General features: G+C 37.1%; 2 protein-coding genes across 41 annotated transcripts; one reads left to right on the top strand and one right to left on the bottom strand.

Moving 5' to 3' along the window:
* Positions 1-11,622: 11,622 nt before the first annotated feature.
* Positions 11,623-17,608, bottom strand: LOC18422696 (pectin acetylesterase 8). 3 transcript variants are annotated; one of them, XR_016051170.1, is made up of 13 exons: positions 17,467-17,608; positions 16,273-16,402; positions 15,992-16,074; positions 15,628-15,757; positions 15,033-15,112; positions 14,708-14,794; positions 14,552-14,630; positions 14,302-14,465; positions 13,145-13,198; positions 12,928-13,005; positions 12,477-12,582; positions 12,216-12,361; positions 11,623-11,994 (listed from the first exon to the last, which is right to left on the bottom strand). XR_016051170.1 is itself a non-coding variant. In XM_006878602.4 (13 exons), exons 2-13 carry the CDS (start codon positions 16,388-16,390, stop codon positions 11,866-11,868), a joined length of 1,197 nt encoding a protein of 398 aa, XP_006878664.2. In that variant the 5' UTR covers positions 16,391-16,402; positions 17,467-17,608; the 3' UTR covers positions 11,623-11,865. The 3 variants fall into 3 exon arrangements, 2 of the variants coding, with proteins under 2 accessions (XP_006878664.2, XP_020523728.2); XM_006878602.4 differs by having other exon boundaries at positions 14,302-14,362; positions 14,506-14,630; XM_020668069.2 differs by having other exon boundaries at positions 14,302-14,362; positions 14,506-14,630; positions 17,017-17,512.
* A 34,088-nt stretch (positions 17,609-51,696) lies between these two features.
* Positions 51,697-121,311, top strand: LOC18422698 (DNAse I-like superfamily protein). Of its 38 annotated transcripts, none has more exons than XR_016051180.1 (11): positions 51,697-51,943; positions 53,814-53,917; positions 66,555-66,595; positions 81,312-81,361; positions 95,230-95,299; positions 104,597-104,736; positions 104,832-105,055; positions 108,342-108,463; positions 108,805-108,944; positions 118,853-119,000; positions 120,831-121,311. XR_016051180.1 is itself a non-coding variant. In XM_088860736.1 (11 exons), exons 5-11 carry the CDS (start codon positions 81,330-81,332, stop codon positions 121,119-121,121), a joined length of 960 nt encoding a protein of 319 aa, XP_088716862.1. In that variant the 5' UTR covers positions 51,842-51,943; positions 53,814-53,917; positions 66,555-66,595; positions 76,291-76,352; positions 81,312-81,329; the 3' UTR covers positions 121,122-121,311. The 38 variants fall into 38 exon arrangements, 26 of the variants coding, with proteins under 26 accessions (XP_011624111.1, XP_088716865.1, XP_088716861.1 ...); XR_016051181.1 differs by having other exon boundaries at positions 104,832-104,944; XM_088860736.1 differs by lacking the exons at positions 104,597-104,736; positions 104,832-105,055 and adding exons at positions 76,291-76,352; positions 118,554-118,710 and having other exon boundaries at positions 51,842-51,943.
* The last annotated feature ends 6,947 nt before the right edge of the window (positions 121,312-128,258 follow it).

Raw genomic sequence — 128,258 nt, forward strand, 5'->3', positions numbered from 1 at the left:
AAATGACCAAATCAGAGTCTGCATTGACTTTTGTGTCTTGAACACTGCTTGTCCCAAGAACGATTTCCCCCTATCATTCACCGAGATGCTGGTTGACTCCACGGCTCATTGCCAAATCTTCTACTTTATGAACGGCTATTCTGGTTACAACCAAATTAGGATGACGCTAGAGGATAAGGAGGCCACTGTGTTCTTGACTCCAAAAGGTATATTTTGCTACACTATGATGCCTTTTGTGCTAAATAATGTTGGCTCCATGTACCAGCTAGCCATGGCAACCATCTTCAAGGACATGACTGCTACGTGGATGACTTGGTGGTAACGTCTGAAACAAAAGCCACGCATGTGCAAGACCTTAAAAAGGTGTTTGAGCTGTTGCGGCGTCACTAGCTCAAGATGAACCCCTTGAAATGTGCCTTCATCATACGCTCAAGAAAATTCTTAGGGTTTATCGTGAGATACTGTGGGTTGGAGATCGAGCCAGTCAAAATCAAGGCAATTCATGGCATGTCGTTGCCTACAACCCTCCATGAATTGCAGTCTCTTCAAGGACAACTCGCCTACATTCGAAGGTTCAATTCAAACCTTTCAGGGCGATGTAGAACCTTTTCACACCTCCTGAAGAAGGACACTCCCTTCATATGGGATGAAGCGTGCCAAGTTGCGCTCAAGGACATCAAGCAGTACTTGTTGAATCCACCAGTACTCTCTACTCCAGTGTTAGGAAGGCCTCTCATCCTATATGTGATCGCCCTCGACAAGTCACTCGGGGAACTCCTGGTGCAGAACAATGATGGAGGGAAAGAGACAGCGCTCTATTATCTCAGCCGCAGGGGGCCAAGAAGAATTACCCTCCCATCAAAAAAATGTGCCTAGCCTTGATCTTTGTGGTACAGAAGCTCTGTCATTACTTTCTTGGACACAAGGTCAAGTTAATCTCCAAGGCAGCCCCGGTCAAGTTCCTTATGACCCGGCCATGCTTGTCAGAACGTTTGGCCAAGTGGGCACTATTACTGATGGAGTTCGACATCACGTATGTACCACAGAAGGCAGTTAAAGGTCAAGCCCTAGCAGACTTCCTTGCGGCTCACTCAGTCCCTTCTAAATCTCCCTTGTCAAGCGATCTCCCAGATGAAGAAGTTTTCTGTACGACGCTAACTCGACCGTGGGAGATGTACTTTAACGGAGCATTCTAGTATGATAGAGGGGGCACCAGAGTTGTGTTCCTGACTCCCGATGGAGGAATACTTTCTCTATCCTTCTCACTTGCAGAGGCGTTTTCTAATAATGAAGCCTAGTAGCAAGCCCTCATAATCGGACTAGAGATCGCCTAGAAGTTAGACTTAGAGCAGCTAAATATCTTCGGCAACTCTGAGCTGGACATCCTGCAGCTAAAGGGGATTTATGACGCAAGGAAGGATACTCTCAAGCCTATCATGCCACAACCAAATGGCTCAATTCGATGACTTTCCCTTGAGTCATATCCCTATAAGGCTAAACTCGCATGCTGATGTGCTCTCAAAGCCTGGTGCCACCATCCAATTGTCTTCAACGGGGCCCACTTCAGTTTGGGTAACCGAATGAAGACACGTTGACTTGAGAACTGAAGTTGACGCGGACGATGAGAGGAATGTCTTCCCTGAGTATCCGCCTTACCCATTCGGGGCACTTCTCACAGCTAGGGATGTCATCAAGACAAAGCAGGAAATTTCTCAAGGAAATGAATCCAAGGCCAGGGAGCAGGAGCCCGGATTCTTCGACTCGATGTGTGCAGAGGTTGAACAAGTAGAAGATTGGAGGGAGCCTATCATGGACTTCATAAAACATGGGAGGTTGCCTCAAGATCGGGCAGAACGCAACGGCGTACGACGGATGTCCACCAAGTACACCCTTCTCGATGGGGATGTCCTCTTTCGTCGGTCATTTGACGGAATCCTCCTTAGATGCGTCGATACAAAAGAGGGAAGCAAAATACTTGAAGAAATACACTAGAGCATCTGCGGGCTGCATAAGTCCGGCCCCAAGCTCTACAAGCGCATACGCAAAGTCAGCTATTACTGGCCTTCCATGGTAGCTGACGCCCAAAACTACACCAAAAGATGCTAAGTGTTCCAAATTCACTCGAATCTCATTCATCAGCCCCCAAAGCCTCTCCATCCTACAGTGACAGCATGGCCCTCTTCCCAGTGGGGCATGGACATTGTAGGACCCATCGACCCTCCTTTTACTTTGGGTCATGCCTTCATTCTGATGGCGACAGACTACTTTTCCAAATGGGTTGAGGCAGTCCCTTTCAAACAGGTTCCAGGGACCACTATGGCTAACTTCGTGCGGCACCACAGCATCTACCGGTTTGGGGTCCCAGACCGAATAATTTCTGATAATGACCCTCAGTTCAGAAGCCAGCATGTGGATCGCCTAGTCAACCAGTTCGGTATTGAGTGGAAGTACTCGACTATGTACTACCCTCGAGCCAATGAGTTAGCTGAGGCATTCAACAAGACTTTGTGCGGGGTGCTCCAGAAGTCGGTGTCAAAGTCAAAGAATAACTGGCATAAGAAGTTGCTTGAGGCTCTGTGGGCCTATCACACTATCACTCGCAATGCTACGAATTCCACCGCTTATTCCCAGGTCTATAGGGGTGAGACAGTCCTATCCCTCGAAATTCAAATGCCCTCACTCTGTGTTACTATACATCAGGGACTAACTGAGGACAAGAGCGTCAGGCTCCGCTACCAAGAGCTGGATGCCCTTGATGAAAAGAAACTAGAGGCCCAACAGAACCTCGAGCTCAATCAAGGAAGAATGAAGAGGGCCTTTGACAAGTCTATCAAGGTTTGTTCATTCGTTCGTGGGGACCTGGTCCTAACAGTCAAGAGACCGATCATCATGCACGAATGTCGCAAAGGAAATTCCGAGCCTAAGTGGGAAGGTCGATTTGTAATCAAGAAGGTTACACCAAGTGGGGCCTATATACTAACGAACTCTGATGAAGAAGAGGCGATGCCTCCTATTAATGGGCGATATTTAAAGAAGTATTATCCCTAACATGGCAATAATGTGTGGTGTGTGCAATAAAAAGATAGAAATGAAGATGGGAAACATCAAACCAACTCAAAGGAAATTCATTTATTTTATTGCATTAGAAAAAGTTACAAGTTACAACCGAAGGCCTATTGTCAAGGAAGTTACAAAGCTCTTGCATCTGAGGATAAGAGGATAGTTACACGCCAAGATAAATGCCCTCCTTGTATAGAAGAAGCAAACCCACCAACGAAATGCCTGCCCCATGGGGAAGTGGCAAAACCACTTGAAGAAGTTAACCTCGATCTCGCCAAGGAGAGTGATTACAGGCCAAAAGAAAAAGCCAACCACTTCCAAGTCAGCTTCAATTCATCTGACGAGTATTTCAAACATACAAGGCAGACTTCTCTAGCAAGGAACTGACCTATGATGAAGAGCATACCCTGTTCACAATGGACACCCTTCCACAGAACAATATGGGCTTCACGGTTGTGTTGGAGGACTTGGCTTTCAACACACTGCGGTGGCAAGGCCTCCCCGTTTGCCATCACTCTTGATCCCCGCAAGACACTACCGTTCAAGGTTATCGTCGTGCGCAACACAATGCCACGTCCTATCAACACCACGGGCAAGAAAACGCCACACGGGACTATCGCCGCTAGCCTCATGCCCCCAAGTGTGGCTATCGTCGTACCCAGAGATGTACGAAGGCGGAGCTGCATGTGACTTAATGGCATGCGTGACTTTGAAGCACCCCAGTTCCCAATGTTCCCTATTTTCGAGAGGCATTGACGCCTCTTCAGTTCCCCCAATAGTCACCCCTCTCTGACGGTCCACCTTCATGCGACTTTTCGCCTTCCCCGCAATCCTTCGGGTTTCACTAGAAACATACCTCCAATCGCTGGGAATCCTCCCATCTGACCATGTTTTTCCCCTTTTTCGATGGTTGTAAATATCGTAAAAAACACCGGGAAAACCCTTCCCACTTTTTGCTCGTTGCTGAAGTTAGCGAAAGACCACCGGAAGTCCCCAGAAAAAGCTCCCCTAAGTCCTTACGACCTTGCGGATTGCCCTTCTCCCTGGTTTCCCACTTCAGCAATTCACCAAAGCTCACCAAAATTCCACTAAGTTTCCAGTGAGCTCAATGCAGCCCCTTCTCCTTCTCCTCCAACAACCAGGGAGCTAACAAAACCCTCTAAACTCTCTGCGACCTCGACTTTAGCAGGTGGATGGCCGGAACAGCACTCGAACCCTGACAAGGCACCTCTGCAAATCCAGCCACTTGTCTTACAAATTAACCATAGAAGTGTTGTGCAGAGAAACAAGAGGATTATAGGTCAAGGGAGGCGATTTCGAACCAGCTCATGTAGCTGGGGGGCTTTCTTCGTGATCTAAGAGGGCGCCCTCGCGAGTCAACCCGAGTAAGTCCCGATCCCATCTAAAATTCCTCTTTCATTGGTTGGTATACCTGCCCTTGCCCTCGAGCAAGGTTCCGAGAGAGCGATCTCAAATCCCGGGGTCACTAGAAACCCAAGACACGTGCCACCAGATCACCTAGATCGGGAGGACGAGATCGAGGCACCTAACCAATGTTTATGATTATTTAGTGATCCAACAATTAATAATCATTGGATGATGACTATTGGAAACCTAACAGTCACTTGTCCTATGAACAGTCACATTACCAACTACTATTCACTCTTTAGAAGGAACTTTTTAATCCCATTTTTATACCTAACTTTTACTAAATTCAAATTATCTCTCACTGGATATTTTCTTATTGTCTTTATCTCTCTAAACACACAAAAACTAGTCACTTTCTCTCTTTAATTCAGATAACTCTAGTGCTAAGTATACTTGTTTATACTGCGCAAAATTAGGCGAGTATCATTGTGATTTTTTATTTACATGTAGCCTGATGATTAATTTGCCCGGGTTACCTTTTTGTGTATTACTATTCTATAGTAAGGAGGTAAATTACAGTCTTGAGAGAGAGTGTTGCTGTAAATAGGAAAATCCTTCTCCTATTTATTTATTTCATTCCTTTAATTGCTACAAATTCCAGCCCTGTTTCAGTCAACACCAATTTTAAAAAAAATTGTTGTGACCTCTTTGTAATGAAGATAAACGGTCTCATAGAATACAATCCCATTAGAAAATGAGATTATATCCTATGGAACTATTTTATTCAGATGGAGCAAGGTCACAATCTTTTTAGCCTTCATATTTAAATTCAGGTGGCTAGGGGTGTATTATAAACTTGGAGAAATGCTCAATAGTCGGGTTTCCCACTTAGACAAAGGTGTGGTCATGGCATCAACCTTATACAATTAAAGTAAGGTGGATCTCTAAATATTGCCGAAAGACATAGTGTCGGTGCTAGAAACCCTTACGATGGCCTAAAAATCAATTTTTACACCTAATTATAAAATTTAAAGTTTTGAAAATGGTTTAGGTCAAACAGATCTATAAACACTCAAAGTTTTTGAAAACGAACCGTTTCAATAACATGTTACAAAATGCACTATTTTTAGATCCAAAATCCTTTTTTTTTTTTGGCATATCCATTCATATCAAGGTCGACATGATAAAATGTAGAGTTTTTCTACACTAAAACAACCTTTTTGGGTGGATTTTAAAGTGCACCTTACTTCTACAATATAAGGGTGTTATGTGACTTTCCTATACAAATATACATAGTCTTTGATGCAACCTTGGAAGATGCATTTCTACCTCGAGGTTAAATGCAACGAATTACTAGTGAGAGGTGGGTTAGCAAGGAGAGAAAGAGAGATGGGAAAAGGGTGAGAAGGGAAAATATTAGGGTTGGCAATGGAGCGGACCCGACTTGGGACCCAGTGGTAATATCCGACTTGGGTCCGAGTATGGGTCCAAGTTTTGGACCCACGGTAGGGTCTCGGACAACATATCATACCTGATGTTCTCGGATCCAGGTACAGGTCCTGCCATACCCGATCCATAGTTTTATTAATACATTAACAACCAAAGCCCCAACCCCTTATCCCTAAAATTATTTAGATCATTTTCATTTTTCATCTACGGCCAAACCCCAAATCCTAGCCTCCCTCTCTGCAACTCTCCCGCTTTGCAACCCCATTGCCAAGCCAACCAAACCCTGGCCTCCCTCTCTGCAGCTCTCCCCTTCTCGGAGTCTTAGTTTCTCCCTCTCTCGGTCTTAGCCTCAGCTTCTGAGCTGCAACTCTCGGAGGCTCGATCCTAGCCTTTCCTCTACAACACTCGCCGGATGTGCAGGTCTTGGCCGGAAAAACAAAGAGAAATATCCAGTTTTTGTCAAAGTTGGTTTTTTTCTCTAACTCGGGGATTGGTTTCTCTCTTTAGCTTAGTGGTTTTGAGAGCTTTCTTGATTTAGGTTTCTCAGTATTTTAAACCTTAGTTTCTCTCTCTAGATATTTTGAGAGTTTTTTTTTTTTTTTTGTTGTTTGTTGATAGGTTTTGTGAGGAAGAATGAAGCCACGGGTGGTCGTAGGCCACGTGACATATGATTTGAAGGAGATTGCCTTCCTTTCTTTTTTCCCTGATCCTCCTTGTATAAAAAAGAGAAGGATATTTTAATACCCAAAAATCATTTTCTGTCTAGATATTGTATCATTTTTTTTTCCTTTTAGAGAGAATAAAATTTGGGTATAAGTTTCGGCTTCTGAAGCTGGCATATGGGTCGGGTACGGGTTCGGGTATTTTTCAGGTACAGGTTCGGGTATGTTAATTTTGGACCTGTTGGATCCGAATCCAAATCCGGGTACACATGGTAAATTTCAAGTCCATTTACATCGGGACCTGGCCCATACCCAGACCCCTTGCCAACTCTAGAAAAGACTGTCCTTTTTTTGTTGAGGCCATGTCCAGCTATGCACTCATTTCAAAAAAAAAAAATTCCTCCATATGAAATCTAACATAAATTAATTTTTTAACGCTTGGGGAGAAAAACAATTTCTCTAAAATTGAGAAAATTGTTTTTAATAACAATAAAAAAAAATGTATCCCTGATTTTGGATTCAAGAAGCTGAATGAACATTCTTCCTGAAAAATCATGATTTCCATAATCTTTTTTTGCCCCTCACCAAAGGCAATGAAAATCAATTAAAAATGGCATTCAATGAGAAATCCCATGGCCTATAGTCCTTACCAAAAGGTGTACGTACATGCTGGCCCCGTGATTTCACCGGGAACGCATGTTCCTTGCATGGTTGGGATTTTTTTATGACAAATTTTCAAACAAATTCTGCAATGTGAGCAATTTGAATAGTAATAAATTAATTTTGGTCGCTTAAACCTCTAAATCTGATTGTCTCAAAAATGGACCACCAAAAGTCAATTAGAAATTGATTTGGAGCAATTTTTCAGCTCCCTCCTAGCCAAATTATTTACCAAGATTATCTGAACGTTTCTGGATATAAAAGATCTTGTGTTAGGAGGAAACATATCATTAATGGTGGGCTTCAGGGACCACAAATCATTTTCTGACATGTTATTCATGTGTACTCACCTGTATAGTATAGAGAAAGCTTTCTTTGTTCCCCTACAACATAGAAGTTCTATCTTCCCTTACCATCCAGCTTCTATTTTTTTATCAAAAGAGCCACTCACCGTTTGATCTTGATCCGATGTCTCAAAGTATTTTATTTTTAGTTTTTTTAATACAATTTTTCTGAATATGAAATTTGGAACGTGCCATCTTCTCATTGGGGCGCACCTATAAAAATATTAACAATAATTTTTTGATAAAATATAATGATCAAAATACCCCTTGAAACTCTCAAAAATATTTTGGTCATTTTATTTTATTGAATATATATATATATATATATATATATATATATATATATATATATATATATATATATATATATATATATATATATATATATATATTGTTAGTGCAAGTTTAATAAAGGAATGGACGTCCAAAATTGGTATCAAAACAATTTATAGAAAAAACTTAAAAATAAAATAATATAGAGACGTGACATTGTGATTGAGGCAATCTTCGCCTTCCATTAAAAAATGAACGGTTGGATAAGGGGGAGGATAGAACTTCTATGTTATAGGGGAACATAGAAAGCTTTTCCATACAATATATATAGTGCAAAAGTATGTTGTAGGGGAACATAAAAAGCTTTTCCATACAGTATATATAGTGCAAAAGTCAAACTTATTGAGCTCCTATATAGCCTACTACCTCTGGAGCACATTGTGCAACTATTCCCCAAGCAAACATCCTACTTCGTCGGTTTTTTTTCATCCTTAAATTTTGATATTATTTTCAGAAAAAATAAATCTTGAGTTGTTCAATCTTAGAACGTTGCCTTTTTAAACGTATGTCGTGCATAACATTTTATTCTATTTATTTATTTAATTTTATGTTGATCATTGGGTTGAGGTGGTAAGATCTCGAAAAGTTGATGTGCTTAAATTATTCCTAGATGAAATTTACCTGGAGACAGTAAATGTGCGCCATGTTGAAGAGCACTTAAATTTTTGGCAAACTTATATGCTCCTTATTTTTATATTAAGGTTTGTATACTATAAGGCTATTTATTTTTTGGTACAAAAAGGTCACAATTAACTATGGCTATGGGATTTGAAATTTGAATGCTAAATACAAGTCACGGTTTGAAAAAAAATTCTTGAACATCGTGTGGTCGGGGCAAGGATACTCCATTAACATCTCAGGATCGAATCTGCCTAACCGGGTCCACCGTACAATCCAATTTGTGCTATGTGGCCCCGACTTTCTCCATCACCGTCCAACTCATTGATATAAGGTTGGATGAGAAGCCAAAGGTTTTGTGATATGGAAAAACATGCATCTGCATAGACATATCCATCTGTTTCAGGGTTTACTAGGTTCTTTTTCTTTCTCCTTTTTTACAACAATTGGTGGACAAAATTCAAAAAATATTATAGGCTCTTAGAGGAGCAAATTGTACGTTTGCTCCCTTAAGGCAAATCCCTAGATAATAATGCTTTTTAAGGACCTTAAATTTTGGGGATGTGGAGCACTAAACCTGACAACAAAGTTAAATTTTTTTTTGCATACAATCTAAAGGTGCCCGAACAAAAAAATCAAGCCCTAGAATTGAACAAATTGTGTATGTTTGAAATGTCATGTGTAGGCATATACTTCTTTTTTTTTTTCTTTTTTCTTTGTGAATTGCTTTATCTAGTCATTTAAAGTGGAACCCAAAAATTGGGATCAAGAAAGGGTCTTTGGCACGAGGGAACAAATGTAACCAATTTGCTCCCACAGGAGCACATCGACAACTCATACAAATGAAATAAGAAGTTGAAAATTTGGGGCTAAAATTTCCAAAGAAAAACTTTAGTTTTATTTATTCTCCATGATATACTTTCCGTCTATTTCACAACTTGCTCATAATTCTTTTATCAGACCTTTTTATTTTCTCGTGTGCCCGTGTTCGTAAGCATCGAATACAGCATTGGAATCGTTAGCAGTAGCACTATGACAAATCAAGCCCATGGCCTGATCCCAAAAAGTGCCAATAGTGGAGCTTGTGTAATACTACATTAGTAGGTGATTAAGACCATTGGCGATGTTTTTCTGAAGCTTACTTATTTGGAACTTTTTGCTAAGATTTCGCAACTCAATGCTTAAGGTTTTAGATATGATTGAAGTGAGTGGTTTTTGTGCTGCTTGAAGTATTAATTTCCCGTATAATAGGCTAAGTGAAAATACTTATCTTCAATAGAAAGATTCGATGGGTATTTTGGATTCGGTTTATATTTCCCAAGGGGTTATGGATGAAGTGATTTGGGAAGTTGAATATGATGAGGTCTTCTCAGTCAAGTCTTGTTATTTCAAGATATATGGGGATGGTCTTTACCTGATGTAACCAAAGTGTAGAAATGACATGTTCCCCATAAGGTGGGGGTGTTTTTATGGTTAGTTATCCGAAATAAAGCTTTGACGGTGAATAATTTGATTAAAAGGGGTAAAGTTTTACTTAATATTTGTTTGCTGTGCAAAGTAGATGACGAAAATAGAGATCATCTATTCATCCGTGTGCAAAGCGGATGAGGAAACTGGAGATCATCTATTAATCCACTGCCACGTTGCCTCTAAAATTTGGTATTGGTTATTTAGTTTACTTGAGGTTCATGTTTCACTGTCCCATTTCGTGATGAGTATAATGTCACAGTTAGCCTTTAATTATTTACTTTATGTGGGTAGTTTGGTTTCACAAATAGTGAGAGGGATTATGTTATGTGAAATTTGGAAGGAAAGAAATAAGTGGGCTTTTGAGAGAGAGAGTCTATCTTTTGATAGATTCTTGAATAAAGTCAAATTGTATATTTGGTCATGTTTCTCGGTTACCAATGAGGGTTGGGATTTTAACAACCAAATGTTATGTTGAACTTATCAATTTGTTTTTGATGGGTAGAGTAAAGATGAGACCGAGGAGTATTTGGATGGCACCAGAGAATGGGATTTTTAAGTTAAATTTTGACGAGAGTTCTTTGAGTAATCCATATTTGGCGGGCATTGAGGGTATATTATGTGATTGTTTTGGAGATGTCATCTTCTCATATGTTGGCCCTATTGGTTTAACCACGGCTAACCAATCGGAGTTATTGGCTTTGCTCTAAAGAATTACAATTTTTATCTCTAGAAACCTTGGGAGTAGCTGCATTATTGAAGGCGACTCTTTGAATTGAATTAGATGGTGTAAAAAGGAGCTGCGTAGCTTTTGGAAACTGAGGTCTAATTGGTTGCTTGCTTCTTATGTAATTTTTTTTTAGTATATTTGTTTAATAAAGTAAAAAATATTTAGCAAAAAAAAGAAAAAAAAGATCAATGGCAATGTCTATTTTCACAATTGCCATAAAGGCAAGTGCCATAAAGGCATGACTAATATTACCAGGTAGGGATGGCAACAGGGTCAAGGCAAGTCGATCTGAACCTGAACTAAGACCGGGACAGGGACCAAGACCGGGGCCGAGACCGGGACCGGGTCTTGGTCAAGTCTGGGTCCATATTTTGGACCTGGTAGATCAGGTTTGGGTCCAAATGAGTTGGAACTGACCTGAACCATGACCCGATCAGACCCGTTGCCAACCCCATTACCAGGCATCCAAACATGGCTTAGATTTGAATAAATTGAAATCCCGAGGTCAACCGGCTAAATGTTCCTCCAGTAATAAATGTGAGACAACTGAACGCCTTTGCTGAAATATCACGCTGTGACAATTTTTGCATTAACCATGGATTGCTGGATTTCACTCTAGCTACACTTTTAAGTGGGGTGGGAAGAAAAAGGGCTAGTTTGGATTTGGGATAATTTGGTGTTTTATTTTCAAGGATTAAGAGCATAAAATGCCAAAAAAAAAAAACAAAAAAACAAAAATGGTCTTTTGACTTAAATAAGACCCAACTGAGAGAGAGAGAGAGAGAGCCTTTTTTTCCCCGTATTTGGATGCAATATTATTTAAAATACAAATAATCTTAAAATGAACTAAACTGACACCCAACCAATAGAATAGATATGACATTTAGATGATATGTTAAAAAGGGAATAAGTGAATAGCATGCTTCTCTAATAAAGAAAATACAATGCTCACTTTTATTGCATTAATAAATGTCAAATACAACACAATATATCAATACAGCAGCACTGAAGGCCCATGAACACTTCTTCATGGACCAAGAACCTTGGACCTGCGAATTACAATGATTATAAATTTTAAAGATTTGAAATCATAAATATTTAATATTGAATAGATTTATTTAATTCATTTTGATATTATTTGCATCAATAATATATGGCTTTGCAAGGAATTTCACTACACAACTGGCAATTCATTGGGGTCGAAGATACGATTGTGGCAGCTTGAGTCACAGGGATAAGCACAATCGATCTTTTGAAAAGGACTACGATCATAGAACCAGTCCCCAACTGCTTTGGCAATGGACTGCAAAAATAATTTTAAAAGATTACCAAAACTGAGCCTCTCATTTTTTAGAACAGCACAAAATTTTAGTTCAACTTTTTATATAACGCTGCACATTCTCTCTCTCATTTCGGAAGTTTTATGATATTACAATATCACTTAAGGTAGCCCAAGTTTTTATTATGATAGTTGAGCTTCATAAGAAAATCAGTAGTGATAAGAATATAAACTTCATCACTTACCGTACCACCCAGTACTGGCGAGTCGTCCCTTAGCCATGTTTCTTGCACCTCAGATTGGCAATGTGCATAACAAGAATTTATAAACTTGCCTATAGATGGAGAACTCCCCACTCCTTTCAAGGCACTAAGGAATTCCAACCTAAAATCTGTAACACACAAATGTAATATATACATAAGAAATGTATTATGTATTACCATGTGGGAGGTGTGTATGTGTGGGAGAGAGAGAGAGAGAGAGAGAGAGAGAGTCATAACAATAACCTTGAAGGGTTTGTAGTTGACTAGCAGTGCATTTTTTTATATCAAGCTTGCAATTGTGCCATGTGCCATGAGGATCAGCCACTCCTGGGGCAAGGGTGTTTTTTACCTAGAAAATAAAATTTGGATAAAAAGAAGTACTCATGAGATGATATACACTCATCCAGGACTGCACTATGTGAGACCAGTAAAGAGAAAGGGAAGTATACACTACATAATAACCAGCTGGTGCATGGGTGTATGGTACACAGCCAGTGTGAGCCAGCACATCCTCTGTTGTTTCTCAACAATGGACAGTGGAGATTAACCACACACAGGTGGCCACTTGCCATAGGGAACCACAATTGATCTCAGCAGTCTGTCCTTGAGAATAGGCTGGGGCGACCCAGCTGTGTGCCATACACCATACACAAGCTGTGAATGGAATGCTTTCTCTAAGGAAAGTATTTACTACCTGCCATGAGTCATAAGCTGCGTTCAACAGAAAGAAGGGTGTACGGATACCTTGTGCCATGTATTGTGGGAAGAAGCACTGCATGTAGCTTAATTCTCTTCATCAGTAAGATGTATGAAATGCAAGGAGTGTTTTGGGGAAAAGAAAACCCAAACGCCCCTTGTTGGCTAAGTAATCAACTGAAGCAATGAGAAGAAGAAAGGGGCATTTGGCTTACCAGACTTGGTTTCAACCTTGAAGTGCATGATTGTGGCAGATTCTTAGCTGAATCCTGATAAGCAAAATAAAAAGCTTAGAATCGAAATTCATGGACAATAAATTTTTTCCATTTTTCTTTTTCTTTTTTCTGGAGATATCTAATGGATTGTTAATAAGATTATTTAACTTTCCCATAACAACAACATGCAAATGTAGAATCTCACACGACATAAATGCACATGGATTAACCCACAGGGAAATTGATCCATTCCTCATTTAAGCTTACATGAATGTGTCACAAAAATCCACATGTGTATGTGTGGCAGAAAGAGAATTTGACAATGAGAAAGAAAGCTATCAAAAACTTCACAAGTAAATCATATTTGTCCTTTCCAAGGGAATTATTCTATGAAAAAATATCTGGTGACTTCGGTCACCATGACAGTGTGTGTCTCCAAACTCCTGAACCTTTCAAACATATTCTGAGGAGTTTTATGTTTCTTTACATGCTGCTCCAATTCATCTAAATGTGGCTAATGTGATGCACACTTTGTAGACATGTACGGTGAGATTTCTAGGTTTCAAGATAAATAGCATGTGGGGTCTCCAAGTGTTTGCTAGTAATGCAGAGCAGACGATTAAATGTCAATGAAGAGCCATATCAAGAACAAAATCATCAACATGATTAGACTACTCATCGTTGGACACAAGTAAAAATCCAATTTCACCACACTAATTTGGGTTCTGGTTATAAGCGCATGGTATACATATCCTCTGCCCTAGAACATGGACACCACATTATTAGTAACCTCTAAAAGGAGCTCCTGAGCTCACTGCTCTCACACCTGTCAAAATATTTGATGTACTCATCGGGGTACTCACTTGTAACTCCAAATGCTTATTCTTCAAAAAAGATAAGGTTGCCTAGTTAACAAGAATATCAACATATGATGTGTATTATTGTATTCAAGATATGTACAACCGCAAACAACACAGATTCATGAATGCATGTAAAAAAATATGGAAACACTAGTTTATTCTTCAAGAATTATTGTTTCCACATTTTGCATGTTACTATTAAAGAAATCATCAAAATAAACTATAAATATGATGGGCATTACTCCATCCATGTGTACAAGTGTTTTCCATACCTTGGAAACAGAAGAAGAAACTTACATGTAATGTTACCACATCATCAAAGAAAGATTGTATGTGATCTGCTTGTGAAACATCCTTTCTGTACCATAGAACTCAGAAGCTTTAATTTTAAGATTCAATCATCATCGGTACCATCATATTCTTGGTTGGTACATATTGGTAGAAACATTTGAGTCTTGAGTCTGAAGAGGTTCCAAAAGAAAGAAAAGGCTAAGAACTTACGCATTGATAAAGTAACCAGCATCAGCAACGCATTTTACTTTCGCACCTATAGGGAGAAGAGCACGAAAACTGTCACAGTGGAGTATGGAAGTCAATCCACCAGCAGAGCAGCCAGAAAGAATAGCCTGTAACCAATTCTTGTGATTAGCCATAGAGGGGTAGTGGATCATAGTCATAGTCGTATTGTGTTTGGGAGATATACATTTTCAGCATTACGCATTCCTTTTGCTAATAGGTCTTCAATAACAGCAAGCCATATCCTTCCTCCCCTGAAATGAAGCTTAGTGGCCTGATTGGAAAGATACATATCAGCAAATACAAAATATCCGTATAATTGGAGAAATAGTACAGTAGCACAATATTTTCTCTTAGAACATATTTCATGACATCAACTTGAAGGGAAATGATACTATATATATTATATGGATGGTACTTTTTCCATAGCCCATTGCATTATCATTATAGTATGCTTTCCCATACTAAAAGTTATGACATTTCTCAGGCAGCTGGGGATTCAGATTACTCACTGGGTCCACTTCCTCCACATCGCCAGTAAATGATGCTCCATCACAATATCGGACCTTGACCCTATTCCAATTATAAAAGTCTGGAAATGGTACCATGATCAGTTTGGAAGAAATAGGTTGCAAACAATTGCACTTGAATGAAAATACACCACCCTAAACCAAAACCTTGAACTGACTAACAAAGAAAATATAACTAACATAATTGTGAGACCTTCCTGATTCCCAGAAATTGATGAAGACATCCACACTTTCAAAAGGTAAATGAGATATCCTAGATAGTTTCTCTCTTTATTTCAGAAGATCAACATACAAGCATTTTGTAACAAAATCAGACGGCCACTAAATTACAACACATCATTTCCAATGGCTTGCAAAATTTAGAGACATGAATAGTTTTCTTGTCTTTTAATATGGGACTTGGAATAAGTTCAGATACATAGCAGCTCTTAAATTATGCAATACTCATCCAAAAGTAATATAAAACTCTCATCACAACTTCTTCGAAAGCAGACTTATAGAGACAAGGGGATACCAAATAGAAATTATCGAAAGAAGGGAAACTTATAAAACTATAAGGGAAGCAAAGTCCCTATACCTGGATTCATTGATGCTTTGTTGCCTAAGAGCCCTGAAAATGCAAGTTGCTTCACCATTTGGTTAGACGAACCCAAACGTGTGTTTTTGCGTGAGAAGCAAGTTGTAACATTGCTACACCATCCCCCTCCCTGAAAATTGAAAACCCTATGCATACATAAGCCATTTATGATAAGAATACTCCTATCAACATTAAATGGATCAAAAAAAGTAAGAAGCCTTGAGAAAACTCCTAACAAAGAAAGGATCTCTGAAAAACAATAGGTAAATCATAAAGGGAGGCCCTCCCATGCTCATTAATAAAAGGAAAAGAATAAGAAGAAGGATTTGCTAGCTAGCAAAAGTGTGAAAAGAAAATGGTTCACCTCGACATGAACAAGCCAATTGTTAATTCCAGAGCCAGAGCCCTTGTCAAGATGATAAGCAGGAGGGCTCCCATCCAAGCAAACTGCATCAAAATTCAGACGCAAATTGAAATCATAATAAGACCAAACAAATTATCGTCTACAGAAAGGGGAACAAAAAAAATTTGCTTAGTTAAACATGAAGAGCTCAATCATGACTTTATTCCAATTTTCAATATGAGAATAATGAAGAATAATAAATCACAATTGGAAGAGATAATTAACATAAGAGCATGATATACCTGCTCCTTTTGCTACTGCAGTTGTGACGTAAGTAATGTCCACAAAGAATCCATCTGCTTTGAGTGAAATTACTAAAAATACCAGGAGCTTTAGGCATCCATTACGTTGTCGATCCATCTCACAGATTGTCTATCAAAAATTTTTTAATGCAGTTATACACTTCCATTGCCCTTCTTTATTAGAAGGCCTAAAATGTACTGATAAAAATCTTCTATTTCACACAGATTCACTTCAAGGTTCCTTTCTATTTATTAATAAAAAATATAGGTTCAAGATTCATATGAAAAATAATCTTTCACACAAATTACTAATAAATAGATAATATTACCATAAAAATAATAGAATCAATAAGCAATTCTAGCTAAATTGCCGATAAAATTCTTCACTTTGAATTACAAAAAATAATCAACAAAAAATAATCAACATCCATGGCCAAAAGAGGCACCTTGTACAGAGAAAAATGTTTATATATCTAAATCTACGGAGAAATCCTAATGGTATATAGATACATGTCAATAAATAGTTCAAATAAACTGATAATATTCTCTATTCTATTCTGATAATAATAGTTGAGTGCATTGTCAAAAAAAGATAAGAATATTTGAGTGTTTTATCGTGGCAAAAGAAAATTTATTCACATAAATGCATTTATACGACTAAATATAATCCTATATTTCACACTCCAGAAGCTTAACTTAATAGTTTCCATTGAAACGATTATTGAATAATTAATTGAGTATTACCTCTCTCTACTCCGAAATTGCTGAAATAAAACATTTGCCAAATAGTCGATTCAGGGAAGTTTCCGCCAATGATTTTCTTATAGTCTTTCAAAAAAAAAAAAAAAATTGAAACTTCAACAATTTTCTGCAAATAATGAAGTTCTTAAAATCTCTTAAAGGTTAAAATTCAGAATTTCGTCCAAACACATCAGAAAAAAGAAATAAATTAAAGGACAAAAATGCAAAAATCCGCATTCAATGAGAAAAATTCGCCACACATTAAGGTACCTGCTGGGGACTTTTCAGCTGAATACAAAATAAAAACATTTCAGAGTAGAAAAGGGAAGTACAAAAAGAAATTTAGCTCAAATTATAAATTTTTAAATAAAAACAAACAAATACTAGCTTAAAAAGACTCCTGCACTGAAAACCGAAATTCACCTGAAACATTTTTTCCTTTGGGTAAATTACCTGAAACAGCTAAATTAAGAGGCCCAATCTTCGCCGGAAAACTCCCTGTAAAATATGCAGACAAATCTCTATCTAGGCCAGAAAATTCTCAGGAATCTCGCCGGGAAAACCAGTGGCCCGGAAAATGAAAGAAAAAATACATAGAAGAATCACAGATGGGCATGGAATTTATAGCGGTTTGATTAAGAGATCGAAGTACAGAGGTGCTCATTAATTATTCTGAAACTTATTACGCAGAGTAAATTTTTTTCAGTCGAAATATGGGTGAAAACAACGGTGAAAATAAAAAAAATAAATAAATAAATAAATAAATAAATAAATAAAAATAAAAATAAAAATAAAAAATAAAAAATAAAAAATAAAAAATAAAAATAAAAAAGATATGAAAATGGAATATGGAAAATGGTGTTTTACAGTTGCCGTAAAAAGTTGTTGCCGTGGTGTCTTTTGCGACATTGATCGCTTTGGGTTCATAAATTACTAATAAATTGTTAAAATAATGTTTTGCAAGATCTGGACTAATATTGTCCCTGTAGATTCTGAAAATGCCAAGTAAGGCATTTTTCTTATCTATCAGTAGTTAATTAGTTAAGTTTGTTTTTGCACAACTTTAAACAATCCAATTAAGAAACACATCTAAATTTTATCATAAAATGTAATTTTTATATAAAAAATTCTTATGATGGATTGAGAATCTATTTTCATTTCTAATTATAAAATTTCAAACTTTAAATATGGTTCAAATCAAGTAGATCTATAAACACATGAAAATGTTGAAAATGAACTTGAAATCTTTTTCTTTTCTTTTCATATCAATTAGAGGGTTTTCCAACATCCAAACAATATGTTATGGTGGATTTTTGAGGTGCATCTTTAATTTCTATATTTTAAGATTGCAATGTTATTTAAACTTTTCCTATTAATTAATGACTTTTAGTGGATAATAAAATAAGGGTATGGTTTCTATAAAGTTGCAACCTTAAACAATAGAATTGAGACGCACCTCTAAATTTTATGATGACATGGAATTTTGGTGTAAAAAATTCTTAAGATTATCTCAAAATCTATTTTTATAGCTAATTATAAAATTTTAAACTCCAAAAATGGTTAAAGTCAAGTAGATCTATAAACATATGAAAATCTTGAAAGTAGAGGGTCTAGATCATGTGTTACAAGATACACTATTTCTGGAACTCAATATATATATATATATATATATATATATATATATATATATATATATATATATATATATATATATATTTCCTATATGCATATATCTTGTTGTCGAGATAATCAATTGAAGGGTTTTTCAATATTAAAATAATATTTTTTAATGGATTTTTTAGGTGCATTTGTAATTCTATATTTTAAGGTTGCAACCTTATATAAACTTTTTTCATAAAATAAGCGGAAAGCTCACCGTGCTTGTGTCATTAAAGGAAAAAGAAAAAGAAAAATAAGAGCCCATGTTTTCCACAAGTATAAATTTGCATTAAAGAAAATGGTTAAATAAGACATCAATCTTCTATTTTTGAAGTAAGGTACACATGAAAAACCTATATGAAAAGACTGTTTCTGTATTAGAAAATCCTCAAATTGATTATCTAGATCTCTCGAGATACATGAATATAAAAAGAAAAATAATTTAAAATAACAAAAATAATGTATCTTATAGTATATTATCTAGACCATCACTTTTTAAAATTTTAGTAGTTTATAGATTTGAACAATCTATATTTTTCTTTTTTAGAATTTTAGATTTCATAGTTAAAAGTAAAAATAGACTTTCATCCCAGGCTTTCCAACACAGAAACTACATCTTTTAACATAGTTTTGAGGTGCGCCTTACTTTAATTATTTAAAAGTAATGCCTTATACAAGCTTCATTCTTGGATTACGCCCCGTTCACCATTAAACGGAACAAGACATAACAAACACATTGATATTAGAAGTATATAACATGACGGACCTGCTTTTTATGAGTCCCCCCACTCATACTATTTTCATGCAGGCTCCCTTGAACACCCATTATTTCTATTGATCTTGGATCCAAATTTATAGTGATTCATGATCAACACTATAATGATCATGAATATAAAAAATAAAACAAATAAAATAGAATTTTAAAATATTTTTATTATAATTATTTGCTATCCATTGGATAGGAATCTTTAGTTGTCGAAGTTATATTAAAAATGGACGTTTATGATTGTGCGGGCTACTGAATCCCCCGACTCACAAAACATTTTTCATAACTTAAATCAATTCATATTAGTCAAACATACGAACAATAAAATGACGCATCCTATGCAAAACTTCACTGTTTATTTTTATCCTACAAAACCCCAATATTACCAATATAGTAGACCCGATTCCCTCCTGAGCAAGCTCAGGACTCCATTTTTTTTTTTTTTTTTGGGGTGAGGTAGTGGGGAGAAGGCCCTTACTCTAAGTAAGAATTGACCTTAAGACTTAGCATTGCAAATTATCAAGTGTTAACCAATTAAGCCCGAGCTCTTTTTTTAAAATGTGGTAGGACAAGTCAGTGAAGATTTGGCCCTGACCCTTTGATAAAAATAGAGTTAGAGGCTTCATCACGAGACTCAACAGTATTACCACCCAAACCCCAATCTCATGACTCATCACAACTGAGGATTACCCTTTAAGTTTAGTGAAATAGAATATTGGAAACTCGCTATCTTCCTTGATTTAATAATATAAAGTTTTGTAAACAAAATTAAAATCAATTTAACTTGTCATTCATTTTCACAATTATGAGGAAAAAGATGCATGTTGCATTGTCATGTGTCTGTGTCTCAATGTGGAACAAGGGTATGGGGTGTTAGATTCTTCGAGCTTAGTGTGTGACGCCGGTAGAACGTGTCTGATTCCTAGTGCCATGAAGAAGAGACTTCCAAGTATTTTTTCTCACATGTATCTTGTGGATTCAATCTGTTTCCGGCATTTGTAATTTTTATGATCTTAATAAAGCTCACACTTACTCAAAAAATAGTATAATGAAGAAGAGGATTTGGCTATATGGCTATATTACGAGAAAACAATTAAATTCAATAATATTTTACTAATATATTATTTTGTGATAAGTACCAAGAAATAAACAATTACAACTTAGTTGGCAGAATCCATCTATTGTTTTAACACTTCATAAACATTTTTCATAGTTCCACCCTTCTACTCAAAACATAAAGGGCGTGGATTGTATAGGGCTGAGGCCCCAAACAATCAAAGTAAGTCGCACTTTTAAATAGTGTCGGAAAATATTTTTTGGTACCAGAAATCTTTATGATGGCTTGAAACTTTATTTTCATATCTAATTATAAAATTCAAAGCTTCAAAGATAGTGTACATCAAACAGACCTATGAACACTTTAAATTTCTTGAAAATTGATAGTCAAAAAATACAATACACGATGGACTGTTTCCATGACTTGAAATCTATTTTTTCTTATATCTATACATTTTGAGCCCGAGATGATCAATTTGAGGATTTTTTGACATCAAAATAACCATTTATATTGGATTTTGGAGGTGCACCTTAATTTAATTGTTTAGGGCCTCACCCTTATATAAACGTTTTCCAAACATGAAAGACGATCAAGTCTCCGAATGTAATTAATTAACAAACAACCATGAAAATTTAGGAAAAATTGAATATGTTTATCTGTACGTGTGTCAATATGTGTCAAACACAAGTACTTCATAGGAACATATATGTAATGCATGTAAAAGGGGAAGAAAATGGGGAGGAGGAATGAAAGAGTAGCTAATATTTAACGAAAATTGTTTCATGTGGGTTGGACCACATTTCTATATATGTGGTTCAGAAAGTGTAAAGCATCCATCTTAAAGATAGATGCAAGTTGATGTTCCATCTAAAAACAATGGAAACTAACGATCCAAATGTTTTCTTACTAGAATTAGTATTTTTAATTTTTAAAATTTATTTATTACATGTCTTTAAAAGTTAAGTCTTAAAATCCATCTCAAAAATAGATTCATTCATAGGCCCGCATTTCTACATATACGAACTTGGCCGCATAGAAACGGGGTCCAATATTTAATACTCATTCTTATTTATTATATGGCGGCCTTGTGATGGGTAGGTTTCAGGTGAAACAAACATAAGAGAATGAATGTTATACAAATAATATTGAATAAGGTTGAGCGGAAGAGGAAAATCGGATTTCCTTGTTAGCTATTATTACCCTCCTGAACAACATAAAGAGGAAGATGCCATTTTGAGCATGACTTTTAAGGAGCCATAAAGGATCTAGAAAGAAAGGTTTAGGCTTTCCTGGTTCATCTTTTGATGTAAAAAGGTTTGGTGGTGCTGTGGGAGCATATTGTGTATTTGGTTCTTTAGTTAAAAACTTAATTCTCATGTTATGACTATCTTTTTGGAACCTAAATTTTGAGGATGCAGCATCTAGAACCTAATAACTGACCTCAACGAAAGAAAAAAATAAATAAGGCCTCTAATGCCACAAAATATTTTAACGTTCCAAGATTTAACAAGAGCTGTCCAATTTTCGGAGTGCAAGATCACTTAAAATCGAAAAGGTTCTGGAAAATAATCATCTGATGATACTTTCATAGATGCCAAAATTTTGGATCAATAGAATCCTCCCAATTTATGTCTTTTGCTCGAAGGAGTTTTTCTACAGAATGCTCCCGAGGGAGCATGCTACAAATTCAGGAAAACTTATATAATGGGAAAATAACTAAACAATTATTTCATCAAAACAAGAGTCCGATTGAAATTTGGGTCAAATAGATAATTTAATTTATCAAGTAATATAGAAAGATATAGACAGTTTGCTATTGATTATGACATGAACAAGGGGCCAACAGACTACTATTGATTTGGGTACTTTATATGTTTTGCTGTAAAATAGATTATATACATATGGATAAGGAAAATCTAGAAAGATTCGATTAGCGAATTGTTTAATCCCACACATATATTCTTTCATGCCTTATTTAATAAGACATATAATTGTACATTATACTTTACTGTGTAAATAGTTGGAATAAAACTCGGACTCTACGGTGCAAATAGTTGGAATAAAACTCGGATGATGATCTGTTTGAGATGCATGCACCATTGAACTCCGTCGTGGTACCCCAAAATTAAAAATACATCTCACTAGACGTAGACATATTTTTACTTGAGAATGCCTCATTAAATTTGAGCCATCCATAATGCAAATATAAACATATTCTTGACATGACGCGTACTTTGTTCTTGACCGGAAAATAAAATTAAAACATATTTGTGGTGGACATCATGAATCCATACTTTGCTGTACACTCTTAAAAAAAATAAAAAAATCAGAGTGCATATAATATGCTCCTGCGGGAGCAATACTGCATATATAATCCCTCGGTCAAAACACCTAACCAGGTTGATTTTTTTTAGTCTAAAAAACTGTAACCATGTAAATAAGGAAATGTTTATATAGAGCCGAGGCTCTAAACAATCAAATTAGAGCCCACCTCAAAAATCGTCCAATTGATGCTCAAATATCGTTCAATTGATCATCTCGACATCAAGATGCATGGACATGAGAAGAAAATATAGATTTCAAGTTTTGGAAATGGTGCATCTTGTAACTCATTTCCGGACCGTCAATTTTCAAGATTTTCAAGTTTTCATAGTTCTGCTCGATCAACACTATTTTTGAAGCTTTAAATTTTTTTAATTAAAGATGAAAATATATTTTAAGGCTATCACAAAGATTTCTAATATTAAAACCACATTTCTCGACACTATTTGAAGATACATTTTACTTTGATTGTTTAGAGCCTCGGCTCCATACAAACCGCATCCTATAAATAATTACTAGATCATTATCTAGAAAAGATTAGGAATTTTGAGTTTTTGTAACACTAAGATCTAGCCCTTCAAAAATTGTCCAGTCTCTATTCAATCTCGAGGCATCAATTTTTTTCTAGTACATAGGGAGTTTACTTTTGACACATTTTTTGTTACACCCTCAAAATTCGAGATCTTAAAAGTACCAATAGTATATGTTTTTGCTAAGTAGAGTAAATAAATAGTATACTCCGACGCGAGTTGGAAATTTTTTGGCAAGAAAAAGATCCATACTTAGCTGGAGAAGTACAACTGGTATGAACACAACCAGTGGGTCATTGGAAATTTAGTGCTGGACAGTCCATGTGCACGAAAGCGCGTTGCACCACCCAGTCTCCGTACGTTGATGCCATGAAGTCTAGAATATAATAGGTTCCTAAAAGAACATAGAAACACAAAAGATCTTCACTTTTTTTTCTTTTTTTTTTGAAAAGAATATCATCAAAATAGTAGTCAAAAAAATCATTGTCGCCAAATTTTTTGTCGAGTGGTCACCCTAATAGCATCATTTCACTTAGGTATCTCATCATATATTTCATTAAGCATCCCAAAATGCGTGTTTTGGGTGCAAAAACATTGAACAAATGTGAGCAGAATCTAGCTCATATGCAAACCAAAATGCCTCTGCTTGTTTCGGATTCCAAAACGGGAGGTCATGGGAAAACAGATTGTGTTTCAATCCCGGATATCAACATCATTTGTTTTGGGCACTTGAGTGGGGCAAAATGATCAAAATATCACTACTTATGCAGAATTCTAAATCCAATGCAGTTCTGGACATTCTATTAAAATAGTTACTATAAGTACTAAAGTGAAATCATCTTTTCAAAGTATCATTGATACATTGGTTGATTTAACTAGCGCACCCCACAATGATTTTTTAAATTGATTTAACTGTTTTCCTTTAGAAAAATATCATTTAAGGGGTCAAAATCCTTTACAAAATTATTAAAATGGTCAAATGATCTCTACTAAATCTGAGGGATTAATTATTCTTTTTCATTTCATTTAGGTACTTCAAAAAAAAAATATCCAAATTGCATATGCTCAAGATTGGGAAGGAGAACCATTAGAGGCATTTCAATAATTTGACCCCCAAGAGAACCTATCTGAATGATAAAAGTATCCCTTGTTTTTCCTGGTCAAAAATAAGGAACACATGCTTTATGGTTACTAATGAAGAACAATTAGGGATATTTTTATCATTTGGCACTCAAATTCCTTGCACATATGAAATGACAAAATAGTAATAATATATAGATATATAATTTTTCTTCAATATTGTTTAAGTGTGTTCCTTTTGTGTAATGAAGAACAATTAGGGGCATTTTTTCTGTCATTTGGTTACAGCCTATTGGGATAAAATTATTGAAATACCCATGATTGATCCTTCTTCTTAATCCTGAATAAGAGTAATTCAATTCAGGATTTTTTTTAGAGAGATACCCAAGTGAAATGAATAAAAAAATAACCCCTCAAATTTTAATTCGACCCCTTCAATGATTGTTTAAACGATTTTAACCCCTAAATGATATTCCCAGGACTGTAAAACCATCAAGTTCGAATTTTTTTTACTTTCATCCACATTACGGGGAGAAATATCCTGGTCTTTCTTTTATGAACAAATATATCGGGGCCAAGCCTAGCCCAAAATTTCATGGCTAGGCCAGGGCCTGAATTTGCTAAACTCAGCCAGGCCTAAGCCCGGCTCAACTCAACTCATCCCATCTGATTGGCAGCACCTAGACCTGATTCAGGAAGAGCTTTTGGAGTCCTACGTAGGTCCAGCCTGGTCCCAAACTTTGCAGTAAAAAATATCCTATGATCCCATCCATGTGATGTGGACGGGCTAATGGTTGAGATTTCACAAGGTCATATAAACTGACCAATAATTTATTTAATATATTTTTATAATAAAATATATATCTAAATTTTATGGAGTAGATTTATTTTTATAAATATAATAAAATAAAAATAATTAAAAAGAATATTAAATAAAACACAACCAAAATACTTCTAATTTTATTTTGATCAATATTTTTACTAAAAAAACATTGTATTATATTTGTTTAATTTTACTTATAAAAAAGATTCTAAAGCCCAAATTTCAGATAAATGTAAATTTTAAAAAAAAAGTTAAAAAAGAAATTTTACTTTTAACCCTTGGATGAGGATGGTTCAATCTGAACCATAAAAGGTGCTTGTGCACCACCGTCTACATGCTATTTACGCAATACCCACCCCACTGTAATGGCCCGTTTGCGTCCCTGGATGCCCAAATTGTGGATGTGTCTCAAAACCTAGTTATGTAAATTCTAGTATATGTTAAGGTTGAGGCTGCTAAAAAAACCCAGTATATGAAAAATACCTCCATGAAGATGAAAACGAGGTTTTGGTTGTTTGTTGTTAAAGCAGTTCAGCTGTTCATTGCATAAGCTGATGATTCCATAAAAATATATGACTAATCAAAAAGATTTTCTGGGAAGAAGTTACCAACAGTATAACAAACACATTTGACGGTTTTGATCATATTTTTTTTTTATCGTGTTGTAGGTCCCTCTCTCTCTCCCTACAAGACCCATTATAAGTTATTCCCAAAGCATGTCAATTTTTAGAAGATTCAAAATACATATCCCACGTTCACGTTTGAAAACGAAGCAAACAGAAAAAGCAATATTGTGAAACTACATGTAAAATAAATAGGAGATACCATAGAAGCAAAAAGCAATATCGACATCTCATTGCAAAGTGGAAAGAATAGTTGGTGTAAATCTTACAACAGTTGGCCAGAACGATAATATAGGTGGAATGGGAAATGTCAAATTTTTATTATGTGGTTTAGAATGCATATCACTATATGAATTTTAATTTTTTTTTATAAATATGATGAAGATGAAATTTTGGATGTACTAGATTTTAACCATTTTTATAGATCTACTTGATTTTAACCATTTTTGTAATTTTAAAATTTATAGTTGGATATAAAAATAGATTTTGAGATAATACTAAGAATATTTTACGTCAAAATTATATGTTATGTCAATATTTGAAGGTGCACCTTAATTGGATTGTTTAAAGTTGCAACTTTATGGAAACCATACTTTAGAGGTTGTTTTGATGCCCTAATATCCTCAAATTGATCATCTCGACATCAAAATGAGTGGACATGAGAAAAAAAATAGATTTCAAGTTTTGAAAATTGTGTATTTTGAAACACATTTTTGGACCATCAATTTTCAAGATTTTCATATATCTTTCGATCTACACTATTTTTGAAGCTTTAAATTTATAAATAAAGATGAAAATATATTTTAAGGCTATCACAAAGATTTCTAGTATTGAAACTACATTTCTCAATACTATTTGAAGGTAGGCTCTAATTTTGATTGTTTAGAGCCTGGCTCTATACAGACCACACCTATATATATATATATATATATATATATATATATATATATATATATATATATAACTCATGTCTCTTATTTATTTGCTTCTATTCATATTTGCAAATAATAATCTAGAATAGCATTGAATCAACTGAAGATACACACTTGCCAAGAGCAACATGGAAAAAAGAAAAAAAAAAAACTATGATTTACAGGAAAGAAAAATGAAATACAACATGTCCAAATCATGACTAACCAGTAGATGTAAAATTACAAAAACAGGCCACAAAAACGAAAATCAGAGAAGGATATGTACTTACCGATCCTCAAAAGTCACACAAATGAGTCTTCTTGATGGAGGCTTTTTTCTTCAAAAAAACCCAGCAACAATGGAGTGAGAAATGTTAATGGCTGATCAATTTCTGGAGTTGGTTGAGCATCTCGCGGGGCAGTGATCAAGGGTGGTGCAAAGGTGCAGGCTGGGTGCTGCAATGGCTTGGGGAAGAAATGGAGGTGGAGAGATAGGATGATAAGGGCCAAGTGGATGTCAACGGGTGACGTGAATCGCGAGGCCAATGTTAGGTTTTGGCAATTCTCGGATATGCGCATTCCAGGTTTTTTCTAGAATAAGTGTATGCTCATTTTTATGGCTTTTGAAGATTAGCAAATACAGGTTTTAATTGGTCAAAATAAATCCAAACAACCCAACTGGTGTCAAAACCTAAATGTCCAACTAGTGTCTAAACCTGGATATCTAAAAGCCCATGAATGGATTGGCATGTAACCCCTCAAACCTCACAACTCACACACACACCAAAATGACAGGGTTTGGGTTGCATGTGTAGTCCATCTGGCCACCCCTCATTTGGGAATAACTATAGCAACAAATTATAACACACATGCGTATAATTAAAAGAACTGTTTATTAGAAACAAAATTAAGGATTTTTTTTTTTTTTTTTGGCATCTTTTAGTGTCTATGTATTTATAAGCTTCCCACCTTGTATTACATAAGTAAGGCGAACCTTTAAATTTTTACTAGAAGATGTAGTTCTAGTTTTGGAAACCTTACACAATGACTTGAAAATCTACATTCAACTTTAATTATGAAATTTAAAATTAAAAAAAAAGTGCAAATTGAGCAGATTTACAAATATTTAAAAATCTAAAAATTAGACGGTTCATATAACTTTTTATCAAATGCACTATTTTAGGACTTAAAAAATCTTTTTTTTTTTCTTAATATCTATACATCTCGAGTTCGAGATGATCAATTAGAATGTTTTTGAATTTCGTAACACTTTTTATTGGATTTTTTAAGTGCAACTTACTTCTACAGTATAAAGTTACAACCTTATATGAACTTCTTATGCGCACATACATAGATAGATAAAGAGGACGTTGAGGGGGGGAGGACTGCCAGGGTGAGGAGGAGGGGAGGGGGGTTGCTGATATTCCATTGGGAGCCATTTGGTAGCCACAAATGCATGCACATTTATTAAAAAAATTCTCTTAGTTTGATGAACCATTTATAGAGGAACTAAAAACAATTGTTTATAAAGAGACCGTTTCTCTTTATTACAAGGAGAACATAATTGTTCTACTCATTAAATGTCAAATTGGATGGCTTGAGGTGAGGTCACAAAGTCTGATAACTTTTTATTGAAATTTTGTGTCTATTCAATTACACTCTTACAACCACCCATTTTGATATTTAAAGAACAATAATGATTGTCTCCTCTTTATATAAAAAGTAAATAATCTCTTTGTAGACAACATCAAACTAAAAGCATTGGGGAAATGTTTCTATACTTTCCCAACAACATAGAAGATCTATACTTCCCCTAAAATCCAGCCATCCAATTTTGATCAAGAGAGTCACTCATAGTTTGATCTTAGATCCGACGTCTCAAAGTATTTTATTTTTAGTTTTTTTTCTACAAACTGTATGAATATAAAATTTTGTATGTGTCATCTTATCATTGGGGCACACTTATAAAAAATATTAAAATTAATTTTTCGATAAAATACAATGACCAAAATACACCTTGAACCTTTCAAAGGTATTTTGGTCATTTTATTTTATTGAAATATTTTTTTAATATTTTCACTAGTGTGAATTTAATAGAGGATTGGACATCCAAAATTTGGTGTCAAAATAGTTTATAGAGAAAAAATAAAAAATAAAATAGTGTAGAGATATGACATTGTGATTGGAACAATCTTAACCCTCCCCTCCATTCAAAATGGATGGCTGGATAAGGGGAAGTATATAAGTTTTATGTTGTAGGGAAAGAATAGAAAGCTTGCCCAAAACAAAAAACTTGAAAAAGTAGTGCATGAAAATACCCGACCACGCTCATCCTCAAGGGTAGGGGTATTTTGGTTTTTATTTTTATTTTTATTTGTTTGTGTATAACGGACATGCATACAAGCTCTCAAAATTTTAAATCCACTAGATTTCTAAGTAAAATAAAAAATAAAATAGTTCCCATACACACTAGTGGTCAGTTTGTGCTATATTCAGTTTGGGCCAGTATTTTAGAACCCGACGAGTTGGACCAAGATCAATGACCAAACCCCGAATCAACGGGGATGGAATTGTGCAGTGAATGTTACGGCTACCTCACTACTCCCTCCGCAAAAAAAAAAAAAAAAAGGGAAAAAAAAAACCTTTCATATTTTTTTTTGTCTTTTTTTTATAAGATTATCTAATGTTATATTTGTTCCCTCTTAAATATCCACCCCATAAACACTATTGTAATTTTTATTTTTATATTTTTTGGATCATCAATTCATATTTGTTCTGGACCGTTTTGGATAGCAAATCCTGCTATCCAACATGCTATGCAGTGTTTAAAAAAACGCCGAGTCAAACCGTATTTCCCCGGTTCGACTCAGGAATCGCCATGGACAGATCGCATCGGTGAAAAAAACGGGAATCGTCCGATTCTAGAGAGAACCAGACGATTCTGCACAGTGACTAGCCGATTCACTGTACGGAATCGACGAGTCCCGTACAGTGAATCGGCAAGTCCCGTACGGAAGAACATAATTTTTTTTTTTTTTTTGTAATCCATGATCGAATTGTTTTTTTTTTTTTTTGTAATCCATGATCGAATTTTTTGTTTTTTTTTTTTTTTGTAACCCATGATAGAATTTTTTGTAATCCATGATCGAATTGTTTTTTTTTTTTTTGTAATCCATGATCGAATTTTTTGTTTTTTTTTTTTTTTGTAACCCATGATAGAATTTTTTGTAATCCATGATCGAATTTTTTGTAATCCATGATCGAAATGTTTGTTTTTTTTTCTTGTAATCCATGATCGAATTTTTTGTTTTTTTTTTTTTTTTTGTAACCCATGATAGAATTTTTTGTAATCCATGATCGAATGTTTTGTAATCCATGATCAAAATGTTTGTTTTTTTTTTGTAATCCATGATCAAAATGTTTGTTTTTTTTTTGTAATCCATGATTAAATTTTTTGTTTTTTGTTTTTTTGTAACCCATGATAGAGTTTTTTGTAATCCATGATTGAATTTTTTGTAATCCATGATCGAATTGTTTTTTTCTTTTTTTGTAATCCACGATCGAATTTTTTGTTTTTTTTTGTTTGTTTTTTTGTTGTAATCCATGATCGAATTTTATGTAATCCATGATCGAATTTTATGTAATCCATGATCAATTTTTTTGTGATCCATGATAGAATTTTTTGTAATCCATGATCGAATTTTCATTAATCCATGATCGAAATGTTTGTTTTTTTTTCTTGTAATCCATGATTGAACTTTTTCTTTTTTTTTTTTTTTTGTAACCCATGATAGAATTTTTTGTAATCCATGATTGAATTTTTTGTAATCCATGATCGAATTGTTTTTTTCTTTTTTTGTAATCCACGATGGAATTTTTTGTTTTTTTATGTTTTTTTTTTTTTTGTAATCCATGATCAAAATTTATGTAATCCATGATCGAAATTTTTGTAATCCATGATCGAATTTTTTGTAATCCATGATCGAATTTTTTGTAATCCATGATTGAATTTTTTGAAAATTTGTGATTTTTTTTTTTTAATCCATAATTGAATTTTTTTTTGTAATCCATGATAGAATTTTTTGAAAATTTGTGATTTTTTTTTTTTAATCCATGATCGAATTTTTTTTTGTAATCCATGATAGAATTTTTTGAAAATTTGTGATTTTTTTTTTTAATCCATGATCGATTTTTTTGAAATTTTTTTTTTTTTTTTTTAATCCATATTATTCAAAGAGAAAATGAGACAGATGATGATTTTGAGGCCACCCTATCCCAGCCATATTATTCACATATCGAGTCCCAACAGCAACAGTGTAGGGATGAGCACGACAGTGCAGGTGAGCATGAAAGATGGACAAGCTTCGGGGATTTTGGATTGGGAACACAACAAAACACTAACACTCAGGGATTTGGGAATAATCAGACGCCAGCTAATATCGATGATTCGTTTTTAGATCGAATCAATGAATTGTTAAACGAATTCAATCATTGGCAACAGCGTGACCAAGAAGAGCAATAACGTCGTCTATCATTTTATTTTTAGATCGTATGTTACTAATTTTATGCTTTATTGTAGTCCATGTATGTTGATATACTTATTCTATGATAATTCTATGTTTATCCTTTTATGTGATGTAAATTAAATGGTGAATGACAGTTCATGCAGGGAAATAACATATCAGTATTCGCATATTCATTCAAAAACATTAAAATTTTTAATGGAGTACCCTCATTTCTTATTGAATTCCTAAAAAATAATATTTATAATGAATTTTAATAATTTTTTCGGATTTTTTTTAAGCCTTATTCTAACCGATTCACCTGATTTTCGATCTGAATCGCCGATTCGCCGATCCAGATCGATTTTTTAGGTGCCCGATCCGAATCACCGATCCATTTTTTAAACCATTGATGCTATGGGATAGACGATCCGGCCCATCAATCTAGGTTTAAAATTATTGTTTTAAGCGGTTGGATCCTATCAACCTGCGCGCAAACAAACTCTCTCTCTCTATGTATGTGTGTGCGATAAATAGAGAGATGTACTACGAGTTTTGCAACAAGAATTAAAAAAACAAGATATCATATACGTCGGGCAAGATTGATAATGCGTTTTTGTTTTTCATTAAACTGTGAAGATGCTTGTTTCATCCAAACTTGCTCTCTTCACTCATGAGTTTGTTCGCACCAAGAACTTTTTGTCTCATCAGAAAGCGACGTTATATCTAAACCTTGCATCCTGTTTAGATTACTGTTGAAAAATTCGAACCGAAACGGTTAATCAGACATGATCAGAAGTGGTTGTTCGATACTAATAGGTAAATCAATTTAATTAGGCAAGTCTTGAACGGTCAAAAAAGTATTTAAAACAATAAAAAATACAAAATATATATATAAAAAAATATAAAAAAAATATTTTTAAAATATTATTAAACAGAGCACATCCAAATGAAGTTGAAACATAATGGAAAAAAAAATAATCGATATGTACACAGGGATATTTTTAAATTTTTAAAAATTGATAGGAAAGTATAAAAATAAGTATTAATGACCAAAACAATTTCCAATCTTTACCAAAATGATGAAAACCATTAAAAATGCATTACAAACAAAATCTTTTATTTTTTGAAATTTTATATATTTGTATTTTTAAAATACCTAGATGGTTCTCCAACATCAGTCGAAATCGGAACTGGCCTGTGGCTGCTTCTGATCTAACTGGTCGGTTCCAATTTGAACCATCCGATTTTCCTACATTGGTCTAGACTCTAAAACTTCCAAATATTATCCTCATGACCGAAATAAGTTTTCAAGTTGTCTTATATTTTCAATTTTAATAAATGTTCAAACATGGTTTTTGAGACTTTTACTCAAGTCCATACTAGTGGCAATGTTAAATTGCACGAACCGGCCTTAGAACCATCCCAGGTCTATGTAACCCGGAGCTGGCCTGGGTAACCAGCCCCAGTAGGACAAGTCTCGACCGTGCTAAAAGGAGTCAAAAAAAAAAAATCTCAAAAAATTCTAAAAGTTGTGGAAAGTATAACTACACAAAATACGCATGAGGTTAAAAAAACAGTGAAAAAAAATCAATTTGTATCAAGGGTATTTTAAAAATATACATTTTTTAAAAATAATGTATTAATGATCAAAATATTTCTCAATATTTTCAAAATAATAGAAAATAGCAAAAACAAATTTCCCTTTTTTTAGATTTTTTAATTTTTTAAAATTTTTTAAATTATGAGGGTCAAGATGGTTAACCACTCTAACCGCCCGCCGCCAGTGCTGGTTTGATATTCGGACCGAATCCGGTTCACCCGACGGGGTTGTCGAACGGCTACTTGCACCCTTTTTGAGAATAAATATGAAAAAGATCAACGCGGGATGGGCATGGTATTGTCAGGTTTTTGTGGGGTCCCCTAATTAAAGACATTTTGACCCTTATTTATTCTCACCCTCTTGTTTTTGGAAGACAGTTTTGAGCGGCGGAGATCTTGTTTCGGGAGTTGGACTATGATTGAGGTGGTCCCCAAGGCTTCTCTGACTACTCGATAGCTGCCACGTGTCATTTGTCTGGACCTGTCCTTTACTTTCTGAGTGAATACGACACAAAGTGACATAAATAATCACCTCACCGACACCTTAACTAAGTAAAAACGGTAATGATTATTAAAACGTAAATAGATGTTCCATACTGCGTTAAACTGGACTAAGTGTCATGTCCACAAAATCCAACCGGAACGGTGAACGCCGGGAAGTAGTTTAATAGGCTTAATCGGTAAATCGTATGATTCAACCGTTTTAATTAGGCAATTTTTGAACGGTTAAAAAAGTATTGAAAAATACAAAAATATATAGAAAAAAATCTACTAAATTATAAAAAAATATATAAAGAATGATTAAAATAAAACACAGAAGTTGAAAATTAATGAAAAAATAGATTTTAACGAATCAATTTGTGCCTCGGGGTATTTTTAAAATTTTCTGAAAAATATGAAAAAAATATAAAAGTGAGTATTAATGACCAAAATATTTTTTAATCTTTATCATAATGTAAAACATATTAAAAAATACATTACAAATCAAATTCCTTATTTTTTGAAAATTTATATACATTTTTTTTATTTTTTTTCTAAATACTGGTTAATCACCAAAACAGCCCAAAACTGGTAATGGTCGGTTCCGATCTAATTGGGAGGTTAGTAGTTAGATCGCCATGTTTTGCAAATACTACTCAGTGTCCAATGTTCAATAATGCAATAAACTAGACTTAATGCCCATTAATCAATATTAATATACAAGATTGTCTTACCTATACTACATCCAAACTTACCATAAATACGAGATCTTGTACGTACCCTTCTAATGTATATTGATTACAATATATATCTTCTATATTAACTTGGTAGACAACATGTCTTTTTGCACTACCCCTCGAACTCAATATATTATGAAAGAGAGCAGCTACAGTTTGAACACTAAATTACGGAAATAAGTTGTTACATCTTTAAGTGCATACTTAGATTGTTTGATCAACAAACACAAAGGGACAACAGAACATAACAAGCTTAAACAACGATAGATCAGTAAGCCATAAAAACAGAAGGCTCGAATAAAGCATGTTTGAGCAACAAATGAAAACTTCATATCTTCTCAAGAGACAAAAAAATATTTGAGATATCTGAGAAAACAGAGTGGCACCTAGAAGAGCTAATATAACTCAGTGCATATCCGATACCGATTTAGCAACTCACAAACATACATACATGATTGAGTAACAAGAAAACGTACTCGATCATATAGAAAAGAACAAGATCTAATAACATACTCGATCGTACAAGAATTGACATATCGAAAATAAATCTGGCTCTGATACCATGTACAGAAGTCTTAGATTTATCTGAAGAGACTCAATGTCCATTATACCTACTTTTTTTACATATATTAATTATAATATACATATTTCATATATCATTATGCATCTAGCATCATCAAAATCTCATAGTTTATGTTTTATAATTACTTACCGTTGAAGTCAATGAGGATCTCATAACTACCAAAGCCATTGAGTTCTAACTGAGTTTAGTGCCCCATGCATTTGTGCTTAGTGGTTAGATTGTCATGATGATTATTTGAAATTACTTTTAAATCGAAGTCTATACCTTTCAAGTAAAGTGGACGATATAGAATATCCCAACTTTATTTTTATAAATAGGATGGCAGCTTTATAAAGTGCACCATTTAAATGAAGAGTCTCTTTTCTCAACACTTGATCACATATTAAAATTAGATAAATTTATTAAAAATATATTTATATTAAAAAATTTACAAAAAATCACAAATTATACTTTTGCTTTTTTAACTTTGAAAACACACTAGTAGAAAAAGTAAATGGTTTTAAATGGGCGAGCCCTCTAGCCAATATAAAATCTCCAATCAAAATTGCACGGTCCTTACAAGTGTTTAATTGGAATCGGTTCGAGTAGTCGGATTGGACAGGACCAATTAGTCGCCCCCCATCCACTGGAGATTCAACCCAATATTCGTAAAATCGAACCGCTACGGGTAACTGGTCATGAGGTTGGGAGTGGTTTGAATCGGAATTGGACTAACAGGGCAAATAGATTTTTTTTAAAAAAAAAAGGGTCAAAACCTCCCAAAAAAATAAAAAAATTTAGATTAAGTATACACTATCATATTACATACATTTATCTTATAAAAAAAATTAAAACAACTTTTTATATAATTTAATATTTAAATATTATGGAGATATGCGAGACAATTTATAATTTCACAAAAATTAATTTGAGGAAGTTACAAAGTCCATCTAACAATGGATCATGCAACAATATATGCTTCTATATCGTTTTAATGTTGATGTTGAAAAATGTTGTTTTGATATTGAAAAATCTTTTAATACGGTTTAGAATTGGATTTTAGAACGTATTTTTTTTGTAGCATGATGTTCCCAAATTTTCGAAAGGTTGTGAGTCAAGGTAGTAAGAGAGAGCACCTTATTTACTCAGTAACTTGGTTATCAAATCCTAGGTGTGAGTCAAGGTGTTAAGTGTTGCTTCAAATGGTCAAATCACATATTTTAAAAAAATATGGCCAAGTCGATTTTCGAACGGCCAAATCGATTATAAATTGGCCAAACCTCATTTACTCAGTGACCTTTTGAGTTAGGTTTTAACATGAAAAAAAAAAAAATTTTATTTAAGATGACAACTTTAAAATGTACAATTAAGATGCATATTAATAAATAAATAAAAAAGGTTAATTTTTTATCCATTTCGGCATGTGGAACCATGAGAGATGAGTAAAACACTTTTTAGTTTCTACCTCTTTTCTTCAAGGCTAATAAACAGATTTAAGGAGTATGAAGTTCCAAAAAGTGATTAATAGCTTGTAACAAATAAAAAACAATTCAAAATAAAATGTCACAACTAAACAAGAAGTTGAGAACTAAGACAACAATAACATGCACCAAAAATAACCTTAAAAATAAATAAATTTATTTCATATTCATCACAAAAAAAAATATTTTTATGAAAAAAAAATATGACATTAAAACCAATCCAACAACCTCACAAAAAATATATAACATTAAAAAGAAGGAAATATTTTTTTCTCATATTCATTAAAAAAAAAACATATTTTTGTAAAAAACATAAATAACATAAAAAACGATCCAAAAAGCTCACCAAAAATATATAATTTTTTTTAAAAAAGAATATATTATTTTTTTCTCATATTCATCACAAATAACATATTTTTATAAAAACAAAACGTATTTTTATTAAAAAACATTTTTTTTTTTAAGAACCCTAAAATCGAGCCCAAGAACGCAGAAACTTTAGAGTCAAAATCAACCTCAAATATTTCATTATTTGAACAAATTGACATGGGGATATGATAGATACTTTAATTAATATTCATATGCCTCGAATTTCATAAAGTTTCATTCGCTGTTGAGATGTTTATTCAAAAAATTGCGGATTTTTCACTTCACGAAAATTTCAAGAAAAAACGCAACAAAAAAAAATCGATATCAAAACATTTAGTCAATAGTAAATCAAAATAATTAGTTCATTTGATATACGAGGCCTTTATGATCAAACTTCAATGATCAATTCAATAAAAATCGATCAGAAATCAATTTGTTTGGATAAAAAACTGTTCTTCAAGTAGTAGTACTTCAGGCTCAAAAGCCCTCAAATCTTCATCATTTTGGAAATTTTGAAATATGTTTACGTTGAACCCTTCAACAATGAATCAAAGCCCTCTATTTTTATGAAAATTTATGAGGTATTGAAACTGCATTTGATAGAATGGCGGAAATTTCTAATTTTAAAAAATCCTCATTTCAATCCACCAAGTACTCTTTGTTTTTTGAATTTTGATTCAATAATCGACTATTTGTAGAAAATTTTCGGTGTATAACATCAATAGTTGACCAAAAAAACCAAAAGATATAAAAAAAAAAGCTACAAAGTCTTGTTATGTAAAAAATAATGGGCACGTATCAAATAATGGCCGTTATTTGATGCGTTGAAAACGCCTTCATATCGGGCGTTAAAATGGTAAACCAAACCTGTTAGAAAAAACCGCCAGATTTATATTAAAAACCATTGGTTCAACCTCAAACCGGCCGATTTTGGTGCCGGTTTTTTTTAGAGAGTGTCAACTTATGAGGTGTGCCGTAAAATCGGCCCTAACCAGATTCATCACCTCACTGATAACGACCTAACCGGCCACTTCCGATTCTAACCGGCCAGTTATGCGAATCAACCGGATGAAAATCGTATCGTCCGCTTTACTTGTGAAGAATGGGGCTTCGGAAAAAGAGACTGGGAAGGTTGGTTTGTTATGGCGCGGAAATTGTGAGGCTCCTTTTTGTTCGTCTCCCAAAAGCTCACGTGAAGTATCATCACGAGTCAAAACGAAGAGTTGCGGTGCGGTCTACTCTAATTGAAGTGAGAGAAACTATAATGACGAGAGAGAGAGGGACGTGCCAAGTGTTGCGATGTCGTCTACTCTAATTGAAGTGAGAGAAACTCAATGACGAGAGAGAGAGGGACGTGCCAAGTGTCGCGTTCTATCGGATCGTTTTCTAAAACGCTATAAGCGGTTGGACAGCTCTTTGCAGCTGTCGGACCGACTTTTGCAATGGACCGTGGGAACTACCGTATTTTATACAATAGAGCGTGTTGAACCGTCATTTATAATTGTCAAATTGTCATTTTTACGACCGTCGAACTGTCTTTTTATAGCTGTAGCGGTAGGATTTATTGTACTTATAGAACCGTCATTTACAACTTTCAAACTGCCCTTCACAATTGTCCAACGCACTTTATACAGTAGCTCTTATTTTGGTGGTATAGAGGGGAAAGAAAACATAGATAAAATAAAACTAAAAAAAGTTCTTTAGGTTTTTTTTTTAATTGGAGGTTTTGGTATAAGAAACATATTTTGAAAAAAATAAAATAATAATAATAATAACTTGGGGCTAAGTTATATAGCAAGTATAATTTTGAGTTTTTTTTTTTTTTTTTATAATTTTACCGAAGACTGTATCCTCGGCTTTCCTTGTTCTGGTGAAGTATGATCATTCGGAAAGAAGGTGGGAAGGTTGGTTTGTCATGGCGCGGAAATTGTGAGGCTACTTTTTGTCTGTCTCCCAAAAGCTCACGTGAAGCATCATCACGAGTCAAAGAAAGAGTTCCGGTGCGGTCTACTCTAACTGAAGTTAGAGAAACTCAAGAGGGTGAAATGACGAGAGAGAGACGTGCACTGAATGCGTCGTCATAAAAGCGTGATAGTGGCCCGCAATCAATGTTGCCGGATTCTTTTCGGGATTTTTTTTTTCGTTTGGAATAGAAAAGTTAAGACTTCAATTTTTTATTTAATATAAATAAATAAGTTAATTATATATAAAATAGATATAAGTAATAATAATAATTAAAAATAAAAATTTTAAAAATATTTATATAGTTATTTTTTTGCTGGTAGAAGCAAACCCGAAGCCCCACCTGCAATGGGCCAAATTTGATCGAAGCGGTAGCATTAAGCTGTGCTTCGCTTCGATTTAGCCTAAATTCTAAAAGCTTCGGCCTCTTCGGTCGAAGAGAAGAGAATTTGATAACATTGCTGGAAATGGATGGGATGGCCCGACGGGTTTCACTACCCTAATAAATATGGCCCTGTTGCATTTGATAAATCGGCCGGGTTAGCTCAAACTCAGACAAATGGTCGAGCAAGAGTTGGCCCAACTCCTAATTTGGGTTCCAACTCAAGGATATTAGAAGAAATTAAAAAACTAATAAAAAAATCCCAAAAAATATGAATTCTATTTTTAACAAGTTTAATTTTTATCATTTTGGCAAAAATTAGAAAGTATTTTGGCCATGAATATTTATTTTATATTTTCCCATTTTTTTTGAAATTTTTTAAAAATACGTCCAATTTTTTAAAGTCTATTGTTTTTGTTGCTATTCTTTTACCACATTTAGATATATTTAGTTTAATTTTACTTTAAATGCATCTTTTCCTATATATTTTGGAATTTTAAATATTTCATTTGTCTTTTTTAACATTTTTTTGTTGCTAAGTACTCATTACTCTGGCTGAGTTACTCGGACTCGGGCTAAGTACTTAACCCGAGCATAGGCCAATTACTTAGCTTGAATAGTGGTTTCGACTTTCAAACACTGGCCTAGCCCGTGTGCCAAACAACCACTGCCTAATGGCATATCTGGTATGTGTAAATAAACTTTTATAAAAGTATTTTTACATGCAAGAATTCTCTATTAGGAGTAAATTTTTTCCGCACCGGTTGGTTGTCATGGTATGAAAAAATATGTTGGGATCAATTGGTGTGAAAAACTTCCGTACCTTAGCCCATGAGGGAGTTCCTTAATATGAAAATGCTTTAAAAAGAGTTCAAAAAAGTATTTTCACATGTGCCATTTTGGCCGGGCCCTCTTTGGCACGGGCCCAGGCCATTTTTTAATTAGAATTTGAATTTTTAGTTCTTTTTTTTCTGTCAAATTCATTCTATTTTGTCATAAATTGTTTCTTTTTATCGATCTACGATATTTTTAACCAACTTTTGTGCATTAGAACTAAAATTATCTGAAATCTCATGATTGAATTTGGGTACTTTTCCTACTTAGAGACTAGAACCGATTCTTGACACGCCTCTAATTTTTCAGTTTGATTCTTTGAAACTTACCGCATTTTGCTTCCTCGTTGACATGTAATATTCCTACATTGGCGGCTCAAATGGGAGAATCACTCATTTGAAATATGATATCCGACTAAAATCCAGGGTTTGAGGCGAGCTTTTAATATTGAAGTTTCAAGTAATTCGTAAAAAGATTGTAATTTTTTTTTTTATATTTGGGGTTTTGATATTTTAATCATAATTGATATAAAAAATCAAAATCAAACAATATTTCCACAAATCCATTTGAATCTCAATGGGTTTTGAATTTTTGATATGGGATTCTCAAATCAATCCGTTTTATTTCAAAAACAAATTGGAATGATTTGAATCAATGTCACGGGACTCACCTCGGCCAAAGGGTTGATTCCCTTGGTAGGCAAATTGCTAGTTGTCTGATGTGGAAGATAAAAATCAAGGTTTGAACAAAAATAAAAAGAAAAAAAATAATGCAAAAAATTAAAAGAATAAAACACCAAAATTTATAGGATTTGGCATGTACCTATGTTCACGGGGTAGCAAACTTCTCTTTCACTAATTAGAAAAACAATATGCAAGCATAAAAAAATACAAAGAGTTTTCAAGCTCTATTTCACAAACCCTAAAGTAAGTTTTTTTTTTCCCTCTCCCTAGAACACCTACCGAAAGACTATAGGAGCTCACTCAGTCTGACCATTTTTCTTATAGACTCTATATTTCTTGGTGCAAAACCTTTTTTTATAAGGATTTTATAAATGTTAAGGTCTCTGTAGGGCCTAAGCATTATGGAAACAAAATAAAGCTTCACCTCATATCCTCATCCGGAAAGCACTTTCGGTGAAGGAAGTCTCCATGATGGATCTAAAATCAATTTCCAACACCAACAATTAAATCTGAAACTAAAAAAATGGCAGATCTTGCGGATATGTGAATACTTATTTTTAAGGCGAAATAGACGGTCTAGATAATTTAAACACTATTCACTATTTTTAGATTTTGAAATCCTAGAGTTTTTTCATAACAATACTGTCCAAGTCAAGATGATTCATGTAAAGGTTTTCTAATGGTTGAATTATAAATTTAGATGAGTTAGGAGATGAGTGATGCATATTTTTAGGAAAAGGTGGCGTGAGATAGTTTTTCTTTTAAGCTTATCTTATTTGAAAGTTGCTTAAAATATTTAGTTAGATTTAGTGAAATATTTAAGGGATATTTAAATAGGAGAAAGATAAGGGGGTTAGATATGGGGAAGATAATGATAAAGATTGAGAAATATGGGTGGTACAGAGAGAGAAAAAGTAAGAGAGAAAATAGGAAAAAGTTTGTGAAAGAGAGAGAGAGAGAGAAGTCGTTTTTATTTATTTATTTGTTTTGAAGTTTTGAAGTCTATTTAAAGGGATGATGTCCTTCATTGTAAACACACAAGAAAATGATATGAGAGAGTCGAATAAAGTTGATCTTGTGATAAGATCTTTTTTTAGTGGATTCTCTTGCAGATTTTGTTTTTTGGGTGGATTCCATTCAGACCTTGTTTTTGGACCTTGCGCGAATGTATATTCTCTCAATCGTTTTATTTTTATTATACTGGTTGTTATTTTCTCTCTGCATCAATTGGTATCGCAAATAAGATCCAGAGATCCAACAATTACGATGTCATCGAAACCTGCTCTTACGTTCAATGATATATTGCTGTAACTCATGGATTATATGGGTCAGCAAATTCATGAGAGCTTGAATACGGTGTTCAAGGGTGTCATACGAGAAATAAATGAAACGAATCAAAGGTTGTAACGATTGGGGGACATCATTCATCAAGAAGGAGGTGCTCACAACCTCAACGTAGCGCCAAATCTCATCGTAGAGACAAATTCTTGACTGACCCTTGAAATTTCGGTATTAAAATCGATCTCTTGAAATTTCATGGTAAGCTTTACATTGAAGCTTTTATTGATTGGCTAATTGCAGTTGTGAATTATTTTGAATGGAGTGAATTATAAGAGGAACAAGCTCCGCGGGTATACTGCAACCTAGTGGGAGTAAGTTCAACAATCCCGACTTCGTAGTGGGAAAGAAAAAATTACTGACTGGCAAAAGATGAAAAAGAAATTAAAAGAAATTTTCTTCTTGCAGATCATGAGCAAATTTTCTTTCAAGAACTCCAAAAGCTTCGACAGAGTGAGAAAAAAATGGAAGAATATGAGGAGTTTTATTGATTAGTTGCTCAAAATAACCTTCACGAGACGGAAGGACAAAAAATTGTTCAACATATAAATGGCCTTCAACCTACCACTAGGAATGATGTTTTTCTTCATTGATCATGGACTTTAAGTGAAACTTTTTAAGCTGCTTTACGAGTAGAAACTAAATATCAAGGGAGTAACGATATGCGATTTTGCACTCAGAAGGAAGTTTTGCCCCAACCAAAACTTAATGAAGAGAAAAGGGATACTGTAAAGTTCACGTATTATTGATGCAATGAATGCCCCAAAAAGTTGATGGAGATACACTTGGTTAAGGCTAAAGTTACAAAAGAAGGTCAAGTTTAAGCGAAAGTCATGCATGGTGATGAAGAAGATCTACTTTAAGCTGAAGGTCGAGCTTCTCCCAACCTGGGGAGAATGATGCAGATTTTTAGAAATGGTTTTTAAGAAAGGTGGCCTAAGATTTTTAGGAATAGTTTTTAGGAAAGGTGGCGAGATAGTTTTCTTTTAAGCTTATCTTATTTTAAACTTACTTAAAAGATTTAGTTAGATTTAGTGAAATATTTAAGGGGTATTTAAATAGGAGAAAGATAAAAGAATTAGATATGGGGAAGATCATGATAAAGATTGAGAAATATTGGTGGTACGTGGAAGAGAGAAAAAGTGAGTGAGAAAATAAGGATGACAGATAAAATAGGGAAAAGTTCGTGAAAGTTAGAGAGAGGTCTTTTTATTTATTTATTTGTTTTGACGTCTATTTAAAGGGAAAGGGCCCTTATTGTAAAGGGATCGGAGAGAGTTGAATAAAGTTCATCTTGTGATAATATCTTCTTGGGGTGGATTCCCTTGCAGTCTTTATTTTTTTTGTTGGATTCCCTTGCAGACCTTGGTTTTTTGGTGGATTCCCTTACAGACCTTGAGAGAGGGTATATTCTCTCAATTGTTTTTCTTTTTATATTTTTATTATTTTGATTGTTATTTTCTCCTAGCATCATTGAGGCTTTGCTTGCTTTGATAGGGCTACAGCCCTATCAAACCATTTTCCAATCTCTAACTATATTAGTTGGATTAGTGAACCGAAAATTGATTCGATCAAAGTACTCATATCTTGGCTACGGTGAGTTACTCTGGCGAGTCCGAGTAAATCCCCTGAGTCCAGCCCGTTAAAAAATTAAAAATAAGGATGGAAAAATAATAAAATATAATATAAGGTTCCTTTTTCTACATCAAGCCTGTAATGGGTGGTTAGCTCAGCCACCCTTGTAGGTTGCCACCGTGCATGAGGTTTTGTGTTCGATTCTTGTGCAGCTTAATTTTTTGAACTCCACTCTATTGAAAAATGGGTATGACTCTTAGGAAAATAAATATAATATTTAATACATGGGCGTACAACAAAACTCGCCAGTGTGGGTTTATTTGGCCCTTAAAGGCTTTATGAGAGATGGTATGAGATTTTATATAGTGAAACATAAACTCAGTGGGAGTGTGGTCCTTTTGTGGACCATACTACGTAAATACTATTTGCCGATACTCAAACTAGGCACTTTATCTAGGGACTACTATCTTTTTTGAGCTCATTTTTCATAACTCTTTTTTAAGAAAAATCTTATGTGAAATGACCGAGAGAGGAATCAAACCCCAAAAGTGACGGGAAACGCACACACACTCTAGCTAAAACGCCTTTTAGACATTGTCAAATGTAAAATTGACGAATTCATATATGTACCTTACAAGCGTGGTGACAATGTGCTTGCCCAAAACTCGCCTTGCCCATAGGCCAAGGCGGAGGAACTTGGCCGATTCTAAGTGCATCCGAAGTCTAGGAACATTGATATAGAGTATAAGACACATAACTTGGACACTAATGAAAAGATACAAGATGGGCGTTCATTTATACATTAGGATTGTTTTGGGGGTCATGGATGCTATCATCCTCCAAACAATACTCTATCATTGGAAACTTGGACCTCCAATAGGCTCCAAATTCTCCAGATCTAACTTGTAGCAAGTGCAGGATACAATTCAATCTTGAAAGGAGATTGATCTTGGTATTTTTAAGTTCTCTAAAAAATTTATTCTATGAGTGATATTGGAATGGATTAGGTTAAATCTAATAGTTTTCGAGTCCATTAAATGCTCATAGGATTTAGTATCCTCTACTGGTTCTGCAAAGAAACAAGGAATAATGTCCACAAGATTATTATTTTTATACTTGTCTCTTCTGAGCTGACATCCTTAATCTCTGCACTTCATCAAGCAGTTCTTTACCCTTGGGTGAGGGAACTTGATGCTCTTCAATCTTGGGCCTTGCTCTTGCATGGGAGAAATTCATGCTATTCTTTTGACAACCACTGTTCTAGTATTTCAACACTCTTTTCTTTGGCAAAGGCGTCAAGAACCCGTCTTCCACAGACCGAGTACAAGTACTCAGCCTTTCTGGTGACTCGACTCCATCTTCATCTTCTTCTTCATGTGAAGTCTGTAATCAGTTCAAAAGATGGCTGCGAATTAATTCCATTGAAGACTTATCTCCAGACATTATGCTCCTGTGGTTGTTTGGGTCCACTCACCGCCTCCTTTCCTATGAGCGTAGTAACCAATGAATGAGAAGTTCTAACATTGTCAGTAAAGATTAAAGGATGTTCACATAATAATTTGATTATATGAAGTGAGGGGGAACATTTTAGGCTACACACTTCATAGATTCGCCCTATAGACTTATCATAAATCCATGTCCTGTACCCCTCCATCAAGTGCTTTGTACCTCTCCATCAAGTGTCTTAGCCTCTTTCAATCACTGTAGGAAAAATCGAACGGGAACGGTTAACCGGACATGGGGCCGGAAGCGATTCAACAGATCTTATCGGTAAATTGGCTAGTTCAATCGGTCTAACCAGGCAAGTCCCGGGTAGCAAAAAAAGTGCCAAAAAAACAAAATTACAAAAAAAATATTAATAAAATATGAAAAGTATATTTAAAATATGATTAAACAAAGCAAATCCAAATGAAGTTGAAAATTAATAAAAAATAGATTTTAAAGAATCGATTTTTGCCCAGGAGTATTTTTGAATTTTTTTATAAAAACCTGGTAAAATATAGAAATAAATATTAATGACCAAAACAATTTCCGATCTTTGCCAAAATGATGAAAAACATTAATATTTTATTTTTTTTACATTTTTATATATTTTTTTAAATTTTTTTTTAAAATACCCAACTGATTAGCCAGAACCGACCGAAACTAGAACTGACCACTAGCCGATTCCAACTAACAGAGCAGTTAGAAGTCTAACCGCCCGATTTTTCCTATGCTGCTTTCAACCGCTCCATTTTGGTTTTGAAACTAATTTGAGAAACCAAAACTAAGTTTATAGTTTATAGTCATACCAAGGCACATGGTAGACCGTTCGGAGTACCACCATTCCTATCTTTGATCCGTTTTTCATAAAAACCCTTTCCTTCACCTCATGGACTGAGTTACCGCCAGTGACAATAGTGGAGGCACCCTGCTCGGCTATGGACTTCCTAGGTCTCCAATCCCTCAAGGGTTATTTGGTCATTTTTCAGTTTGTTTGAATGTGTCACAAAACACCCCAAAAGACGGGCTCAAAAAACTCTCGAAGGAATGATGTAAAGACATGACCCGCACCCCTCTAATCCAGCCCCAGCTCTAGGTGCTGGCTTTGTGGGCCATGTGGAAAGAAAGTACAAATTGCCTCCCAAGTTAACATGGAAGGTATATAATGTAATCAGTATATATATGAAAAATAGGTATAGTATCTTGTATGTTATGGTAAGTCTGAATATATTATAAGTGTTTGTGATTTATTTATATTTTTGTCATATGTATTTGTCTATATATGATAATGTTGTATATTCACATTGATTAATGGACACTGAGTCTCTTCATAAAAACCTAAGACTCTTCACAGGCCTGGCTTAACCAATTAGGCCTTACTTCTACTTTATTCGTTATTTTGCTTGTTGTTTCTTCGTGTAGCATGTCTAATGATCTCTTTTCAATCACAATTTTTTTTAAAGGGTATAATAAGGACGATGACCTAAATAATCAAAGTAAGACACACCTTCATATATTGTTGAAAGATGTTATTTCAATACTGTAAATCTTTGTGGTGGCCTGAAAATTCATTTTCATCTCCAATTATAAAGATTAAAACTTAAAATTAGTATAGATTGAGCAGATTTATGAACACTTGAAAATATTGAAAATTGACGGTCCGAGAATACATTATAAGATGTACTATTTCTAATACTTGAAATCCATTTGTTCTTATGTCAATGCATCTTGAGGTCGAGATGATAAATTTGAGGATTTTTGGGCATCAAAACTGAAAAAAGGACACGTGTGATCTAGCCAGAGTACACAATATTTGTTTTATTTCTCTTTCAATTCTTTTCTTTTCTTCATGGCCTAGATCGCTCACAAGCAGTCCTTTTACAATATAACAACTTTAAATAAAATAAAAGAAAATAATACAATAGAATCTTAAGAACTTGAAGCCATTCAAAATCATACTTTTTATTTACAAAGAAAAGACACAACCTATGCTTAGAAATAAAAGATATAATAAATAAATATGGAATAAACAAAAGAGGGTGTCGGAGATTACCTCAACCAGAGTTCTTACACCTACATTGAGTTACCACTTTCCGATTGCACAAGATTTAATGGTCAACCTTCAATCTCAACTAGAAAAACAAGTTTTGCCAAGCCACATCAATGGAACATGAACCCATTTAATTGCAAATTCAAATCCTAAATGAATCCCTTTAACAATTTAGTTTGAGAGATAAATGCTTCTCTTTTCTACCACAATCCTATAGTCTAAATCCCAAAGAGAGATGATAGATCATGAGAGAAGATGAGAGACACCATGAGAGAATAGAGAGAATGGGGCGTGCCCCCCTTGGGCTTTTCAAGAGAGAGAGAGAGAGAGAAACTTTTTGAAGAGAGATTTTCCCTAGAATGGGGCGTGCCCCACTTAGATGGATGAGAGAGAGATGGAAAGTCATGGTAAGAGATAATGTGCAAAGATTTGGGTAAGGATCAATCCCTTTTTATAGTGATTGAACAAGATTAGGGTTTCTTAAAGTTTTTATTGGCTTGCCTCTAATGAGAGATGAAATATGCATCATCGATCTTAGGTGACTTGTGGGGTGAGAGATATGAGCTCTCCATTCTATAGATGTACCATCAACATCCTATAGAAGGTGTTAGAACTATTATCCCCCACTTCCTAAACCATTTCCCCATCAATTAATTCAAATAAGAAATTAATATATGATAATATTATTCTTTTTTATTTATTCTCATGCCTTCTCATTCATATTAGAAAAAATTGATTCAAAATCTCGATAAGGCTCAAGCTTTCCAAACACTTCTTTCTTATCTCACAAGATAAGAGCTTATGCTCTTAAAAAAATGGCAAGTTATCTAGGTGGGGTGTGCCATCCTTTGTGGCACATGATGGCCCCCACCTAATTTGCTATGGTCAGCCCAAAGGGCTTAATGGGCCTCCCATGTAGTTATAATATTTTTATATTTTTAGAAAATCATAAAATCATTATAAATAAATATAAAATCAATATCTCTATTTTTATAAATTTAAATTTGATAAATAAAATATTCAAAGATTTAAAAAATTTCAAATAACAATTCTAAAAATTATATATTATTAAAATAAACAAAATTAAATACTTGAATGAGAAAATAATCATATGGTCTAAGAATAAATGTGCACTGGGGCACTCCACCTTCAACTATAGACTACGAACCACACATGCTTTCTCAAACTGACCCAGCATTACCCATGACCCACAGTCCATGCACGAGATCATTAGTGGGTCACCAAAGTTTAACCAATGGGCGATGGGTCGCAGTCTTAGTTCATGGATTTTAGGTTCTCCCCTAGAGATAAACCAAGGTCACCTAAACCTTGATGCAATCCATAGCTCAATGGTGCATAGGGATATCTGTGGCACATGTACATGCTTCACCCTGAAAGGTGATTTGCTTTCCCGAAAATGACTCTCAATGTACATGTCGTGTGATAGTATATGGATGAGGCTTTGACCCTGTCTCTAAAAGCTTCCATCATACACAAGGGTCACACTGTCCCTTGGCTTATTCATCTGGGCATACTCCGACCTCATCAATAGATGACCCATGATAACCTTCATCGGTTTAGTTTTCTATGCCCAAGTAATCATGGGTTTTTCCAACCAAACTGACCTAGCATGTTAAACATAATTCGGTATCAGCAAACATTATTTGCTTAGTATGGTCTATAAGAGACCACACTCCCACTGGGTTCATGTTCCACTATATAATTTTATTTTACAAGCACTTATAAGACCTTTAATGACCACACTCACCCAACATCCTACTTGACCTTTGAAAGCCTTACATTCTATCTTCCTCACTTTATCTCATCCCCATCTGTCTCTCGTGTCTCACAAAATCATTAGGTGTAAGATCCTTTGCAGGACGATTCGCTATCATTACCTCTGTAGGTGCATAGTAATCTCATTTTCTCCTTATTACAATAATTTTTTTCAAACATTTTTCCCTTATGTCTCTCAATACATTAATCATTGCTTTTGCCATCAATTCTTTCATAAAAAGATTTAGGGAGGCAGTGCCTCTTTCTCTTTGCGGCTCGAATCTCATCCTGAACGTGGTCATAATCCATCTTTTGTATCGCATCGTGAATCATGAACCTGTTGTCGTAAAAGACCATCACATACTATCATCACATGGGGTCGTATCTTCATGGGCTCAAATGAGTTCTTCAATCACGCTGCTTCCTTTTCTAGCCATACAACCAAGCTGCTTCCTTTTGCAGGGCATCCCCAAACTTACAAATATCTTAAATTAGGCTTCCTACAAGTCCATAACTTCAAATAGGGTATTTAGTATAGCTTTTTGCTAGGAACACAATTCACTATATAAACCATGGTCTTCAGGGCTCCATATAGAGAAACATGCAAATTTGAGTTACAAACAATGCTCCTTATTTGAATAATCTTGGCAACCTTTCTCTTGAGATGTGCTCTAGCCTTCAATGCCACAACATAAAATATTCTCATTCACATTTTCATGTTTTACATTACACACATGAAGGGATAAAAGAGATTCAACAAAAAATAAAATCCAAATTCAATTTATAAGAGACCATTACATAATTTTTCAGAACCCATAACAAAATTACTATGAAATAAGAAGTAATTTTCATTGCCAAAATTAAATTAAAACTATAAATATATAATTTTCATACTTACCCAACAATTGGCAAATTATGAGTATCTCTCAGGTCCACTACAAAAATATTAGCTAGAATTAACCTAACTACTCATATCACCTTTATTTCTTCCTCAACTTCATTTGCCATTACAAGCCTTCATTTTTCTGCCTCAACTTCATTTGCCATTACAAGCCTTCATTTTCCATCAATAAGTATCTGATTATTGACGGATACCTCTATTTTCCAACCACTTCTTATATTTGAAGCAATCTCTCTTCAAATGCCTCTTCTTTCTACAAAAGAAGCATTTTCTTGTAGAAATAAGCATTTTCTTCCTTACGGTCATTTTGATTGATAATTTGCATGTGTCCCATGACATTTATTTTCTGATGCTCCAAGGTTCCTTTTCTACGTGAGCTAGTCTCTGCTAAATGGACAACTTCTAGCTTATTTTGATTTAATCTTTTTTCTTCTTGAACACAAATAATTTGAACCTCATTCAAATTCCACTTTTCTTTCTAAGTATTATGAGCAAACTTGAACTGATCATACAGCACAAGCAAAGAGTGGACAATGAAATGCCCCCTCCATGTTCATAGATTTCAACTAATATGTAATATCAATCATTTGCATAATATTGTCCTTAATAGAGTTGTGACCATCATACCTCATGGTCAGTAATTTTGTTATAGGGTGTTCGCCAGGGCTTTAGTGTGACCTACAAGTTGTTCTTATACCTTGCTCATGAAACTCTTAGCATTATCCACATCAGGAATAACACTTCGTATGGTATTACCGATAGAACCCTTCATAATCATAAGGCTCATCCTGTTAGATCTTTCCCATTTTGCTTATTTAGCTTTTATGTTTAGTAGTGCTCCCGTTATTGGAATCGGGAGGTTCATTTTCACGCAAGGCTAAATCAAGATCCAAAATGCCTAGAGTGATCTCAATATTTTGCTTCCAATTAGGGAAATTAGATCCATTTAGAGTTTCAATTCCAACTAAGTATCCAGTAATTGCAAAAGGATTTAGAGCTACCAGGATTTTAAAACAATTATGCTCACAAAACAATATTTACCCATAAAACCGAGTAATTAATATTTCATTATTTTTAAAACAAATACCTGTAGTAAACCAATGGATCATCACAATCCCTCATTTGGGCCGAGATTATAACATGCAAATGGTTTGTTGTTTGTGAACAATCAATTCTTATGCCCACCACAGGGCTGGTTGATCACAAACATTATAAATAATAAAGACGTTACTCCTTGGGTTTAACGCCATCTAAATTTATAGTGCTTATAGCAACCATCTTATTCTGCTAAGTCTTATAGATAAATAGCCACCTTTGGATTTGATTTTTATCTGTAATAGCTCAACGTCAATTTGTGGGCTCCCTGATGATTCACACCTTTTTTTTTATTATTATCAAAATAAATCATAGCAAAAATTATTATTGGGAATAATCAAATATTATAAATCATCTAGGTTCTCATAATTGTATCACTTTGACAGTTACACAATCATTCCAACTTGTTTGGTTTAAAATACGGATCACCCATCCTTAATTGACTAAACCAATTTAACTTGGCCGTTATTTTATTTTATTTTATTTCTATAAGAAAATTTCAGTCTGCTAAAGGATAAGAGATTGTACAATAAACAATAACATAAATAATTAAGCAATTTATTTTTAAAATAAAAATATACATTTCCTAAATATTAAGACATGGCATCCCACATAAGACACCTTATGGAGAATTAACAAGAGCGGGACCATCACCTTATATCCATATTATGTTTCTTTCCTTTATCCTAATCATCATAGGTAGTTATCTTTTAGAGAGAGCGAGGGAGATGATTATCACTAATCTTTATCTTAATATTGGATAATCAATTCACTTAAATCGTGGATAGTTTTAAATTGGGGATATTTTCTAACGATTCCTAGTTATGAAATTCAAAATTTTAAAAAGTACAATCAAGCATATCTATAAATACTTAAAAATATTGAAAATAGACTGTCCAGTTAATTTACTGCTAGATACATATTTTTAGGGCTTGAACTTCTTCATTGCTTTATATTTATATATCTTAAGGTCGAGATGATCAAGTTAGGGGAATTTTTAGTGTCAAAACACACTCTTTTGAAGAATTTTTAAGGTGTACCATACTTTAATAGTGTAAGATTGAAACATTATATAAACTTTTTCCTTAAAACAAATTCAATGAATCTAAATGCTGTTTAAATCGATTTGGATTGAACAGGGGCCGGACCGCTTCGAGCGCCGGTTCCGTCGGATAACAATTCTCCAAGGTACAAACTGGGATATGGGCCATATGTGTAATTTCACCTTTCTCCTTTGGCGCCATTTAGAACCCAGGCTACATAAACACTGTCTCGCTTGAATTGAACTTCACCCGTAAATGAGAGGCCTTCTTAGAGGAGCTACCTTCTCTCTACGCTTCTCTCAAAGGTACATCCTCTCTTCGATGCCTTAAAAGGTTCTCTTTTGGTTTTCATCTTATTTTTTTATAGCATTTTTGCCCAGATTTTGTCTTCGTTTCTTATGTAACATGAATCAGAATGTTCTTATCGTTAGTTCATCTCGCCCAGGAGTAATTATGTCAAAGTTAGTAAATTCTTTTATCTCGTTTCTGGATTTTTTTCGGAATTAGGGCTATATCTTTAGTTCTCTTGAGAATGTTCATATCTTTGCGTTGTATTGATGAAATATGAATGTAAACCTCGTGCGAGTTTCATGTGAATTTTCACTTTTTTTGGCAAATATATGGTTCTTTCTCTGTATTTGATGAAAACCCTGTGTATTCTGGTTTCCAACTGTTGAATAATGATTGAGGTAAAAGTGTTGCTCAGGACTTGGGATATTCAAATATTGTTGTAGATATTATTTATTATTACAACTAATCTTGACTTTGTCAAGATTACCGAGAGAAGAAGCCGTTGTAACTGTGTAACTATTTTTTGATTTTTGAATTCCCTTCTTCTGTGGGATTCTCTTGTTATGCCTTTTGTATATTTATACGTTTCCTCTTTGAATAGAATAGACATACTCAATTCAGAGTTTACATGGTATCAGAGAAATTTCTATTTCTTCATAACAAGTTGGGTGTTCTGACCCTCACACTCCAACTTGAGGGGGAGTATTACAACTAATCTTTGACTTTGTCAGAGTTTACATTTATAGTTTGCTATTTAATGCTGTTCATTGTTACAACTTGTGCCGATCTTGTTTCCCATTGTTTGAATCATAATCCTTGCAGAATTTGTTTGTATTTATTTTCTTGTTAGATGTCATTTTTTTTTCCTTCAGAAATTTTGACTGAATCTCCGTATTGTGGACTTCAATCCTGACAATTTATCTCTGAACATTCCCAGATTCAATGCATTTCATTTTAAGAACATTTCCCCTTTACTAGTGGCATTATGTGCTGTTTTTGTATAATATTGCTGAATTTCTTTTATACGTAAAATATTGCTCAATTTTCTCATAGATACGTGCTTCATATAGTTTCATAATTGTACATACTCGATTTGCATTCATTTGATCTACATGTTGTGATTTATTGGGATCTTTTGAATTTTAGGGTTATTTCTGCAGTTTGTTGTAAGGTGTTCTGATCCTCTTCTGATATCGATGAAATACAGATTACATGTAAATTTTATCCATGAAGGACAAATTCCATTTGAACCTTCATTGTTTTTTTGGCAATGTATGTTCCTTGTGTTTGATGCATAGCTTTCATGTTCTTATTTCACGTCATTCTATTGCAACTGATACAAAAGTTTGTTAATAATTATAGATATTCAAGTGTTGTTTTATTGACTAATATATCGACTGATGTTTTAATGCTGTAGAATTTCACAAATTGTGTAGAGTTTTGCTTCACATCGTTAGACCATTATACACATAGAGATTCATGTATTTGTTCTCAAAGTTCTGTCATTTCTTTCTTCATAGTTTATTGATTATTAACTACGCCATTGAATTACAGTCCCATAAAACTTTATTTATTAAACATTTTGTGATCTATGTATTTCTGTTTATAAATTTATAATTTCCTGAACTTCAGTTTCTTTTTTCACTTATCTGATGTCATGACATACTCTTCCCATTTCAATTTTTAAATCACAATTGTTGTGAAATTTAATCCCAAATAGATAGATGCAAATGCTTTTATCACTTTTTTCTGGAAACACCATCTAACGATATGTAACAGTATGTGTGTGCAAACATGGGGGTGGGTGCTGCTGGGTGTGTGTGCACGTGTGATGCTCTTGTATATTTCTGAGCATTTTCCCCCAATTTTTTTTTTATTTTTCAGGATTTCAAGATGCAAAATGAGTAATTTGAGTCCATCCCCACCTATCTGTCCAAAATTTATTGCGGTTGAAGATGGCAAGCATGTTTTAAGAGATGCTAGAGATGGTAAGTTGTTTGTTGATAATTTGTGAAAATAATGGGACTTTGCAATGGACTTTTGAAATAATTATGAAATCTTTGGCTGGCATTGAGAATGTGTTAGTGTCAAATGGGATGTGATCATATTAATTTCTGGTGCTGCTTTATGTTGTGAGAGATATGAATTAGTCGTTATTATCTGACTTCCATGGATATTCCTTATGTAGTGATCATGTGTAGTTGAGTATAGGATAGAAGGAAGATGTAATTTATTGGAGACAAGTTGGTGAATATTATTATCATTATATTTAATGGTTAAATATTATCTCCTTACTCATTTTCATGCTCCCTGATGTTGAGAAACTTTTATATGAATGACATCATGAAAAACATACCTTTGACAAGGTATGCAATCATCTACAGATATGAACTAGACTAAAAGGTAAGGCTTGTTGATTATGATCTCAAGTAATTACATAAAGGGAGCCACCTTTACAACCATACATTTTTTGGTGGTTGCATTAGTCACCTTGAGGGGCTTAATATAAAGGGTAAACCTTCACAATGTTAGGTTACAGCTTGCTTTGGAAGGATTGTTATAAAAAATAAAATAAAAATAAATCAAGTTTCAAGAATTTGGCTGTCTGGGCTTTCTTTTGACCATTGGATCCATCTTATCTCCAATAAGGTTCGTGAGTTTCCTTAAAAATCCATATGAATTTTATTTATTATTAGAATCACATGCAACGTAGACCATCAAAGTTTGAAGTAATTATTACAGCAGTGAATCATTTATGAAGCTGAATAGAAATGGCTTGCTAAGGTAATGGGTATGACTAAGAAATTGAGTACCAGAAGGGGACTGCAATTGCTGTTGCAGAAGCCCTCTCAAGATTGCATAATTTCAGACATATTATGATGTTAATAGTTCCTTTTTAGGATTTGTCTGATGAAATTAAATCTTCTCATATTAAGATCCTAGCATGTTGCATTTTTCAATAAAATGGCAATACCTGCAACTTGCATGTTTCTCTAAGATGACATGAGGAGGAGGAGTCGCTGTCTACCCCAACCCCTCAGCTGGAATTAGATCTACGATCTATATCCCAAAACCTACCCACCGCCACCAAGTACTCAGCCTCCCCACTCACCTGTCCCTTGATCATTTTCTCAGTGATCCAAGACGTCCATTTCGAAGGCTAAGCAGTCTCTGAAAGCCTCTTTCTCCCAGCCACCATCCCCTCTTCCACTCCAGCTCTCCCCGGTGGGTGCCTCCTCGCCACAGACCCTTCTCCGTTTCTCCCCTTCCGTATATCTACCCCACCCGTGGAGACAGAGCAGCTCAAACCTAAACTTTTGGCATCCCTGGTGGGAAGGTTCCAACCCAGACGAGATGATGTCAGAGGAATTGAAAGATGGGCCTAATGCCTTTGGGGGGAGCCTAACCTTACTTGCAGACGTCTTTCCAGTGGTGACTTCCTCTTTTCCTTCCTGTCGCCAGAATATTATTTAGGAGCCCATCTCCACAAACTTCATAGGGGTCACCTACTACCTTCGTGCTTGGTCTCCAAAAGAAGGGTCCTTTAGGAAACAGAGAATCTGGCTCACCTTGGACCACGTCCCTCTTCACGCATGGTCTCCATCCACTTTCAGGAGAATCGCAGAAGCCTATAGTAACCTGATTACTATCCATTGGAAATCTCTAAAAATGCTCCCTCTCGGATCCATTCGTCTCCTCCTGGACGTCTTGGACACCAGCCTTATTCCAACAAGAATCTGGCTAGAAGTAGACAATCGTTACTTCCCGGTCTCACTTTCGTGGTCGGCGGCCTCTCCACTCTCTCCCCACTTCTTCAACCCTTTGGAACCTACTCAGCCAAAGGATGACTCCTCTAAGCCCTGAATCACTGTGTCGAGAAAAGTCTGCCACCTCAAGAGGCACTGCCGGCAGCCTCCCCTCGGTCCGGTGCCCCTCAGGGTGCTCCACCAGGGCTTTCCTCCCAAATCACAAGGGGCAGCCATTTGGTGACCACGTGTTGACAGCCTCGGTCAGTCACAAAAGAGGGGTCATTCCATTGAGCAGGCAAAGCAGCCTAAAGGTGCTCCCCATCTATGACAGGCTCAGGCTCTGAAGGCAGTGTGCTAGTCGACCCCATCTCCTCCTCTCCTGTCCCCTCATCAACCCCCCCTCGTCGACCCGGCAAAGAAGTCATAGTGGACTGTGAACCCTCTCCTTCGACTCAATCATCGGGCCACCATGACAGACCCGACCCATCCAAGCTGAACTCTCTTTAGCCAGAGGTTCCAATGTGTCAGGCACACATCCCTAGTCTCTTGCCAGATTGCTTGACACTTACGCCAACGACCTATACTCCCTTCTGTCTCTCGTCCCACTTGCTTGCCACGTACCACCTCGCACCGCCCCTCTTTGACACCTGTCGCCATCGCCCAACCCGCTCTCGTCCACGTCTTCTCTCTCGCCCACTCCTTTCTTTTCATCACCGCCCCTGTCCTTGCTCCAGCCGCCCTCTTTACCTACCTCCTCTCCCTAGCCATTAATCGAAGAGCCACCGCTCTTCCCCTCTCTTTCCGGCGGCGACACTTGGCCTTCTCCGCTGCGTCGTGACCCTGACCAATTAATGGTCTCGTTTGTCCACTCTTTTTTCTCCCTTAGTTTATCCTAACGTCCCTTCGGCCGCTTCTCCTTCTCCCCTCTTCCTGGCACCCTCCCCCACCCCTCAGATTTTAGAAGCCCACCCTACCTCTACTTCCCTTCCTGCAAACCCTGACCAGGAGCCCACTCTATCGGACCTGCACCCCCTACTTCTCCTTTACCACCTAGCCTTTCTCAGCCCCTGGAGCTGCTTCCCTCGCCTAATACCCTATCCTCTCCTCCCCTTCTCTCTTTGACGTTCTTTCCTTTCCACCTTGAAGAGGAGGTAGAACCTGCTCAGCCCCTCAAGCCTTCGGACCCCCTCTCTCATCCTATTGGAATGGACAAACACCAGCTCCCTTATGGTATAGTGGCTGTACACTCCACGGATCCCTCTCCCCCTGACCCAGCTTTAATCTCTTCTCTACTAGCCCCTCACCTTTGTTATACCCCTCACCTAGTCCACATTTGCAGAGTCCGAACTCTGCAATTTACCTATCCACCCCCTTTCATTGGCCTTATACCTCTTATGCATCCCCCCAATCCCCCCAATTCCTCACCTATCTACCCCCCTCGTTTTACACTGGAACTTTCACCCCCTTTAGCCCCTTCCTTCACCCTGCTCCTTCAACCCCCTTTTTCCATAGTGTCCCATCCACATCTTCTTCGACCTTGGTCCAGGTCTGTTGAGCCCCTGTCCTCCTACCTTAGCAGAGTCACCCCAAGATGACATGCCTACTCTCCCTTCTCACCCCTCTATTTCGGCTTCCCTCAACTCTATTAACCTCCCCGCCCCTTCCTCCCCCTCTAACTTTGATCCACTTCCAACCTTGCCTCCAGATCTCTACCCCATCAACCCTTCTCTTCCTCTGGGTGTACCTAATTTTGAGTCGATTGAGGCACCAACCCCGCCCATCTCTCCCGGCAAATGACAACATCGAGGAGGTCGACGGGGATGGGAAAAACAATGATTTGGACATGATGAAGGAAATTTACCGGATCATGGGGTTCCAACACGTTGGCTTTGAAGGACCGACTCACAAATTTCTACTCGTAGACGCGCAAAGCCGCTTGAAGGTGAGATTCAAAAGACAAAGGGAACTTCTCAACCTTTTCTCCTCAATCTCCTACACGGGACAGCCTTTAGATGGCCTCTCGGCCCAACCCCCTCTCCATATCCGAGGAGGTTTGCTAGACTAGCCTCCTCCTTCGCCCCCACCTCCGCAACATGAAGATTCTTACATGGAACGTAAGAGGTTTGGGACAGTCGTCCAAAAGGGAGGTAGTTAAGGACTTGACCTTAAAACACCTCCCCATGATACTTGCCCTCACAGAAACTAAACAACTAGAGCCTACCCTCCAACTCATTCGCCAAGTCTGGGGTAGAAGGCCCTGTTAGTGGGTCTATCTGCTTGTGGACGAGGCATCAGGGGGTATATGGGTGATCTGGAACCCATCAGAATACATCCTCCCCTCTTCCCACCTAGGGGAGTTCTCCGTCACCGTACTTCTCTGTCGCATATCAGACTCCATGGAAATTCTCAGCCAGTTACGGCCCTAACTCAGCCTCTCTTAGACCACAACTCTGGGCAGAATTGGACCACGTCGCTTCCCTACCCCATCCTGCTTGGTGTATGGGTGGGGACTTCAACATCACAAGATGGTCATATGAGAGGAACTCCAAGCCCACAATCTCTCAGGGAATTAGGGACTTCTCGGACTTCATTTTCCGTAATGTACCCCTAGAGATCCCGCTTCAAGAAAACCGTTTTACTTGGTCCAATCACTCACCCCAACCATCCCTCTCTAAACTAGACAGATTCCTTCTTTCTTTGAATTGAGAGGAACACTTTCTGGGCTCTCATGCCATGGCCTTACCTAAACCCACCACTGACCACTGCCCCATCCTCCTGGATACCTTAGCAGTTAGGAGAGGACTGAAGCCTTTTAGATTCGAATTAGCCTGGTTTCAAGAGGAGTCTCTCCCCACCCTGATTCCAATTTGGTGGAACTCCTTTTCCGGCCAGGTTTTGGGAAGAGCAGGTTATAGGCTCCAAACCAAATCCAACTCCTCAAAGCCTCCCTCAAAACTTGGAGTACGTCCATTCCCGGTAACTACTCCCAAACCAAGTCCTCTCTACTAAATTATATCCAAGACTTAGATCGTACTGAGGAGTCCAAACCTCTGATAGACACATAATCAAACCTCAGAACCAAAACAAAATTGGAATACTTCTATATCCTCAAAAAGGAAGAATTGTATTGGTACTAGAGCCCAAGAGTTAATTGGCTGAAAGCAAGGAACCAAAATAAGAGCTTCTTTCACCGGATAGCTAATTGTCGCAGAAGAGACAATACTATTTTGATAATCAAAGTGGACAATCGCTATTTGGTACAACCTGAGGAAATCAAGTTGGCCATCCTTGATTTCTTCCAAACCCTATATGCTGCCCCCTCGGGACCAAGACCGAGGATGACGACTCTTGATTTCTTAACCCTTCTTGAAGATCGGGCACTCTGGCTAGAGCGACCTTTGTCGGAAGAAGAAATCTTAAAGGCTATTGATGACTTAGCCAAAGACAAAGCCCCCGGTCCAGACGGGTTTCCCATAGCACCCTTTAAAATTTTTTGGGAAACCTTCCGTCCAGAGTTCTTAAGGTTTTTTGAGGAATTCTTCCATCGGGGAATCCTCCACAAAGCCATGAATGCCACTTTCATAGCTTTAGTCACCAAGGTCGAAGGGGTGGAGGAACTAAAGGACTTTCGTCCAATCAGCCTGCTCAATTCCTCTTACAAAATTCTGGCCAAGGTTTTGGCCTCAAGGCTACAACAAGTCCTTCCTTTAATCATCTCACCGTCACATACAACTTTCATCAAAGATAGGCAAATCCTAGACGGAGCTTTAGTAGCACACGAGTGCCTTCACTCAAAGGCACATGTCTAAGAAGCCCGGTCTTATCTTCAAGATAGACTGGGAGAAAGCGTACGACCATGTTGACTGGTCGATTCTGGACCAGTCAATGGCTAGAATGGGATTCTGGGACCTTTGGAGAAAGTGGATGAGAGGTTGCTACTCTCATCCTGACTTCTCGAATCTCATCAATGCCCCCCAAAAGGTTTCTTCCCATCCTCAAGGGGGTTACGCCAAGGGGATCCACTCTCCTCTTTCCTGTTTGCCATTACAATAGAAGTCTTCAGCTGTTCAATCTCTCGTTTGTATGAAGGTCTCCTCACTGGATTCAAGAGCAGTCCCCAAGGCCCAACAGTGTCTCATTTGCAATATGCAGATGACACTTTGGTGTTCCTTGATGCCTCGCCAGAAGAAATTTATACTTTGAGGCTTTATCTAAAGTGCTTCCAAGTAGTTATAAGGTTCAAAGTTAATATGGAAAAATCAAAGATGATGGGAGTGGCACTCACGAATGCTGAAATCAGAGCGCTTATCCCGAATTGGGAATGCAAAGTGGAGGAACTTCCCACAACATACCTTAGTCTACCCTTGGGATTGGGGAAACCAATAAAGAGACAGTGGTCCCATGTGATAGACAAGGTTGACAGGCGTTTGGCAGGGTGGAAAGGGAGATACCTCTCTATGGCTGACGGTACCACCTTGATAAAAGCAACCTTGGCAAATGCTCCTGTCTACCTCATGTCTCTTTTCCATATGCCAACCTCGGTGGCCAACCACCTTGACTAGCTTATGAGGAATTTCCTCTGGTCAGGACAGGCTGAAAGAACCAAATACCACCTAATAACGTGGGACAAGATCTGCTTACCCAAACACCAGGGAGGGCTGGGGATTAGGACCCTTAGAAAAACATAACCTGGCCCTTATAGGGAAATGGTGGTGGCGCCTAACTACTAAAACAAACTCCCTCTGGGCTCAGGTCGTATGCAGTAAATATAGGATTTCGGAAGGAGTTTGAGTGCCTGAGAGGAGGCAGCAAAGTAGAGCTTCAGGAGCTTGGAAGTTGTTCGCCTCCTTCCGCTCACAGTTCAAAAAATTTATCAGATTCCATCCAAGAGAAGGAACAAGAGTGCTCTTTTAGTCAGATCTCTGGCTAGGACACACTCCCCTAAGGGACCTTTTTCCCTCCCTTTACTCTCTTGCCTTAAACAAAGACTCTACCATCGCAGAGGAAATGATACTGTCAGGAGGCGGAAGAGTTTGGAATCCCTCGTTCAGAAGAAATCTCTCAGACGAGGAAACCAGCCACTTCTTGTCACTCTCGGCAGCTTTACATTCCATTTTCGTCTCTACATAAGGGAGGGACTCCATGGTATGGACTCTAGCCCCCTCTGGTACTTTCTCGATGGATTCGTTTTACAAAAGACTCATCCAACCCCCCACCTTTCCTCTTAATCCTACCTCTATCCTTTCTAAGGTCTGGTACATAATTGCCCCTCCCAAAGTTCAGACTTTCAATTGGATTGCTTGTTCTCAATGGGCACTCACAGTGGACCAGCTTCAAAGAGAGGGATTCCAATCCCCAACAGATGTGGCATGTGTTTGAGCGAGGAGTCGAATCTACACCTCTTCATCCACTGCAAGCTAGCTCACAACCTTTAGAGTCAATTATTGCAGCCATTTGGTTTCCAATGGGTTACTTCACTGACGGTCAAGGCCCTAATTTCCTCGGAACATGCGTCACATTGGTCGAAGGCCGGAAGAACCTTATGGAAGGCTGTCATCGCCGCTTCCATATGGGTGATCTGGGTAGAAAGGAATAGCAAAATATTCCAAGGTCACAAACTCCAAGTATCAGCACTTTTCCACAAGATTACTTCTCTAGTAACATTCTGGGCATCCAACCAAAGGGTTTTCTCGGGCATTTCAGTGAACACCTTTCTCAGCCAATGGGAAAACGTACTCTACTACTACCAACCATAAAAGGTGCAAAGGCCAAACAACTTGCTGCCACCTCTAGAGGGCACCATCAAGCTCAATTTCGATGGTTGCTCTCTGAGGGACCCCGGCCCTGCAGGAGCTGGAGGTGTATTTAGAAACCATCATCGCAATATTCTCTTCACCTATTCTAAGCATCTAGGCCATAAAGATTCTCAATACGCTTTAGGTCTCAAAAGCTTCAACCATTCTTGGGGACCACACCTGTTAGTGAAAGGAGACACACACAATATTATCTCTTGGGCAACCGGGACGACACCACCTCCATGGTACCTAACCTCGATTTTTGATGAAATTGTTTACATTTGCAGGGATATGGTCGTCTCATGGAAGCATATCTGGAGGACGTCTAACAAGTTCGCTGATCTTCTAGCGAAAGACGGGGCTAGGCTCAAGAAGAAGACCACGCCCCGGCCCATCTCTTTTTTTGCTCTAGACCACAGAGGGCACACAACGTAGAACATCTCATTGTAATTGGTCAATTCTATAAGCCCAATTTTTTGTGAACCTACTGTAAATCTTTTGTAATCGGGCAGGTATATAAGCCCATTTTTTGTATAAGATTTGCTGACCTATTATTTATCGAGAGACCCGCCTAGAGGGCTCTCTCGGACTACCACACATCTGTAATCTAACTTCACTTAGCAATACAAAAGTTAACTTTACTTAAAAAAAAAAGAATTTGGCTGTTCGACCGCCTAGGCGGCTGGTGAAAAAATGCATAAGATAGGCCTAGGCTTGCATTTTAGGTGGATAGGCAAGCGCCTAGTAACACAACTACAAAAACTAAAAATAAATATAAGCTTCCTTAAAAAATAAAAAAATAATTAAGGCTTATAAAAATGGTTAAGGCCCTTCTCTCTCGTGCACGGGCCCATGTGCTCTCTTTCTACATATAAGACGATTAAGAAAAAGAAGGTGGCCTATGCGAGGCCTTTCTCTCTAACGCACACACAAACATACACATGGACCCATCTGCTCTCTCTTTACACAAAAGAAGAAGAAAAAGAAGAAGACCTCCAAATGTTCGATACGAGGTATCTTTCTCTCTTTTAGGGTTTATTCTCTTTCTCTCTGTCCATATATGAAGAAGAAAAAGACGAACATGTCCTCTAAGTGTTCGACACGACGCTTCCTTCTCACACAAATGGACCCATATGCTTTCTCTCTCTCTCTCTCTCTCTCACTCTAGATATAAGAAAAAAGAAAACCTTTAAATGTTTTTTGCGAGGCCTCACACACACACTAATACACCATGTCTGTCCAACAACCTAGGCAGTCAGGATCCCTAGCTGCCGAGGCAACTGCCTCCGCCTTCTTGAACCTTGTTAAAAATCATCTTAACCATCCCATGGAGGGAAGTAGATTGTCTTCTCTTTGGCTACCTGAGGGAGGTATACTCCCAAGGTCTCTCATCGGGGAGAGATACACTTATGATTGGAGAATATATGACTTTCGATTGTCTTTATGAAAATAAATATTAAAAACTTAAGGCACCCTCTTAAGTTTCTCTTGGGTTATACATCTTGTGTTGCATTAGGGCATCGATGGTTCGGTGTTGGTCCTATTGTGGGTATGTTTGAGTAAGGTGGGCTTGCGGAGGACCGTAGAGAGTGGGGCCACGACCATAGGTTGCGAGTGCCACTTTGGTTGGAGTCTGCTCAACACCTTGAAAAGAGAAAGAATTTCCGATATCAAGCTGGCTACAAAAGAATCGAAAAACGAAACAAAAATATACATAACCATAGTCTCCTGGACAAACAAGTCCCCAAATACATATAACAGTCTAAAACATTACATATAGGTCCAAGGCACAAAAGGCCCAACATCAAGACATAATGAAATCAAAATGGACTATATGGCCAGACTGTCAACCAAAATATACACTGCAAAATAGAGCTTCAACAGATGGGGGGTAAGGACCCCAAGCACGACCACCAAGACATGCCACTCCAATTACGGTTGGCTATCACTCTCCATGGATGAAAAAATTAACAGAGTGTGCTGTAAAGCTCAGTAAATAAGATCTAGGTGCCATGCATTCATACTTACAAATATTTTGTCATGTCAAAAATCAGGGTTTTAAGCAAAGTCTTGTAAAACCTGGAATCATGTCTCAAATTCATATTTAAACATACTTGTCGTGCATGATTTATTTCATGGTAGAGTAATAACTGATCAGATTAATCAGCTATGATTGTACTAAGAAGTCAATCAAATCATTCAGGCATGAGCATTATAACAGATCAAAACATTTAGGCATGAGCATCATAACATATCAAAACACTTAAGCATGCATATAACCTGCATAATCAAGATCAAGAGATATTAAATAACTCTTAAAGTAGAAGCCCACCCATCAGACCAATCAAATCCGGATGCGTAGAGCCTCGACCATCACCATCAGGAGAGAAGCACCACCAATGGGTAAATCCGTTGCGTAGTGCCTCACACATGCACACGGTCCCCAACGCGTTTTGGGGCTTTTGATAGGCACTGGCCTTACAAGACATGACCCTTTTATGTGCCCTTCTGGGGAGAGAGCCTTACATTATCAAAGGGGTCCCAATGAGCAGTGCCTCACATACGTTTTGAGGGAGCGACTACCCAAATACACACACTCTTAACTCTCATCCTATCATTGAGAGCAGAGAAATATCACCGCTGCCGGCACAAATATCTCATCAGATCATAACAGAAGCATGTCTATATGTGCACATATCTTATTGAAAGCATGCTACCATGCACACATATCTTATCAGAAGCATGTTACCATGCACACATATCTTATCAGAAGCATGTCACCATGCATAGATCATATAACAGAAGCATGTCTCCATGTGCACATATCTTATCAGAAGCATGTTACCATACACACATATTTTATCAGAAGCATGTCACTATACGTGGATCATATAACAAAAGCATGTCTCCATGAACGCGAATCATATTAGAAGCATATCATACATATAATCACAAGAAACATCAACATGTCCAGAGCATGCTATACATATAATTACAAGAAACATCACTATCATATTATCATGCTTATCAGCTCAATAGACATTATCATGTCAATAACATATTATATATCAATGTAATAGACATCGCTATATCATATTATCATGCTTATCAATTCAATAAACATTATCATGTCAATGTCATGCTATATATCAATGCAATAGATATCATTATGTAATATTATCATGCTTATCAGTTCAAGAGACATTATCATGTCAATAGCATGCTATATATCAGTGCGATAGATATCACTATGTCATATTATCATGCTTATCAGCTCAAGAGACATTATCATGTCAATAGCATGCTATATATCAATGTAATAGACATCACTGTGTCATATTATCATGCTTATCAATTCAAGAGACACTATCATGTCAATATCATGCTATATATCAATGCGATAGATATCACTATGTCATATTATCATGCTTATCAGCTCAAGAGACATTATCATGTCAATAGCATGCTATATATCAATGTAATAGATATCACTATGTCATATTATCATGCTTATCAATTCAAGAGGCACTATCATGTCAATATCATGCTATATATCAATGTAATAGACATTACTATGTCATATTGTCATGCTTATCAATTCATGAGACATTATCATGTCAATATCATGTTATATATCAATGTAATAGACATCACTATATCATATTACTGGTTTTTCGGATGAACATTGTCCACCTTTAAAGGCATATCGTTAAATTCAAAGATTGTTTAAACCTGCAACCAATTTCTTGATAATCTAGACTCATAACAAGACAACTTTCATATAGAAAGTAACTCCAGATATTGGTGTAAAGTTTGTCAAATTATGTGATTTTCCCGAATGAAATTTCCATTTTGCGCAGCAGAAAATCCAGGGTGACACCCTACTAGAAAAATGACAAACCATAAGGAATTTTATTATGAGTTCAAAACCAGTTTTAAACTAGACTCATCTAACTAACATTTTAAAGTGGTTTAACCTCATTCTAGTAAATTTTTGTCAGTCAAAAGCTTCACACAAAAACATATTAAATCCTTGAATTTTCATTTCACATATCTGGCATACTTCAGCAAATAGTTAATAGCTAAGGGAGAAGAAGAAGAACAAGGGGGAAAGAGGGGCAAGTGAGGGAGTGGAGGGGTGAGGAGAGAGAGTTAAACCCAATTTATGAGTGGATGAGGGGTATAGATAGGCATGGAGGGGTGGAAGCATGCATGTGCCACATGACACTCAATTGATCATGCATGAAGAGAGAGAAAGCATACATGAGGAACACAATAATGGGGGTGGAAGCATACATGTACCACATGACACTCAAGTGATTATGCATGAGAAGAGAGAAGACATGCATGAGGAACACAATGATATGGGTGGAAGCATGCATGTGCAACATGGCACTCAAGTGATTATACATGAGGAGAGAATGTGCATGTGTGTAATCATTGTGTGGGAGGCATGCATGATTTAATCATGTGCATTGGGATGGTGTCTTTATGGGAATTTGTGCATAGCACATTGGGATGCTTGCAGAAAATATTTGGAGTACGGGTCATGACTTTTTGGCGGTAGCTCGGATTTGAGTGATTTACATACCATCGGAAAGCTCGTGATGCCTACAATAACACTGTACCACTCAAAACACCAGACATAGGTTATTCAACAAGTCGAAAAAGAAATATGAGGGAAGCATTAGTAGGAAAGGATTCAGGATGCAAACATGATCAACGACCCGAAAAGTCTCGGACCCTACATTGTGTCCCTTTTATGAGTTGTTATAAAATCGTTTCATCCGCATTCTATTCTTATTTCATGGTTTTCTATATGTTTTAACTCATGTGGAGGATGCATGCGTGGCATAGTGTTTTTGCTTGGGGATGGAAGTTTTCTGTTATGTTGATGGTTTCCCTTCTATAACTAGGTTGAGAATGGAAATGTGGTCCAATTTTAATTACTTCATATGTGGTTGTTAATTTGATAGTGGAGTAAACAAGTTTTTATTTATTATGGCATATTTACCCCAATATTGCATGCTTAGTTTCATAATCCCAGTACTGACATGTGTTATTTTACACTTATGTTGCAGATTCTATTTTTCGACTTGTTTCATACAACATACTTGCTCAGGTGCACCATACTTTCATGACCATCTTGTTGCTGTCACAATGATTTGTGATGTTCCAATCATGGTGTCTGATATGTAGATCACTCATGGTTGTTTTGGATGTTCCAATCATGCCCATTGTCAATTATAATATGTAGTCTATCATAATGTTATCAGAATTTGACACGTGGCGAAAATGGTGAGGGCACTGGTTTGGTCAGACCAGCTGATGCAGACCAGTTCACTAGTCACACAATTAAAAAAATAAAAATAAAAATAAAAATGCAAAAAAATGGAAAATAGAGAAAATATGAAAAAAGAAGAAATTATAGGAAATTTAGTAAATTTAGAAATAACTAAAAAAAGAAAAATAGACGTAACAAAAAAAAAATTTGACATCGGGAAAAATCGGCCATTTCAAAAACAGATAGGCGACCCCGGATCGGGCATCACAAAAATTGGTCCGGATCAGTGAATCAGCAGTCCGGATCGCCATTTTAATGTACGAAAAAATAGTGAATTGGAGAAAAAACACATGCAAAAATAGTGAACCGGCAAAAATCGGTCTGGATATGTGAATCGGCCTTTTTATTATAGCAAAATAGCATTTTCACCATAGCAAAGCGCCGGTTCTCTTTTAGATCCGGATGATTTCCTATATATTGACAGAATCAACATGGGGTGACCGATTCTCGGGTCGTATCGGGTGCTTTCTTGCTGACCCAACATTTTTTAAATCACTGATAGAAATATATATGAAAGATTGTACCAGATGGTTCCTTGCTAACTCAGCATTTTTTAAATCCCCGATAGAAATATATATGAAAGAAAACGCAAACCCCAGATGTTCACATATTTTATCTATCCAAATCTCCACACATGAGCCACACAATGGCACAAAACTTCAGGTGCAAAGTACAAAACTGCAAACAACAAAGTACAAACTAGTGTTTAAATTTCTCAATTACATAATCATAATGCATAAATGCTATAAAAAACACAAGTCATCTTGTGTAATTTGTCATCTAAGTCAACATTCTTCTTCCTCATTGTTATCTTCTCCCGCTTTATTTCCACCATCTTTCTCATCATCAAACTCCACCTCTAGATCATCATCTCCAACTGTAAAGTTGCATAGCAAGTTATCAATGTTTCAATTCAAAATATCAAGTAATAGTGCTTTATTGCTTATATTAAAAACTTTTAAAAAGTTAATAAAGCAAGTTAAATATTAAACTATTAGTTCTTATAATTAAAAACAAAATAATAATAAAAACTTTATTAAAATTTCCTTCTTGTGGTGGTTCGATGTCCATCCAATTATGCAATTGATCTTCAGGTCCTTTTAAAGCTGGCCTCTTTCTTTCGACAATCCATTCTCGTATAGTATCGTTCCTCTCCAAGTTGATGGGGTCGAAGCACATGGGTCTTTGCATTGCCCTTGAATTCATAACATTTCAAAGTTTAAAGCCTAAAATCTAAGCATGCGCAGAATAATAAGAGAAAAATAAGCCTATCACCTCTGTGTAACAAGCTGAGATTGTATTAGACAAAGACCAAATCATTGAGCCTCTTGTACCCCAACCTGTTTTGCACATCAGTGTGCATGAAGCGCTCCAGTTCCTCTCGCAGCCTGCAAGTTTACTTGAGGATACAAACACTGAATCTTTGTCGGTTTGGAGCTTCCCTACCAAACTTCTTCCACCATTCCGCTGAAAAATAAAAATAGAAACTGAAATATTACAATAAATCAATAAATGAATTACTTGGGAGGATCTTACCACATAAGTTGATTGCCATTTGTCTCCTAAATTCTCTTGTGGCCTTGCCTTTTAAAATAAGCTCATCTCCCTATGACTCCTGATTTTGCATAGAGCACGTATATTATGCTCCCTCGGGACCATAGTTTACTTCTACTCCCTCGGTCAGATCACCTTCTTGGGAGGATTTTTTCTATCTGAAATTTTGGTAACCGCCTTAGAATCACTAGATGATTATTCAATTTTTTTTTTTTTTTGAGTTTTCTGACACTTAAGATCTCACCCTCTAAAAATTGGACGGTTTCTATTCAATCTTGAGACATTATCTTTTTCAAGTTTTTAGAGGTTGCAATTAAGACATTTTTTTTTATTGAAGTTAATCTATTTGTTAAAGAGGTTATATCCCCAAAATTTGGGGTACTAAAACTAATCATCGATGGGGTTTACCTGAGGGGGTAAATGGATAGTATACTTCCAAAGGAGTAGAATATCTTTTCACTTTTGCAATTTTTTTTTGAATATAACATCTATATCATGGAATGTAAGCCCCTTTAATCTTAGGAAGTGTAGAAAATTTGGCTTTGTTGTTGAAGAATTGTGGATTGAGCCATGACCAGCTGCATGTATGGGCCCATGTAGCTGCATATCCCATTTATTATCTGTAATATCCCGGTACTTCTCATATTGTTTCTTCCTATGATTAATTGTTGTAGCTATTGCCTCTTTTGCTCTAGTCATTGCCTTATATATACTTCATGGAAAGCCTAGAATCACTATCAGCGATCCTCAAGACCTTCATCAAGGGCTCTGTTACTCTGATTACATTGGCAATTGAGGTCTTAAACTGCCTACTTAAAAAGTGCTCCACCATGGATGTCCCACTAGCCTTCCTGGCCCAAACAGAATCACGCCAAAGTGACCATGACTCTGAATGCATCCTTCTATTGCACCATACTATGCAAGGTGAGGAAGTTAGCGGCAAATCTAGTTATTGTCGGCCACTATCTCCCTGCCATTTGTATATTTCCTGATGAGATTAAGGACAAATGAGTGGTTGTAGATAAATTTTGTGATCTCTTTTGCCTCATATACAGCCTACTCAATATTGTACATCTTCCCAATTTGCTTGAACAACAACACACGAGATCCAAAAGATATGATGATAGAGCTCTTGTAGCAACACCCCCCCAAGGGTATTGTTGGCTGCATTATCCGTAATGAATTGGATCATATGCTTAGGCTCAACTTCCTCTACAACCTCCCTAAACAGCCCAAACAATGCCGGCCCAGTCTTAATAATATCCATCACATCCACATAACTCAAAAAAAGCAGTCCCCTTCTGGTAGTAACCAAAAAAATTAATTAACTTGCTATCCTTCTTATCCTTCCACCCATCAGCCTTAATAGAACACCTATGGGTCTCCCAAATCTCCCTAATGCTCCTTGTGAAACCCTTCAATTCTTCTACATTTTGCCTATGCTACCTACTCCTTACCTCATGATAACTAGGCCTTTATGCCCTGGGCCTATGGATGTAACTGCATCCAACATAGGATGAATAATAAAAAAAAAAAGCGGAGTTGACTGCATTGAAAGGGATGTCAGTGTGATACATCCACCGAGCAAAATACATATGTGCTTCTCTACTGCTTTCTCTGCACTTTTGATGGTAGGAGCCAGGTGTTGTCCTAGGTGGGAAAAATAATCCTATAACCACTGGCCTCCTGGACCTGCTAGATGGCTATAAGTGGTACTGGCTTTCCTTGCTCTCCTAGCCTTGGAAGTAGAAACTGACCCTCCTCCTCTTCTTCATCAAAATCCTCTTCTATGGGAGTCAGGTTAGTTTCCCCATCTCATCAAGAATTGCCGGCCTTTTTTACTTCTCAGCACCATGTTCTTCACTGCTCCTTTGCATCTCATGCATCACGTGAAGGGGTACTTTAGGGCATTTGGCCACAGTCCCTTGCTTGTGCGCCAAATGCTCTTTCACCATATGTATTCCCCCTTTCCTTTAATTGTTTGGAACAATATATGCATATGTTTTCCCATTTATCACCTTCATTTTCTCGTCTAACATGCCCTTGTGTCGCCTATGATTTTTTTAATTAGACCCAAGAAGCCATATTTAACTCCTGAAGTTCCTAATTCTATTATTCCAATCACCCAAAATTCCAGCTTCCAACTTCCAGCACTCTGAGAACTGAGCTCAGTCAACCAACACCAAATAGCACACAAGTCTCCAAATCCCCAAATCACCACCAAGACACTTCATAAATCTATAATTATAAGTGCATCAACCCTGCATCAAAAGAAAATACATAAGTATGAATTAATTCAACAAAACACTTTAAAAAAACCCTTTCTTTTCTAAATTCAAAACTGAAAATATAAAGAATTGCACACGACCATAACTTTGAAAAATTTTCCATAGTTCAACATTTTCCATATAAGCATTTAAGCTTTAATTAAACTAAACAATGCATTAAAAAAAATCAATTTTTCATGCACAAATCAAATGCCAATAAGAAAAGCATAAAATTAATTTGGAACATTCTTTAATACAATTTCCATAGCACCATGGTAGCTGTCACGTTTTGTTTTTTAGCTAGCCACAACATGCGGCCCTACTTGCAAGTCCAGTTTAATTGGAGCTTAGGTTGAGCCTCACCAAGCACCACCACCACAACACAAGTGCACCCACACAAGCATACAAGCACAAGCAAGGACAAGGGTTCAAGGGCCGTTGTCTGGTTTTATTAGCTCTTTACACTTACAAGTATACTACCACAGAGGCCCACCAAGGGTCTGAGCGTGGGGTTTATATAGACCCTTGTTACAACATTTGAATTTCAAATTACAAGTGCCACCTGGCGGTCAGCGTCTGCTGTGCCCTGCCAGAATGGCCATTGAGCATGCCCATGCACCCAATGCATCATGAAGGTCGCCGCATGCCTCTTGCAGGTTCCTACAGGCCTTGACGTGCAGTGCACACTACCCACTTGCACCATGCCGACCACGCACGCGTCCTACACGTGCCATCATTATCCCGCCACAATTTGAATGGGAATTTAGCTGATGCCAAGCCTACATGCACCATGGGGCCTAGGTCCAACGCACTGCCTCGCTGTGCGCTGACCTGGCTGTGGGGCCTGAGCCCCTTTCCACTGTCGTGCACCATCATCCCTATGTCATGCACCACCATCTCTGTGTCATGCACCACTGTCTTTGGGTCACACACCACCATTGTGCCTTGTCCTTTGCCGCTCACTGGTCAACCCAAGGCTATCATCACCCTCTACAACTGGGGGTGTATATGTAGTGCATTGGGTTGGCAAGAGTGACACCTCTTCCTGTCAAAGTAGCATTGGTGCACCATGCGCACCATGGTGCAACCTCATCCTTAGCTGGCTGGCTCAAGGGAGGTTTTATGGCTCTCCCCCTTGACCAACAAGCACACACCAAGCTGGGGTCTAACAGTAGCATTCAACCATTAATGGAACAAGCAAATGCAAAAATACAATGAAAAGTAGATCAAATTGAAAATAAAGTAACATGGATCAAACCGAAAATCATCAAAATAAATAAAAATAGAACAAATTGAAACTATAAAGCAACAAAATGACAAAGAAATCTAAAAAGGGTAGCATATATTAAGAATAAGTGTTTTCTATACTTTATGGTCTCATGAAATATTAAATAGGCTTTATTTTAATTAGCACTTTGATGAACCCAAAAAAAAAAAAGAAAGGAAAAGGAAAATAAGAACCCAAACATACTTACTATTTATTTTTAAAAAATGCATATAAGGATTTTTAAAAAACAAAAATGTAACCACAAACTTAATAATGATTAAACAACCACTAAAATCAACAAAAGAAATATTGTTTTGAAAAGAGAAAATCATTTATCGAAAAAAACCCTAAAAAATCATTTTTTTCTACCTTTTTCCGATCATAGAGCAAAATAAAAAAAAAAACTAATGAAAATGATTGAATGGACTTCCTTGGGACTTCAAATGGGGCGGGTTAATGCCCATAATCTTCACCGAAAGTTGCCAAAAATAACACTACCTTTAGGGAGGTTTTGGGTAGAGAGAGGGAGAGAGAAAAAACACCAAGTCTCTTTTTTGCCTCAAAGAAGACAGTTTTAAAACTCCAAAACCCATCCTTTTAACCTAAGATATCAAAATGCCTCTAGGAAAATATAAAAGACTAATGAAACCACCCAAAAAGGTGGTAAAATGAAGGAAAATTTAGAAAAGGGCCAAATCATGTATAAAGCATAGGGTTATTGGGACCAACTGGTGCAGTCTTGAACTGGTTGACCAGCTAGTTCCCTCACTTAACTGGCCGGTCCACCAGTTCAAGGTTGGTCTAGGGGATATTCCTGTCCAAGGGGGTCAACTAGACCGGAATGGTCACCAGTTGACCAATCCCAGTCTGAACTGGCTAGTCTGGTCTGGTTCTTATAACCCTGGTCTATCACATTCACCTGCCTTTGCAAAGATATCTGGAAGTTGATAACTTCATTTTACGTAAGGAATACGGATAATTCTAGCTGCTATCTTCTCCTATTGAAGTGGCAGTCCACTTCAGCATGCTTCATTATCTCATAAAACACATGGTTCTTATAAATGTGAATGGCTGGTTCGTTATTGCAATTAGAATTCATTGGTAATTGAACTTTAGCCCCCAAATTAGACAATGTAGTTCTAACCCACTTAATTATAAAGTACAATGTGCCATAGCCCTGTATTTTTTTAGCACTTAAACTGACCACTACGTTCTAGTTTTTACTCTTCTAGGAAACCCAATTACCTCCGCCAAAAGTTCCTTAACTTGTAGTTGACCTTCTATCAGTCTGGCACCCAAACCAATAGTGCAACATCCATATGACCATTATTAGTAACTAACAATCCTCTCGCAGGAGAAGACTTAAGATACTTTAGGATATGATACCCAACATCTAAATGAGCTTTTCTTAGATGCATGCATGGATTGACTAAACCACATTGATCGCATAGGATATGTCTGATTATGTAATTGTAAGGTATCTAAGCTTGTCTACTAACTGTTGATATTGACTGGGATCTTTTTAGCAACATTCCTTTGGTGCATGGAGTTGATGATTGGATTCCATGCAGGTATCTATTGGCCTAGCTCACAACATTCCAGTTTGTTGTAATAGTTCCAACACATCTTCCTCTGAGAGATAGCTATTCCTTTTTTCGACTTTGCTACTTAAATACCCAGAAAATATCGACCGAAATTGTTTATGTCAAACACTTCACTCATGTAGCACTTGAGGTCTCAATGTCTTACTATCCCTTGTCACTATGATGTCATCAACATACACTGCTGTAATCCAAACATAATTGTTCCTCACTAGTAATGTACGATCAGCTTGACCCTTTATGAATCCAGTGTTCAGCAGGGTTTCGTTGAATTTCTGAAACCATGCTCTAGGCGAATGTTAAGCCCTTGTCACTACAATGTCATCGACATACACTGTGCTGTATTCCACACATAATTTTTTCCCACTAGTAATGTACAATGAGCTCGACTCTTTTTGAATCCAGTCTTCAGCAGGGTTTTGTTGAATTTCTGAAACCATGCTCTAGGCGAATGTTAAGTCCATATATTACCTTTTCTGATTTGCACACTTTTCATGTCTTCCTTGAAGCTGAATTCTAGGAGGCGTTGCCATGTAGACTTCTTCATGCAGATCTCCAAGTAAGAAGGCATTTGTTACATCTCGTTAATATAAAAACAAAGATTCATTGGCAGCTAAGTAGAGAGTAATCCTGGCAGTGTATAAACAAAAGGTTGTTGGTAGTCTATCCCATGAGTCTATCTAAAACCTTTTGCAACAATCTTATGCTTTGTAACTTTCTATAATACCATGTATCTTGCGTTTCACCATGAACGCCCAATTGCGTCGTACCACTTTCTTTCCTTTGGGAAGTTTGGTGAGCTCCCAAGTATTTTTTTTTTCAGGTGCCGACATTTCCTTAGACATCACAACCTTATATTGAGGTTGTGGTAGTGCTTCTGCAACACATGATGGAATGTGAACAACAGACAAAGTTGATAGAGAAACACTATAAGGTGACATTGAATTGTAAGAAAAACAAAGTTGCGTGTATGATGCTGATTATATGAATGCTTAATCTTGCGCAAGGCAATAGGTGGTTTAAGATCAATTGCTGTTGGACTGGGAATTTTTGAAGTAGTAGAAGGATAGGAAGAATGATTAGAGTCAAGTTTAATACCTGGTGTCAACTTGAAACTCGAGGGATGGTCGTTCTAGGCTTCAGGTTGTATCAAGTTCCTTTCTATAAATATTTGTCTTCAACTCCTTCTGCTAAGGTACAACGGAGGCATTTCCATTCCAGTTTGGGAAATTTCAGAAATGAAGATATCGGAGAATGGTTGAGGTAATGGTGCTGAATTACTCTCTATTTTAGTTTCTGCATTAAGATTATAGCTGTGGATGCAGATTCTATAAGGCTTAGGCCTTATGAAATAAGTAAAGCCTCACCTCGAAGTCTTTTCTAAAAGCACTTCGGGCATGGGAAATCCCTAAGATGGTTCTAAAATCTATTTCCTTAGCCCAAAAAATGGTATAGATATTGTGGATCCAGAAACACTTGAAAATGAACAGTTTAGATAATGTGTTATAATGTGCACTATTTTTAGTTCTTGAAATCCTATATTTTCATAATGATTATGGTCAAGATGATCAATTTTAAGGTTTTCCTATGCTGGCACTAGAATTTTTGGTGAGTTTTGAGGCGAGGCTTTTACTTTTCTCTAAGGGGCCATTTGGGTACCTGAAAATCTATTACATGACAATAGATTACAAGGAAATATGACATTTCCTCTATTTGGGTACACTTGAATAGTAAGGAAATGGAAAAAGGTTACCGAGATTTCCCCAAAAATCACAAAACCGATTACACGTGGTGAGGGGTGAAAAATCTAATACGCACCTTGACGGGTAATCTTTGGTAAATCGTTCTCGCGCCTCTCTCTCTACCGTATCTCCGCTTAAAAAAATGCCAACCCACCATTTTCCATCTCTCAAACTCGTCTGAGGAACTTACCAAAACGATGTTCTCTCTTCACTAGTAAGCCCTACTCTCTCTCTTTTTGAGCCATAATAACTGGTTTGCATAGGTGCTCCCTTCCTCTCTAAGCCCTCTCTTGTGCCCTAATAATTGGTTTGCATAAGGTGTTCCCTCCCTCTCTAAGCCCCCCCCTCTCTCTCTTGAGCCTTAATAACTAGTCTGCATAAGGTACTCCCTCTGTCTTTAACCAGTTATTTTGGTGTGGATAAACCCTACCTCTTTAGTCTCCTCCAATGCTTCAAAAATTTCTACTGCAATTACCAAACCTTCTAGTTTACTAATCAAACTTCTTCCCATTTTTTAACTTGTACCATAAAGATATTGAATTTGGTATCATAAATTTATTGCTTGTTTGAAATTATATAGAGACATTTGAAAGACTTCTATAAAAAATAAATAAAAATAAGGCTTATCACGATAAAAATATGTTATTCCAATCATATTATTCCAATGACTTATCATGTTGAAACCAAAGTCTAATCATGTTAGAAGACATGTGATTCCATGTAAGTGCGAAAGGCATGCAAAATAAGTAGGAAATGGTGTGATGATGACTTTAGAATGGTACAAGTTATTATTAAAAAATATTTTGGAATGGTGATGATGTTATGATTAGAAAATCTTTTTGGAATGGTGTGATGATGACTTTAATTCCGTATTTCAGTGGAATTTTATGACAAAAAAGAAAGAAATGATAGTTTATAGGCGAGTGTTGGTAAAATGTTGGTAATGCATTTCCTATATTTCTTCCAGACATAGACAAACAGTAGCAATGTATTTCCTAGGTTGCATCTAAATACTATCCAAACAGTAACAATCCATTTGCAGGTAATGTATTACCCAGCAGTGTATTACGCCAGTAATATATTTCACAGACAATATATTTTCAGGTATCCAAACGGCCCCTAAAATGCCTTGGCCTTATTTTAAGCTAGGTATCGCCCCTTGTTGCCACAACCTTATACTTGGATGATGTTCCTACTCAGAATTGGCTCTTTTACTGATTTCTTTGCAATTCTTAAGAAAAAAAATTATTTTCCTGTTCTCACACTAGTTTAGATGTTCATCAGGCATTATTTCTCTAATTCTCTTGGGATATCAAAAGCCATGAAGTTGCTTATCTACAGAACATTCCCTAGCCTCTATTAGACCTCTTGTGAATATTCATGCAATCGCAACTACTATTCACTAAATGACGGCACTTTTTGGTGTTCTAACTCCTTAGAAATACATAAGAAATAGTAATGTGATGTTCAGTATTTGTTCAAAATGACTAGATGCTGGTATGACTTACAAACTAGTATCACATTGATGAAGATATTACAATTGCTCAACTTTCCAGGGACAGGACAGTCACTACTATGATCATATAATTATATTGACCCAAAAATGACCCTTAGAAACTAGGAAGATATATTTAGTATTAACAATTTAGAAATGAGTGCCAAGTAAACAATGAAGTTATCATTATGTGGGTTGAATGTGCAATAGAATTACAAACAAGTAGAATAGGCAGTGAAATTTCTGGACAAGCTCTCTAATCTTTGGGGGGTTGGAGGGAGGGGTGGGGATGGGAAGGGGATATGGAATAGGTTTAGTCTTTGGAAAGAGAAGTTTGAGATGGATGGACCCTGGATATTAATAAGAACGATGGAGTGCTCAAACTGTTACTCAATGAATAGATTTTAGTTTTATTCTTCAAGGCTTGGTCCTACTGGTCATTGTTCGAAAATTTGGCCACCTGGTTGCCAAAACGCCTAACGGGTGCCCTGGGTGTCCTTGCTTCCAGGTGCCTACCTAGGCGGCACCTTGGAACAACTTGACCGAGGTCTGAAAAAGGCCCCTTGGCCAAGGGCAAAAAAGTATTTTCCCACTTGGAAAGGGGGGAAAATGGGTTTGGGGGGAAATCTAGCCCTGCAAACCCCTAGAAAAGTGTAAGCCCCCTTAATAAACTTGTTAAGAGTGCTTATAGGTTTTGCGATTATATAACTGAGTTTAGGCTGTTTTAGTGGAAACTAATTGTTAATTGGGAGCATATAATGGTTAAATTGAGGAATTGAGTTGTGTTTTCCATTGATTATTTCAGAAATATTGCTTCTTTTATTCTTTAAAAGTGATCTTGAAATGATTGTTGATGATAAGAAGATCCGGTCTCGATGATATGTGAACTAAATGTGGAAGGAACCCTCACAAATTAGTGTTGGTTGCATGTTTTGGTTAGATGGGAGATTAATTATAAGAAAATTAAGAAATTTGGCAAAACCCCACAAAAACTTGTACGAAATTTGACTATGGATCAGTGCCATATATGGTTTCATATTACGCAACAAAGAATTTGTGTGAAAAAGTAAAAAAAATCTTGTGTATCTATATCCCTTCATGTATGTTTTTGAAGTTATTGGGATATGGTTGTCTGTAAACTATAACGCAAAACAGATATGTTTGGAATAAATAGACAATAGTCAAGGTGTAACAGATGCCTGCCCCCAACACTCCCCTTCCCGAACGGGTGAAGTTATTTCTGGGCGGTCAGGACTCAAACCGCCTAGGTGGGTGCCTCCGCCTTCTTGAACATTTCTATTGGCCAGTTACTTTTGACAGGCTGTGCTCCATCTTATGATATTTCTACTTTTGCTCCCTCTGCCTCTGCCTCTGCCTCTAATACCACTTTGACTAGAAGTTTCTCAACATCCTTTGACCTTTCTATTAGTGAAATATGACCTGGATGACTGGACATCATAATGGACCAAAAGGATTATTGCAAGTTTGGCTGTTGGAAAAGATCAAACAATTGGTGAGATGGAGAAGAGTAAGAATTCCAATACGAATATTGGATTCGTGGTTTGATATGGGAATGGGATAAGTCCCTAGGTGTCTGGCTTGTGCACTTAGGCTAGAGTTTTTTGGGCTACTTAGTTTAGCAGTTAATAGGGAAACTAACTATAAACAAGAAAGTAAATTAATTGATGAAGTGCGCATTTCACACAACAAATTTCAGAGGCCCCATTCAGGGCTATAGAGGTGTCTTTTAATCACGTTTGCTGGAGAAAACCGACAAAGTTGGTCATGTTGCGTTTCCTAAATGGGGTCACAATAGTGGTTTCGGCACCAGAGTGAAAAGTTAAGTCCTTTGGAAGTTACCATATTGTTTTAAATACAACGTTGTAGGCGGCAAATGGGTCCATGAAATTGTGTACAAGGCAGATGGTAGCATTGAGCACTTTAAAGCTTACTTGGTGGCAAAGGGGCATACTCAAGAATAGGGCTTGGATTATAATGAAACTTTCAGCCCCGTAGTTAAAACGGGAATGATTACTATTCTCTTCTTAGGAGTCACTTATGGTTGGGATCTTCAATAGCTAAAAATGCGTTCCTTCATGGTGACCTCAAGGAACAGTTTTATTGGAAACAACCATTTCGGTGCAAAGTAGGTGACCCAAACTCGTAGTATGCAGACTTGACAAGGTGATTTGTGGCCCTCAAATCAAGTGGACTATTCATTGTTCATCTATACCGCTGAGCATGAAATCACGATTTTGCTTCTTTATGTTGATGATATTGTTATTATTGACAGCTTGTGTGATTGTATTCAAACCATGAAAGAGTTGTTAAACTCAATTTCAAATGAAAGATTCAGTTTGCTGAAGTATGTCCTTGGTGTTGAAGTGGACAAAGTTGTTGATAAAGTTATACCTTCGCAGCTTATGTATGCATTAGACTTGCTTTCTTGCAGTGGCATGAAGGACTGTAAACCTGTTGTGATTCCTATACTTATTCATTAGATACTTAAAGCATAAGAGGGTGATCCACTTTCTAATCCACAATAATACCACAATATTGTGCCTCCACCCCCCCAAAACGGCTGGTGGGTACCTGTTTTTGTAGTGAACTAGGTCCTCCAATTTATGCAGTATTCTATTCTACTCATTTGGAAGAACTGAAATTCATACTTAGATACATTAAAGCAACTAGTGTGGCCTGGTTTATACTCAAGGGGACACTTCCTCTAAACCTCTTGTTGTCTTTGCCTGTTTTGATGATTGCACTAGACACTCAAAATTTTTCTGTTCCATATCTGGTTATTGTGTGTTGCAGGGACAGAATTTGGTTTCATCAAATAGCATAAAGCTAAGAAACATGGGTAGGTTGAGCATGGAGGCGGAATATAGATATATAGCAACTACTAGTGCTGAAATTTTTTCGATTTGATATCTATGGAGCACTTGGCTAGAACATCTCTATGTCGGTGCTTTATTGTGATAACTAGTGTTTTTAAATGTGTAATGGGGTTTAGGATTGGCCCTCCAGTTAACCAATTCAGATTTTGCAATTCCAATCCAGATTGACTGATTCGAGCAATCAAATTGAAAATGAAGGGGGAAAAAAAACAAAAATCAGTTGTAGAGACGAAACTTTCATCATCAGTTACACATAGATTTTCAAAAGAGCATAGATTTAATTCATTTCACGTTGTTTTAAATCAAACATGCATAGATTTTTAAATCAGATTAAAAATTGACTCAAAATGAAGAAGCCCCAACTTTTCGTCTTTTGATTTCATCTTATAGGAGTATAGATCCAATAAAATATGATGTTGATCTTATAGAACAGTTAAAAATGATCAAAAAGGTGTTTTCTTAAGAGAAAATGGGTTAAACATTTGGATTGGGCTATTGTAGATCAATTAAAGAGGATCTATTTGGGACAAGGTTGAAAGAATTTGGTGAAAGATGTGAGAGAAATCAAAGGCTTTCAATTTTGGTTTGTAAAGCCAAAAAGGTAGAAAGGGGAATTGCCGGTTATCCAATTTGAAACGGGAATTCCCCAGTAGAATTGCCTAATTCTCTGACAGAATTGTGCAATTCGATGCAAATTGGACTGATTTCCGGTTCTATTAAGGAGCCCAGATGGTAGGGGACTGATTCCAGGTGGGGTTGGGTTATTTCGAACAGATTTGGTGTTTTTCCACTCCTTGGTGATAACCATAATGCAATTTCTATACTTATCTATCTAATTCATTGTGGAAAGATGAAGCACATTGAGATTAATTAGTACTCCATTAAAAATCAAGAAATTTGAGGCGAGATTCTTTGGTGACATATTAAATTGCAAATATCTTCATCAAGGCACTCCACATATATTAGACGGTGGTTTCTTAAAAAGGAGCTATCCATCCTACAAGCCACAATGCGCAACTTGTTGGGCGCTAATAGCAATATGATACTTCGTATTTGTATTGTACATGGGTATAGCGGTAGTATTTGTTGTTTGTATATCCATTATTCATGTAGTTTGTGCACATTGTAATATCTGATTTACATGAAGGGAATAGGAGTAAAATACCCGTAACCCTAATACAAACACACACAGTGTGGTTGGATAACCAGACCTCTTCTCCATTTTCGATGCCTCACTTTTCTACCTCTTCTACATCATTTGATAACATTTTCACATTGGCAAGATCTAGCAGAGTGGCATACCCCATAGAGTAAGAAGCTAGGGCTCGACTCAGTATTTCTTTTCTCATCTGACAATTTAATTGTGCAAGCATATCCTTTTACCATGATATGTGTGGGGGACTTTAACCATAGGCAGATGTTTTTGGAGGAAATTCTAACCTAGAATGTTACACTCGGCACATCTCAGTGACATGAATTGTATTATGTGGATGGTTTATTATTTGATTTCTGGATGCCTCATTGAGTCCTTGCTATACTCTTTGGTTTCTCAACTTGTATTGGAGATCATAATTGCTTAAATTATTATGTGATATGAGGTAATATTATCTAGTGATAAATATGCAGTCATTTCCGAGATACTGATCTTCAAACTTGAAAATTTAACTGCAGGTGTATGTAAAGAGTGCCATGTTTCCTCACTCTCCGGGACCTTCTCTGAAGTAAAATATCCTACTTTTTGTGTTTGTTATTAATTAGATTGGCATTCCTCATATTGATTAATGGAATAACCAAAGGAAAAGTTATTTATTAGTCAGCGGGTGCAAGAGCCCGCTGACTCACCAACGTCATCTCCAAGATGGACATTGTAAAAAACCCATGGGGCTAAAATGAAATTAGTCGGCTTAGAAATTTTCCTTCAAAAATCATATTTTAAATATTGAAAATTTTATTTTATTTTCATATTCATGATCATCGTCACCTAGATCATGCATCTCTAAAATTTTGGATTAAAAATCCACGTGTACAGTATGAGTCAGCAGACTCATAGAAACCCCATCCATAACCAAATGAAGTAAGCAAAATATTAGTTATTGTAGTACATCAACTGCAATTCAATAGCATCATGAAGCTATTAGTGTGAATCTGTTACACAATGTCTTCGGAATATCGATAGTCCTTTATGTTTTCTTTTTGTAACAGTCCATGCACAGCCCTTGTTGATTCAGAACTCTGTCTTATATTTTTTTAATCAATGATGTGCTACTTCTTTCTGTTGGTCTTTATGAGTTAAATGTTGAACATCAATAAAGAAGTTATCGCTCTTATATCACTCGTGTATTTACATACCTCTTTATGCACTGGAGTGGTCCCCGCAGAATGTCTGGTGCAGTTTGTTTTGATGGTCCACATAAATAATGCCAGCACTTGGTCTATAAAACTGTACTTTGAGAAATCACACTTACAGTACAAATCTTAGGCAAATCCCTACCTCAGCTGCGCAGAAAAATCTTACTTGCCTAACAATGAGATCACACAGTTGTTATTCCAACCACTAGAACGGACTATAATGCATATTGTTAAACTACACCAGTGTTCTTCAATATCCTTGAAACTTATGGAATAGCAATTGTAGATTAACTCATGGAACATTAGATACACTCAATAATTGTAGAGTAATTAGATCAAATTATTTGTAGACAAGTTTATATGTGTCTGGAAATAGTTGCTCTAGCAGCAGCATGTGTATGTTGTATTTTTTTGATCAGTCAGATTGTTATTTTAATTTATCATGTCATGCAACGGCTTTATGTTGGGGTTTGAGAGCATGTAAATATATTAAAAAGTAGTGAATTATACACTTTATTGGGAGTGTATGTTGGTTGACTGACCTAGGGTTGGGCAGTCTATGGCTCGGGTCATTGTCCAAAACCCTTTTTCTTTGGGCTGAGACATAGCCATTAAGGATTTTCTGGAGGATTATCCTTTGTTGAGGTTGAGAGATGCCCAGGGATGGTTTATAGGACAGAAGAGCTTTGTGTCTCCTGTGTACGATTGCTGCCTTGTAAGAGCAATGGCCAAATCCTCAACAAACTTCCGCATGACATGCACCTACGGCGGCCATATTTTGGGAATCAACCCTATATAGGGATATATATACATATACATATATACTTGCACTATGGTGATGTGACTCATTCTAAGGGGGAACCTATAACCTACATACTAGAATCGTGGTTCCACTATTTATTGGTCAGACTTTTCAAAACATCATAAATAGTGTTTTCAATTGCATTTATGTTGCTATTTATTTCGAATATTTTTCAGATTTTTTAATAGTTGTTTTTATCCATTAAAACTCTCAAAAAGGCATATTTGCCATTTTTAATGTTTGTAGGGGCATTGTTTCAAGGTCGGATCCACATGGAGGGGCCCATGTCCAGCTCCCACATGTGTGGGGGGGGGGGCTCCACATTAGGAGGATGTGGGGCCCAACAAGGTTGTCACATCCCCCTTATGGAGCATGTCTTTTTTTTTCATGGGAAGATCTCCCACTTATGTGGCAAATCTTTCATAAGAGAGATTTAAGGGAAATCTTGAAAAATTCTTTGAAAAGTATTTTTTGAGAATATTTGTGGGAGTATAGAATATTTTGTGGTTTAGAAACTATTCTTATGACTTGAAAATTTGACAAAGACTCTTTTGACTTTGAATTTCTACAATGTCTTTGTGAGAGAAGAAATTCTAGCCAAAATAGAAGATGAGATTTGATTGGTCATATCCTAGATTGGCTAGAAGTGGATATGGGTCAAAGATTAGGGGGATAAGGTTTCTAGATTCATTCCGAAATCATTATGGCTGATTTTTGGAATGAATAATTCTGTTTTGTTTCTCTCACCTTACAGATTCCTAGGTAATCATTTAGTCAGGCTGAATCTTAATCTAAGTGGAATGCCCTAAGACCTTTAAGGCCTATATAAGGAGGTTCTCACTCTTCTAGGCAGGTATGCCCCACCTAAAAGTTTGGTCCCCAAGGGTGGCCCTTGGGGCCTGAACCACCCAAGCTAGCCTAGTGGCGGGTGCACCCAGCCCATCTTCTGTTGAATTTAGGGTAGATGCCTCTCAGGCATGCCCCAAGGTTTAATGCTTGAAACTAAGCTAGGGCAAACTAAAGAAGAGAAAAAAAGGGAAAGGTAGATTCCTCTTAAGCATGCCCCAAGGTTTAAGGGTTGAAAATAATCTAGGGTAAATTAACGAAGAGAAAAAGAGGGAAAAATAAAAGTAGGAGATTAGAGAGTAGTAAGAGAGGGAAAGAGAAGGAAGAAAAAAGAGGAGAGAGAGAGAGAGAGAGAGAGAGAGAGAGAGAGGATTGATGGTCTGAAATGACCAGCATGCACCCCCTTTTGTATTAATAAAAGTGATGAATTATGATACTAGCCATGGTGCAATGAAAGACATTTATACCCTTAATTATAACAATTATTTATTATTTCCAACACTCCCCCTCAAGCTAGTGCATAGATATCAACCATGCTTAGCTTGCTTGTGATATCTTCTATCCTATCCAACATCCTTAGTGAAGATATCTGTACGTTGATCTTTAGACTTCACATGAGGAGTATGAATGATCTTGACAACAAACTTCATTGTCATAGTACAAAGTCATGGGAAGTTTAACTTTAACCCCCCAAATCTAACAAAACATTTTTGACGAGGACGTGGTTGGAAGTAGTCCGAAAAAATATGGGGACTTATGGCCTCACTGAGGGTATGACCTTTAATAGAGCAGAATGGAAGACCAAAATTCGTGTAGCCGACCTCAATTAATTGAAAAAAGGCTATAGTGATGATAATGATGATGATTCCTTCACATGTACCACGAGCCATAGCCTTGTATTCCGCTTCAACACTTGATCTTGCCTCTACATTTTGTTTTTTGCTGTTCCTAGAAACCAGATTTTCTAAGCAAATGTGCAATAGCCAGTTGTGGATCTTCTATCAGTTTGACATCAAGCCCAATCAACGTCAGTGTAAATAGCAACATCACAATGCGTTTGATTGGATATAATATTCTTCTTCATGGAGTAGACTTGAGATATCTCAATATTTGATACACAACATCAAGATGTGGTTTACCTGGTGCATGCATAAATTTGCTGACCACTCTAATTGCATAAGAGATGTCTGGTCGTGTGTTCGTGAAGTATATGAGCTTGCCTACTATATTGGCTGGATTTTCAAGTATCTCCCCTTCCTCCATGAAGTTTATAATTGACTTCTATAGGAGTAACAACATGTCTAGCTCCTAACATCCCAGTTGTTATAATACTAACACATATTTTATGTGGGAGATTGCTATCCCTTTCTTTGATCTTACCACTTCATTCTGCAAAAAATACTGAAGGAGGCCTAAACCTTTGATATTGAACACCTTGCTTATATATGATATACGATCCTCAATATCCTTCACATTGTCCCCTATCACAACAATATCATCAACATATACTATAAGTGCTGTAATCTCGACACCATTCTTCTTTTCAAAGAGCGTATGACCAGCATAACTTCTTTTAAACCCAAATTTCAGTGGTGCCTTACTGACTTTTTCAAACCATCCTCTAGGAAACAGTCCAGGAATTGCCTTCTTTAACTTGCGCACCTTTCTTGTCTCCACCTTAATCTAAAAATCTAGAGGCCTGACTATATAGATTTCTTCTTGGATTTCTCCATTTAAGAATGCATTTTTTACATGTAGCTGGTGGAGAGGCCATGATTTATTAGCAGCTATCCTCATAGTGTTCAACTTGGCCACAAGAGCAAATATTTCTTAGTAGTTTATGCCTAGAGTCTAAATGAACCCCTTTGCAACTAATCTAGCCTTGTACCTTTCATTGGTTCCATCAGCCTTGTACTTCACAGTGTATACCCATAGACATCCTATGACCTTCTTCCCTTTTGGAAGGTTGGTGATTTCCATGTACTATTTTGCTCAAGTGCTTGTATCTCATCGCTCATGGGAGCCTTCCATTGAGCTCTGCAACACAAGTAGGTATTTGAACAGGAGATAGACCTAATTTGGAGGCACGATAAGAAGAAGACATAGAACTATAGGATACAATGTTCTATATAGGATGCTGAGTGCAAGAACGATTACTCTTGCGTACAACAATGGGTAAGTCCACATTAGGACACTTAAAGAAGGTGAAAGAATTACTTGAGTCACATACAATTCTTAATTCTTGCTTAACATCCGGGGTAATAATTGCTTCGAACTTCAGGTTGTACCATCTTATTTCTTTTGATATACGTCTTCGTCTCCTTTTCAAGGTGTATACCATTCTTTTCAGATGCACCGTTCTCTTCAGATAAAAATGGTGTGGGAACAAGAAGGGGAACCACAAATGTGTACTTTTTTCACTAAAGTGTATCCTATTCTCCCCTTGAAGAGACTCATGATCAGTAGAAGAGAACTACAAACATCCATGGAGACGTACTGGACTTTGTTAATAGGATCATAACACGTGAATCATTTTTTAAGTGATGGATATCCCAAAAAACACATTTGTTCAGCTTTAGCATCAAGCTTATCCCTCTTTGCACCAAAGATGTGGACAAAACATACGCTACCAAAGACTTTGGGTAGTATAGGAAACAAGGAAGACTTTGGATAAATAATTTCAGCAGGAGATTTGCCCTTAAGAACATGAGAGGAATTGCGATCTATTAAAAAAATACAGCAGTGAGAACTTCTTCTGACTAGAAAATTTTTGGGACCTTCAGTCCCAGCAAGAGAGCTTGGGTGACTTCCTCTCAACAATATCATTTTGGTCAGGTGTGAAGGACATGTTGTTTGGAACTCAAGCCCCTGATCAATAAGATGATATCTAAGTTGGTTTGACACATACCCACCCCTATTATTAGGATGTAAGACTTTAATTTGTGCATCATATATAGTTTTAACCATTTTGCGTTACACTTGAAATAAGTTAGCGACTTCTTCTTTGTGTTTCATTAAATAAATCATTGTTAATTTGGAACAATTACCCACAAATAAAACAAAGAAACAAATACCAAGCACAGAGGCAACTCGAGAGGGAACCTACACATCAGCGTGTAAGAGAGAAAATGGAATATTACTATGTTTATTGATGCTGTTTGTAAATGCTGTTCGACAATGTTTTGATAGCTCACATATATCACACTGAAATGGCACTTGACTCAGAGATTCAAACATTTTAGGAAATAAAGGATAGAATATAAAAGAAAACGCATGACCTAGATGGGTGTGCCAAAAATACACCGTGTATTTTTTAGCAATGGAAGATGTGGCGGCAACCAAGCCATGATATGGTGCCTTCAGAAGGTACAACCCTCCATCCTCACGGCCACACCCATATGTCTTCATCGTCATCAATTCCTTGAAGACATAATGAGAGGGAAAAAGGGTTACACTGCAGTTTAAAATCTTTGTGAGATTTTACTAAAGGACAGGAGGCTACTAGAAAGATTGGGAATACGCAAGGTGGAGGACAAGTTAACATAAGGAGTAATAAATATGGTACCCCTTCCCTCGATTGGCCATCTGCTATTTAATAGCATTGTTAAAAAATTCGGCCGCCTGGCCCCCTAGGCGGCCAGGAAGCCAAAATTCCTAGGCGGGACCTAAGCGAGCCACCTAAGCGCTATGCATCTAGGCATTTGACATAGGCGGCGCTCCGAGACAAGGAGGTCGAGGGCGGAAAAATGCCCTCGACTGGGGGTATTTTTGGCTTTCTTTTGCCCCAAAATGGGGGGAAAAGGGTTTAGGGCGACATTCTAGTGCCCCACACCCCCTTGTGCTTCCTAAAGGGAATAAAGATCTAAGAAAAACTTGGGATTTGAGCTTTTTTTGCAAGATCTAAAAAATTTCAACTTTTTTGATTGCTTACAAAAAACAAAAGAAATACTTCGAGATATTTTTTGGAGCTTGGGGGTCGCATAAGAGGATTTTTTGCGACCAAAGATCACCGGCCCCACCGGCTTGGGCCAATATCAGTTTCATTTTGTAAAGGTTGGTGCATTACAATATTTGAATTATGGTTTGGTATTTTTTTTTGTATAAATGTATTATGATTTGATATTCTTTTACCTTTTTTTCTTTTATGATATTTTTACATGTTTGTAGTTGAAACTTGAAATGTTACATTAATATTTTCCGGTTTGGTGATGACAGAGAATTATCGTTTTAAGTTATTCTGATTGGTGAAAAGTGATGACATTGGATTTTTGATGGTTATGTAAATGCAATATATGAATATGACATTTGAGTTTTGTTGCAATTTGTTAATGTTTGTCCCTGTGTTCTATAATTATCTATTGTTCTTATTTTCAAGGGATTTGGGCCTTTAAATCTGCTTTAAGTAACTTCCCAAGGGGTCTAAACCCCTGCCCTAATAAATACTCTTTTTTTTTTTTTTTCAGGGGGGGAGGGGAATAACCTGACCTTGTTCTTGGGTACCCACCCTGATGGCCAGGCCCCCAACCTGCCTAGCGAGCCACATCTGACTTTTTGAACATCGATTAACAAATTCTTGACTAGAACAAGGAATATGAGAAGAAATAGATCAGATATGTTTGATAGCTCTTGAGTCGATAATCCAACGGGTTTTATATGAATTTATAGAGCCATGATGAGCTGATGCAGAGATACCTATTTGGGCAATATGGGATTTAGTTGAAGGAGGGTCTCGAATGGAAGCTGCTTTAGATAAAAAAGCTCCCATTTTGGAATGGTCACCAACTCTTCTTCAGGTTCGAGGAAGTAGCATCTTGCTGCCCATGCATAGCAAGAGCAACACTTTCGCTAATTGTTCCTGAATTTGCTTGAGAAAAATTACGTCTAGGGTGTCCAATGAGATCCCAACATGTATCCCTTGTGTGTCGAGTCTTCCCGTAGTGGGTGTACTTTAACTTGTCCTTCTCATCAAATGTGGGGCTTCTGCGGCCATGTTCACCACAACGGCCTCCACCTTGAATCGCAAAATGACCTCCACCTCAACTCCCAAAATAACCTCCTCCTTTATTATCACTTGAACTTGAGAGCAAAGCGGATGGAGCCCCCTCCTCTTCTGCCTTCTTCTGCAAGCGCTCTCTTAGGAGCTCCTCGGCATTAGTTTTCCAAATGATTTTCATCTCCTGGAATATTAGAGGGCTGGGTTTGCCTCACAAGAAAAATGCCGTTAGGGACTGCTGCCTCAAGCATCAACTTGTAGTTCTTGCTCTCACGGAACCAAAATGCTTTCCCCCTCTCTACTTCAAGTCCGAGAACTGTGGGGTCGTTGCCCTTGTTAGTGGGAGTCCCTACCTGCTGTTGGGGGCCTTAGGGCGCATTTGGGTCATTTGCGACCCTACTGCCAACTCTTTGTCGTCTTCTTATATTTCTTCTTTCTCTATGTTTATTCTCCTTTCTCGTATCTCTGATGGGTTGGAGTGGAAGTTTAGTGCTATTTATGGTCTGAACTCAGACTCCCTTCGACCTTTTTTTTTGGATGAACTTAACTTTGTTGCATCTCTCCCTCATTCTTCTTTGGTTTTAGGGGGAGATTTTAATGTCACCAGACGGTCATTTGAAAGGAATTCTTCTTCTAGGATTTCTCCGATTATGCTTCAGTTCTTGGACTTCATTTCCCTTAACAATCTTTTCGATCTCCCAAACCCAGGAGCTCAATTTATGTGGTCCAATCATTCCTTTTCCCCAACTCTATCTAAACTGGACCGGTTTTCGGTTAGTCCCGAGTGGGATTCAACTTTCCTTGGATCTCATATTCTCTCCTTGCCTAAACCCACTTCGACCACTGCCCTTTACTGTTCAATACTTGTCCTGCTTCCAGAGGACCCAAACCTTTTAGATTTGAACTAGCTTGGCTAGAAGAAGGTCTATCCTAGCCCTTACTCTCGCCAGGTGGGAGGCTCTCTCCCACTCGGTTTCAGACTGGGTTGGGGTCAAAAGTCAGTGCAAACTACAATTATTAAAGGGGCATCTTAAATCCTAGAGTAATTTGTTGCCTAGGTCCTTTACTACCTAGAAATCGATAGTGTTCCAGGCTATCCAAGACTTGGATCACTTGGAAGAATCCAGGATACTTTTGCCCCGAGAACTGCAACAGAGGTCTGATCTCATGATTGAATACCAATTGATTCTGAAAAAATAAGAGATCTTTTGGCATCAGATCCATAATTGAGTGGTTGTGGAGTGGTGACTCTAATACTGGCTTCTTTCACAAAACTGCCAACTGTAGGAGTAGAGACAACACCATCTCTCACCTAACAATTGGAGAGAAAATTCTCGACCAACCTTCCGAGATAGAAGAAGCTTTTGTCTCATACTTTAAACAATGTTTAGCTGCTCCTACTGGTCCCAGACCCAGGATGGACGGTGTCTCCTTCCTTTCCCTCCCCCCTGATAAAGTGCTTTGGTTGGAAAGACCATTCTTGGAAGCTGAGATTTGAACTGCCATTGACCAAATGGCTTTTGATAGGGCTCCGGGCTCGGATGGTTACCCAATGGTTCTATTTAAGATCTTCTGGGACTCCTTCCGGTTGGCTATCCTAGCTCTTTTTGATGAGTTTTATGAGAGAGGAAACATTAACATAACTATGAATGCAACTTTTATGACCCTGGTCCCCAAAATTGAAGAACCGAAGCAGCTTAAAGACTATCGTCCTATTAGCCTTGTAAATTCTACCTATAAGATATTATCCAAAGTTCTAGCCTCTCGTTGAAGGAGGTCCTTTCTCTGGGCATCGCCCCCTCCCAGAGTGCTTTTGTGAAGGACCGCCAAATTCTAGATGGCGCTTCGGTGGCCCATGAGTGTATTTACTCTAGACACCTAGCCAAATTACCGGGTCTCATTATTAAATTAGACGAGGAGAAGGCCTCTGACCACGTCGATTGGGGTGTTTTGGAGGAAACCCTTTTCAGGATGGGTTTTGGGAGAAATGGAGTTGGATGAAAGCATGTTACTCCCAACCCTTCTTTTCAATACTTATCAATGGTACACTTAAAGGCTTCTTCCGTTCTTCTAGGGGTCTGAGGCAGGGGGAACCGCTCTCCCCTTTCCTGTTCACCATTTTTGCAGAAGTGTTCAGCCAATCTATTTTTAGAATGTTTGCCGTGGGTAGTATGAACGGCTTCAAGTGTGGTAGTCGGGGCTCTGTAGTCACCCACCTTCAATACGCAGACGACACCCTCATCTTCTGCAATGCCTTCCTATTTCTTTGATGTTTCGATTTTTCCACAGGGTTTAAAGTTAACTTCAACAAGTTCAAAATAATGGGTGTTTGTGATCGACTACCAAGTTACCAAGTCCTTTGTGGAAAATTGGGGATGCGAGGCTGAGCATCTTCCTTCCCATTATCTTGGTCTTCCTCTTTTCATCGGCAAGCCTAAGAAATGATCATGGTCACACATTATTGATAAGGTAGATCAAAAGCTAGCAGGTTGGAAAGGCGCTTCCTATCCCCTGCTGGAAGGCTCACCCTTTTGAAATCTACGCTGACTAATATCCCTGTGTTTCAGATTTCATTATTCCATATGCCTGCAGCTGTCTCAACATGATTTGAACAACTCCTTGGCAGGTTTTTTTGGGTCCGGTGATGTTGCGAATAACAAGTTTCACCTGATCTCTTGGGAGAAATTTTCCAACTCAAGAGGTTAGGGGGTCTTGGTATCTGTAATTTCAGAGAGCACAACTTGACGCTACTTAGGAAATGGTGGTGGCGCTTGGCTGCCCGGTCGGACTTCCTTTGGATCGACATCCTGAAACACAAATATGGCCTAGCCTCCCATTCTTGGGTTTCAGAGATTAGGGTGAACACTAGAGCTTCAGGAGTTTGGAGATCTATCTCCTCATCTCTAGCCTCGTTCAAGAGCCTCATTTGTTTCCATCTGGTTTGGCAAAGTACCCCTTAAAGTCCAATTCCCTCAACTCTTTACGCTTGCTCGATTCCAAGAGGCTTCAGTGGCTGACAAGATGACCTTAGCCGGTGCTCTTCGAACCTGGAACCCGGTCTTCAGAAGAGACCTCATAGATTTAGAAATTTCCATCTTCTCCGAGCTAGCGGCCTCCCTCTAGAATTGTTTCTTGGCTTTCCATGGTAAGGACCGTATTATTTGGACCTCCTCGTCCTCGTGGTTTATTCTCGGTCTCTTTATTCTATCACAAACTCATTCAACCACCCACTTTTCGCCTTTCCCCTACATCCCCTATAGCTCAAGCCTGGGCATCTTTCATCCCCTTTAAAATCCAAGTTTTCATGTGGCTCTCCCAGAGGGTCCTTACTATTGACCACCTCCAGATGAGAGGCGTTGCCCTTCCCAATCTTTGTGTTCTGTGCGTGGCTGCGGAAGAGTGCAATGCCCATCTTTTTATTCTTTACCCGTTCGCCTATAAGATTTGGGGCAAAGCCCTAAGCCTTTTCCACTGTCAGTGGGTCCTGCCTGCCTCACATCTTAAACTCCCTTCAACCTTTTCCGTGGTCTAAAGTGGGCATCTCCTTGTGGAAATCTTTGGTGGCAGCAACAGTTTGGGCCTTGTGGATTGAACGTAATGACTGATTTTTTCAAGGTGGAACACTTATCAATGGAAGGCCCCTTCTGCACAATCAAATCCTCGATGGTTTTCTAGGCTACTAACTATAAGAGTTTCATAGGTGTCCCATTCTCTAACTTTTACCAAAATTGGGAGGACCTTCTTCTTTCGAGCCCTAATCGCACTCCTCGGGCTCCTGCTTGGAGCCCTCCTGCCTTGGGACACACTTAAAGCTCAATTTTGATGGCTGCTCTTTAAGTAACCCTGGCCCATCGGGAATATGCTCAATTATCAGAGACCATAATGAGTCATTTTGGCTTCAGTTTCCAAGAATATCGGCCATGCGGACTCCAATACTGTTGAAGCTCTTGCTTTGCTTGAAGGAGTTAGGCTTCTCCACCCTTTCAGGAATTCCCCGATCAACATTAAGGGTGACTCTAAGAATGTTTAGTTGGGCGTTTAAAATCTCTCCTATCCTGTGGACTCTAGCTTGCATTTTTGATGAACTTGAACACCTTTGTGGGGATATACGCGTCTCATGGAAGCATGTTTGGAGGGAAACAAACCAGGAAGCCGACACCCTAGCTAAGGACGCAGCTTGAATGGATAATGTGCAGATTTTTTGATGGCTCAGTGTTTATGGCCCCTAATATTTTGACACTGTAATTTTGTAAGAATGGCCTTTGTTTAGGTTTTGCAATTTTTACCATTCGGAGCTGTGGTATATAGGGCATTCGCTTGTGGTTTGCCAATTTTGTGTACACTGTATTCCCCTTTCTAAACCAATACAATGTTAAAAGATTTTAAAAAAAATTTAGAAACTATTCAGGGGATTTAAACAAACTTCCACTATAATTTTTAGTACAATATATGTTCCTGAAAATTCACAGAAAAATAAGAAATATTGTTGAAAATTAATTAAATCAACTGGGACGACTTACTGGAAGATGCCTGGAGTTACCCTCACAGGTCTTGATACGTCCCACACTGATTCCTTGACTGATGACACACTTTTAGTCCTTTAGGTATTGCTGAAAATTTCTAGATAGGGAAGCTTTTTAAGCAATACATTTCCATTTAGGGTTTTAGAGAGCTCAAAAATTCTACTAGGGTTTATAGAAACCCTATAGTAACAAATTAGGGATGAATTGTGAGTTGATCTCCCTCTGGGCTGCATGTACCTCTTTTTCTTAAAAAATCAGCAAACCCCACTTAGGGTTTCATGTTCCATCTTTCTTCCTTTATTTCTTTGAGTTACTAAGCACATAAAGATGGTGAGCCAACTATAGGGAGAGAGAGAGAGGTTTGTGTGTGTGAGAGAGAAAGGTTGGTGTGAGAGAGAAAGAGGGGCCTCTCCTTTCTTAAGTGCGTGAAAATAAAAGTAGAGAGGGAGAGAAAATTGTTGCGTGAGAGAGAGAGAGACTCTTTTCTTGTTTAGGGTGTGAGAGAGAGAGAATCTTGTGGTCGTGAGAGAGAGAGGGGCTCAAATCTTGTTTAAATAGAAATAAAATCTATATCCTACTTGCAATAGGATTCTAATCGAAGTATGCCTTATCAAATTGCCAGCTTGACCTTTAGGATAATTAGGAAATCTGATGGCTGAGAGAGATTTAATCATAGTATGAAACCAAATCTTATTTAGAATTAAAAGATTTCCTATCTTTAACTAATTTAAAATTTGAATAAACAAATTACAAGAGTGAGGTCCCCTCCCTTTTTGCTAAAAATGTGGCATGCCACATTGTTTTTTTTTTTAAACTTTGGGCATGTCTCCTTAAGGGGAGGTCATGTGGGCCCCACATAAAAAAGATGCATACACATATGGAGCTGGATCCTTGGTCCCACATGTGTCATCTAAAGTTCTGAAAATTTCAGAAATGCCCTATTTAATATATTTTTCATCAGAAATAAAATTGTAAAATTCTAAAAAATATTTTAAAATCATAAAAACATTTCTAATACCAAAATAAAATATATTAGGAGTGGATTGGTACCAATAGGTCAAAATTAGTGATAGTAAGAGCACTCCACTTGCCCCAAGAATCATGATCCACTACTGGTTTTTTATCCAACCCAACAAATACTCATGACCCATAATCTCATTTTAGGAGCTCATGATTGACTTGTCAAAGTTGGACAATAAACAGTGAGACCATGATCATGGAATATGGATTTTAGTTCCCTGTTTTTAGAGCAAGTCTAGCACTTATCACCACAATACAAAGGGGCTATCTCTATGTACATGTACACGTGTCCATCTAAAAGGCTGCTTCTTAGTAATGCAGCTGTCATGTGTACATGTTGTGTGGAACTTTAGTGAGGCTTTAGCCTTTGCTCTCATAGGCCTACAACCGCACATAGGAGCCACACAACTATCCTGGCTTGCAAACAAAAGATCCATGGGCATCCGAACCTCAACAAGGGATGACCCATTGTAAACCCTTCTCAGTAGTGACACAAGCACAATGGTAAGGGTTTTGGACATTATTAGGGCCATAAACCACCCAACTTGTGGTTAGTCAACACACACACTTCCACTGAAGTGCATATTCTACTATTAAATATCATATTTACAAGCTCTCTAGGCCTTTAAAGGCCACAAAACCCAAAATAGAGAAAAGGGATTTTTATTTATTTATTTATTTATATTTTTGAATTTTACATTCCAAAGTAGCCATACCTTCCACATTATGCAGAGGTGAATCTTTCTTATACCTCATGGGAAAGAATACAACTTTATGCCTTGACTTAATAGAAAAAAGTAAAAGTAGAAATGAAAGAAATAACTTTAAACCTCATGTATGAAACAAACCCCAATGTTTTTCATTTTCTTCACCCATCCACCATTAGCAAAGAGATAGAGATACCAGAGATTTTAGCCTTCGACCCTGCACTCATAAAGAGGACTATGTGCGCTTTGGTACTGTGTTCAATGTGTTTTTATTTAGAAGTAAATTTATGACTGGATTCCAGAAGGTTAACGCTTAATTTTTTTCTATGTCCTACATTTGCTTTTACAGGTGGAAAGCTCGCTCCAATGCAATATTAACAGTTCTTAAAAGTTTTGAGGCTGATTTCCTCTGTATACAGGTTTGTATTGATTTAATGATTACATTTGTTAAAGTTCGATAAAATGAGTGTTATTTTTTGACTGTCTGCCATTGATATACATATCATCAGTGTAGAAAGAGTCTATACTTACAATCACTCTTTGAAAACCAGGACTCTCGCCATGACTCTGCAGGTGCCTGGAGCAATGGCTGGGAGAGTCCTATTTGGATTTGTTGTGTCTCGCCCCAATCTAAGAAAAAGTGCTGAAAAATCATGAAAATACAAAAATTAAAAAAAATAAAGAAAAATAAAAATTTTAAAAATGATAAAAACAATGTAACAATATATTTGTGATTTTAAAACACTGATCTATACTGTATAACAACTTGCAACTCTTGGGATATTGCTTGTAATTAGCCGTTCATGTTTGTAGTACCTATGAAATTAATTTTGAATTAGCCTTTAATATATGCAATGTGACTTTTAGTATCGCTGTGCATTTGTGGAGAATACTCATAGGTTGATCTAATAAGGATTTGGACCTTAAACTTTGCCTTAACCTGCCCCAAGCCCAGGTAAAGGAGATGGGTTGCGTTAGGTAGACTGCCAACGTAATACTTTCTTCATCTTATCATGAATCTTGAACCAAAGAAGAATAGAGGAACTAGATTCATGTAGCCGACCCCAAATAATTGGGATAAGGCTTGGACAATAATGATCATGATGATGATGATGATTACAATCTATACTGTATAACTACATAACTTTGAATTTTGGCAAACCCTAGTTCAAAAATGAAAAACTAGCAAATTTGAGGTGCACAATTTTTTGAGTTTGATGCTTAGATTTGATAGAGGATAGAAAAATATGGTTAGAGATTAATTTGTGAGAGATGGCATAAGAACATTGACATAAACGTAAGAAAGGGGGTGTGATTTTCACCTTGTCCACCCTTTTATACCAGTTAATGTTCTAAGACTTGGTGAGTCTCTGACTTATGTTCACCTGGGAACTCCCAAACCCATCAAGGTTGCTGTAGCAGTACTAGCCCTAGTTATTGTACCAACTTGGGCGAGTAATGTAGCAATTCAGTGGGTTTTTTACCTGACTTGGTGAGTTCAAAGAAACTTGTCGAGTCCACTAAACTTTCAATTTAGGAGGAGACTAGAAATCTAAACCCCTTTCTTTTCTTCCATTGTTTTTATTGGCTTGAGCTCCAATGGCTCTCAAATTTCATCCCTATGCTTCGTTTCATAGTTACTGGAATCTCTCCATCGACTTTGCGTTTCTGGTTCCGAAATCCGATTTCGCGTTTCAGTTAAGGAATCTCTATAGAAAGCGTTTTTTGGAACCAAAGAAACTCGATTCCTTAATTTCGGAATCTCGATTTGATGTTTCTTTAGAAACCATATTTTGGAACCAAGGAAACTTGATTCCTTAATTTTGGAATCTCAATTCAACACATCTTTAAAAACTATTTATTGGAACAAGGAAACTTATTGCTTAATTTTAAATCTCGATCCAACACATCTTTAGAAACGTGAACCCATTAATTATGGGTAGACGTTTTCAAATATATCGATTCTCGATTCCAGTGAGGATTAGATATTGATTCAACGTCAATTGGAGTAGAAATCTTCTTTCGAATGCTTCTAGTGGTTGCATGGTTTATTTATTTTGCTTGTGCCACCCTGGATGGCCTTTACTTTAAATTTAAAATATAACTAGTAAATACAACACATACAATTAAAAGTAAAACAATGGCGTAAACATAATCTTATTTTTTCTATATAATAATGAAGTCAAAATCACAAATTAGAAATACTTGTCTTTTGTATATAGTAACTGTAAGTTCAATAGTTAACACAATCACTTCAAATTTGGGAAATCTTCTAATAAGAGACATCCATTATAGGTTCTCAAGTTGATGAGGCTCAAGATGTGCTTGTGGCTTCTTTCTCCATAAAAATGAAATCTTGATTCTTCGTAAGGGCCGTCAAATGCATTCCATAGTCCATATTATTGTAAATCTCGATCTCAAACTGGCATGGATCTCTGATCGATATACTTTAGAAACTTGATTCCAAATATGTTGGAATCACGATTCGAAACAACAACATATCTATGTTCCACATATGTCAGAAACTCGATTGCATAGATGTCGGAAACTCGATTCCGCATATTAATGAGTGTCAATTCCAGGGGTTGGGAATCTCGATTCCAATAAGGACAGAATCTTGATTCCATATGTGGATGAAACTTAGATCTATTTCAGTCGAAACACAATTTTCAAAAATTAGGAATCCCGTTCCTAGCGATTCCTATTATACGAACAATAATTCCTAAGACAAGAATCTTCTATTCGACCGCGATTCCACGATTCCGGTTTCTAAAACGATTCTGGTTCCCAAGCGTTTCCAACAACTATGCTTCGTTTTACTTATGTTATTGAATGAAAGCACCTACTTTGGCAAAAAATAAAAATAAAAATTATGGATTCAAAAGTTTTTTTTCTTTTTTGGAACTACGGTTTGGCTGTAGTTGATTTGTTGAGAAATTGTCGCCGCCTTAGCTTGGTCCTCCACAAAGTTTCTTTCCTAAGCCCACTTTTATGTTATCTATCAAATCTAAAGGAATCTAAGATTTGCGGGAATATCAAAATACCATTTGGTGGAATATTTCATGAAGTGTGTGCCAATAAAATCAACTTTTCATTATTTTTCATTTTCTGTAAGGTTTTTCCTAATTTTTTATATATTTCATGGTTCCTTTTCCCTTTTCCTGTACGTTTCCTTCATATTTTTTTGGTGGCCAACGTGGAAAGAGTGATACAACTTATTTAAAGAATTAAAAATGACTAAAACATCCCTAATAAGGGGGATCGCTTAAACTACCGTTGAATGTATTACAATAAGATAATAAGAGCACTTGGTACTCTTAACCCCTCCCCCACTAACGCACAAAAACAAACTCTGGATGGGTGGCCACTAAGAGTTTCAAGAGAAATCTGAATCATGGATGGCGTGTGACTTGGTGAAGTCTGTGAGCTGGAGCTGAGTAACAGAGTAAAACTGATGTCGGATAAAGTAGTAGTTTAGCTCAATATGCTTCGCATGATCATGATATACTGGATTGCTAGCAATCTGAATGGCACTCTTGTTGTCACAGCAAAATGGGGTTGGGGTAGCGAGATGAACACCTAAATCAACAAGTAGCTAGCCAAGCCAAATAACCTCTGCAGTAGTGTCAGCCATGGCTTGGTACTCAGCCTCGGCACTAGAGTGCACAGGGATGTCCTGCTCCCTGCATTACCATGTTTTGAGAGAATCACCCAAAAAGCTGCAGTCACTGCCAGTGATAGGGCAATGATCATTCACATCACTGGCTTAGTCAGCATCAATATGAGCATGAAGCTGATGCAGAGGTGAGGATATAAAGACCAAAAAATGTGATAGTACTGTGAATATATCGCATGAAGAGCAAAGTAGTGAATTGTATTCTGGGAGGCAACAAATTGGTACACAACCTGCACATGAAATGTTCAGGTGGGTGATCATCAGATACACAAGCCGCTAAAGAACTGACAATGTAGAGTGGGGTCAGATAGAGGCTTGCCAGCAGTAGAAGTAAGCTTGACATTTGTTCATTCTCAAGTCATGGTTTTTTGCCGCTTTTGTTTTTCCTAATTCACATCTGCTTGGTTTTAACAATCTTGATTATTGTCCCTTGACTTTGTAGTTTGCATTTGAAGCATAGTTATGAGGATCCCACTACTAAGGTCATGGAATTGCTTCGGAATCTCAATTCCACGATTTTGGACAAGGTCCACTAGGAGACCACGATTTTCTATCATGAGGGAACACACCCCCATTCATTTTGATGGATCGCCCATTTAGGCATATCACTCTATAGGTTTACACAGACTGGTGTTTCCAGAACTAAACAGGACCAGTTGTTCGGACAAGTAAATGATGCCCACACTAGTCAGACCAAGTTCCCTAGACTGGTTTGGGCATGGGAGTGGATTTAACTGGGGAATATCCTCTTTGATTCATGAAATGGTTAGTCGATGCCCTGTTTTTGTTTCATCATGCAAATTTTTTATGGTTTATTTTTTCCCTTCTAAATGTGTAGAAAGTCGGGTCTTTTATAATATTCAGGTTCATCTTTTTCCTAAAACATTTTGGTATAGCCCCATGAACTTATAACCAAAATTAAGAAAAAGGGATTTCTTTTATCTCCTCTCTCTCTCTCTCTCTCTCTATATATATATATATATATATATCTACCCTATGTTTGCAGCTCATGTCTATAGATCTTCTAGCAAGTTTGGCCTCCATGTCTCAACTTTTGTGTAATTATGGCAAGCAAATAAGCTCCTTAATTGAACTTCTAGTTTTTTAGATCTGGATCTTTGAAATAGATGCAAAAGAGGGTTTTAACTGGTGTTCAAGATGGGATATTGTGTTGATGTTTTTAGCAGATATTGTGTTGCGTAATCCCATGGATGTTATAGTGAGTCTAATGTTGTGATTGTTTAGTTTTTCTTGATGGAAGATTTAAGGTTTTAGGGTGCATTTTGTACTTGGTAAGATGTGGAGAATCGGTGGTTTGTGTATTTGTTCTTTATTATGTTTTGGTCATTTACTTATTTTATGGAATATGGATGTTGTAGTGGGTTTGTTGTGGTAATTGTTTTTTGTTTTTATGGTTGACTCCAAAGATTAGATAGGTGTTCTTTTGATAGGCTTTTGGGAAAAATACAAAGTTTAAGGTTCTTACCTTTTTTAAGGACTTCTTCTTTGATACTATTAAGGGAAACTATCAATTAAATGCTCAAACTACCTTACAAAATTAATTGATGTAGTCAAATCATCCCATTTAACATTAGGATTGTTTCTTTTTAAATTTCATTTCACTCAGTTAGCTCTTTGAAAAAATTGTGGAAGGTGACCAACTTGCCATTTTTCAGCATTGGAACCCTGAAAAGCATGGATACTTTCGTAATTTTGCTTTCACTTAAGCGGCTATAGTCAATGATAATGAAAATAAACCTAATTGTTCAGGGTTAGACACATGGAGCTGCGGCAACTGCCAAATAACAAAAGTAGACTGGTTGTTTAGGTCAGCAACAAAAAACTCATTTTGTTTAATTGTAAACTGTTGTTCCTTGTTGCCAATCCTGAATAACCTCTGGGATTATCATCATTTAGCTTGGTAGTGAGGATAAATTAACAAGATGCCTCTACTATTCAGGGTTCTCTATCCTAAACATGGCACATTGGTCATTTTTACCATACCTTATAAGGAGCTACCTAGAAGAAATGAAATTTAGAAAGTAACATCCCTAATGTCAAAGGGGATGATTTGTCTACTTGAATGATTTTGTAAGATGGTTGGACCCTTTAACTGATAGTTTCCCTATTATTTATCATGTTTTTCTATTTCCTTCCATTTTTTCCATTTTATTCATAATTTTTTTTTATCTTTTATCCAGTCTAATCTGTTGACCTATCTCGTTCGTCCAGTCCAACCAGGTTTGTGCCTCCATTGACTCAATGGTCGTCCTGATCTTAATAAAAATACTGGACTGCAATCTCACTATAATAAGAACCATGATACTATAATATGCAGTCCTACTCATGACTTTTACACAAGAAATACATCATCCAAGTTTTGAGGATTATCACATAGATTTGTAGCTTTCAGTATTTGAAACGAAGGGTAATTGGTAGTAGAAAGGCATAATTATATATAAGATATAGTAGATTTTTTTTTTATTACCTGTAACCACAAATAACCTAAAGTAAAACACAACATGCAACATATGTTCATCAATATTAGAAAAAGAGCCTATAAGCTTACTCTACTATAATCCACTTTCCTATCCCAAAACTCTAGTATGGCTGTTGAAACCAAATCTCAAAACAAATTCACATAAATAGAAAGAAAGAAAGCCAGAAGCCCAGAACAGACTGTTGTATCTTACACTAACGCACTACGCTCCATGAATGTTCTCGAGCATTTCCGTCTTCAAGCTATTGGATTTGCGCAAGGAAGTTCGTTAAGAGCAGGTCATGTGCCTTAGCTCGAATCGCCAATTCTCGGTTGCTAGAGGCCAGCACGTGCATGACTTTGCTCATAGGACTATTTAGAGGATGTTTCAGAATGAGGATGGTAGAAAGGTGACTCACATGATGACTTTGCAAGGGGATGGTAGAAAGTTCGCTTAGAAGTTGACTCAGATAGCGAATGGTAGGAAGGTGACTTGGAGGTTTACTTGGTTAAGGGATGTAAGAAGGAGTCCACTTGGAAGTTGACTTGGATAGTGATTGGTAGGAAGTTGACTTGGAGGCTTACTTGAGTAAGGGGATGGTAAGAACGTGACTTAGAGGTTGTATCTGATAGGTGCTGGTATGAAGGTGTTTATTCCTTATCAGAAAAAGAGAACAAGAAGAGGAATCGTTGCTTAGGACAATTTTCTAGTCAATTTATAGTTATTTTCAGTTATTTTTCTGCTAGTTTTAATTGGTTTTGTTTTCTAGACCAGTTAACTTTTTAGGCATTTTATTTATAGCCAGGCTCATTTATTTTAAAAGTCACTTAAATTAGGACTTTTGGGTCATTTCATTTATTGTATGGACATTTGATGTCTTTGAACATTAAACAATAATATTTGAGAGGTGCGTGGGGCTATGGACAGCCATTCACATGATTTTTCATATTGAAAAAGAGAGAGGAAGCTTAGGCTTTGGGGACCCTAGTTGGGTTTGAAGAAGAAATCCAAGGCTTATTTTATTTGTTGCTGGTGCTTGGCCTGAAGTTTGCTGATTTCACTGTTCTCTATCAATTTTCCCCACATCATTTTCCTTTTAGGCACATATTTGATTGGTGCCTAGCTTATTCTCTCTCGGAGATGGACACTATATATCAATTGTAGTTGTAAATGGCAATAAATTACAAGAGCACATAGTTAACAGTTGAGAGAGAAAGAGAGAGAGAGAGAGAGAGAGAGAGAGAGAGAGAGAGAGAGAGAGAGAGAGAGAGAGAGAGAGGAACTCATATAGAAAAGTAATTCAATCAAATGGCTTTCACATTGTTTGATAACTTTGATTGTCTGCAAATACGAGTTCGTGATGTATTTCCACATTCCATTTACTTATTCGTATGACTCGCCTTATAGTGATATTCGACCTGCATGCTCAAGATGTTAGGGACTTATGTATTAAGATCTGCCAACCAAGGGGTCAATTCCTCTCCAAAAGCTCGCTTCGGTCCTCTAGGGTGGGGGATCTTGCTCTGCAATTTGACTTTGGGTTCTCAATCCTTCCTATTAGTGGTAGTGATGTTGACCATGATCCAGTTTCCTTAGTATCGTATCTTGCTTTTCATAGGTAAATTAAATCGTGGTTCCACCAATGTGGGATCATGATTCCCTTGGTGGTATATTCTACCGTTCCTTTTGTTCCCTTTTATAGGTCACAAGTTTGAAACTCGAGCTTCAACTTTAATGCTGAGTAACAATTATTTTGCTTAAGTAGTTAAAAATTTTAAAGTATTATATAATGTATTAGTTATATGTTTTGTGTACACACATGATTTCTGGCGATGGTAGACCATACTGTCCCTGTTGGCCTCTTTAGTAGGTCACGAGTTCGAACCTTACACTTCAGCTTAGTACTTATCTTAATGTTTTTTTTTTTGTAAACAAAGAAGGATAGCCATGTTTGTTATTGCATTACATAAAATCATAAAATAGACTCAAAAGATTGCAAAAAGTTATATCATTATAATTATTTGATTTTTTATTTTTAATAAAATTTCAGCTTCGTTAAAATTTTTGTTACATATTTAAATTGAACTACACTCAAAAGGAGTAGAAAAATGTTAAAATACTATAGAATGATTGAATTGTTGAATATTTATTATTTTTTATAATATTATGCAAATTGTGCCCACCCCCGACCTAGGAAACCCTAGTTATGAGCATTTGAGGACCTCCATTTTTAATTAGATGCAGCTCAGATATCATTCTGGAAGTAGGGTCCAGCGCCGCAACATATTAGAATCTTGATCCCTACGTGCGGTGATTCTGACCTTAGGGATCTTCTAACCTTTCACGATCTCCTACTCCTTATTTGATCCCAGAATCGGTTTTTATCTTGGTAACATGGTTGGACTACGAGAGAGAGAGAGAGAGATTATTAGTTTGATTTGAATAACCTTCTTTGTAGAACACTAGCTCCACAAAAGTTAGTGAAGCAAATTAGCAAAGGAGTTTTACCAAAAAGAACTCTGTAAATCAAATCCAAGGAAAACATACAATATTACGAACTAAGATCGAGTGCAGAAGACCAGTTATAAGAAAATATGTGAAAAAGCGACATGATTCCATATGTGGAGTAAAAGCGTAACAACCAACATAATCTAACACAATATCCTCAATCATTCGACACTCTTCTTTGTAATATTCATCCCAAATATTGTGTGCATTGCTGTCTTAGAAGCAACAAGCAGCTTCATATTGGGAAGTTCTAGAAGCAAGATCATCTGGATCTTTCACATCTTCACAATCCCCTTGTTAAGATGCTTAGCCTTGATTATCCTTGTCATATTTCTCTAAGAGCCATTTGTTACTTCCGAATTGTATGTTGAGTAAAATTATGTAACGAACACATTACTTGACTAACTTGACTTGTTTTAAAGTTGAATGAGCAGTTCGTTTTGAAAGCAAAATGCTAGTTGAGAACATGAAAGATGTCATTTGCAGAATTTCTTTATGTAGATTGACTCAAATTGAGTAATTCCTTAGGGTTTTAATGGAGCATTCAGAATATGGCCAAATTCCTCAAGGTGGTAATGAACACCATGATATGGGGCAATAAAACTTGAGGTATTCACATAACCTACATTGACTAGGTAATATTTACCTGGCTCGTTGAAAAAGGTTTGAACAATCAGGTACATCTTTATCAAGGTTCTTAGTAATTCATTGTTGTTAAAGAAATACCTTGGGGAACATAGAAGCATTGTTTTAATACTTCTTGGAGAACTTCTCCTTCAAAAAAAAAAAATGCTTCTTGGAGAACTCTAGAATCATCACCAGAACCCCTCTTACCTTGCATGGACATATGTGAACATCAGAGTGAATCAAAATGCGGCCGTGACATTTTTGGAAAGGAACCTTTTTTAATTGCTATGTGGTGTTTGGTTCTTAGCATCGACTGTCACATCTATGTCAGTTCAAGTAATTGTTCTATTACTATCCTTAACAAGATAAAATTATAATGAGATACCCATGATAACAATTCTAACTACCTAAAAGTTATATTGTAGGAATGGTACTTTGAAGGAGTAGAAATAGTAGGAGTGGTACTCCATGACATTTTGGAATATGCGGCCATGACATTTTTGGAATGGAGCCCTTTTTTATTGTTATGTGGTGCTTGGTTCTCAGCTTTGACTGTCACATCTATGTGAGTTCCATTAATTGTTCTTTTACTATCCTTAACATAAATTATAGTGAGATACGCATGATAACAATTCTAACTACCTAAAAGTTATATTGTAGGAATGGTACTTTGAAGGAGAAGAAATTAACGTTACCTTGGACCTTAGGAGAAGCAGTCATTAATGGGACGTGGACTCAATGAGGTTCCATTATACTCATTGCTTTAAGGACATGTGAGAAATACCAAGTGAACATGTAACCAGAGTTGGAATCATTCTTATACCACGTTATAAGAGTTATGGGTGACATTGTGTAGAAACATTCTTACTTGTTCCTCTACCCTGGTACAGTATAGTTATGGAGGAGAATTTTCCCCTTGTAAAGTATAGCAAATATTTTCGAGGATGAGTTGCTCCATATGAATTTTCTCCTTACAGCAGATTGGATGTTTTGTTAGTATCTTCCACATATATTGGCTCCTTGTAGACTAGAGGTCTGACAAAGCATCTTATCTATTTATGTTGCATAGTATCCTATGGTAGCAACATGATTGATTGATTTTGGCTTATACCTTCCCTAGTCAATTAATCATACTATAACCACAAATCTATGCTTATTATATCGTAAACTACAACCATCTTTCAAATTCAGACTTTATAATCTTGCCATATCAGTTTTTGTATCATTATCACATTTAGAATATGAGACAATAACAACCATATGTGTAACAATATAATAATAAGAATAAAACATCGCTATAAAAGAGCATCACATGCGTAGTAGCACAAAAGCCAAGATTGTCCTTGTCTAGCAAAATAATCATAAAAATGGGGCCCCTTACAAAATCTCAAACCATGCAAGGCCATTGTCAAAGGAGGAACCTTTGACATAAATGAGGGCAAAGGTCATAGATACATTCGCAGGATTAAGATACTTGAAGTGAAAGAAGCTTTGAAAAACATAAAGACAAGAATTTAGGATGAGACGGTGTCTCAATAGAGGTTTGGGATTGCATGGGAGATTGGTATATGATGGTGTACCAAGCTATTCAACAAGGTGTTGAGAACAAAGAAAATGCCAGACGGATGCTGAAAAAGTATTGTGATACCTATTTACAAGAACAAGGTTTCAAAAAACGCTAGGCGGCCCCTAGGGGGCTTGCCTGGCGCCCAACGCCTAGCGCCTAGGTGGGTGCCCAAAACCTCGGCCGCCATGTAGTTTTAAAAAAATGAGAAACGTCTAGCCACCTAGCATGCCTGGGTGCCTGTCCAGGTACATCCGCCCGTGTAGGGCCGCCTGGGTCTAGGCGAGCGGATTTTTGGTCCAGGCCGTCGAGGTGCCAAGCGCCAGGTGAACTGTTTTTTAAAGAGAACTGTATGAACTATCGAGGAATCAAACTTATAGGCCACACTATAAAGCTATGGGAGAGAGTGATTGAGCAAAGACTAAGGTATGAAATGAGTGTATCAGAAAATCAATTTGATTTATGTCAGGGAGATCAACAATTGAGGCTATTTTTTTTCCTACTTAAACAATTAGTTAAGAAGTTTAGAGAGAAGGGAAAAGACCTCCTTATAGTCTTTATTGATTTACAAAAAGCATACGATAGGGTACCTAGAGGTGATTTGGTGGGCGTTGGAAAAGGAGTATCTAGAAACTATATTGACATGGCGAGAGATATGTACGAAGGAGTGCTAACTAGGGTAGGGACTAATGAATTTTTAGTGACAATAGTAAAAATCTAAAACCTAGGAGCTCGTTTATTGGTAATTTCTGGCTTGGTTCCAAATGGTTCGGTATGCGAATCCCATAAATTAGGAGTCTCGATTCCAAGTTGATGGGACTGCGATTCCAACAAGATAGGAATCGATCGGTGTGCGATTCACAAATGATAAGGATCCACTTCATGTGATATGTAGTGTACGGACGACATACACCCTTGAGCTAAGTTCTGCAGCATTAGCTCAAGGGTTAAAAACTCCTGAAGAAATGAAAAGAAAAAGGAACGAGAAAATGGTTTTATGAGGAGAGAGGAAATGTAGTGAAAGGCTGTTCGTTTTAGAGGAAAATGGTGTTAGATCGTTGCCTTAGGTAGTTTCCTTTGAATTTTGTAGATGTTCCTATTATCACCAAATGCAAAATTTCACCACCATCATCATCCGAGCCTCGCCCCAACTTTTCGAGGTTGGCTATGTGAATTGTGTTTAGCCATTTTGCTATATAAAAGGCCATATCCTCAGTCAGACTACAACTCCGATATGGCTGGTCCCAATCCCAGATGAAGGAGGAAGGTTGTATTCGGTAGGGCAACCAACGTAAAACTTTGTGACATCTTTTTATGAATCGTGAACCATCAAATGAAAAATTTAAAAGCAAAAAAGCAAAAAAAGAAAAAAGAAAAAATATTTTGAGCTCTTAAAGGCTTAGATCTAAAATGGATGGCAAGTTGCTTCATTGAATCTTTCTCACCAAAAAAGATTCATTTTCTATAATTTTTCTAAAATTTGCTTCTATGATTGTTTATTGGGTTCAAGCAAGTTTGTGTAAAATTTCAGATTGAATAGTCCTCATAGATAAGCTATTGTAGGAGTTTTGACTGTGAGCTATTGCTACAAAACTTAGATTGAGACTGTATGTAAGTATTCCCTTTGTATACACACACGTGAATATGTGTGTGTGTGTGTATTTGGGGGGGGGAAGAGAGAGAGAGAGAGAGAGAGAGAGAGAGAGAGAGAGAGAGAGAGAGAGAGAGAGAGAGAGAGAGAGAGAGATTTTTTATCTTCCTCAGCTCAAACCTTATCTAAGGGGGTTCTTTGGACCGCAAATTTTGAGGATAGTGCCTAATCCTAGAAGAAAAAAAAGGGTGGGGGGAAGAAGTGTCTACAACAGATGTGCCCCATATTGAAGACAAACTGTCCATTTAGTGGGTGATCAGATCTAGGACTAAGAGAAATCAAATTTAGTCTCTTTTTCTTTCTTTTCCTTTTTTTTTTTTTTTGTGGATAAATTTATCAGGTAATGATGAGGCAATCGACAAATTTTGGATTCAAACCAATCTCCTTTAGGGCTTCGATCTAATACCATTCTAAGACACCTGAAATCGGTGGCTTGTATGCACTGCATTTTTCTTTTTCCTTGAAAACAAATAATCATAGTCTAAGGTTCTCTTTCAAAATCTTCCCCACAATCTTGTTCGTGGATCTAGGAATATATATATATATATATATATATATATATATATATATATATATATATATATATATATATATATATATATATATATATATATGCAATTTTTGGGCCTAAACAAATGTTTCTAATGCCCTTAAAAATGATGTAGGGGGAACAATCATTTTCCATGTGCAACAAAAAAAGGGCCTCCTTGATGAGAGCTCCGACGTATATATAGTATAAGTTATTCGTGTAGCAAATATTTTTGTCATGCTCCTTGCTGCTTTTTAATAAGCACTTCCTGGTGTTTTCATAATGAGGAATTTCAGCCATGGATTAATCCACCGCTCCCTCTCCCGTACTTGCTTCTAACAACTATGATTTGAAGGATACATCAGTTTCTAGGAAAGATTGGATGTACAAATCTTTGCTGCTTCATGATTGCATTGGCTGTTCCAGGAGCTAGATGAATACGATACATTCTACAAGGGAAATATGGAGGCTTTGGGGTACTCAAGTATATATGTCAAAAGAAGTGAAAAGAAAAAAGATGGATGTGGAATCTTTTATATGAATGAGAGGTAATGCTGAAAAGTTTGTATGTGTGGGCACGCGCGCGTGTGTGTATGTGTGTGTGTGTGTGTGTGTGTGTGTGTATGTGTGTGTGTGTGTGTGTGTGTGTATGTGTGTGTGTGTGTGTGAGAGAGAGAGAGAGAGAGAGAGAGAGAGAGAGAGAGAGATATTTATGCTTGGTGTGCCAATTGTTTTATGCCCAATGTTTTCATCCCAATGTTTTCATCTGGGTGAATATGGTCCTAAGGTTTGTGTTTCCAAAGAAGTGATTCAATTCAAAATATACTTCTATGCAGTACATATTCTAAATTCATTCTCAAACTTCTACCCACTGTTCTGACTTACGCAGGGTGCAGTTTCTTTTGAAAGAGGAAATACATTACAACGATCTCGTGCCTTCTATTGATGATAAAGTCACATTATTCGAGGAAAAATCAAACCTTTCAAGTTTTACGAAGGAAAAGGCCATTTTACCTAATGCAGGGTCAGGTTTGTCTAATCTTTCTTTCTTTTTTCCCCCTTTTTTGAGTTTGATATATTTTCCAGTTTGATGCTTAAGAAGCACACTTTTTGATATATCAAATGGTTGATGGTTAAGTTCAAGAACTTGCAATGATGTGTTGTGCCTTGTAGCCCGTGCATTTCTAAAGTATGCTATATTTGTGATGTGTAGTGGGTGCTATGGGGCCCAAGGCTATTAAAGAAACCTGTAATGCACTATTATGGACCTCATTCCCATTGTGGAGACTGCATGTTATAATAATTCACATTGGCCAAAGATCCATGCACCGTTAGAAACTCAGTATGTACCAAATGTGTATAATATTCTTTTATATTTGATGAGTTTCCTGCTGTAACTCCTATCCATGTTGATCTATATTGCAACCCCCATAAGGGATCCATGTGTATATACAGGGCACATTGCCCCATGTTTTGGATAATGTGAAAAGACATCTGTATTTACTCAAACTTGTGCTTGACTATTACTCTATTTACCTATTCTCTTCTTCTCTATATCTTAACATGCTATCAGAGCAAGGCTTGAAACCTTAGGAAATCTTCTATTTCCAACAACCCTATAATCATGATTTTTCTTCCTACTTGGGCTTGAAGCTTTGATGTATCAGCAAAAAAAAAACTAGGCCTTGTATGCTTTGCTTTTTTTTTTACCACACAAATCATATCACTATATTCCATACCTTTCTCGCCCAAACAAACCAGAACAAAAGGGAATCTTTGCAATCTTTGAAACTAAGGAATTAGTACCTTGCTAAATGACCCTGTTAGAGAGAGAAGAAAAATGTCAGAAATCAAGCACAACATTTCCTTGCGAAGTGGTCAACCTGACTACCTAGGATTGATGATCACCACAAATGTGCTAAATGGGACAAACTATTTACAATGGTCCCAATCTACGAATTTATTGCTAGTACGGGCAATAAAGGTTGTTGGAGTTTTTTTAAATTTAATACCAGGCAAGCACCACTACAGCTACTCACGACTTGTATGACTGTGCAATCTCTTTTGAAGTGTTTTTGGAAATCCATTATTGAATACAAAACTTAGGCCTTGATCTTTCCCATGAAATCACGATGATACAGATTTTCTCTTTGATAACTCAGCCCTTCTTCTGTCCTTGTAGACTATAATGTTTCTTTACAAGCAGAGAAAATACAATGCAGCCAACCCTGACATTAGACCTCTCTTCTGCAGCAATATGCAGATGTATGGAAGCATAAGATCTCTGACTTGGGCTAGAGTCACCTAAACTAGGCCAAACAGATTCAAAGCATAGGACTATATGTTAAATACGAAAGAACAATGTAGGAGCAAATGACTTATTGCTTCTGCAGCATTTTTGCACTTAATGCTTATAAATGGCAGGCCTCTTGGAATAAGTTGTTCTTCAGTTTGAGCTTTGTAGACGATTGCTAGCCAGGTAGCCAATGGAGGGGCTCGGGTCAGGACACCAGGTTGACCCCCCCCCCCCCTCTTTTTTTTTTTAACTGGGTCCGGCCCTAAAATTAACTACGACTCATGGCCTGGTCCCAGACTGAGATATATCATTGAGGCTTGATCTTTGCCTAAAAATTGAATCGGGTATATTTCCTAAAGCCATGGGTTTATTCAGCTGCACCTCAAATCTTGCCAGAAAATTTGTAAATCGTTCATTTCCACCTCTACAAACATTAATCTTAAAAAAAAAACATGGATCCATCTAGGACCACTTTTTTTGGACTGTCCATTCAAAATCTTCATTGATCTGCCATTTTGGAGCTCAAATTCCACTTTCAAGGCCGGAAATGGATTTGCAGAATATCACCAAGTTTTCTAGCGCCAGGTATAGTTTCGGATGGGACTTTGAAGGTGAGGCCTTATCCAGACCTTGTCCAAATATAATATATGAGATGCACAAACACACACATGCATGCATGCACACACGTGCACACACACACAAATTCCTCCTGGCCAGGCCTAGGCCCCGCCCCAGTATTTTTGTGCCTAGCATGTTGGACCCCACCTGGCCTGCGGTCCTTAAAAGTGTGGCCTGAACCCAACCCTACTGCTAACCATGTGAATGATTGTGTGTTGTGTAGCCCTAGGATTGAACACAGCCTACACATGACTGGGTTAGGAAGGCTCAGAGTGTCAGGATTGTTGCCTTGTGGTGTAGCACACTCTACTTGCCACTGGTTAGGAGCACCACTCAGAGCTAGGATCTTGTGCATAGATCTAATTGAGAAGTCCCCTTGCCTATCTGGTTCCCAGATCAGCCTGTCCTCTCTATTTGGTATGAAATTGAAGCTATGTAGCTCTTCTTGTAACTTAATGAACACTTCGAGTTTGTTTTGTTCAGATCCCGGTGGATGACTGGGATCTAAACTGCTTTCAAGGCAGAAATTTCAACTGTTTCAGCAACCATTATGTTTAGTCTAAGAGCCAGGAAATAATATAGTTTGGGTTGTTCCTCTCTAAATGGCCTCTTCTAGATCAATTTGTTGATCCAGAACCATGTGTCTTTGCCGTCATTCACCATCATTCTTAAGCCGCCTACAATCTTGGACTGACAGTTATTAATGCCTTTCCAGATTGTGGCTAATTTGGCTTTAATGATCTGTCATAAATCTCTCTGAGTCATCCAACCCCATATTTAGAAGCCAACACTTGCTGCCATAATTGCACCATCTGGGTACCAAATCCCTACCATCACTTAGTTCAAAAGGCAACATTCATCAGCCTAAGACTTTTGAACCCTAGACTCCCTTTTTGGTGTACATACTCTCGGTCGGCTCATAAATGGACTTTGTGCTTCTCCAAGTATCCTTTCCATGAGGAATTCCATATTGTCTTCTCTATAGCATTTTCAACCGAGGCAGGGATTGAAGAAACCAACATAAAGTATAAGTTGGTGAGGGTCGCTGTGGTTAGAGTAATGCTGCTCCCTTGTGATAAACACCAAGTCTAGCTTCCTTTGAAATTTATCGATGGTTAACCCCCCTCACCCCACACACACACACACAAAACAAAAGGAAATAAAATAAAATCAAAACATCTAGCTAGATCGAGGACTGTTGAGAGACTTCCTCTCCTATCAACTTAGGTTTCTCCATATTTACTTGAATACCCAAAGAAACCTCAAAGCATCTCAGGAAAAGCCAAAAACTCTTCATGTGTGCTTCAGTTGTATCATTGGTGAGTTGTAGATGAGAGACTACATGGCCATTCAAAATTACCTCAAAGCCTAATAAGAGATCATCCATTTCGACTCACTGCATCATTTAGCTGAATATTCGACCACAATTAAGAACGAAAATGACAACATAGGTCTCCTTGTCTCTTGAGACTTCTGGAGCTAGGAAGAAACCCTTATGGGACCGGTTAGTAAGGAACTAAGGATTGACGAATGGGTGGTTGATAAGCAGCCCTAGATCCACCTGCACAATCTATCATTGAAGTCCATTAGCTCATATCTTCGTCAAGTAAGCCTCAGTCTTCTTTATCATAAGCCTTCTATAAATCCAGCGCACATGGTACTTTGGGAATATTGTTCTTATGCCTTGAGTGAGTAGTAGTTGGTGGAAACGCTTGGGAACCCGAATCATGTTAGGAATCCGAATCGCAGAATCACGGCCGGCTAGAAGATTCTTGTCTTAGGAATCGATGTCCGTACAATCAGAATTGCTAGAAATGAGATTCCTAGTTTTTGAGAATTGTGTTTCGACCAAAATAGATCCAAGTTTGATCCACATATAGAATCAAGATTTCTATCTCCCTGGAATCGACACTCTAGGAGTCAAGATTCATTAATATGCAGAATTGAGTTTCTGACATCTTTGAAATCGAGTTTCTGACATATGTGGGATGGAGATATGTTGTTTCGAATTGTGATTCTAACATATTTGGAATCAAGTTTCCGAAGTATATGGATCAGAGATCCATGCTAGTTTGAGATCGAGATTTACAATAATATGGACTATGGAATGCGTTTGACTACCAGGAATCGAGATTTCATTTTTATGGAGAAGGAAGCCAGAGCCACAAGCACATCTTGAGCCTCATCAACTTTGGAACCTATATTGGATGTCTCTTATTAGAAGGTTTCCCAAATTTTAAAGTGATTGTGTTGACTATTGAACTTATGGTCATTGTATACAAAAGACAAGTATTTCTAAATTGTGATTTTGACTTCATTATTATAAAGACAAAATAATATTATGTTTGTGCCATGGTTTTACCTTTAATTGTATGTGTTGTTTTTACCAGTTATATTTTAAATTTAAAGTAAAGGCCATCCAGGGTGGCACAAGTAAAATAATGAAACCCTGCAACCACTACAAGCATTCGAAGGAAGACTTCTACTCCAATTGACGTGAAGTCAAGATTTAATCCTCGCTGAAATCCAGATTCAATATATTTGGGAATGTTTACCCACAATCAATGGGTTCAAGTTTCTAAAGATGTGTTTGATCAAAATTCCGAATTTAAGGAATCAAGTTTCCTTGGTTCCGATAAATGGTTTCTAAAGATATGTTGAATCGAGATTCCAAAAGGAATCGAGTTTTCTTAGTTTCGAAAAATAAAGATGTGTCGAATCGAGATTCCGAAATTAAGGAATCGAGTTTCCTTGGTTCGAGAAATGGTTTCCGTGGAGATTCCTTACTTGAAACGCGGAATCGGGTTTCGAAATCGGAAATGTGAGGTCGGTGGAGAGACTCTGGTAACTATGGTGAGTACATTCACAGGGCACATGGGCACTCTCAAGGATTTGCCTGTTTTTCACAAATGTTGCTTATGGGAAGAAGATAACCTTTTGAAAGACTGTACTTATCCTTGTTTACAACATCCTTGTCTAGGATCTTGTACATGCTGCCAATGTTCAAAATTGGATTAGGCCACCTTGGGGGTTAGGGTCCAGGCAGCCTAGGCGGCTGGGGGGCCATCTAGGCAGGCGCCTTAATTTCTTTGGCAGCCTGTCCATTGAAGTTGGTTCTAGACCCTAGGGATGTTGTTTGAGGAGTTTGGTTGGAAGCCATACCCCACAGATTGGTCTTATAAACCCTTTTTTTTAGAAATACATCCACATATATGATACATTAATTATAAATTTGGTATTCAATTACTAAGAGTCTAAAAGTAAAACTAAAAAAGATTAAAAGATACCCATTTCCCAAAATCAACATTCTTCATTATTTGTTCACCAATGCCAATAAACAAGAAAAAATGTACAAGAACAATGGAACAGAAACACAATAATAAACGAAATTCACATTATTTTCCCTTTTTCAATCAAGAGACAAATATAAGACCGAGTGACCAACCAATAAACTATAAAAAATGCATTTCAATTAAGTTATATGAAATTTTATTAATATTGGGTTACCCAATCTTAAAGAAATGCCGTTGATTAGAAATCCAACCCGCTCTTGAATAGGAAGCACAAATTCAAACATAAACTTGGAATTAATTACAAGAACAAAAAACGAACAAGCAAATAAATAAAAATAAAAAAGAACAACAAAAGAAAACCCAACATTCATATTAATCAACGAACCCTAAACAAAAGATTTAAATCCACTAACATTTCAAGAGAAGCAAACTGGAAAAAATCTTGGAAAAGATTTTCAATCTTAAAAAAACAGAGAATCTAAATATTGGAAAAGTTCAAAAAAATTTAAAGCTTGGACAAAATCCTGAATCTCTTGTTCTTTTGTATTTTAGTTTTTCTCTCTAAATAGAGGCAATTTGCTTTTGGGAGTTGCAATGCCCCCCAAAGCCCTTCCCCCCCTCCCCCCCCCTTTAAAGTGGGGGGGAGAGGGGGGAGTACCTATGGCCTTAGTGGAAGGCATTTTCTCCACCCTTTTGCCAAGGGCTTGTGGCACCGCCTAGGTGGGGTCTCAAGCACCAAGGCACTCTTGCGCAGATAGCCTACCTAGCCCCCTTTGGTGTAGCAATACCCCCTGGCCACCTGGGCGGCCAGTCTGGCAAATTTTCAAACCTTGCATGCTGTCCAGCAAACTGGTGGGCCTCGAGTCATTGATATCTTTGGCACCTTCTTCTTTGGTACTAGAGCTGTAAACAATGCATTCATTTCCTTGTTCACGTTGCCCCTATTATAGGGCTCCTTAAACATGGTGAATTTCATCCTTTAGCAACTCCTAGAAGAAAGTTGAGAATCCATTAGGCCCGAGGGCATGATCTCGACCTAGGCTAAAGATGGCCCTCCCAGCCTATGCTGGCCTGTCCTAGGAGTGCCTTTTGAAAGGAAGGTCAAAACGATAGGTCGAAGCGCTTCTTTTCTTTGAATGAGTGCTGAAAATATTTTATAATTTTTAACGTGCCACCTAAGACCTGTATATATATTGACCTGCTATTGTGATCCAATCAATAGAGTTCGACCTTCTATATTTGGCTGTAGCATGAAAAAACTTTGTGTTTCTTTCACTCGCCTTAAGCAGACCTTTGGTGCCAATAGATTTCGTTGTTTGAGACATTCTTGGACTAAGGCTTTGGCCCCCAATCTCGTCCTTTCGTTGTCACTGGACATTTTTGTGGTCTGGAGTTTCAATCTCTTTAAATAGGTTAATGCTGCATTCTAAATTACCAAAGCACTCCTTGTTCCGACTCTTCAACTTCGGGTTCAGCAATCAAACTTTTTTACATATTCTGAAAGCTGCCCATCCCTCAACCTGAAACAGGGCCCCCAGCCATTTCAACTTCAGCTCGAAAGGTAACAGCATGGCACTTCAATGCCAAGAACTATTGGCTTTGGTGGAGCACTCAAATGCGATTCAAGGAAATGGGCTTCTCATTCCGCACACTCAAGGAAGAAATCCAACTTGGGTTAACACTAAGTTGTTGTTTTTTTTTCCTTGTGTAATTCTAGCACTGGTCAGTGGGATCTCCATCAACACATGAGCTGTAATAAACCAGTGAGATCTCCATCAATACATGAGCTGTAATAAAATCTAAAAACTTCCATGCATGCTGTCCTTTTCCCTAAACTGCTACTTTCATACCTTGTCCTGGAAATATTAAAGTCTGCCCAAGACCCCAGGGGAAACTAAACTTGTTGCTAATGGCATCCATTTCCTCACAAAACACACTTCTCTCTGCCACTCTGTTGGGCCCTTATACTCTTGTGAGAACCCATCTAAAGTTGTATCCATGGCCCTAAAAAATTACAGACCGACGATGCCTCTATAGAGGTATCCAAACTTCTCAAAGTCACTGAGTCCCAAACACCCCACATACCCCCTGATGCACCAGTGGCTGAGACAGAGCACCACTCAGCTGGTCTACAACCGCAAAGCACTCTGACTACTTGTGGCTCTGGCATCTGTCTTTAACAAAATCAAGATATCTAGCTCTAGTTTTTTTACAAAATTGTCTTTCTTTATAGGGTCACAGGGACCCCTAATCATCATTATCATTTTAGCCTTTCCCAAATTAATTGGGATTGGCTACATGAATATTGATTCTCTATTTTACTCTACTAAAGGCCATATCCTCAGTGAGGCCATAAGTCCTCATATCTTTTCGGACTACTTCCGACCACGTCCTTTTGGGCCTGCCCCTTGCACTTTTCAGTCTTTCTACTTGAACTAACTCGCACCTCCTAATAGGTGTTGTACTTGGTCGGTCCCACATATGGCCAGCCCACTTAAGTCTACCCTCTCTCATTGTATCGCCTATTGGTGCCATGTCTAAATTCTCTCAAATAGATTCATTTCGAGTTCTATCCCTTCTTGTCTTGCCACTCATCCATCTCAATATCCTCATCTCCGCTACACTCATTTTTATCCTCCTAACATTCCATCCCATAAAGAAAAGCTGGTCCCATCGCTGTCCTATAGAACTTGCCCTTCAGCCTCATAGGTATGTGGCGATCACTTAAAATTTCAATTGCACATCTCCATTTTGCTCACCTAGCTCTAATTTTGTGTACGACATCTTCCTCGATCTCTCCATTTTCTTGAATTATCGATCCAAGATATCGAAAGTGCGGTCTTTTGGTACTTTTTGGCCATCAATCGTAACTACTTCCTCATCTCTACTCCTATTATTACTAAACTTGTACTCCATATGCTATTATTACTAAACTTGTACTCCATATGCTTTGTCTTAGTCCAACTAATTTTAAAACCTTTGGATTCTAGAGCATCCCTCCAAAGTTCTAACTTTGTGTTGACGTCGTTTCGGGTCTCATCAATTAAAACTATGTCATTTGCAAACAACATGCACTACAGTACCTCATCCTGCAGGTACCTACTGCCTAGTTAAGTCATCCATAACTAAGACAGAGGTACGGGCTCAATGCTAACCCTTGATGTAGACCTATTGTCACTGAAAACTCACTCGTCTCCCCACTAGTTATTCGCACACCAATTACTACCCCATCATACGTATCTCTCACCAAGTTGATATAGTGTCTAGAGACGCCTTTCTTTTCCAGCACCTGCCAAATCAAATCTCGAGGTACTGTATCATAAACTTTCTCTAGATCAATAAAGACTTTGTGAAGGTCTTTTCCCTTCACCCTAAATTTTAATGTTCCATTAAAAAATTTCATGACATTTACATGGGCAGAATTGAATAGATATCCCTTGCAATGCTTTGGGTATGAGGTACCTCCCCTCAAGTTCGGCCTTTGACTAAGGCTTATTTTGATCATAGTCAATCTCACATGTCAGGTTTTTGAGCTCCCTATTCTCTTTGTCCTTACTTTACTGCCTTTGTTGCTCCAAGTAGTCTTACAACCTTTCCCTTTTCTACTACTTTAGGTATTGGCCCAAACACATCAGAGATCAGATCCAACCTTCCATCATCATCATCATCATTATTTTAGCCTTTTCCCAATTAATTGTGGTCGGCTGCATGAATCCTGGTTCTTCATTCTGCTCTATTAAAGGTCATATCCTCAGTGAGGCCATAAGTCCACATATCTTTTCGGACTACTTCCAACCACATTCTTTTGGGCTTACCCCTCGGCCTTTTCAGTCCTTCCACTTGAACTAACTCGCACCTCTTAACAGATGTTGTACCTGATTGGCACCACACATGGCCAGCTCACCTAAGTATACTCTCTCTCATTTTATCGCCTATTGGTGCCACGCCTAAATTCTCTCCGATAGATTCATTTTAAATTATATCCCTTCTTGTCTTGCTACTCATCCATCTCAACATCCTCATATCCGCTACACTCATTCTATGCGTATATTGTTTTTTGTCCTCCCAACATTCCAACCCATAGAGCAAAGCTAGTCTCACCGCTGTCCTATAGAACTTTCCCTTCAGCCTCATTGGTATGCGGCGTTCATATAAAATTTCAGTTGCACAAGATACAACCTCCCATCATGACCCATATTCATGGTGTTGAGCATGATGCTGATCCGATCACTTGACTCCCCGATCCTTTGCTCTTCTTCAAAGTCCACTGGTCTTGTGGCTCGGTCTCCTCATGAATTTATGCTTTTGGAAAGGTGGCAGAAGGTTGGGGGGGTGGAAGGGAGGGAGAGGGGTGCGCGCACACACACACACACACACACACATAGAGGTATGTAACCCTGTTGAAAGATATTCTTTTTGTACTTTCTTTAGGTGGATTTGCCATCAAGTGTTATGCTCATGTGGACCGAGGTGACACTAATGATCCTCGTGTAAGACTAAAACGGGATTGTGTGGGAATAATGGCGGCATTCAAGCTTGCGGATCCTCCGCATCAACTATTTATTATAACAACCACTCACCTGTACTGGTAAATTATCTATATTTTAAGTTTGTAAGCATATCACTGTGACATCATCGAGCTGAATTCTTTCTTATTTTTTAAAAGATGACTATTTTTCTTGTCTTATGACTTATCACTTATGATCATCTTGATGACTTCCACACTTTAGGGATCCAGAATGGCCAGAGGTCAAGATTGCACAAGCTAAATATTTGCTGTCACGTGTGAAGAAGTTTAGGGATGATGTTTCAAAGAAATATGATTGTGCACCTCCAGTCATTATTTCTGGTGATTTCAATTCTCTTCCTGGATCTGAGGTTCGTAATTACTTTGCAATTTTTCCTGCATCTAGTAGCAATCTCAGATTCTTTGGTAAAAACTAAAGTGTTAATGCTTCTTAAAGCTTGATGAGATTGTGACTGGCATCTGAAGCTTTGCAACCTTTTTAATTATACGAGAAACTCACAGAATCTCTTCAAATTGATTCAATCAGGCTTGCTTTGCGAACTCTGCTTGCTTTCTATGCATGAAGTATTGCTTCGTTTTGCATGTTAGTTCTGATCATGTATATAAGCTGGTATATGTTGTTCGTGGACGATATAGTTTTGATCGATGAAACCCCAAGTGGCATCAACACAAAGTTAGAACTTTGGAGGGATGCTCTAGAATCGAAAGGTTTTAAAATTAGTTGGACTAAGACACAATATATGTAATACATGTTTAGTAATAATAGGAGTAGAGACGAGGATGTAGTTACGATTGACAGCCACAACTTTCCAAAAAGAGCGTGCGCACTTTTGATATCTTGAGTCGATAGTCCAGGAAAATGAAGAGATTGTGGAAGATGTTGCACATAGAATTAGAGTTGGGTGGGCGAAGTGGAGATGTGCAACCGGGGTTTTATGTAATCACCACATACTAATTAAAGTGAAGGGGAAATTCTATAAGACAATTTTGAGACCAGCTTTGCTTTATGGGGCGGAATGTTGGGCAGTCAAGAAACAACATACCCAAAGGATGAGTGTAGAGATGAGGATGTTGGGATAGATGAGTGGGAAGACAAGAAGGGATAGAATTCGAAATGAATACATTCGGGAGAACTTAGGTGTGGCTCTAATAGGTGATACTATGTGAGAGAGTATACTCATATGGGCTGGCGATGTGCAGCGCAGACCTAGTACAGTACCTGTTACGAGGTGCGAGTTGGTTCAAGCGGAAGGTTCAAAGAGGCCAAGGGATAAGCCCAAAGGATATGGATGGAAATAGTGAGAAAAGATATGGGGATTTATGGTCTCACTGAGGGTATGACTCTTGACAAAACAGAGTGACGGACCAGGATTCATATAGCTGACCCCAAATAGTTGGGAAAAGACTCTAATGATGATGATGTATATGAGAATAGCCAAGCATGTTATTGCTTATCATGTATATGAGACTGGGAGGGAGTATCTATGTATGTTCATACATGTATATGTGATTGTATACATAATGTAAGCATATGTTTTACAGTAGTTTCTATAGCTTATCATGCTTCTATACACAATGTAAGCATATGTTTTATGGTAGCTTCTGTAGCTTAACTTGCTTGTATACATAATGTAAGCATATGTTATGGTAGTTTCTATAGCTTAACTTGCTTATATACATAATGTAAGCATATGTTTTACAATAGTCTATAGCTTAATTTTTTGAGAACCAGAATACCCCATTCTAATGTTTTCCATTTTCTTTGAGATACCCATCATTCTTGATCTCTGAGTCCCAAAATTGGGAATGCATGATTGTGTTTTTGTACATTCTTTATATGTTGTTTTCAGTAGCTTCAATTTCTTAAAATTGCATAATTTTCATGTTCTGTGATTTAAGCAAGATCCTTTGATATACAGTTATAAAATTCATCAAAAATTGTCAGAACTATTTATGGATCCAATTTCTTATATCAATTTTACTCTACAAACACCTGACTCTCTGACTCGTGATTTTAAGTGTCGTAAGTGTGTGTGAGAGAGAGAGAGAGAGAGAGTGAGAGATAGAGAGAGAGAGATAGATTAATATTTGGTTGTCTAATTCTATTTTTCTTTTATTGATACAAGCCTATTATCTCTCATGGCACATGAGTAACCTGAAAGTATTTCTCTGTATTTCAGGTTTACACGTGCATGTTATCGGGAATGACGTCCACTTCAGAGGGAGAAAGCCAACTGCCACTTAATAGCCTCCATGCATTTCTAGGAGGAGAACCAGCACTTACAACTTGCAGTCCCGACTTCACAGGAACACTTGATTACATCTTCTTCTCAGACTCTGATAGCTTGAAACCAATCAGTTACATTGAACTCTCAGGGCCAGCATCTTCTGCTATGAGTGGAGGCTTCCCAAACTACCACCACCCGAGTGATCACTTACCCATTGGTGCTGATTTCAAGCTTTTTCCATGAGTCAGGTTCAACGTCATAACAAGTATAAGTTTTTCTGTGAGCGAGATTCTCTGGCTGTGAGAGATCACCCTTCATTGATCTTTTGTTGGGAAACGGTTCCTCTATCTTCTTTTGATAACTTGGGTGTATACCCTGATACTGAACTTGAATTTTTGACAAATGCATTACGGATTCATGATTTGTTCATATATAACTCATGACTTCCTCTGTGTGCCTTAGGAATTTTTGCGGGTACCCTTTTTTTTGGTTCGCGTCTCACGGTTAACACCCAGTTTGGATAAGCCTCTAACCGATGTTATGGCCTTATGGGTTTGACTTCACTGCAAACGTGGTGGACAGCAAGCTTTGGAGCCTTTTTCTTGTGCAGAGGAATTTTTATGAATGGGTAGGCACAGCTCCTGTTATTAGGAGACCTTCTTCCATTTTTTATTGCACTTCCAAATATTGTAAGTACGTTGTGTATTCACTAAAACACAACAAACCCAAAACTTAGTCAGCTTCCAAATCAATGTAGGTAGCTTTGGCTTATGTCTAGCCTGTAGGGATATGACTGTCTTTTTTACTTTATATAGAATGGATTTGTTGCTCTTTTATCATTCGGGTTTCCCAGCACTTCCCCAACTGTTTGATGTCAGCAACGGACGGTTGGGATTTCTCATTCCACTGCTTAGGATTTGTTGAATTTTTCGACAGTCTTTGAGCAAAGAAATGAGATGCCCAACCCAACCATCCCTTGTGGGCATCTGGTGGTTGGGTAGGTGCTACAAGACTGTTTGAATCCAAATGATTGCTTTACAAGGCATCGGTTATAGAAATTTCTTGTTAAAGCCTTTGTTTTGGAGTGTTTCAAACTTAGTCGTTAGCTTTTGGGGCAAACTTATGGTTCGGTTCTGTACAAATAAACTGTTCTGTGACCTGAATGTTGTGTTGTGGTCCTTAACGTCTCAACCATGAGGCCATGAACCACGACGTGTGTAATCTTCAATTTATTTACAGAGAATACCTTTTGCCCTCTCCCCAGAAATAATTATGGAATGTTAACTTTGTCATTCACCAAAGCCGAATGCTAAAAAATACTTTCGGGGAGGGGGGTGCTTTGGTTTGGATGGATATTTAAGGCTCTATTAACCAATAATTAGTCGTACAAAAATGCCCTGCTGCAGTGGTTATTTTAGCATTTAGCATTTTATGATGTCACTGATGAAAATTTGCTTTTGAAAAGTGCTTTGCACTATTTGGTTTAGCCACTTGCTTGATGGTGGTGTGCATTAGAGGGCAAGGTTTTGTTTGAAAGTTATGGTGTAGGATTACATCATCATCATCCAAGTCTTATCCTAACTATTTGAGGTCAGTTGTACGAACTTGTTCTGTCTGCTCTATCATGGGTCTTACCTTCAGTAAGATCATAAGTAACCATATTTCTTCTCACTACTTTCATTCATATCTTTTTGGGCATTTCTTTTGTCTTTTTAGAGCTTTCCACTTAAAACAAATTACCCTTCCTAACTAGTGTTGTATCAGGTCTATCTTGCATATGACCAGCCCATTTAAGTATACTTTCTCTCATCTTCTTACCTATTGAGCCACCTCTAAATTCCCTAATATGTTTTCATGAAGAATTCTATCATTTTTAGTTTTGTCACTCATCCATCTCAACATCATCTTAGTTACACCCATCTTATGGATAGGTTGTTTCTTGACCTCCAACATTCAGTTCCATAAAAGCATGGCAAGTCTTACAACTGTCCTAAAAAACTTTTCGTTCAATTTCATTGGTATACGATGATTACATAAAATTCAATGTGCATACCTTCACTTTGCCTACCTAGCTCTAATTTTATGTACAACATCTTTTTCAATCTCGCATTCCTAGATTATCGATTGAAGACAAAAAGTATTGTCGTTTAGGTATTCCTTGGTCATTAATCCTTAGCACTTCAGTTCTACTTCTACTATTATTAAACTTGTTTGAAACTTTTCAATTCTAGAGCATCCCTCCAAAGCTTCAACTTTATGTTGACGCCGTCTTTAGTATCATCAATCAAAATTATGTTATCCGCGAACAACATACACCACGGTAGCTCATCTTGTAGATGCACAATTAACTTGTTCATAACCACAACAAAGAGATATGGGTTCATGCCCATATAATATAGGATTACATGCTTCTCAAACAATTATATTTTTAACCAATTTCTTATAGGGGATTTTATACAATGAGACCACTTACCTTTGATACAGGGAGGTTACAACTACATATAACCATCCGATGTGAAATTTGATAGCTTGGATGTGTCACAAAGTTTTAGAAAAATTATTTTGAACTTTGAGTTTTGTTAATGCAATAAATGTAACCACTCAATTTCACATCTATTGGTCAAGATTAATTGTGACCACTTTGTACCAAAGATACATGGTTTTATTGTATACTTTTCCTTCTTATAAAAAAAGAGGAGGGGGGGGGGGGGAGGCGCTTAGTTTTTTTTATATTGTACAGCTATTAGGATCAATTTTAAAACAATCTTCATAACCAACGCCTTAATATTTTACATGGAATATTTTTGGGTAGGTCTACATGGTATTTGTGTCTATTCTCTCAAATGCTGTAAAATGTTTCTACTAGAAATATTTTGCAAGATACCACCGCAGGTCATTTTTTGGTGACTCTGCGGATACCCCATGCACGTGTATACGAAATAACAAATTTGAGAATTTGTATAGAACTTGACTTATTTACGGAAAGATAATAAGACACTCGAATAGTGCCTCCTTTTTAAGGGAGGACCGTGTGGATATGAATGGTACCTTTCAAAGAATCCATTGGAGGGAAAACATGTGGCTTATGGTGTTCTGAATACTCCATTCTATCATATGGGAAAAAGAGAGCAACTAGTGCTTCAAAAGTAACGTGTGACTTGAGATGAGAGTATGTACAAGAGGGAAGTTAGAATATTTCAATAACAAAAATGACTGATCTGGAAATGATCACCATTGCACCACTTCAGCTTGAACTACATGTCTAAGTTTCCATTCTCATTAACACATTTGAAAATCACCAACTATTTCTAAAACGGGTGGGGCATGTACTCCTGCTGATCTACCCAAAAAAACAAAAAAATGAACCTCCCTTAGCGAACCTCCCTTAGCAAGAGAGACGGCTTCCTTATTAGCTTCCCTAAAGCTGTGGGTTATTCTGTTCTATCTTTGGAAATTGAATGTCTTATTTTATAAAGGATAGGTATGAATTTCCATGGGCCTTGAATCTCCTCTACTCCAAGCAAGGGCATCGGCTGAATCACCCTTTTACAACTTTTCTTTTCCACCAGGGAAGGAAGACAGCAGTCTCATATGTTGAAGTATAGCTCTCATCTAGGAAGACGAGTCTTATTATACGTTTAATAACGGTGTTTTTAAACATGGCTTGGGCCACGCATTTTGCCTTGGCTCGAGCTAAGTTACTCATGCGAGTCCAAATGGACTAGCCTGAGATAAAAGACTCTAAAAGCAGTCTTTCTAAGTGGCCCACTAAGTTACTCATGCGAGTTCGAATGATGGGTTTTCCTCCATTTCTCTCTTTCATTCTCCGTGGGTTTTAAGTAGGACAAAAAATCTACCTTTTAGTTTAGAGATACAGTTGGCAAATGAAGGAGGGAAGAAGGATAGTTCAAGACCCAACTTTTTAGATAGGATATTTTGAGATGTTAGATGAAAGAAGGATACTTATTTGAAGGTTAATAAGTTTTAGAAGGTGAAAGGAAGAGATCATTCAGAGAGAAAAAAGGAGACCCCCCTTACATTTTTTTTAAAAAAATTTATGCACCCTGAGTTATATGCAAGTTGAGGCAACTCGGCGGAGTCCGAATGGAGTCGGCTGAGTTCCATGGCACACGTTTAAACTATCCTCGGTGGTTTGCTGATATGTGATCCCTTGCTATCTTTATCATTTTCTGGCCATTCTGCTGCTGTGGATGAAATTATGCCTTTCAAATCAGCCATCTCCATAATAATCCCATCGAAAGACCTTCTACTCCTTTATTTTCTGCAAACACCAAAGAATTGGTGCCACCAGAGAACTCTACAAAACTATGGTTATCTTGGGTAAAGATCGTTTAACGCATTATTGAAGAAGACGTGGTATTGATGGTGGAATCTGAATATTCAGATAACTGTCTAGACTAAGGCAATGGACTCGACTAGACCCCGGCCCCGACAGGTATACCTGACCTCGGGTCCGGGTATGGGTTCAAAATTTTGGAACCAAATATTATTCGGATCCAAGTTCAAGTCAAGCTCATAGGGTATATGATGGCAATCATGTGTCTTTTAGGTGCACATTAGGGGGCTATTTGAGTACATAGAATCTATTAAGTGGTAATAGATTATAGGGAAACATGACATTGTATACTTTAATAGTAAGGAAATAGAAAGACATTAATAATAAGGAAATGGAAAGACATTATCCGAGATTACTTGAGATTTCTCGAAAATCACGAAATCCATTTGGAGCTGTGAATGGTGAAAAATCTATTACGAGGTTCACGGATAATTTTTGGAAATCTTTTTGCGTGAGTCTCTCTACCCTATCCTCGCTTAAAAAAACATTTCCCTCTCTCAAGTATATGTTGTATAATTATTAAAGTAAATAGAAAGTAAAAGTAGGGATATGAAAAGGCGAATCTAAATTGATTTGAACAGATGTACGAGGATAATTTTCCATCATAATAAAAAATTTCTATATCCCTCTATCCCCAATTTGGTTGTAGCCCTCATCTGACTCTCATATAAAAACAAAAATTTGTAATAATTGGTAAGTGAAAGTAAGGAGAAATCTAAATTGATTTGAACAGTTATAGAACTTGATGAGAATTTTCTATTGCAATCATAATAAAAAAATTTATCCCTCTATCCCCAATTTAGGTTGTAGCCCTCCATCAGCTCTTGTACAAAAATAATAAAAATAATAATGGGTAATCGATGAGAAATTACACAACACAATCATAATACAAAATTTCACACAACATAATCATCATAAGAGATTAGTAAAAGCTCAATTGAAATAAGAAACCTCTTTAGTCTCCTCCAAAGTTTTCTACTGCAATTATTAAACCTTCTAGTTTACTAATCAAACTTCTTCCCATTTTTTAACTTGTATCATAAAGATTTTGATTATCATAAATTTATTGCGTATTTGAAATTATATATAGAGAAACATTTGAAAGACTTCTATAAAAAATAAATAAAAATAAGGCTTATCACAATAAAATCATGTTATTCCAATCATATTATTTCAATGACTTATCATGTTGAAACCAAAGTCTAATCATGTTAGCCAAACATAACAATATTTTTCATATTTGGATGGTAATGCATTTTTTATATTTTTTCCATATATAGCTAAATAGTAGCAATGTATTTCTCAAGTTGCATCTAAATACTACCCAAACAATGACAATCCATTTGCAGGTAATGTATTATGTAGTAATGTATTACGCCCGTAATATATTTCACAGACAATATATTTCCAGATATCAAAACGGCCCCGAGGTGTTCATATTGTTGCAATATTGGCAACATTTTAGCAAAAAATAAAATAAAATCTCATAGTCATTACGTATATAATGGTGAAAAAAAAGGGCAAAAAAATAAACAGATAAGCTCATAGCCATATGGTGGCAATGGATCCGACCAAACCCAATAACTCAAGGGTCCGAGTATAGATCCAAATTTTGGACTCAAATACTATTCGGGTCCTAGTTCAGCTGGACATGACCGGTACCCTACCGTTTGCGACCCCTAGTCTAAACCAATTCCTATGTACAAACACATAGGACCACTCAAGGAACAAATGTGTGCAAAGCCTGTATCAATTGTTTGTGGTCCAAAAAAAATGAAGCCAAACCGTCGCTTAAAGAAAATAGAGCGCAAGATCATAATTGAGTGAAAACAACTTTGAAAAAAGATGATTTATTTGGGTTAGGGTATCATATCTACCCTGGTCTTTTGGGTCTAATAAATCAAAATTATTACCTGCTAATCAACGATTGTTGGAAATAATAAAGAGGAATAAATTTAGTACAAATTTCCAGAAATTTTAGTTAAAATGTTTCTCAAAAAGGATATAATACGGTAATATTTGGTTCCCTTTTAAAAAATGAGATTTATGCTATTTTGAAAAGGGCGTGGTTTATATAAGGCTGAGGCCCTAAGCAATCAAAATAAGGTGCACTTTCCAATAGTGCCGAAATATGTTTTTTCAATATAAAAAATCTTTGTGATGATTTGAAAATTTATTTTTATATCTAATTATAAAATCGAAAAATATAAAAATAGTGTAAATCAAGCATATCTATAAACACTTGAATGTATTGTCTAGACAGTTAATTTTTAAACACTCGAGATGATCAAATTGAAGGTTTTTCAGCATCGAAACAATTTCTTCTAGTAAATTTTTAAGGCGAGCCTTAATTTGATTTTTAGGGCCTCACCTTATATGAACTTTTTCCTTTTGAAAATCCTGCTCTTTTAGAAATTAGATTGTTTTAGGAAAAAAAAACAAACCATTTTAACTAGAGTTTTGGTGACCATGGGTGAAAGCTATAAAGTCAATCCCTAGGACTCATAACTTGTCAATTAATTGAAGCTAAACACCTACAAACAACAAGAGAATCCTAGGCCAATGGACTGTCGTTAAATGTTTGGGTGGCCCTCTTAGAGGAATAAACTCATCATTGGAAGTCTTTGTTGCTAAATCGTAGATGGTAATCCCTGGTGTGACAGGGCAATTTGTTTGTACTTTAGGCATTAAACCCCCACCCCTCCCATAAACAAAAAAAAAAAAAAAGCTACACTATACATATCACATTATTTATCTCACAGCTGTTTTTTTTTTTTTTTTTTTTAACTATACCCTCTTTTTAGGCTACATTTCTCATTTTCTCTCTCTAAACCAGTCCAACAGCACAACTTAGATATAGAAGCTAGTCCGGCACAATTTTAATGTAAGTTAGTTTGACATATTTTGTGCATGACGGGCACGATTTTAATATAAGCCAGTTTGACACATTTTGTGTCAAATCGGCAAAATTTTAATGCCAGAAATGAGTCCGGCACATATTGTGTCGGATCGACACTTTTTAT

This window comes from Amborella trichopoda, chromosome 3, assembly GCF_054954075.1.
Source record: "Amborella trichopoda isolate Santa Cruz 75 chromosome 3, AtrichopodaSantaCruz75HAP2 v2.0, whole genome shotgun sequence".
In the NCBI taxonomy this organism is placed as follows: domain Eukaryota; kingdom Viridiplantae; phylum Streptophyta; class Magnoliopsida; order Amborellales; family Amborellaceae; genus Amborella; species Amborella trichopoda.

What these genes read in the sequence shown, in the direction of transcription:
- LOC18422696 (XM_006878602.4), bottom strand. Translation starts at nt 16,390, where the DNA reads ATGGATCGACAACGTAATGGATGCCTAAAGCTCCTGGTATTTTTAGTA. An exon ending in TGCAGTAGCAAAAGGAGCAG is followed by an intron (nt 16,075 to 16,272) that starts GTATATCATGCT and finishes ATTTTGATGCAG; the next exon opens with TTTGCTTGGATGGGAGCCCT. An exon ending in ATTGGCTTGTTCATGTCGAG is followed by an intron (nt 15,758 to 15,991) that starts GTGAACCATTTT and finishes TTCAATTTTCAG; the next exon opens with GGAGGGGGATGGTGTAGCAA.
- LOC18422698 (XM_088860732.1), top strand. Translation starts at nt 52,558, where the DNA reads ATGGTATCAGAGAAATTTCTATTTCTTCATAACAAGTTGGGTGTTCTG. An exon ending in TTTACCTAATGCAGGGTCAG is followed by an intron (nt 108,945 to 118,553) that starts GTTTGTCTAATC and finishes TACTTTCTTTAG; the next exon opens with GTGGATTTGCCATCAAGTGT. An exon ending in ACAACCACTCACCTGTACTG is followed by an intron (nt 118,711 to 118,852) that starts GTAAATTATCTA and finishes TCCACACTTTAG; the next exon opens with GGATCCAGAATGGCCAGAGG.